The sequence below is a fragment of the Ooceraea biroi genome, chromosome 2 (genome assembly GCF_003672135.1).
Source record: "Ooceraea biroi isolate clonal line C1 chromosome 2, Obir_v5.4, whole genome shotgun sequence".
NCBI lineage: Eukaryota > Metazoa > Arthropoda > Insecta > Hymenoptera > Formicidae > Ooceraea > Ooceraea biroi.
In genome coordinates this window covers 4,501,712-4,636,853 of record NC_039507.1, presented here as the reverse complement: position 1 = coordinate 4,636,853, position 135,142 = coordinate 4,501,712, and the positions used below count along the sequence as shown (strand labels likewise).

At 43.4% G+C, this 135,142-nt stretch overlaps 1 protein-coding gene and 1 non-coding gene across 7 annotated transcripts; both read left to right on the top strand.

Annotated features, from left to right (window-relative positions):
• The first annotated feature begins 43,100 nt into the window (after positions 1-43,100).
• On the top strand, positions 43,101-119,708 carry LOC105281713 (transcription factor collier). 6 transcript variants are annotated; one of them, XR_002193456.2, is made up of 14 exons: positions 43,101-44,258; positions 49,765-49,918; positions 54,275-54,338; positions 58,483-58,538; positions 65,566-65,639; positions 66,109-66,177; positions 109,504-109,585; positions 111,521-111,653; positions 114,986-115,140; positions 115,253-115,379; positions 115,474-115,776; positions 116,110-116,391; positions 116,973-117,200; positions 117,865-117,999. XR_002193456.2 is itself a non-coding variant. In XM_011343139.3 (13 exons), exons 1-13 carry the CDS (start codon positions 44,188-44,190, stop codon positions 117,975-117,977), a joined length of 1,683 nt encoding a protein of 560 aa, XP_011341441.1. In that variant the 5' UTR covers positions 43,101-44,187; the 3' UTR covers positions 117,978-119,708. The 6 variants fall into 6 exon arrangements, 3 of the variants coding, with proteins under 3 accessions (XP_011341441.1, XP_011341442.1, XP_026831250.1); XR_002193457.2 differs by having other exon boundaries at positions 111,521-111,641; positions 117,851-117,955; XR_002193455.2 differs by having other exon boundaries at positions 117,851-117,955.
• Positions 119,709-122,704: 2,996 nt separating this feature from the next.
• On the top strand, positions 122,705-122,788 carry Trnal-uaa. The gene has a single exon. It is a non-coding gene; the product is annotated as a tRNA-Leu (tRNA).
• Positions 122,789-135,142: the final 12,354 nt, after the last annotated feature.

Sequence of the window (135,142 nt, the reverse complement as noted above, 5' to 3'; positions counted from 1 at the left end):
TAAAGTGTTCGATATTCCACAATTGTCTATAAATCTTGTTCGTAGAAGTGGAAGTGTACGTTGCCTATACGGATAAAGAAATAATCGTAATATTAAAGTTGACGATTTAATATGCGTACCTTGCATACCACCTCGTGTACTACTACGTTTTGTTTGGCGCCCGTGCATCTTCCGCCAACTGTTCAGTACATGAAACGAGCGTAACTCGATACGGAATATCGAAGTCAACGTACCCTCTCGAGAGGTTTCAAAAGCCACAGTATGTACCTCGCGACTCCGGAAGGAAGGCACCGGAGGATGCCGGGAGGACCGTGGCGAAGCAGAGGGAGAACGTGCTGCGAAGGTGGAGGATGCACTCCAATGGGCCCCGCGACAAAGAGCAAGATCAGTGTGACTCTCAGCTCTCCCCTGGGTTGTGAACAAGGTTCTCACATGCGGTTCTCACCTCGCTTTGGCAAACATCACGGTCGCAACTTCAAAACGAGGTTAGTCATTGAGAAAGATCCGGATGGACGTGCAGACCTTCTTCATCGCGCTCATACAGTTAGCGGAGCTATGTACCAGAGAATCTTCGACAGCTGTCAAAATGATACCGGAAACGTCTGACACCTTTGCTACGTACATATATTGCGCATAAAAGCCAAGTTTTGTTTTCTGAAACCATCGCGCTGCATTGGACGAACATGTACCTGCACTTAGAAATGTAAGGCATCTAAATATTGCATCAGAAAATCAAAACTAACCGAAAAATATTTATTTATCGTCTGAAGTGATATATTTGTAGCGTGTTAATGTACTTAATATGCAATAAGAAATTTTTATATCTTTAATTTCATTATATTGATTTTATCAAACATATTTTTGCGCTTTTGTACGACATACTTGTACCATCTCTAATCTACAGATTGTTTCAAAAAAAGGATTAATTTGTCTGAACGCTTTCATTCTATGAAGATATCAGATTTGCTCATTAATGTACGTCGCGAATCAATCGAATCTTGACGGACGAAGCGTGCAATGAGATTTATTCATCCGCTTCATATCCGGCCAGAGACAGTATATGACCCGGTATTGACAGTCACTGGGGGTTCGAATAAGTGGTGCTCTCCGTGGCTGACTTCGGCCGACGGGGGTGCGACTGAGGAGAGTTTACGTCGACAGCGCACGGTAAACCCCCGGAATTGTGGCTCCCCTTGCGCCTCCAGAGACTCCGGGCCGGGGTATTGAAAATTACATCTTACTCTGCCGTAAGCCACCCACCGCCGCCCACCCCTCGCGAATCAGCCCTTCCCGCGCCTCTACCTGCGAGCACCGCCGCGATGCGTTTATAATCGGCCGCAAACGTTCCTCGATGCATCGGGGCACGATGCGGTACGCCCATTTTCTCGATATCGACGTAACCGCTCGCGGCCGTTTCCGGAGCGCTCTCAGCGATGCGCACACCATCGGAAGTGCATTATATACCAGTTTAAAATTCCGCCAGATTGGTGGAGATTACTATTTACTCTTACTCTGTTTTTATTACCGCCGAGTTCACATTCTCGTTCTGTGATAACGTGCTTCACAAGACACAAGATAACTCGACACTGCAGAGTTGCAAGATCAAGATTCTTTTGCGAAAAAGAACTTCTATTAATTATCCTATTGTTACACATGGATAAAATCGGTGCATTCGATGTCTTCGATGCGTCTTGAGGTTGCGAGGTTGCTCCGCAAAAACGCAACGGCTCGTTGCATAATTTAAGTGGGAATGCGAGAATGCTTTCGAGATGTTCAAGGGCGCCGTTACCATCACAGGGGATTCCAATGAAAAAGGGAACATCGCATCTCAACCCCCTCTCCGCGACAACGAATCCCAGCATACATGCATAATAGTCGCGATGTTTTCGTGACGCGCAGCTCAAGGAGCCGCGCGCAAAGAAGTACGTCAAAGATGGGCGCGCGCTGCAGAGATACCGGAAGTATCAGGGGACGAAGATCGCGGGTCCGAGCTATGGACGTATAAGAAATGTACAAGGCCTAAGTGCGAAGAAGCGCAAGTAGTCCGAGCAAGGGTGTCGGTGCGCACGAGAAAATATTGAAAGGTGGATGGGCGAGGATGTCGTTTCGAGCACACGTCAGGAAGATAGCGAAACGGGAAGGTTCGGGCCAGGGCAGGATCTCGTGGAAATATCGCGTGAAGCGAGAGAAAAGTATAAACATTTAGACAAGTTTAAACTCGGAACTTTCTTCCCTTGGCCGCGACGAAGGGAGGCCGCGGGCGAGCTGACGTCTCTCTCCGAGACTTCAATATTTGTTAAACTCACCCGCGCACCCTTACCCATCCCCGACGCTCTTCCACCTTTCGATGCCACTTTCTTCCTCCCCCAACCCCTCGCGTAGTTGTCCTCCATCCGCGAGGCAACCCCTCTTTTATAACGCATAAACTTCAGGATATAGGAACGTATATGTGTGACATATAGATTTTATATACGATTACCTCCAAATGCACCGCCGCTTCTCATCCGCTCCAATAAACCTAAGTGATTTTGCGATCGTATTTTCGTGGTTTCATTCTGATTGTGCCACGGTGTTTCAGCGTATCCTCATCCGGAGTCTTATACGTTGAAAGAGAAACGTTTACTCGCTTATTTAATCCGGTTTTCTCTTCTTTACTGTGATTTTTTCTCCATCATAAATCTTCATGTACATAAAATGCAATACAGGTACACGTTTGTTCCTTGCACGTCATTGAAAGTAAGCATTTCCATTGCATATGATTAAGGAAGAAATATATTTTATTTCTACATTATTATATATATTACCTATATTGTATTTTATCATGCAAAAATATTATTATTATATTATTTAAATTATTTATATTATTTTAAATTATGTAGTGATAATATACTTCGCAACTTTAAGATTCACTTGAAATGAATTAAAATATATACCTATCAAATACGCCACGTTACATCAAAGTTCCAAAAGCATGCGAATGTTCCTTTGTGTAAGAGTTTTAATACTTGGAAGAGCCATTTGCGTAAGATGGACGATCTATTACCATTAACGCACCCATCCTGTTCGTGAAATGGTCACACACAAAGTGCATTTGGTATATGGTGGTACGAGGAAACATAAATCCTTTAATATTCGCCAGAGATTACGCTTACTTGGCGCGCGTCTAGCCAACGGCCTTTTCCATGACGGCTATGAGAACGTACATCGCGCCGATGTAACTGGAACAGCCTGGAAGTGGCTGGAATCATCCGAAGTCCAAAGCGAGCGAAGAGCGAGAGGGTCGTAGAGTTGGTAATTGGCAATATGAGTGGCTGGATCCTGCAGGATGTCGGGTCAGTCGCGCGCCCCTGGGAGCACCCCCTTTTCTGGGGTGGCGGACCAGCGCCAACCTCCCCTCGGTCCCTCTCGTCCCACCCACCTCCGGTTCCGACGACGGGGGTCGAGGGGAGGCAGGAATCAAATTGAGTTTCATACTCACAGGGACTCTCACCCTGTGTACTGTCCGTAAGCTCGTGCGTCCGGGATACATGCTCCCGTATCGCTCCGCACTTCTGATTTTAGGATCGGCTGACCCCGGCCATCTGATCTCGTCCCTTCCACATTGGTGTTTTAACATCGGTAATCGCATCGATTTTGCGAATTCGCAATAATGAAACGAAAGTCCAATGATTCAGAAAATGTGCATAATCTTGCTCTCTTAATTTGTAACACAGGGAGAGGGAGGGACAGAGAGAAAGAGAGAAAGAGAGCGAATAAGATGTTATATAACAATTAGTTTAATGAAATATCAATGTACAGTATATTCTTTCACACTTTTTTTATAGTTTGCTCATTTATAGTTTCAAAAATCATTCTGAAAAATTAGCTTTCAAGAAGTATTATATTTACTATAATTATGTAGCTAAACGTAATCGTTGCGAGTATTTTAATGAGCAATACTTACTCGTACGAGTAAGATTATAGTGAATTGAGGACATTGATAATCAACGCGCTTCAGTTGCAGGGAGAAATCAAGCCGAAGGGGTTGACGGGGGTCGAAAAAGGAGGAGAAGACCGCTCGGTTGTGCGGCGGCGTCTGGACCGCGGATAATAGGAAACTGCCGGGGTATCTCTGCTAATCACGTTAAGTCCGGCAGACCGCTTTGTGCCCCGCGAACGAGCCACCGGCCGAAATTCCCAAGTCCGAAACTCACGACCAACATGAACGCAATCCTGCCGGTTTCTCCTCGTTCTCACCCCTTCGCGCTTCCCCCGACCACGCTCTCGGTGCGACCGACCATCCGGCCAAGCGAAACTGAAATTCAACCTCTTCCACTTCGTTCTCATCACGCGGCCGTAGTATGTAACCGCGCGTTGAAAACTTACAAAACGGTCGGCCTGCGTACACCCCAATTTTTCACCAAAAAATTTCGCTTGGCGACTTTGATAATTTACTCGTATTTCTAATCAAGGCTCACAACTGTTCTTTCTCTCTCTTTCTCTCCTCTATCTGGCGATCTTTTGCAGTCCCCGGGGAACATACAATATTAGAAGTATCTGTCGTTCATCTCGTGCATCGGATCACGCATTGGATTTCTTGTTCCGCTGTGTTGCTTGCGACGTAGATAGAGTGACGTGAACTTCCTCCGCGACAAAGTCCAGCACTATGAGCATGTCATAACTTCAGACGGGCTTTCCGACTTGTGAATCTCATTAAAATCATTGGTGCGTGCTTTTCGGTTTCCAGGGCTTCGCGCCGAGCGACCGACAAGTCTATTAAGATGACCACGTCCCCGTGATATTGCTCAGATATCATGCTACACCATGGCTTCGTAGCTCGGTCCGCCGGCTGTAAATATCTGCTTTACATACGGATTCTTCGTTGTTTATAACACACGGCAAAATATTTATATGGCGCAGTAATAAGCATCTATACAAGATACATTAATTTAAAAATTTTATATAAACATAAATTATAAGAGTGAGTGAAAGAAGGAAATACATTTATGTTATGACTAGATTGCAACATATTATATGTTATTTTATAAAAGGCTTAACAATGAAAGAAAACTATATTATAAAATAGATATAGTAATACACGATGTATAATACTAATACTTAATTTATTTTAGCTTGTAAAGTTTATATAATTACATTGCCAGTTATTAAAATAAAACTACGATTAGTATAAAAATATTATTTCTTTGCCTGCGGCTTATATATATATAGCTTCGATACGTATCATAATTCGATTACATACACACATATCACAAATTTGAATAATATTCTTATCGGTTGACATACGTTATCTGCACACTAGTCGCAAAAGTCTGTGTACGTGTTTATCGTAAATATTCCAAGTGGTTCAATCCCCATGGGGGTCCGTATCGTCGTCGAAAAACCAACATTATAAGGAGCACGCTCCGGGAAAGTTTTTAATGTGTTTTAAGGGGGATACATTCAAATACATCTAACAGCCATCCGGAAAATGTAAATTTCTCAAACTCGTACGAGATATTTCTGTACCCGCGTTGACACGCGATGTATCGTTCGACTGACTGGTTTAATTGGCAGGATGAAATTCGTGCAAACACTATTCGCAAATTGCATGTATTCTTTCGATGTACTTTTTCCAGCAACGGAGCACGCGAAAGGAAACCTTCCTCCTTCAAGCGAAGAACGCTTAGGTGCCCATCTTTTTTCCGCGGGGTCGATTAAACTCTTTCGCGGTCGGTGCAATAGGAGGTCGAGCGTAATTTGTAGAAGAAGGACCGACCAAAAAGGGTTGCTTCCACGAAAAGGGGTTGGAGTGGGGATAATGCGACCCTTGAGATGCCAGACCGCAGAGTGATCTACGATGGCCTATCACATCCTCCGTGTACTTATACCGTATCGGGACTCTGCCTGGTCAGCCCGACGCCCATTCGCGGCAGCAGAGGTAAAAAAGAAGAGTTGGGGGAGGGTTACGATTTTGCGGGCCGTAGAAATTAAACCACCGCGAAAAGTATGCAAATTCGGGCAAAAACCGAACCGGCACACTCCACCCGCCCTCATCCCGCCTGCTGGAGTACATCCTCCCCCTTCCGTCCGTCCAAACCTCGTTACGTGCCTGGCCCGGACCGCCAGACCGAAAACTCATTAACGAATGCAAACGAGGTAACGTTGTGGACAAATTTAATAAAATCGTGCACGCGCAATTAGTTTCGCCGGGAGTAAACACGTTCTGGTGAGCTGTCCCCTTCCCGACATGCAGGATTCCGCAACTTCTCGCCCTACCTGGAAATGGTCAAAAGCCTGTAAAATTTTACAACGCGATTACTATGCATTTTTTATAAAATTGTTGACGTTTTAATCCAATTGTTTTTTTGATAACTTTTTTTATGTTAATCGTTCCTACAGTTTGCGGAAAATCGTTGAGACATTACAATTCAACAGACAGAAAATAATAGTCGAGAAAAATAAATAGATGAATATTGTGTTCTTAATACATTGAACGTGAATGACAATTCTTTTAGTTTGATACGTCATAGAATCGTGCTATATATTTAAAAATTTTCCATCAATACTTAAAAAGTGTCTAGATAACTTTGCATTATATAAAATAAAAAATTTCTTATTATAGTTATAGTATCATAAATGAACTCGATCTTACATAGTTTGCAAAACTAACTATCGTGACCAAATGTATTTTATCTTGAGACTTAGTAAATATATAATGGTATTTACATAGACTCTACTCATAGATCGTACATTTTGTATGCCTCTCAGCCCTTGCCAGACCCTAATACAGTTTCTTTCAATATCCTAGAATCAGCATCCAAAGAAAACGTACCGACGTTGATTTGTACGTGTCAAAAATCAAGTTTGCGGTTTGCGGTCGACATTTGAATATTGTGTTTGAATATTTTACATCCGACCGTCAGTTTCGCTTAAAATATATTATGACATGGATTCGCGGTGAGCTTTGGACAGAACAAAAGCAGTTTAAACTTTTGCATATAATAGTAACGGCATATAGTAGTATTCTATACTATAATATATTAATATAAGCGCTTTATAATCTCAAAAAGTATTTTTCGAATAAATACAACCGACTTTTTTCTGTTTTTGAGTCATCCAATGCGTTGGTACCGCAAATTGAATCTTCCCGTACGACAAGATACTTCATTATTTAGCAGCGGCTTCCGTCGACTATTTGCAAAATTATTGTTACGGAATTGGGACGAGGGTGGCGTTCGAGCCACTGAAAGAAACGAGTTCACGTTCTTTTCCCAAGCTCCATTTAGCTTCCCTCGTAAAGAACAGGAATATATACTCCCAGCAATACACGTTTCTTTCACAGAACTAGGTATTGGTTGCTTGAGAAAGACGTGGTAAAGCATTTCATTTATAATAAATTCAAATTTTATATTTGACACGTACATAATCATTATGATTAGGAATATAACGACTTAATCACGTCTCCAAAGTTTATCTCTTCCATGTTCTACAAAACTTGTTCAAATACAAGCAAAAGTGCATCAAAGTATCAAAATATTGGAAACGTTAAACCTTTTTAACCGACAAACCTTTTTAAACAAGAGATTTTGTTACTCGTGCAACTGATTCATTTTATTGCCGCTATGGCATTCACGACTATCTTCGCGAATCCTTTACAACGACCATTTGATTCAATCAAACAGGATTTCCGGCACGTAATGGCACCAATACGTCTTGCCATCGGACGAAGCTGGCCTCTCAGAGAGGACACGGCTCCTCGTGCACACAAGTCAGTAGGATCTTCCAGTGTCGACCCTGTCGACCGAAGAAGAATAAAACATTGCGGCGCACCCCCCGCGAGACATCGGCGGATGATTTGTGAGTGGAAACAATAAGCGCCCCCTGCAATATTCATCACGAGAGGATCCCCCGCACACTCCACCGTGATGCCGGTTGCTGGCACGTTCCGGCAAAAGAAGAAGAACTGCCGGGGCCAGAGTGGGGGATGTCCAGCTAAAAGTTTGATGGGTTACCGTGTGCCCTGGGGAAAATGGCCGCAAGGCGCATTGCTAGGCACCTCGCGTGGCCGCGTCGCAGAACCTGAAGGATTTTGGGATTCTATCAAACTGGACAATGCAATAATGCGTTGTCCCACCCCCGCCCCTTCCTGCTTTTCCGCCGCCCCATGGTTATCACGTGAAAAATAGGCGTGCTGGGTGCTCCATCCCGCGGGATCGTGTTCGGCAGAAACGCGTGATACGTTTAGTTTCACGATACTGGATTGGCAAACGTAAAAGGCAGCGGCGAAAACATATTTTTTCATCCTGGTCGTTTCAGTATTCTGTATATGTCGATTTCTCCCTCTCTCTCTCTCTCTTTTTCTGCTGGTTATTAAAAATTATGGCTTACGTTTAAGGTACCTTTTAATTTTCTTTACTAGCAAAACACGTCAATATCATAAATCTTATCGCAAGTATGATACGTAAATTATCGATTTAAATATGCTTCCATGTTTCATCTTAGAAAAGAGTTATAACTTGCATCTCGTACGTACGCGGTTTCAAAAGCCCAAGGCACACCTGTCCGAGGCCCATGGGGTTCTTTGCGGTCGTAACTACGTTCTTCCTCCATTCTCGGTACTCAGAGACGAGATGTCGTTCAAACACATCTCGACCACGGGCAAACACGAATCTTAGATACTCTGGGACATTTTAAATTGGCCATTATACTATTTAACTTGAGGGACCGCCACGCACTGAGCCGAGAAAGGTCACAGAGTAGGTAGCTCTCACTCTCGCGGTGCACAGCTTCCACACATGTAACTACCATTCAAACCAGAGCAAACAGTGTTAACCGTATTTGCCTACGTTCTTGGCGATCTAATGTCTTCGTCCTTCCCTTGGAAGATATTAAAATTTCACGTCGGCAACTAGACACGGACGTTCGCCCGCTCAACTTTTGCTCCAACAGACGATGTGATCGAAACGATTGACTAATTCAACATGATATCGCAGCATTTCGATCACTTTTACAACTGTTGCCCGACTGCATCGCGGACAAAACTTTCTGTTCTCGGCTCGATCGTTCAACGTGACTCATGCTTAACTTCGAACCGTCTTTCATTGACTCTGATAACCCATAGGGATTTCGGTGTAATCTTGAAAGAGAATTCATAATTATCTTCGCGGAGGATCTTCGATGGTCGAGTGCTTTCAGCTTTAGTACTAAGGTAATTTCGTAATCAAGTGATCGGAGTCTCGTTTAATATTACCGCCACTATGCAAGTACTACCACAAGTTGCCACAAAGTCTATCTTATGTCGCGAATAATTCACTGAAAATTCTAATATACGCGAGAGTAAATAATACTTTATATGTGCTTAAACGACTTAAAGATGCGAGAAAATTGCTCAGTGCCGAATGTGCACCACGAGTAAACAGAAGACAATGAACGAAGGTTTTTAATCGACAGTCTTCTGTGCCCTGCAGCGGAATTAACTCAAATTATACTGTGCGGTGCCGCTCTCAATGTCGATCTAGAATTCATGCAGTCCTTTCAAAATCTCCATTGTGCACGGTGTAAGGATACTACAACGAAAACCGTACAATACAATTGTCGGTGTTTAAAAGATTTTCTTCGTCGTACTTGTTTCATTCAATACTTTTTGCGTACACACGTGTATATGTGACTCTAAGATGGAGTATTGACCAGAAATTACGAAACTAATCTATAAATTTTCACACCTGATTGCAAAGAAGAAGTTAATCACGCGTGAGAGATTTTTAAAATTACAGTTTTAGCTAAAAAAAGAGGTTTTTCTTGGGGATATATGTAAATTTTCTTAAACATCAAGATATATTTTCCGTTCAGTATGAAATTGCTGCCACAGCTTTGCATATTTTGTGGTAAGTATGAATAACGTATACGCGTACAAGTGAAATGTTAATGTAGAATATAAGTAAACTGATCGGTACGATAATACGTCGATTTTTCCGATCATAAATGTCAATGGCAAAATACCACGCAATACGAAATGCAGAATACTAGTTTACGACGCGAACGTATACGAAACTCATAAAATCGCGACGGGCGGAAAACGGAAGAGGTCCTCCATGTCGGTTTCCATGGGACTGAGAAATAAAAATGAGTCTGTCGCTTCCCATATTAAGTGTAGGCAGCTACCGTCCAGGACACCCATGGGGCGCGAGCTGGATCGCAGCGACGTATTTAAATAAAACATTGTATCGTCCTGCAATTCGCCCTCCTACCCTCTGAATATCTCCTACCACGCCCTCTCGCAAATAAACAAATTAAGCTGCACCGGATGTGCCGCACTGCGGGGGCGACTTCAATGCTTAACAAACTGCCCCGCAAATGCTCTTCGTAAATAGTATTTTCACTCTTCGAGCCAGTACTATTTTTGCTTCTTCGATTGCGACGTTGATGGCCGCTCGGGTACTCAAATGACGTTGCATCCGGTGTAATATGTTAAAACTTTATATTCACGAACACTCTACAGAGTTATATGAGCGAATTTTTGCCACTTTTGTTGATCCGATATTACAAATGAGAGGATAAAGAATGAAAACAGTAAGTTTATATATACAATACATAACAATACAAAGTATGGTTTTGATACGTGCCCTTTCAAAAACTTCAAAAGCGCCCAGCACGAGAGAAGAGGCGCGTTATGAGAAACACCAAGATGTTCGTCGCCAAGATGGGCGATGGTCTGCTTCTTATAACGGTAAACGAAAAATAGTCGGTACGAAACGCCATTCACAACGACAAAGAAGCCGCTCGATGCGTCTACTGGGTCTCCGGGGAAAGAACAGAACGATTAATCAGCTGTTGGCGAGGCGGAGGAGAGCATGTCCCTGAGGATACAACGAAACTCGCACAATGTTTCTTTCCTTCGAACTGCGTGGCCGCTGGTGAATCGCGTGAAAACCGCCGATTTTCACGTAGAAAGCCACGTGCGTGAGGCCTCCGATGACTCGGCAATCCGTCCAAATATTTGACTTTCCATGATCCCAGAAGGACGTCGGGTTGGATTTCGGTCAGGTACACGCTCGTTGAAATTCCCCAAGGAACGTAGATCATTGCGATCTGTGGTGTAAACTGTATTTTGTCTACATGTTGTGTTATTTTGATATATCGTTCTTTTCTCGAATTCTTTTCAATAGATTAGACCAGCGTCTTGTGTCCGGATATGTGTCGCGATCAACGCAACGTTTTGCCCGACGACGAGTGAGCGTTTGTCTCAGGATGGTGTGGTGCTTCATTTCGGAAGTGCGTTTTATTGCCTCATTATTTCCAGGATACCTCTCTTCGTGTTCCTAGACACGCGTCACTCCTCATCAGTACGACTGTCACGAAACAGATAGTGGCGAAACTCGCGAGCGAACGAAGTGCAAAGTACGTGAGCTATGCCGCGCGTCAGTTCGCCGCGCGAAAACCCCGAGATTTACGCGAGTTTTACATTCCTCGACACGACCGGGACGATCCATCATTTACCCGTGTCCGACTCACGAAAGTATCATCCCCTATCGGCGGTAATCTCGTGGCTTCGCCCCGTATCCCGGGGCAGCGCCGAAACTTTCGCGAAGAACTCCAGTTTTTTTCCTCTTTGCGCAGTCCTACTTGAGATTCCCCGCCCTCCCGCAGCCGCCGCTGGGCATTGCTGCTCCGTCTCGTCCCGAGGAAGAAGAAGCCGCCGGAATGTTCGTGCATGTATCACATTGTCCCGCGCGCGCGAGCAACATCATCTCGCCGGAGAATACGAAAATCCCGCAAAGCAGCACGGTGGCCCCTGGTGGCTTCCTAAGGCGCGCGCAGAAACCGCGAGAGCCACGGAATTTCATGAGGACCGCCGAACCGCCACGATGAATATTTCTCCGGGTCCGCGGATTATCATACGGAATGAGATTGCGCTTGAATCATTGATAAACCGCCGCGCGGCCGATGTTGCGGCTCTCGGGATACGCGCGAGCTTACGAGCACCGAAGGCGACGACTGCGATTTTTCGCGCCGCGAATCATCGCGCGTCCGAACACGCGGCGGATATTGGTTGCTCCGCCGTTACGAGTATTCTTTTACAGTTCTTCTGCAGCTGTTATTCAGATTGCGATGTCTATGAATCTACTTGATGCAGAAACAATTACTATGAATTTCGTATTCAGAATAAAACTGTTCGCTGGGCAATAAAATCGCAGTCCATTCTTCCGAAAAATTAACAGATCGTGTTAATGTATAATTTATTCGACGTTTTCTATATAAATAAGTTCAACAGTAAGTAATATCGAAAATAAAAGATTTCTTATTAGCGTTGTATGTATTTCTACGATACACTTGACGTGTATATTATTTTACATGATATTTGGAAGAGCCATAAAAATACAATAACGATACACGATTCAGTCGATAATAAATCGAGATAATTTGTATTCTTTCCACGTGTGCAACATAACAAATTGGCATGTCTTACAATTACACGCGGCCGTTTGCTTTCCCGTGACGCGACAGCCGAGCTGCGATTTTGTACACCGAGTGAATCCAGAACAGACGGGGATATACGATCGACGGAATGAGACGAATGCACAAACAGACGCACGTCATTTGTTCGACGTCCCTCGTCGTTGTTTGCATCCTGCATCCGGCGCCCCAAATAATCGCGGCCGGTCCTTTTCTCCCGCCGTGCTACCGAGCCTACCGACAAATTGCACCCGGGCCCTCCTGGGAATCCTACGAAGTTATGACCGAGGCTGACGACTTTCCGACTCCCGTAATTACCGTTCTACGCTCGTGCCCTCCCGAATTCGTCCCAAAAGTATTGGGAAACCTCGCGCGCGTGCACGTAGACATCATTTCCAAAATATAGTAGAGATTGGCAGCTTAATCTACTGCCGACCAATATCGCTGACAATTTCGCTGTGTAACTCAATCTTTCAAGCTTCATGCTCAAGACACAAAATCCTAACGAGTCATCCGATCTCTTATCTACTATCTCTATCTAATAATATCCTATCATCGGCGATGTACATGCGCTCTTTTTAAACTCGTAAATGTTAAAGATTTAATAGTTTATCATTGATAATCAGTGGAATGACAAATTATTAATTGAGAACTCTTCGTTTAAAATTCACCGGATGAATCGACGTAAATTAATGGAATTCCGGATTGACTGCAACGCGGAAGATGTAATCACGAAACGAGAGATCTAGGATGTAAATCAGACGAAGCCGTGTATCGTGGAATATCTGGGAATCATACGGTCGTACACTCTCGCCTAGAAACGCATACATTACGCTATGCTGAGGAACGGCGTACCTACTTCACCCCGACCGCACCTCCGATTTGAGAGCATCGGGGGTACGAGGATTAATGGCGGCCGTACTTTCGGTACAATAATAAAAAGATATCGAAGGGGATGCGCGGTGCACGCAGTGCACCGTGAGTTCGCGCCCTCTGCGCCGATCCTGTGCATAGCCTGGCCGTCTTGCCGAGTGCGAAGGGGGTGGAGTGAGTAGGAATAGAGAGTTAGCCGGGGTGTACTAGGGTTTTCAGGCGTATATAGGTGGAATATCGCAAGGAAAGGCGCACAGTGGTTGCGCGTACGGCCACCAGGGGCGTGTCCGGTACCGCCTTCGCAGCTGGCAACCCCCGTGAAATCCGCCAGCCGCCCTGGGCCCCCACTCCGACGGGGCCACCTATGCACCTTAACTCTTAATTTGCAGGGACCTCACTCTCTTAATTGCGGAGCACTGCTCCAACCTCCTGCACCTGCGCGTTGAGAACGCGTGGCTGCGGCCATCTGTAAGGCCATCGACTTTCTAACGTCGCGCTAAGCAAATCCCCAATCGTTTTCGGATGAATTTTGCAAGCCGAAAGCCTTTGCACGACTCGCTTTGGAAAATGGAAAACAATCATCGCATCAGAAAGAGCATGATACCAGCGAGACGAGATTTCATTATCGATGTAACATTTCGAAGATTAATTGTTATACGTGTACCACTGGAATCTGGTTATTTTTGTAATAGCATATTATAATAAAGTTTCACTATTTTATCTAATACAATTTGAGTGATGCAAACAATTTACGGGATTTTTCAATTTAAGAAAAAGACCGAGTGTGATTCCAAACTTATCATGTAACGCAGTACTTGATCGTAATTCAACAACGCATCCTCATGATTCATTATTTAATACCTGGTTCTTCAAGTTCTCAGCCAAGACGATATTTATCTTCATACAGTTTTAATATCGCCCGCAAAAACCGCCGCCCACTGTTCATCGCTTTTTCTCATAAACGCGAGAATCTTCGCATCCTCCGTTTCAATCTTACAACATAATACTTCTATGGGATGAAGTTTCTTCTTAAAATTGTCATTCGCACCGGAACTTTACTCGATTGTGCGTATAACATAAAAAATATATCTTAAACTGAAACTTATATAACAGTTTTATCTGTGTTATTATTTAATATGAATCACGGATATTATTTTTATAACTGGAAAGGTAACACACGATATTCAATTTCTTCTTTCTATTTAAGAATCATTCTCTTGCTGTTACATTACATCATTTATTATATAATCGAATAATATCGTTTGTGAATCTGTAGAAAACGTTTTTTCACAAAATATTGCATAATTCCACAAGTTTAAGAAGCATCTTTTCATCTCTCGAGAATTTGTTTTTCGTGATAATTTAAATTTATAAGGAGTTTTTTGTTGGTGTCTTCTGGAACTCGAAAATAAATTGGGACGCTGACAATCGTGCATTTTCAACGGTGCCAACGACATCGTACGTGCGATAGAAAAATATGCTCGTGTATTATTTAGGGTCGCGACGCACGATGTCTCCGGAGACTACACAGCAAGGCGGCAACCGACGTCACAGGTTTCCATCTATCCATCTGCATATGCTTTGAAACGCGGAATGCACGAAGAAGGTAGTACTCTACACGGATCTGATCTATACGCTTTCCTACCTCAAAATCAGGTAAACGTGAAAATCGGTACGCGATGAAAAATATCCCGAATAGCGACGGATATTCTACAAATAACGCATACGAGAATACCACAGTTCTCTTATACAAAGCAGTGACATTTGAACTATTGGAAGAATGTGAAAAGTACAAATTTAAAACTACTGAAATATATTTATCACAAAATTTTATAAATTTTTCAAATGAATTTATTGCGTAACGTGTGGTCATCCTATTTCAAATAGATAGTTTTTAAAATATTTATATAATTCTTAAGTTTGTATTATTCTTTTTGCATTAAAAGTATTAACGAATACTATAATTTTCAGTTGAGTAATATCGTTTTACGAAATGAATAAGTGAAAAATATTTGGATTATCTTATAAAAATATGTCTGTAATAAAAATATATGCTGTCGTTATATCAAATGTTCTCCAAAAGACGACAAGTTTCCAATTGTGGTACGAAAGCAAAATGTCATAAGGATTTGGTATCTAGAGCTAATAGGATTGGGAGACCAATCAAAGTCTTGCCGGAAGTGAGAATGCCAAGCGGTTAACCCCGCGTAATAGAGGTCAGTTCCTTCGGGGCCAAACTTGGACTTTGGAAACTGGTCTACCCTCTCGGAAGAGTTTGCGTCAGCTTCGAATCGTTCTGCTAGGGATTGTCACTCTGATTTGCTAAAACATAACTAAATTATTTGAAAAAAAAAATACGTTACATATATCGTGTATTCGCAGAGAATATTACATTACAATTCATGATAGTGAAGAACATTCCAGGACAGTTCATATTTAATGTAATAAGCATATTTACAAAACTTCAATTTGATTTTTAGAATAAATAATACTCGATATACCGCTTGTTCAATTTTATGAGAAAAGCTCGCACGGTCGCACATAAATTTCTGCATAAACGTGCGCGATGGCTCGATCAGGGAAACGCAATGACACGGTCTCCTCAGCGCAGCTGAACGTGCTAAAAGGCTTTAATGATTTACGGAAAGTGTGATCGAACGAACGCGATCTCTCCAGCGCGGAACCACCGAGTGCGGGCCGTCCCGCGGGACGCTGAATTTCGGAGGAAAACCGAAAGGCGCGGTAGGTCGAGTTAGCGCTATAGCTGGTGGCACACGGCTGTAGCATGGTCCAACCGACCTTTTCACTTCCTTCCTCTCTCGCCCTTTCCCTCGCCCGAGCGCAGTCACTGCTGCCAACTCTATTTATCAAATGTACGTTTAATTTTTTCGTGGGCACAATCATACATCATCCTCGAGGCGTGATCCGGTTAGGATCGGAGGGTCGGGCTCGCTTCCACAGACGTGGCGGGATTACCAACCGAGAAATTCACCGGAAAATGGCGTCCCGTCCTCCCCCCCTCGCGCGAATAACCGTGTTCCCGGTTGCAGCTCGGAATTGCCGCTGATAGATCGACCAAGCCGGTCGCCCGGCGTAACCGTGTTGCCGAGGTCGGTACATATAACATCGTGAAGTTTTAAATCGAGCGAGAGGATAGCCGGGAATACTTCTGAAATATAAGTGAAGCTCGACGTCGGGGATCGACGCGAGAGATGCCGCTGAAAGAAACTTTTCAGAAGGTCGTTTCTATCTAGTCTGACGCCTTGTGTCATATCAATATCGTCCAATCGAGTCTGACTGTTCCGAATTCCGATAATATCCGACACGGATAGGCAAACTTATCCATCAGCGCAAGGCAAGAAGGAGAACTTGGTGATTTATGCATAAAGCTTGATCTGATACAAATTATCTTCTATCTATAGTTTTTTCCTGAAATTTTTAGTGGAACAGTTTTCTGTAGAGAGTTCCTAAAATCATTTTTATGTAGAATACATATCCAACAATTTTTACAGTGTCTCTTTTCGATATTAAAAAACTTCTGATTAATAAATTCTGATAGCATACGTGTTCTCTGTGAAATAATGATATGATATACTTGGAACAATAGCATTTTACAAGAAATTTGTATCGCAAGCTCGGCGGTAAATCTACGAGCACCTCGAATGCACGAGATAACGAAGAATCTGTTGGTTCCGTAGAATTTGAATTCTTGAGTTCTTGAGTTCTTCGACATAGCCGTATGCCACCTCTTCTGTATATAAGATCATGTCAGAAACGAAAAGGAAGGTTGCGGCTGGCAGAAGCCACGGTAGCTGCGGCTCAGCCCCGAGAAATTATGGCTCTTGTCACGGCTGTTCATTTGTAGATGGAGTTTTTGCTCCCCGAGGAGGCTGCCCCAATCACGAGCCACGGAAATTGCACCCCCTCCCCCGTCCCCTTCCCTTACTACTTCGCCTACCCACCCTCTCACGAAGCCCCGAGAACCACCCCTTCCCTTCTCTTCGTCTTCCACTCTCCACCTTCGCCACCAACTTCGCCCCCATCTCTTGCCCACCCTCCCTACATTCTCGCCGACGCCTTACACCCCCGGTATCGTCGCGGATCTATTGATGCCTTGCACGGTCGTCTCGAGATGATTTATCGAAAATTGGAAAGCTGACGATTGTCGATCGTCATCCCTTCTTCCACACATAACAACGTAGCAATGTAAGACTCGTGTCCCTATTCTCCTTCGTGCGGCAAACTTCTATCCCCATTATAACCAGTTTTGTTCACCATGAATATGGCAAGAATAAAAAACAATTAAACGAAAGGACAATCAGCAATCTGATTAGGTTTTCACGATTTGCAGAAGAAAAATAACTGTATTTGAAAAGAGAATTATATAAATCATATAAAAGCCACTGAAAAACGAAGGATAGAAGTCGACAGGAGAGTAAATTGTGGTGTGAAGCCAGTATAAGTGATGCACAACGCTATGAAATATATGTTAATCGTATTTATATATTAAAAGTATTGCGACAACGTAGAAATGTTTGTAGAAATGTGCGAGGCAGTATCTGCTCTTATCAAAAAGTCGAATAGCAGCTCGTAATTAAAGTATAGAAATGTACGAGAGTAGGAGTGAGAACACAGAAACACGTCGCAAGAAGGAGACGGTGAGCAGGATCCATCACGATGCAGTAACGAAGGCATCAGCTGATGACACATTTTAATATCTTAAAACAGGAAGACTCTCTCTCACCCTCCCGCCCCGCTTGTTTCTCCTCGTCATATCTCGCCTCTCTGTCATCGGTGAAGCAACAAAAGACCACGTCATGCATTATCCTTCTGGTTTTCCAGCTTTCGTTGAGACGCGTGGTAGAGAAAGAAAAGGTAGCGCGGCCTCATACCAGAGGGTGAAGAACGTGGCGGGGTGGCAGGCGACAAGCGAAGTCCCCAGGTGGCGGCAGAGTGCGATGATTAAGCTCGCATTTTAATCAAAGACCCGGAGTGAAAAGTCCTGTAGTATGGAGATGATAGGATTCCCCGTTTGACAAATCAAATCGGTATTTCGTGCCGTTGTAATATACATTTTTTTTGTCCGCGATCGAGCGCCCACCCTGCTCGCCGCGCCATCCGCGTTCTTTCGGCTGATTTCATCTCTAAATTCTTCATCGGCAATGTCTCTCGTGTGATTGTGTACGGCAGCCGTCTGATCTCTCTTCTACCGCCGTCTACTTAAAAGATTTTTTCATCGCGCCGGGATTTCATCTCAAGGCAGAGTTGAACTCTCTTTCTCTCTCTTCACCGAAGACAAGCTCTTATGCAAAACAGAATATTGTCAGTTTTACGCTGCGAGCTCTCTTTATAATAATTTTATATATTATTTTTCAGCATACATTTTGGTTTAAAATTTGCTTTATCTCTTGAGCAAATGTTACGTCTTTTCGCGTTGCGTGCAATTAAATGATCTTCACATTCCTGGCGACAACAACGTGACAACAACGCGAACTGCATTGGCGAGATACAACGACGAATTTCATGAACTAAATTATTATAACGGGCGAGGTGCGAGCAGTCGCGAGCTTTACGAGTCCCAGCATTCTCGTATAGTTCCCTTAGCTAGTCGGCTACTTGGTCTGAGCTTTCCACCCCCTCTCTCCCCCATGTGCGAGCCGCGCCGGTACAAGACACGTCGCCATCATCCATACATTATGCACGGACTAATGCTGTTTTTATTCAACGATCTCCGCGCCGTATACACGTCAGTTGGCCCCATCTACGAGACACTAAACCCCCGGGCATCGTTCTTTACGGCGATATAATTTAATTTTTCAGATTTAAGGACCGCCTTTTCTTTTGCGTCCTTGTCTTCGTGCGATCCCCCAGGCGAAGAATTTCGCCAAAGAAGCCTGAGACGCGCGACTTTATGGATTCTAAATTGGTCCGAAATGGCACACGCCGAAAGAACGAACTCGCACTTTCTCGCTTCGTCATGACAAAATATGTAATTTACGCGCAACGTCAAACGAGTACGGTGCTCGTCTTAATATCCGTCCGCCGACGATGCCGCGTTGAAGGAGAGACTTCGATGGTACATAATTCTCAACCCAGCAGTCACAAGTATCTAATTGAACGTAACTCGACGCATCCTGTTGCGACTAGTTGAGACCTTTGAATGTTTGATAAGATATCGTGCAAATTTCAGCTCGCGATTCTGCATTTTCGATACGCCGCCGACGTACTCCATCAGCGACCCTTTGAAAACTAGACGGCGGATTCCTAGATGCTCTTGCACATTGTACCACCGCCATCGCCGTCGAATTTGCGAATACGGATGACAACCGTGCACTCTCTGGCAGACTCGCGTTCTTAACGCAGCAGAAGGTGAATAGGTGAGAAACCTAGAGAGAGAGGAGAGAGAGAGAGAGAGAAGGAGGAAGAGAGAAGTCTTCGAGATGCGAAGGAGCAAAAAACGGAGAGGATGGAGAAAGATGTTGCGTTCTCAAAGGGGACATACCGTGGATGATATTTTATTCTTGGCCCTCTAGCCCCTCCACCACACCTCGACATCTTCCAGGTCGCCTCAGTCCCGTTGATGCCGTTCTCGCCGCACCGCCGTAAGTAGCGCCAGCAAACGGGGCTCGAGGCCTGGTCTGATGGATTTCACGACTCCATGGGGTCCCCTCAATCCACACTCGCTCTCACCCCTGACCTCCCGCGTTCGTTCCAACCTCCACACGCGCTTTTCCACACACGTTTTCACGTTTCCACGTATTCGCTCACGTTCGTCGCGGTAAGTGCGGTGCGTCTCTCCTTCTCTCCCTCTCTTTCTCTCTTTTTCTCTCTCGCACCGGCACCGACCACCGAATTTTCGTCGCTTCTATCACGCATAGTGGACTATCCGCTAAGATGTATCGTCCTTTGACGAGCGAGCGAGCGAAGAAACGCCCCTAACTCTTAGAAAGACAAACTTGATTCCGCGGTAAACGTTTTTCGATTCACTCGAGATATTAAATCGATTTGATTGCAAAATGTACTGGATAAGGAAATACGGCCAAACGTACGTACTAACAGTACTGAAAATTAAGAAATGTGTAATTATATTTTGATCGGTGGAAACATTAAAATTAAGTGAGAACATAATTTTAACAATAGGCAACGCAATTATTCATTTGAACTAAATAGTTTTTTGCGTGCTTCCGGAATGTTCATAAAGAGTACGAGCATGGTAAAATGATGTATCGCAAAACAGATTTTCGAGACAGGCACGTGATTACCGAAACAGCATCGTGGAGCGGTCAATAAAGCCGTGATATCGCCATCTCCTCGGACGATCCTTCTCACTTTCTGCCGTTACGACGCCACGGCATGGCGAAGGGACGAAGCGACGCCCGACGCAGGACACGACAGCAGAAGGTGCTATGGGAAATTCAAGGGAGGTGTAAAACCTTCCTTGGTGACAAATCCATCGGTCGTATTCCGTGGAATTTTCAATTATCGCCTAAATAAAATATCGGCCGGAGAAGGTGGCGGAAACGAGAACGGGGGTGGTATGATATGACGTAAAACCGCCCTTACGACACCTCTAACTGAATTGTACATGTCTCGGCGGCACCCTTATACGATCGCATCTCGGCGGAAAAAAAGAAGACGGCTCGTAAAATTACCGAGTAGCAGTAAACGCAAAAAGAAAGTACGGAATGACCGCGTTAAACTGCCATAGGGCCGTCAGTGGAAAACTTTGCCTTCAAATGCTTTCTCAGGCACGAAAGACGAGGTACCCTTCCCGGAAGAAAATTTCGTGTTAAATCGATCTAACAGTGCCGGCAGTGAGAGATCCGTCACAACACGCGACAAAGAAATTGCGCATATCCAGAACGCATAAGTGCACGCATGTGACGACGGCGCTTTCGACAGATCCGGTCAAGCGCACAGACGACGTTAAAGTTTTTAATATTCCCCGTAAACAGGCGGCATCCACCTCTGGGACGAAGTTTGAATTAGCAGAGACATATTCATACGAGGAGTTTGCATCGAGGGTCGTTCCTCAGAGGGCACTCCGTCATCTCACTGCTTCTCGCTCACCTCGTCTCTCCTCCGCGCTGTCCCATGGACGCCCTTAGGGAGAGGCTGGTCATTAATTAAGTCTTTTTGCAGACTGACCCGCACAAGTGGCAACGAAAGCTTAAAAAGCCTGCGGACCTCTCTCTATCTCGCCCGACTATATTCATCTTTCCTGCCGTCTGACACTTGGCGATATTAAGGAGGGCGGGGAAGGTCACGTTTATTTGCTTTTTCTTTTAACGTGTCACATACGAGTCTGGCTTTGAACCATCTTCGTCTCGTGTGTTTCAGCTTATGGCATCGATAAACACGCGGTAATGAACGTCGCAAGGTACGAATATGGAGTCCTGCATACTGCACAGTAATCTACATTCGTTGTCCGGCGGACGTGGCGGATCTGAAACTTTGAAGAGGCGTGTAGAGATCTGTACAGCCTCGTAGAACGGTCACGAGCGGGTTTCCTCGGCATGTTAGCAGCAAATTGTTAAGGGATAGGGAATACCGTGTACGCGAACATGACATCGGTGCAGCGCTGAAACTCCAACAACGTACATAACGTATTGCGTTCGTTCACGTATGCAAATATAGTCCGGACAGGCGCGAAAGACGCGAGACGCGGAAGACACGAAGCTCACCATGGGAGCATCAGATTAAAAAAAGAAAATCCGCCTGGAGGATGATCTTGCATCCGCGCGATGCGACGATATCGATGGAGTTGTTTTTCCAACTTGCAAATTTGCTGCGAGAGATTACACGCGGTAGAAGTGTGAATCGTCGGCGCGAGAAGTATGTTTTTATCGGTACCGAACTTGCAACTTGTTCGGAGGACACGAGCAGGGGGACGTTTTCGGCCGCGAGATAGCCTTCACCCTCCTCTCTCACTATCGCCGCGGTCCAAACGAAACAAACAATATGTTAGCAACCCCCGACGATATTTCGAATTTGAATTTAAATAACTTGGCAGGATCGGCTCTGGGACTTTGGGACCACGCACGAGCGTTCCTTCTCTCGTTCCCCGTCCTCTCTTTCTCTCTGTCGTATTCTGTCGTTCTTCCGTGTCACCCTCTTTTTCTCGCGACGGCCCTCTCGCTCGATCGTACGTGCCCCACGATGGTTAGCACTTGCACACGCGAACACGCGAGCTCGTGTGTGACTTATAAAGTCGTTACTTCTCGCCGTACGGCGATGGGACGGCGACCGTCGGTTAATTCTTAATTGATCCAATATTTATAATATCGTCCAGTCTCAGAGACCGTGCCAGATTTCCCCTGGTGGCCGCGGACCAACGCGGCCACCGCGGCTATATTGAAAAATATTGAGCCAAGCGAAATGTTTGCATTCCTTTGCTTTTTTCACTCCCGTGCACTCTTTTCCTCTCGGGCATTTTTTACCCCCTCTCTCGGATCCAGGCTTGATTAAAGTTTACTCGGCGCGCGTCGACAAATACATTGCTCCGCGTAATTTTGCCGCGCGTTGATGGGATACCTCCTTCGAATATGATTGAACACCGAAGATCAAGAGAATTACGCTGTATTTTCGTACATTATGTCCATAGCGGTGGTGCGAGATCCGGGATATAACGGGAAATCCATTTTAATTCACAGATCGCGTAGACCTGTAAATTTTTGTGTTTACCAGTTTACATTACGCTGCGGCGTCATTTTATTTCAGCGTTATTGCAAACGCTCGCTTCATCCAGTTCCGTACCAGGAACGACGGCAGACCGTCAAGATTTACCCGTGGGCGAGTAACGGCACGCGGCTCGTGCATTATTTCGTCGGCGAGATGGATCCGTCTTCGGGCAAATGGCATTTGGTAAGGACCGCCGAGTAAGTTGACGCCACGGCGTGCGTCGAGTGACAACGTTAATATTAGAGAATCCGGTTATCGCGCGCTTAATATGCAAGGGTTAATATGAAGGCGCCCCCCAGGAGTCGTAAGGTGGTGGCACACGTATGCCGGCTACGTCCACGCAACCCTTTACCCGCGAGCAACCCAGGGCTAACACTCGCTGCATATTTCATATTTATATTAACCTGATTAAGACATGTTGCCCCGCGGCTTAATGCAGATATGTGGAGTTTGTTTCTGAACTGGCATTCATTTTAATGGAATTTGTAATTAAATGAGCTATGCCGCGCCTCTTTCTCGTCTCGCTCGCTCGCTCGCTCGCGCGTGTTCGCGGACCCGCGCCCCTCGCGCTTCATCCCCCGGACGGGGTGGTAATCCTTTCAATCTCCGCGCATTTTGCGCGACGCTGTACGAGACAGCACGACCGCGATCTCTTGGTCAGCATCGCGAACAACGTGAATTGGGTCAGCGTGCACTCCGAGAACCGCGATGCCCTCAAAGGGCTTACCGCGCGTGCTTTAAGCATGACAATGCTTCTTCCTGAGAATGAGGGCAGCTCGGGTAGCTTTCCTACGCATCTGTGTACGTCGCTGCGGTGCAAAAAGAAATGAGGCAAAGGCTCTTAGCTCCCGAGCGGTAAACGTGCTCCGCTACTCTCCCTTAGGAGACGTGCACCGAGATGACTTTTCGCGGATAGAAATGCAGAATCCGTAGCCGGGATTCGGTTACGGAGCGCCCGCACGCTCTTCTTCAACAGCGATATTTAACGAGTGTCGCTGATAATGAATTCCGTTTGCTTCACGACGCGTACGTCGGGGCGGCTCATGAATATTGCAAGCTAGAGCGCGCAGTATTATTCGGTTACGAGGCGTGATTAGCGTCTCCGTCAACTCGCATCAAACTTTCCCGATTAATCAACCTGGCCTGCCCCTGTGGTGCCGCGTGCGCGCTCCCTCGCTCCCGCTCTCGCTCTTGTTCTCTCCTTCCCGTCCGTGGCTAACCCCTTCGCGGTGGTGACGATGCCACGGTAATGTAAACTAATTAAACTGGAGGCCAGGCACTAATGTGTCCATTATGTCGTCCTGCCCTCAGCCCAGCTTCGCGCGCCGGACCCTCAAATCCTCCTCCCGTCCCGTTCCTTCGTTACCTCTCGCGGTTCGTTCGTTCTCGTTTCGTCTCTGCCCTGACCACAATACGACAAGAGTTAGGCACGCCGCACAATAGCTCGGGCTGTCTTTAATCCTTTCCCACGACGAGTCAGCAAATGTAGACATCTTCGGCGAAGTCGCCATTTGAAATCCACTTAAGATCAGACCGTAAATTTCTCAAAAATTTGAAAAATGACTTCTCTTCTTAATCCTTCTGGAACTTTCACTCATTCCGTTATATTGAACATCTTACTTCAATAAACTGAAAATATGATCAAGTTACTTTGATATTTGTTTATTGAAATATGATAACGTTGTTGAATATAGAGAAATGCGTAAATATGCTATGTAGGTACTACATATTTGCAATAAATCTTAATTAATATTTAAGAAATGAACATATGAGAAAATATATAGGAAAGCATGAATTTTGTCAAAATAACTAAATACATTGTGAATAAATTTTTTCTCTTACGAAAAGGCATCCGTCTTTAATAATAACGATTCAACAACCATCAGCGAGGGGCGCGATCATCAATTATTAACACCTCCATCTGTTCGCACATCTTGCTAGAGCCCTTCCGTCTCGTGAAACACTGTACAACGCGTTGCTACGCCATATTACGTGCTATGACAGACCATGTATGGCAAGTAAAAGATATATCCTATAATATTTATTTCTAAGAAAACGATGTATATAAATATATAAAGAATTATATAACCACACTAAATATAATGAAAATATAATAAATATAATATAATAAAAAGAATATATAGATCGTACGCACATATATCGATATATAACGATATATATAAATTATTCTTGAGAAAGGGATCTATTTAATTATTAAAAGATTTTTATGCAAAAGCTATTTGAGCTAATTTGTATGATTTGTGAGCGAAAGATGATTGCTCCAATGTATCTACTTCTAACATTTTTCCTTCTAATGCGTAGAGTGAATTAATCTCCGTGGAGTCATCTCTTTGCACATTGCCATTTAGAAGTGTTTTATACTGCAAAAGCTGCATGGTGTTTTAATCAAGTGCCATAGCATATTGCGCCCTAAGCTAAATGCGACTCTGTAACATCGTCTCCACGGGGGTTCCTCTTACAAATTGCTAGCTATCGCACCCCCCGTAGCTGTGTCAACGATACGTCATGTTTCTGTGAATGCCTGACTGGCGAATTTGGCATTAGGATGCATTGTACTGCCGTACCTGCTGAAGCTCACGCGTTATACTTGCTGCATGTCTGCTTGTCTGCAAGAACAATCAATGATCTACTCGAAAAATAATTTATCATAGTTCTAAGAAGCAGATTTTCATAACATGAACGGTTAAAAACTAAAGAAATCAACAGCCACTGTAGTATAAAATACAATAAATAATGTACATATATTAACAATGTGTAATCAACTTAAACTAGTAAAGTCTCAAAATAACAGAAATATTTTTGGATAATATTAAATAGTTATATCAAGATACAATTTTATCAATTGTGCGCTTTTTCCATATTATTATATATATTATATATTCGAATATTTAAGTTAATGTAAAAGATAATATATTACTCTACAAAGAGACTCTTCGATCATTTACGCTAAGTGTATTTTGTCTGTTTGTTACGTCTGTGCAAGGAAACGGTGTATCGATAGTCATTATAGTTTTATGCGCCAACTGTCGCTGCACAGCAGGTTCTATTTATAGGCGTAAAACAATTTTCAGCATAGAAAATCACGCGTTATAGTTCTGTATTATAGAATAACGGCGCGCCATTCAGTAGGGTGCATGGGACTACCGTAGCATTCGTTACGGTAGTATTCATAAACCATCATAACTTTACTGGCGTGGGTTACAGCGCGGTCCTCGTTACCTACTCCCTACCGCCATGTAAAGCGCACTAGCCTTTCGTCGCAAATAGGTGATTAGAATTAACTGAATTTTCGCAAGTGGTCACCCATGATTCATCAATAAAATATTTCTTTGTAAGATAATATTTTGCAGAGAAATATTTTTTATTAAATAAAAAGTTATTGTTCGCCTTTAAAAAATATATATATATAGAAAATAATTACGTTACATAAGATTACTGATACAAGCAGAAAAATTGGAAAATTATAAAACTTGTACAAATCGCGTTGTGAATTAGTAATCGAATAACATGTTTTATTACTTTGTCTTATTGTGCCAGGTATTTCGCATTATATTTTGTATCGATAATGTAGCTGAATGCTCCTCTTTCATGCATGTATAACAAGATCAATTTGAAACATCCGTAGAGACTACGGTATATCGAAGGTAATATGTATAACTGGATAAGCAATTAATTCCTCTTTAAACGTCCTTGATCTGCTTCACAGCTCACAAAGATATGAAATATGCAAAGATTGAAATACACAAACACGTTTTATAATACAGATACGCTAAATATAAGAATGTTTCATTTTTTTATTATATTATTCATGATTGAATATTGTGCATGATTGCAGATCTATAAGTTAAATTTTAGTCTTTTTTTTAGAAAATCTCCTGATAGTTTCAAAGCTCGAACATCACTTTTAAACAAAACGTAAAAGATAAACTTAAGTTTCCTTAGAAAAAGTCAAGTATTTAATTAGAGAATTAAAACATTAATCTTATTTTCTTATCGATCTTTATGTAGGTTTCATATTTACATAAATCTAATTTATATTTAATATTGTAAAAAAACTCTATAATTTATTCACATTAAAATACAGATTTTAAGAGAGCTAGAATTAAAACATGGTAAAATCTTTTATGGTACCATGACTAATTCTGCAAAAGTACTTCAACGAAAAATCTTTTCACCGACGACGTCGAAAATCCATTTTGTTCCGCTTACGAGATCATAAAGGGTTTTAAAGACCCTTGCGTTCTCAAAGGTCGTAATATGTTAACGTGTCGTCACGTTACTACTCTAACCGTTAATCAAGCAGAAATTTCAAATGTCCACTAAAATATCGCTTTCCTATGTTGACCACTGTAACTTTTATATATTTTACCTGAAAAATGAAGAATATGAAAAATATTGTAAATACATATCAGAATAAAGTCAAACACATCAGCGCATATTACATACATTATGCATTCTATCATTTTACTTCATTAATTATTTCTCCTCATTCTTTTTTGAAAAAATATAAATGTATATTTTGACATATTCATCTCAACATAAAATAGTTATTATATAAACAGTATGCGATTCTCTCGAACGAGAATTCGTGTCAATTCACAGCTCGAGATTACAATATTTATCTGGCACTCAGAGATTTCTTTGCGGAACTTTAATTCCCTCCCGATCTCGACGAGAGAGTGCACGCACGAAGCAGTACATAACTATGTCGACCTCTATCCCGCCTCTTGTACACGTCCCGAACGATAGTTTGCCGGAGATACGGACGAGTCCTTCAGGGCTCGCAAACCCAACGGCTGGCCACGGCGCCCACGGGAGAAACCCCGGGAACTATCCTCGAACAGAGGAGCGGCGGAACTTCCGAATCCCGCGAACTGCAACTACCGCAGTTATCCACGTCGCTGTTTTTGATAAGGATATTAATAAAGTTTAACACCCATGGCACTCGCGCGATACCGACAGCCGCACAAAGAGGGAGATAGGGCAACAGATGCGTCCGTGGCTGATGGAGAGAGAAGTTCGGACACCTTGGGGAACGTCCAACTTTCCTTGACGTTACACAGCGACACGAATTCGATTATCGCAAAGATTTTGTGTTATAACGTAGCACTTTACCCTTTCGGTATACATCACGTTGCAAGAATTGTCACAGAAATTATTTTTGGTCCCAAATGATACGTACGAAAATAATGTATACGCTCGAATCATATTGATCGCGTGCATTTTGGAAAATATTCATGTAAAAGAATGAGATTTACGAAGGACGATCACGGTGTTCTTTCTCCTGGCAGAACGTTGTCCACTTTTCCGCCCCACCGTCCCGCGCTGCCACTCCTCCGAGTGTACAGCTTTCAGCAGAGTCGGCAACAGGAGTTCCTGAAGTCGCGACGAAGGCACGAAGCCGGCTAGTGGCCCCCATAGGGGCTGTGCAGTGACTTTCGCCCCTATCTACCCTAAACCACGCTCTGGAAGCGTCCCTCCGCCTTCGTATGGATAGGTCGCATCACCGTAGCTTGGATCCGACTTCTGAAGGCGGTCTTCTCTCTTTTCACTCGTCTCACTTCTGCTTAATGCCGGTGACGATATGCCGAATGCCTCCCGGCAGTGTTTTAAGTTGGATCCGCATGCCTGCGTCATTTGAGCAAGGTCGTACAGTATATCTTTTTCAAGCAACTTTTTGTGAAAAAGCAGATACGGAATTTTTCCAGTAAATGTGCGATAAAGCTGTGTTCTTTTAATGAACTTTTTTATCAGCTACATTTATTCTCTGTATTATAATGGCAACGATGATACATACAATAATAATTCGTCATTTTGTCATAATTATTTAATAGTGATAAGTCTTACAATTACATTTATCTGCGTATATTTATATACATACATTTTCCGTAATTTGCTTTGACGACTATTCAATAATTCGAGATCGGCAATAATACAATTGTCTGAATATTACCATTAGGCATCACTCAAGGCAGATTCCTCCACCGATGTCAGATTTGCATTTAAAGCAACGAGGTAAATTCACCTCGCGTAGTACGAAACAAGGACACCACTGGGAGCACAAACGAAGTGGCAGACTGGCTTACGCCAGCTCGTAAAACGTCGTCGGGTATTTTAATTGGCGAAATATGCTAAAAAAGTCGAGATCACGATAAGATTTATTTATACGCTTCTTCCATGATCATCCAAGCCCAGCACGCTTGAAAATTTATCAGAACCCGAGAGACTATTCGCAGTACATCGCTGGTCGATCGACGCTGCCCGATCATTTCGTGAAGTTTCCATGTTTGATTGACGGTTATTCAAAAGATTGCAAATCTATTTGTTATCGCTTTGGAAAAAAGGATAAATGTGCAGAGAATAAAATAAATAAAACTTTCATTTAATCATAACAAATTTTCGGACTTATTTAATAAAGGCAGAATACAGGTCAAGGTATGAGGAAACTATAAATCATCTCGGTAGACGTCACCATGATTTTAGCATTCTGCAAATCTGCCATCAGGCAGGAAACGTTCTATGGAGTAAGAAAAGGAGTAAGGAAGAGGAAGTCCTTTTCTTTTCTTCTATGGGAAAAATCATTGTGGTAAAGTAAGAAGTCAAACAGAAGGAATGCTCAACCGCCGACGGTTATAAAAGCTCGTGCTTTTGTTGGAGCGGTTGTAGCTGTGTCACGTTTTACAAATGATTTGTTCATGTCTAACAGTATTATTATAAGTCCGGGCATTGTTCGAGTAACACGACATTATTTGGTTGTTTAAGCTGCCAACGGAATACTGTTTCGTGTCCGATTTACGTACTCCGACCTTTGGTGAAAATCCTTCGAAGGATCGTCCCTTTTTATCTACCGTACCCCCAGCAACCCCATCCCGGCCGAAACTTGCTCGCTCGTAGAAAAGCCAACGATGGGCGGGCACGGCCGTGAGCGCGGGCGGGGTCCCAGGACGTTCAACGGCAGATAATCCTCGGAATAGAGGATCATCCAATTACGGCGCAGGTGACCCAAGCGTCATTTGTATTCATTTCACCTCCGTCTTACCTCCTTGTTGCGAATAGGTGAGTCTCGCAAAATCCTCTTTGGCTGTGTCTATCTGTCGTTGCATCCTTGCTTCTTTGCATTGTATCCCCCTTTCCTTTTCATTCCATCCATCTTTCTTCTGCTGTAATCACGGAAGCAGGAGATTACACAGTATACAGAACAAGTATCCACTCTTAAAAAAGCCGTGTTAAATATTAAATCGAAATCATTGTTGCCTCTTTTCCGCGATGCTGATTGGTTCTCTTGCTTGGCTCGAACTTCGTGTGGCTTGAACTTCGTGTTGTGAATGTCAGAATGTCATAGTGGCTGTCAGTGCGGTTATATTGATAAAATATTGATAAATAAAACATTAATATTGAAAAATAAAATAGCGCGCGTAGCGCGCGCCTGTGTTGCTAGTACTGTAAAAAAGACTATCGCTTGAGACTTTTCCGAGGATTATTTAACGTTTTAAGAGATAATTGATTTAAATCCAGTCGCTATGACAGCTTTGAGTTCAACAACTTGGTGAAAAGCATGAAAATATAATAGATGTAACATTTTCTGCCTTTATGGAAGAGAGAATGAACGATAGTGCAACAACTTGGTGAAAAGCGTGAAAATATAATAGATGGAACATTTTCTGCCTTTATGGGAAAGAGAATGAACAATATTGCTGATTCGTTTGACTCGATTCCATTACATATCGTTATTAATGGCGCTCATTAAACACTTTCACATTGCTAATAGCATCCCGCGAGAGCAATAAACATTACGTTTAAATTAACAATTTTCGATCCATAGCTAATTTAGAATTTGTGACGATATATGTATTGACTCTGTCGCCCGGTAATAATCTTTCTAAAAATATGATAACTATTATATAATGATCTTAACGAACATGAGACAAACTGATGACGGAAAAGAGTATGCAGCTGCAAAATTTATTATACGTATGAAAGAGATGCAGGTACGATATTGTTATGAGATAAAAGGCTAAGGTGGCCAAGATCGATGTGCCGATCAAAAGCGGTAATAGGAAATGCACATATGACGCGGTCTCCATGGCTCGTTGCACTCGAAAGTAAAGCCGGGAGGCACGTTTATAATGGAGAGAGTATGCACTTGTCCGTTCTACTGCGGTCTAAAATCTGATGCTCCCTGCGGATACCGGTGGCACCCTCGCTGATGGCCCCGTTACCCCTCAAAGTGGATGCAGTATCTCTCTGTTGAACAAGTTTGAGAGATAGCCGCGAAAATGTGACAGAGAAGGGTGAACGTGCGGCGGAAGGAGGTATGACGAGGGGTAGTTTACTCGCGACGGGATGACCACATCTGTTTGCAATTGAAGCAAGTGGCTCACCGATTTTCGTGGGTATATGGGCTCATCGATTAACGTTTGCCCGCGCTACAACGAGGCTTCATTTGTCCCACAATCGTCAAAGGCTGGTAAAAGCAATCGTCGAGGTTTTTGCTATTTTGTACTTGCTGTTGTTATAAAATGGAAAGATTGTTTACTTATGGATTGTTCTCGGTTACTACTCTCTGTCCATATAAATGTCTTTTTATAATACTTAATAAAAATTTATCATTAAAATTGTCTCTGGATTTGTAGAAAAATTTACCGTTATACGATATACAAGTTTAAAACAATTTAATCATTCTACATATTGCTAGTTTATCGAAAATGGAATGGAGGAGGACAAAATTATCGTTTCGTAATGTTGAAACGAGAGGTACAATATGGTTAGCATGCAGGGTTATTCTCTTTATGGATAAATGTTAGTAGTTCCATACAAGTAAGCAGATATGATGTTTCAATAAGAGGCAGCAGTTAGGTGTCTCTAACGTGCATTTTGGCCTCGAGGCATTGTCATCCCCGTATCTGAATGGCCATCGTTCCTAACAGTATCGCGAATACCTTACATGAGCCTTTTACTTTTATGCATACGCGATATGAAAGTATATAGCTATTTTTTATTATATTTTGCAGAATATATCAGCTATATTCACAAGTTACAATCGAAAAAAGCAAATTATCCATCTTCCTGTGAATATGATTACATTATTAACATATAATTGTAGTAAATAAAAATTTCGTAATGCATATTCTCTGTTCCTATTTTGTGTATAGAAATTTTAAAAAAAGTTAATTTTAGTTAACTATCTTTCCTTTCTAGCCAGTCGAATATTTCAAATTTATCGACGAAAATGCGATTATCGCAAAAAATATGCAACATTTAGGTAAAAAGGACATTACACGGCACTATAGGGGACGTTTCAGCTTTTGCTTTTATAACAGGTGTCCCGCAGCGTAACGCTGTCTCGTTATCGAGAGAAAGTTTACATAAATGATGAAGACGTCCACCTCGCAGTATTGAGGTAATGCTCGAGAGTAAGAGGGGTATGACAGGCAAATAGACGAGAGAACGAGGGAAACCGCCTTTGTCCTCTATATGGGGTATAGGCGTTGAAACGCCTCGTTGGTCACCAAAGGACAATACCTCCCTCTCTCTTTCTCTCTCTCTCAATCTGTCATAGCGGTCGCGGAGCATGGCTCTTCGTACCATTCCTCTTTTCTCCCGCACCTCTCTGTTTATAGACACCAACGCAGCTACGAGTCCATAATCCAAACAGAGGGTACTGTACTCATTCACCGTAACCATTGGCCATGTGTTCGCTTGCAGATAGATACCTTCCGGGTATTTGGGCAAATGTCTGCCAACGGAAAGTGTAGATTTTCCGAGATTTATCTCTTTCCTCGAAAGACATTATAGTGTAATATTACTAATGTTCTAGTAAATAAATGAAAGACACGTCGGAGCATTAAACTCGATCTCTTTTCTTCTTTCTTTTTGCATTATATGTAATTTAATAATTTTTACTAAAACATTAGAACATAAATGTAACTTTTCTCTATGGCTGTTCCTTTCTCAATGTAGCAGCAACTGCTGAAGTGCTCGATAATACTTAATTTTTATGCTAGAATAACATATCGATAATTTCTAAATAGACTCGACTAATTCTATTTTCATAATTTAGATAAAATATTTAATATAAATAGAATTCATACATACAGATTACCAATGTAACTGTTAACTGTTGTATTAACTCGATGTTTGTTTTATCAAAATGTGATGACAAGTTTCAGCTTTTGTGATAGCTATAATAACTTCACTAATCAGCATATGTAATTAGTCAAGTGTAATTTGACAACTTGAAGCAAGTCTTTATATATACCTTTGAAGAAACCTTTTTCAAACTCAGATTATTCCTGCTTAAAACTAAGAAAGATGATTCACCCATTCAACACACTCGTCATCAACTGGTCATAACGCCAGTTTGACAGCACATAAATCTTAAGTTTGACTGCCGATACCGACGAGCGGATTACCACGAGCTGCATACCATGTGTTTCAAAGGGCGCATCTGCACCCGACTGCGCAAGAAGAATTCCGCCTCTCCACCGTGTCACCCTTTTCCGCGAACCCTTTTGGTACCATCAATCCCCTGATCGAGTTCGACCACGGCGCTAATTCACGGTCGGTGACATCTCGTTGCCTTCGTATCAAGTACCATTGTTCTGGCCAACTCGTTCGGACGCCATTGTGCCTCTCATGAACACGACATTGGACGTCCAAAGTGGCACCTGGCCAAAGAAATGTTCAGTGAACAATTTCTGCAATTGATCCGGTTGCTCAGGATGTTTGTTTGGAAACACCGACACTGTGCGTTATGCCAGCCGAGCCTCGAGTCGAATCAACATCGTCAATGATCGCTTAATAGAAGCTAAAAAAAGTGACAGATACTGCAAACAAGAGTTTAAATCGTTGCAATTTCGTGTATGTTCAGACTATTTAATATTTCGCTGCAATATATTGTATTATCGTGAGATGACGAAAGGGAGAATTCTTTTTTTTTAATTATTTTCATTTTATATATTTGGCTGAAATAATCGCTAGGAAATGATATCCAGCGTAACTAAATCTTTGAAAATGAGCAAGCAATGTTGTTAACGTAACGCGCTCTGAAACTGTAGGCGCGCAAACAAACTAGGCGTTTGACAATAAACAGACATAATTGGTTGAATACCAGCTCGATAGGTACAGACAAGTACTATCGGCGAATACCCCCGTGACGCTGTTGCTCGCGTTTCCGCGTGTTTGTACCTCGTTATGAAATGCAAGCACGCTTGTACGTGAAGCGTACCGCCGCTCGGTTCCTCTCAATCCCTCTCGTTTCAACCCTCCATGCCACCCCCGCACGCACTGTCCTCTTTCGACTCGCGTACTCGCTCGTTGTCCTGTATGCGAAGCAAATGTATCATATCACACGGGCCCCTAGGGCTGCATTACAAGCCCGATCATAGTACGTTTCCGGCTGTATTAATACGCCTGTAAAAATGCAACCTCTATTTCGCGACTCCGCCGAACTAAACCGCCCGCTAATTCCATTTGCTACGGGGCGAAAATGGGGTGCGTGTGCATCCGCGATGTGAACGCGAATACGGCACCGAATTTATAAGCACGTGCCTTACAATCTCGTTTTTCCATGTGTTTCCTAAACGGACAACAGAGTGAGAGGTGCACAGAAATAGATACGTTTTTCTATCAACTTAGATTAAGGGTATCAAATGCTCACAATTATGAAATGTTATTAAATATTATAGAAAATATAAGTATTCCAAAGTAAGAGATAATTACGTTAATGACACTTTTCTCCAAGATCCAAGATTTTATGTGAAAATGTTATAGTTACATCATCGCAATTAAATCATCAGATTTTCTTCGGCGAAGCGGTGTTTGGAAAAAATAAAACCGCCAGTCAATTAACCCCCAGCACTGTGTTCGGCGGTGGCAAGTCGTTCCCACGACGGGTGATGTACACAGCACGGATGAACGAGGACTCGGGGAGCACCGAGTGATAATAAAACCTGAACAATCAAGCGGCACGTGTAAGACGCGGGGCCGGTAAAGTGAACGCGAGGATACAGGAGGAAACACGGAATGCCTTCGCGTCTAGCTAGAACCGAAAGATCTTGGTGGATGGTTGTACCAGGGCAGAAACGATAAAAAGCAACCTTTACGACATGACGGAATTACCACTATCCGTCGAACGAACCAGCCACGACCAGTCATCGTCTCCAACCTTGTCACTGGATTTCACCCTTATTCCTACGCGTATAATTATGCCGCAACAGTAAGATATTACAGATTAGACATCATGATGATAGGGATTCGCTAGCACGAGTGTAATAGTTCATCTCTTCTTCGCCAGTACGTTCTTTATAATTATAATAATTCTGCGAAAGTACGAGTAACATTATCATCAGCATCATTGTAATTGGTTCGGTCTTCTTTATACCTCGTTACGCTATACGTTATTTTCGATCGATCCGTTTGCTAATGGCAAATTGACTTAACACGCAGATATTTAGCGTTATATCAAGATTACAGGGTGCAAAGCAAACGAATGATTTTAAATGACTGTAATGTTTATGCGACGTTTCGAAAGCCGCCCGCGCCGGTGTAATAATGGATTTACAGAGGAAACAGGAAAGCGAGGCAGGCCGAATCAAGCCAGCGTGAAACAAACAGTGGATATTGCACGCAATGTGTCGCGTCTGGGTCCAGAATCAGACCTGTGCAAACACGTTAATGTGCGAAATACACACATCCTGCTGCGGCTAATATTGCGAGAACGCCATTAGACGAGACCCTGACACGTAACTTCGCCATAAGAAATGACAGTTTCATTATCCGTCAGGATTGTACTAAGATATTATTGCTGCACGTTGATAATTTATGGCGCGCAAACAAGTAATTGTCATTTAAACGATGATTTAGACGGGTACGTTACTTACCGATAACGTTCATTGCAAGCACTTTTACACCTTTTATTGTGCACGTTCGCATTACCATCCTTGATATATGAGAGATATGCATGTGTAAAAATATTTACGTAATATAATGCCAATATTAAATAATTTATACTCTCTGCGGAGAACTAAATAATATACATATTCGTTTAAGACAATTTAATTTCAGTCCAAATTAATTGTGTCCATCGCGGATCAACAGTGACTCGCTTTAGGTAAATATTTAATTATAAACAACCGTGGGAAGTGTGCAAAAAGAAAGAAAAGAAGCGCAATAATGATTTTGGACGCCACTGAGCGGACACGAAGGGGCAAACATATCCGTGGGATTTTGTTAGAGGGAGAGGCTACGCAGTGGGATACGCGGGTGCGTTTACGCAATTACTCGATATTACTGCTCTGGGCATCGGTAACTCTGCTAGCTCTTTACCAATAAACGCATAATCTCGTAATACCATTGATTTTCAATTCGTTATTTACCTGCTCTCGACGGGGTTCTCAAATGGAAGAAGTGATTCTGCGCGGTTTAATCGAGTCACTCTGATTCGGGTATCGGCTGGCCGGAAACTGAAGCCGCGGAGCCGGAACGAATATCGCCAAAAGTGTCATCGCGGGAATAAAAGTTTTCGCTCGCGTAACGAAAATCCGCCGCTATAATCATAAATTTCGCTGCGACGCCGCGCACGCGATAAATGTTTCAAAGGAGAGGCACGGCGATTTATCCGTATGATATAAAGCTTTCGAATGAGAATCGCGGCGCAGTTAGCGCGAATGACTGCTCGGTAATTACAACAAAATACGCTAATATCACCCACTCTATATGAACCCCGGGTCAAGTGACCCTACGCGGTGCATTGGTCCATGTGTCGATGCAACAGACCGTACCAAACAGGTAATGCATGCGTTATTAACATTGGCAATTTTTCGTATTAATTAACCGGGAATATGTGCGGTAGCATCCAATTAAAGCCGATAAAATGTATACATTGTACGGCGCAATGGACGGAAAGAACCTCATTTCCGCTAATACATAAAATATCATGTATACAATAAACATAATCTGGTTATTGCGATTCTTTTCTGCGGAAAAATGGAACAACTGCGGGCACTAATAGTATTTACGACGCTCAATTATTTTACAATTATTTTTCTCCGTTTGTTATATCATAATGAGCATTTCCCGATTAACAAGTAAGATAACTGATTTTAAAGAAGCAGAATTCTGCGCGTAAATATAAATAAATATAATATTATCGCGAAATGAAATTTTCAGATTTAATAAAAGGCATGCACACTAATGTAAGAAGTATCTTCGAACGCAGTACCACATAATCCTGCGTTTCATTAAATTCACTTTCTACGATGCACATAACAAATCGATAGCACGGCCACGACACGAATGCCTTTGCCCCCTGACGTCATCGTCCGTTCCTAAGTTTATGCAAAGGGGTGGCAGGACATCGGACTGGCGGCCAGCGGATACCTACGTAGGAGAACAAGATGGCGGCCTCCCATGAGGATTCCCGAACGAGGCCGCAATCCAGCAGATACACGTCCCGTCGACGACGCTGGAAACCTCCGTTTCGCTTCCACGTCTCCACGTCTCACCCCTCCTTTCCGCGTGTTCGGCTCTGTTCTCCTTGTCCACCTTCGTGCGTGGCTCAGCCACGTTTGGCGGAGTAGCCTCGTGTCTTCCGCAAAAATTCCTACCCTTACAGACCGACGCACGGTTCTGAAAAGTTCATGCGATGCACGCGTGCACGCGAGCCAACCCGACGGATCAGAGTGGTAGCTGTCCGCGGGTATTAGCTGGTAATCCATTTAAGTCATTAGCGGGAAATCGAGACGCGCGTAGCGTGCCGAAATTAATTAACGGAAACACACAGCCATTTCTACTCCAATAACGAGGACTGGACCGATATCGCCGGCAACGTCGATGGGTTTTCAAATTTAGCGACTGTCGTTTGATATTGACGTATTATTTGATCTTCGTTTGACATATCGAGGGCAATTTTGCACGATCGAATATTCTTTCAAATAATATTTAATTAATATCGCCCGAAATTTGGCTCAACGCCCGAGAAAGAAAGAAAAAGGTGCAACAGAAATTTACCGTATCATTTCGGTAGGTAGTTTTGGTAAAATAAATGACATTTTCGGAAACGGTAAGCCTTGACGAGCACGCACGGGTCGAAGTCATGTACTCGTACGGCTCTCGAGGGTATCCTATCTTCGACGACGCACCCTCCACGAATCGCGCTATCACCTCTCGCCGAAACGATTTCTCGACTTGGATGCATCGTTACGCTTTGGCTAACTGGCCGAATTTCTCGTGTCCATCCCCAAAACGATCGACTAACGACCGTGCGCACGAACATTGTCGACCCTCCCGCGAATCACCGATGAAACCGGCGATATACAGGGCTGCCGGTAATTCGTAGTACTTAGCGGTGATGTTGATCGCCCTCTCTTGGAATCTCCAGCGAGACATAAGCTTTACGGCGTGCTCACGGCTTCCCCAGGATTAACAATTATTCGCACAACAATCGCGTGAAATAATTGGAATGAATTTTAGATTGCTTTTTCCTTTAACCGAGCGTTTGCGCAAGATTCTATTTCACTCGTGATGCACAGACTTTTGCGTGATAAAACGCGCGTCAACGTGAAGAGTGCAATTTGTTGCGGAACAGGAAAGTGAAACAAATCCCCTGTATTACATATGGGGAAATCGCTATTGCTAGATTCGCTAGGTTCTATCCGCTTGATATATCATAGGGGTCGTATGGGCGGTCAGCGACGTATCGAGTGACCGTCCTTGCTTATCACCAATTCAGGAGAACGTAGATCCCTGGATATAAAAATAATTTGGTTTATGGAAACAGACGCGTCCTCGATTCGGGTAGACGGAGTTTAGTGGTGTGTGGTTACGGCCGCTATGACCAATGCGAGTCCGCGGAATAAATCATGAAGTGATCTCTCTGAGTTGCGCCCGGAATATACGAAAGTTCCGTGGGATATAAAAAATTTCTGGCAATACAGGCAATTCTTGTTTTCCGTTAATCTTGCGTCTGTGGCGCGACTGAACGCATCCCGCAATCTTCCGCGCGCGATGAAAATGTAATAAAAGACGTGCGGGTTGAAAATCGGTTTCGCGGGTGCGGTAAAGACCTCGTTTCCCGCTCGAAATCACGCCTTATAGCTTATCTCGTCGAGGAAAGGATTAACGACCGACGTACCTGGCTCTTATCGGCATAGAGGTAAATCCCAACGGGCCACGAACAAAAACGCAACGGCTAATGACGTTGACGCGGCAACCTGTTGTCCGGCCCTTTTGAATGGGAGCACACGAACAGAATGGCCGTGCTAATAAATAGCCCAGTCCGGTGGCGCATCTGCGTAGGAAAAACTTTACCCGAAAAACTTGAGCGCCCCTTAGGGGCTCCCGCGCGCGCACCCGCGCTCACCCCCTCTGCGAAACAGGAGGCGGCATTATCATTATAATCACGCATCGATGCGCTGATCAGCGGTATTGTCATACCAAATGCTGAACTCGGGAGAGCGCGGGCTGTAAGTACAATGCGGCCGCACCGTGCGGTTTTTAGCGCTGTCTTTTCGTGAGACACGTGATCCCGGGAGACGATGTCTCCGCGATTCTCCCTCAGCTCTGTCCCAAGATCGCTAATTGAAGCAAAATGGAAAGCTTTCAAGGAAAAGTCTACATGAACCTACATAAATGTACCTTTTGACTAAGGTTACTTACTTAAATAATTGTGTTGCAAATGACGAAACGCTTAAAGAATAGATACTCGGATGATGTGCTTAAAAATATCAGAGAGAAGCTACCGCGGTTGAACGGCTCTCGTCTCTTCTCGCTTGTCAACCGAGCGCGATCTCTCGATCTTGGCGAACAGTCACAATTAGAATGATTGACAGGTGGGACATCTCGATTTAATGTGGACAAAAATAATCAAAAGGCCACTTCACGAGTTGCAAGTGCAAGTGCAAACAAACTCTGTTATAGAATTCTGGACACTTCTACTTCGCGCACATGTTCCGAATTCGCAAGCCTGAGGGATGCCACCCTACATAAACGTCACATATGTCGAGGTCCCTTCGGCAAGACCCTTCTTGCCATCCCATGATGTACCAGCGCGTACTGGCGGTACCTTGATGCTGCACTAGCTATGGGGTGCACCTACGGATACTATTACGGTGGGGCAAGTGCGGTTCGCTACGGCAACACGCCCGCCTATTTTAGATTTTGCAGAATTATCGAGCCAAGTTTTGTAAACGAGACTTACGTGCTACTTTTTCATTAATAGCGTTGCAAGATAGTAGAAAATTGAGCAGCAATCTTTTTTAAAATTATCCGCAAATGTCTATATTATATTTATCTAAAATAATTTGCAAAAATAATATTTTTACACTACGCGCATAGAGGTCAATAATAAAGAAATAATTATTAGATAATTCCTTTTCTGAGCGAATAACAATTAATAGATTCCATTTATTCCATATATGTATATTTGTTTTTTAGCGTCTGTTATCAATTTCCAATTCTAATAAACTCTAATATTTTGTATCCGGAATCAGTAAATACTCTGCCAACTATCAATGCATGAATTATCGAGCTAGATAACTAAATCGAAAATTCAGTTGACAGTTTTATTCAAGAGCGTCCGCTTAAGCCGACATGTATAGGGACGAGTTCTATGGAACAAATAAGAAAGCTAGAATCGACATATTATCATAGCCGAATAATAGGCTTAGAAGGTAAGCTAGGCAATGCGAGGTATACCTACGCAAACCATGGCAATACCGAATCGTACGACCCTTCCAATTGGTAATTGGATTTGGTCTGTGCGGTGATGTTCATTTGACATTATTGGGGCATTTAAGTACGCCGACATATACCGCTTATTATTGGATTACTAGAATATTTAAAAAGTATTTGCACAAAATCTATTTGTTGTTTACGTAATTATTCCAAATTGTTAAATAACAGTCTTTGTTATAAGTAACAAATGTATTCACTGCGCGACGGAAAAAGAGAATCTAATAATACATGAAGAGATGATTCCATTCCTTCATAAGAAAAGCATGCAATGTTTCGTGGATTTAACTCGGACAGACCGTTCTTTTGAGACACTTTGTTTTTGCAAATGGAAACGATGCTTTTTTAAGAGCCGAAGCATAACGAAACAAAAAGTAGCACCTCCAGTTCTAAATGGCTTCTCATACTCCGGAGTCGCGTCATTGCCATAAGGTGGCAATGTTACAGGCCGTTGGGCAGCTGAGAGGAATCTCATGAATCACGGCACTGAAAGAGAGACGAGCTTCAGAAAAAAGTAGATTGAAACCGGTTTGGCACGCGCGCACGTCGAGTGTTTCGTAATGACGGCTGCAGACCCTCATTAAGCTTCATTATCTCGCCATGCGATAAACATTAATCGGCGACCCTTGACACTTCATATACGATGGGTGTAAGTAGCGCCAGCGATTATCTCATCGCTAAACTTGCTTACTCATAATTAGTGCGTTACTAGCGAATAGATAAACAATTTCATTCCATTTGCATGCTAATATTCTTTCTGATAAGATATAGATATAATACATATGTATTCCATGCTTTTGCGCGTGAGTGATAACACGAAGTATATTAATATTATCTTTGAATTCCGCTTAATTATGTCCAGTCAGTAACACGCAGCTACAACAGGAATTCGAGATTGTTTGCAGATGCAAAACAGTCAAAGAAGTAGATCCAAGACGGTTGAAGTGGAAAGAAGGCAGGAGAGCCAAATTACCCGGCACAGAACACATTATCTCCACTTGATAGGCCCCATACCCTCGGAGCAGTGGCTCTCCGAAGTAAATTGTTCGGACAAGATCACGGGAAGAATAGATTTTCTTCGGGTTGTACGCTAGTGAGAGGACTGCGAAACACTGCGGACCTCTTCTTTCTTCTTTCCCTCCCAAGTTCACGATTGCCTCCACGCCCTCCATCACATAAATTTATTCAAACAAATTCTATAATTACTTTTTCGACCCAACTGCCACTCGACTCAAGATTTATACACTCGATTATGTAGTACGCTCAAGGTTTTCCGCCTTCACGTAGGATGTGTGTCTTGTAATTGTAGGTTTAATTCTTGCAAAATAAAATTAAAAGTATAAAGAATGAGAAAATTTTTGTCATAAGAAACGAAAATCGAAGAGTAATGCATGGTTTTGTTTATTGAAATTAAATAATGTCCTCTATTTTCCTGTAGAACCGGAAGCTTAAACAATAAAATGCGTTGATTACAATTATGATAGAAGAGAAAATAAAGTATGATAGACTCAAAAAATGATTTTATATCCCGATTACAATCTGAAAAGAGTTAATAGATTAGCAAAAATCTAAAACATAACTTGACGTATTTCTATATGATACATAGTTATTTCTGAATTGTAAATAAGTTTTTGATAAATAGTTGCAATACTAATCCATATTGGCGAAGCAAATTCCGATGTGCGGTATCAATCAATTATGCATCATCTTCATTTGTGCAATCTAATTTTGTATTGTGCTTGCATAGAATTTAAATTATTGCAGACATAAGTTATAAAAAAATTATATTTTATTAAGAAACTATCAAGGAGAGATAATGCACGATCAAATCACAAAACTGTTCACATTTACATCTCATTTAACGTTAAAAGTAATATATTGTAGATGCGCAAAAATGTTCCGTTGTAATCTGAAGAGCATCTTATAATCACCCTGCATAAGAAATTAATGAAAACGAATGTCGCGTTACAAAATTTTACAAAGTATTCATTTGGAAAATAGAAAAACGCAGTTTTCGACATTTTCCGATCATTTATTCGCCAAATTCTCAACCAAAAGGACGGAGCGTCACAGAATCGACCTCAAGCGTATTGCGGCTTCCGCCGGAATGACAGCCTCGCGACGTCGCCGTCGCGGCGCCACAGTCCTTGGTATTCGAGATGGGCGTCGGTACAGATGCGAGCAGCTTCACCCATTGGTCGCGCAGCTTGCGGTGGATTGGCGCGCGCTACTAAATGGGCAAGGCCAACCGGACGGGCTGGCTGTTGCGCCGTTTTACTCGTGGCCGCGCCCACCACGATCCTCCAGGCCCGACCCCATTGGGACCTGCTGGCATGCCGCCTAGTGCCGGCCCTGACACATTCGACAAGCGGCGCCGTAACGGGAAGCAACGCGCGACTGGGGACCTCGAAGGACCTCTCCGCTGGTCACGGAACACCCTTGCGACGTTTCGGTGGCGACGATAATACGTACCAGGATACCGCCGGCAAGCGTCCAGATTATCACACACGCTCCCATATCCCAAAACATCACCATCGGGTATAAAGATCGTAGAAGGATCTCGAAGGAGTATCGTCATCTAAGGACACCTCGGGGAGACGACGTTCAAGAGGCAAAAGAAGAGTGACTCTCGGTCACGAGGTTCACCGCACGTGCAGCGCGCGTCTTGCGAGAAAGTGAATACAACGACAGTGCGATCGAGACTCGCGGACGTTTTAATCGACGACGCGATTTTCGACAGGGAACTGGGGAGGACAGGATCACGATCGCGCAAGAACAAGTGAGAGAACTTGGTCGTTCCGGAGTGCGGAGCAGTGCGGTTGATTGGTAGGTGAGACGTCAACGCGGGCGGACCTTCAAGTGCGCGCTCGTAACGCCCGCGAACTCGTGGCCCGCGCGTCCGGACGCATGTGCACCGGCACGCGGTCGGCGCGGCCGGCTTAACGGTGCAACTTCCACAGTGAACGCCGTCAGTGGCGAGCGGACGTTCATGGATCGTCGCGGAATACCGGCCGCCGACGACGACGTTCCGACGACGACGATTCATGCGCGGTCCTAAAGGAACACGGCATCGGGCGCATCCGCTCTGACGGAGAGGCGGTGGAGTCCCTCGCGGACACGCGAAGGGGTAAGCAAGGGAGCGACGAGGATTCCTGCAGCGAGTGGCAACGCGAAGGAGGAAGTCTGTTGCCCCAGGAGAGTCCTTACGGCCTCACCACGCGGTCCGACGAGTGGAGCGGTCTCCTGCCCAGCTCCACGATCGTGGGTGCTGGGGGGTCTCCATGGCTCGGACTCGGTGCCGGGGGTGGTACCGGCGCCACCACGGGGGGAGGAAGTCCCGTAGAGCTCGAGGGCCACTGGGGACGTAAGCTGTACGGCGCGAGTGTGGCACCGCCGCCCCCGCCGCCTCATCATCATCCGCGGGCGCCGTTGGTTTTCGCGCCTCAGGACATGCGGCAGATACTGAAGGAAGAACCTCTGCCACGTGCTTGGCCGCAGCCCGCGCTCGCCGACAACGGAGCGTGAGTACCTACACAAGTTTGACATAATCTTTCATGTTTGACGGAGAGTAATCATGTCGTGAAATTATGAGAGACGTGACGTGATTAACGATAAGTAAAATTGATACACGTAGTCGAGAGGATATCTCTTTATAATCATGTTTTTCAATTTTATTATTGGCGTGACGATCTATTTTATTGGGGAGGCTGTACTGTTGCGAGGAATTGTGCATAACGTAATTCGTCCGGGAAAAAGTGTATATAGAACTTTCTCTCCTAAGTTATGTAGTGAAAAAGTAAAATGTATACGTACATAATGGCATGTAATGGCATCATATAATTTATTTTTCAAAGAAAAGTGTAGGAATTGTTTGAAATTAATGATTCAGAATAAAAGAAATAAAGATATTACACGGTATTATTTCTACTCACCGCCAACGAGATTTATTGTTGCATTATAAGATAAATCCTACTACCTTTTTGTAAAATACACAGACTATATATTTTTAAAGATTATATTTAATGTATTATATGCCATTATTTCGTCATTTGTTTCATTTCAACAGAAGTAAATAAAATGTTAAATCATGCAGCGTTAACATTATTACGCTTGCTTCAATTCAATTTTTAATTGAATCAGTTCATTAATCAAAGTGCTCGATGATGTTAAAATATAGAAATGAATTCATCTTTAATATGAATCGGAGACATATCCGTATTGCTACTATGGCGTTTGTTTGCCGTCGGATCCTACAGCGAGTTGCATCCCTGTGCGACATCTAGCCGGTCCATAAATTCTCACTGAAATCATCCAGCACTTACTGACATTTTAATATGTAATTCCAAGTAATATATAATATCATAAGAAACTTTATGCAGATGTGCGAATTATAAATATGTCCTAAAGATGAACATTTAATTTCTCAAAGATGCAAGTTTACAGTTAACGTGAAGCTCATCTTTGTTTCTTAATAAATCGCTATAAAATGCTGCTTGTTTTTCTTCATACTTTCGTTTTGCACAACACAGAACATGATAAATACATACAAGTTATTTTAAACTTTTCCTTGTTGCCATTAGAGTTAATAATAATATAATATAGAACACTGACAATTGGTCAATTGTCTACACGACTTGTTGATCGACATCAGACTGAATATCCATTCATCTTCACATCTAGTCTCGAAACTGCATTCGTCAAACAATAAATCGCGCTTTATTGCAGTTTCCCTTAAAAGGGATTTGTACGACGTGCAAACGACGAAGGTACAGATACCTACAACGACTCGAGAAGGTAAAACCAAGTATCCGGGCGAGTTCTCTCTCTCCTAATCCAATAGTGGTTCTCTTAACTAATCCCTTCCTCCAAGTGCCGTGACACGGGGACCGACCGGAATCGAGTTAATGTAAAGTAATTGAGAGCCGGTAAAGTAATTGAGAATTTTAACGCCTTTTGCTCATCGCTCCGTCCTATACTTTCTCCCTCGTTTATCTCATTGTCCCCGTTCTGTCTTTACACGAAAACCTGGCCTCTCCGCGAATGAAAGACAAACATTTCAGCACGCACTTGCGATACGAAAGAATGTTTAAAGCTATTTGTGCTTTGAAAAATACTGATACGGCGTTTGAAAATTCCAGATGAACGTGAATTACGAAGTAAATTGTACTTTAGAGAAACAAAATGCTTATCGTGGTGAAATTTACTGTAAATGACGCGATAATCGCGAGATAGCGATCGACATCGAGCAGAAAATTTCGGAGCACGGATCTTCTTTTGAATCCTCGAACTTAATTGAATCAATGTTGCGGCAGTCTAAGTAATTGCCTTACAGAAGTTTAAGAGTCGTAAAATGTTAAGCGTCAACTTTCGCCTTCACGGGAACTCGAGCTGGGAAGTTTCGTTTTCTGCTACGAGAAACGGTTGTATCGCACAACTGCGTTACACCGAGATCAACTAGGAGAGGGGTCTGCGAAACTGTTTTAAAACTCACGCGGAACAGGCATAAACTCTCGCGCTTTTTAAAAAGCCCTAAAAAAGTTCTCCACCTAATGAAGCAGTAAACCATCGCACTCGGCGGCAGGGATTGTCACGAGCGGCAAAACGATGACTTCTCGCGTGAATTAGGAAAAACAACGGGCAGAATGGGCAAAACTGCAATCTATTTTCGAAAAGGTAGCAAAACCTTTCGCGCGAATGCACATCATCATCGTGCGTGATCTTTATTATTATACGCCTGCGTTTCATAATGAAAGCCAATCCACAATGTTCCGCTAAATAAAATGATTAGTTGTCTATTATAATTTAAAACCAAACGCAGTAAATCTGAACGCTAAATGTTTAATTCTTGCTAACAATTAATACGCTTTAATATGATATGTAATCATTTTAACTTAATTAAAATCCAGCGGAATTATTTATCATCGCGCGGGTTTTCGCGTGCCAAATATTTGTGAAATACGCGCACTTGGCGGTGTTAATAACTAATAGATTTTTATGCGGTATGCGAGGCTACGATGAAACACGCCCGCTAAATTGAACAACGTTCGCAGTAACGCGCGCTGGTAGCAAATTACATTCGGATATATTACAAATTGCTCATTATCTCCGTTGCGCATTATGAATCGCGTTGGCCGAGAGCGTAAGCAGAGCGCGCCCCGGCTAACTCGCAATAACTAACGCCCGACGGTGCGTATTACCCGCGGATTTATTGTGATTCTCTACGATTGCTTTATCCGCGGATTCGTAACCGTATCGGTGGCTCTATATTATCCGCATATTTCGTCCATAATGCATGGCGCACAAATAGCGTAGGTCTCATCTCGTGTATAAAGTACAAGCCCAGCATTGATCGGTTATTCGACAATCCGCTCCTCCGCGAATGCGCCGGAAATTGCACGCTTCGTCATCGCTTAAATGTCGATTACGTCGTTACGACGCCGGATTTCACGGGCGAGTGAAAAAGTTCGGCATTGATGGACTTTCCTCGATACACGATATAAAACGCGATTCGCGTAATTTCATGCTTGACACGGTTCGTAAACCGCGTGCCGCTTTTATTCGCCGGTCATATTTACAATCGCGCGCATCAACCGTGCGCTAATCGTGACGGAGTCCTCGCAACTCCTCTCGCAATTCCTCTTGCGATTCGGGAACGCGCCGCCAAGGATCGCGCGAGCGAATTATCGCGTGCCGTATCTTCATTTGCGTATTTGGATGCGCGTCGCGCTCCGGGATATCGCCCGACCGGAATCGGCAAATCGAATTGCACGGACGCTTTGGCCGACGCGAAAGAATAATCACGCGGTCGGGTAGCAAGAGGGAGGAGAGGGGTGGCTCGAATGATTCGCAGGTGCCGGAACGGGCAAGCGTTATCTGCGAGCCGAGAGCGCACGCGTGGCAAATTGCACGCGCGAATATACAGTAAACGCGAATGGAGCCCGTAATTATCACCTCGGCGTCGTTCGGTGGAGGATGTACAACACGCGCGCGCCGGCATAAGCGCATAAATCCGCATATATTTGCGCGATCTGAACAAACGTTTCAACGCTAAAGGCAAAAAGCAAACGAAACGAATATTCGTGGAGATATGCTTGGACTACTTTTCTTACACGATTAGAACTGTTTATGGTAATGTTATAATAATGAATTGGAATAATGACCAAAGGGTAGAATTGAAATAATCTGCTAAAAAAAGCAGAAATACTGATTTCCTGTAAATTCGATAAATTCGATAGATAAATTCGATTTAAGTACATTCGATTGAGAATTAATAATTGAGAGTTTTATGTCCTAAGTTTATGCCTTTTTGGTTGCCAAGTTAAACTCACAGCGAAATATTGATCTCGTCTGATATGGTATACTTGAACTAGTTGGCATGAATTATATTATACCACGTTTTATTTCGCTATCCGATCGATATTCAAAAGCAATAGCAAGTCTAGAAACTAATTCGATCCCCTAAAATAATCTGCACGCTGCTTCACGCGCACCGATAACCGCATACGCATTATTGTCATATTAGCGATACGAACTGTACGCGTACGCGCGGTTTTCCGCAATCCACGATAGTCTGCCGAAAAGGCGTGGTGGTGCAGCAGTGCGGGTGATAATATAACGGTGTGGCGGGACGTGCCTACACGTTATATAGGAATTGGTGCATGGCAAACGGGGCAAAATAATCGGACGTCGAGAGTTATGGGGCGCGAACCGGCGGCCGGTTAATCAGCCACCGATAATTATCGACACGAGCAGTACATCACTCCCCTGCCTCTCCCAACGCATCCACCCCTTGTTCCGCCACCGCGGTCCGCCGTTCCCGAAAGCCGTGCTGTGCAACCCCCTTGCAACGGCCCCGCGCGCGTTTGCCATCCCCGCGCTTTCACCCTCTACCTGCCGGCGGTCTCGGCATCCCACCACCTGGCGTGACAAACGCACCGCCGATACCATCATTTATTTCGCAAATGCGCTGCAAAACTGCCGCTATTCATTTTCGGTCCAGTCGATTCAGTTTTCCGCTCCGAGGGTCCGCCCTGATGGCCGTGCGCGCGCGGCTCTGTGCAGTCGTGCGACGGTTTTATCGTTTTGCGACGGCACAATCACACACAGGCCAGGCGCCGATAATGCGATTTCTCGCCGGTGATTTTTAACTGCCGAGTACGACGCGCGTGTTGTACGGAAAAGTTCAACATCCTTCAATACGCTGCAATTATATTTACCATTTAGATCGACAGGGGTTTGTCGCTGGGGAGAAATTTCATGAGGTCTCATGCAAATACATCACCGCGAACGGGGAAACGTTATTAATAAAACAGACAAATTAACGCGATGATCTAAACGTAATAAAATTGAGAAAATCATTGTTTGATTGCACATTCAATATTAATGCTCGGTGACGGACGATAAAATATCGACAAAAACGTTTGAGTTTTAGAAGATCAGTCCGTGTCTAGTATCCACATGCGAAGCAACGTACTCGAAAAGGGGACTTTCCGTGCCATTACTCAAAGATGGCATCGGAGTCCGGCGGCCTAATCTCGGCACATGAGACCTTAATGGGATTTTAAGGCGTCGAGGCCACCTGCGCGCTTCCCCACGGTCGACCTCGTTTGTCTTTCGCCTCTGCCGGTTTAGGCATTCTTATTGCATTCTCAAAGGCGAATTCTTATTACACTCAAGCACGAGGTTGATACACTTATCTGGCTCTGCGATAGAGAATGATCACTTGATTTCAAAGATTACCGAAGAAATTCCATGATTATCGCGTGCTTGCGTAGTGGAAGGTAATATCGGAATCATAATTAAGTCACTAACATAATATAATGTTTGCATATACTGTGATAAAACTCAAGATTGTGTATTATTAATTTGAAAATTTTTAAAATGTTTTGAAAAAGTGTTCTTTTTAAGTTTTAACGCAATAACATATTTATACGTTGCAACATACATTTGACGTTTAATTGAACTGACGCATGAAGCACATGTATAACTGACGACTCTGAAACATCTAAAGTATCTGAATGATTGCAGAATCGGGGTGGTCCGAGCGCAATTCGAGAAGCAACCGCCGAGTAATCTGAGGAAAAGCAATTTTTTCCACTTCGTAATCGCACTCTATGATCGACACAACCAACCGATCGAGATTGAGAGGACGTCATTCATTGGCTTCGTCGAGAAAGATCAGGTAATGGTTTCCGCTATTACGTACTTTACGCCGTCCTTAAAACTTCCACCGTCGACCCGACTGATCCGCCGATCGATGCGATAAACGCGGTGCAAGTTACTGTCCTAAATCGTAATGGCACCACGAAAAAAGAAGAAAAAAATGATTCGCTTTTGGGAAACCCGCTCGCGTCGAAGCATCCCTCTTTCGCGGGGACGATAAAGGATCGCGGCGAGCGAGCGCCGGCGAGTTTGCGACTACCGGTGGAAATGAGCGACGATAGCGGATGTGATAAGTACGGAATTTCAATGCTTCTCGGCGCTAACCGCCGCTCTCCCGGGAGGCCGGATGGAAAAAAAGGAGAGGAGGCCCTTTATGACGCCGGGGAATATCGTGCGAGCGCGCGCGCTTATCTCGATAATTGCCGTTTCCATCGGGGCCGGCGTCAAATATTAAACAGCAACGCCTACGCGTACGCGTATCGATAGTCCGTGAAATCCACCCCGGCGGGGTGCGGGGCGGGTCGTCTCTTTTCCGGCAATTAGCCGGACAGGCGAAAATCCATCGGCCGCGTGAGAAATATACGAGCACGATGCAGGATCACGGAGACGGTCACGCGAAGGGAATGACCTACGAATAATAAAGTGTGCCCTTCCAGCGCCTTCCACCCACGTCTGCCGTACTCTTCGATCTCGGAGATTACGCTCCGCGGAGCGTTTGTTGGCCGAGCACTCGTGCGCGAAATATCGGCCTCTCCGAGAAATTACCGTAATTGCCGACGATACAGTCTGCAACTAATTATGTGGTAGCGCACAGTGAATTTTGTCGTATACTTATGTATTTTATTGCGCGATGTGGTAATACGTATGAAGAGAGTACTTTGCGCTCGTGTGCCTTTAAGGTCTTTCGTCATCATGGTTAAAGTGCGACAAAGCTACATTTTATGTTCAATTCCGCTCTTCTGGATATCCAGATATCAACTGTGTATGACGCCATAACGATGTCTCGTAGAAGAAATGGCGTTAGCATAAAAATCGCGTTTCAACAGTTACGTCACTATCGCAGCTACATCATAAACTGTGCGATAGAATTATAATCGCACCAAAAAAATGTGAATAAATCGTAAAAACGCATAGCGAGTGAGGCATGAAAATTATGACGACTCTACATCTGATTTCCATAGACATTAGGCGCGCTCTCGCAGATAATATCATTATGCTTTTCGAGTCGGCGGCGATTACGCGACGACTCATCGCCGATCGAAATCGTGGACAGCTGCGAATTCAAGTTCCGCTCGTAGATCCGTTATCGCGGGGAACGATCGCGACCCCGAAAGAATGCCCAGAAACGGGACGCGATTGTCAGCGCTCGGTCATCGTTAGAGCTCCGCTTTCTATTGGTCAATTAGTATAGCTGTTTAAGGACAGATCGAGATCGCCGCGGTACGTCCACTCTTGCGCAAGAGAAATCGTTACGTCGGGAGACCGCGCGCGGACAAACGACCGGACGCGGATTTGCACGGGTGTAGACATCAGCGGCATGTGTACTACGTGCACGGAGAAGAACCAGTATACACCATGTGCGCTTTATGGCGTTACATCGAGGATCGATCGATCGACGGTCGCATACGTGAGACGCACGGCCGCCGACGTACATACATGTACATAGCGCGATGCGCCAAACAACCGACGGAAATCCAGATGCACGGCACGAGGACGAGCCAAGGTCCACGCGCGTATAAATTATCGAAACGTAATCCCGGCCCGTAACCTCTGGAATTCTGGCGAGCCCGTACGTATAACGACGACGCTCTGTCGGAAGTCCCTCCGCCTCCCTCTTTCTCCCTCGCCCTCTCGCTATGTCCGTGTCTCTCTATCTGTCTCTCTCACAGCCCCGGCCCACGTCCTTCGTCTTCCTCCACGCCCTGCGGGGTAACGAGGTACACCCCCTAATAAATCTATCTGCCATAAATCGTCGGCTAATTCGACAGGGAGGCGTACAGTTAGGTCGCATTGCGGGATGTAAGATCGTGGATTTAAGAGCGTAACGAGGCGTGAGTCGCGACTCTTGCGATCCGGAAACTCGTGAGACTCGGCGTACTTGCGTCGATCGATCGATTGCTCCATTGATCTATGACGCGGACGAGAAGAAAACGGTGATTAATGTCTCTTTAATGTTACCTGTAACGTATAACGTACTTAAACACAATTTGTTATATTTCCAAGCGATTAAGTGGCATCTTTCTTTGACACCTTCTTTTTCAGTGTCTGTCTTCTCGTGAATCTACAATGTTCCACCCGCTCTCGCGCATTCCTCTCCCCTCCTCTATTCTGACCTTATAATACGTGCATAATTCACGCTGTCGGGACAGTTGCATCGCCGTGGTCTCCCTATTAATTAGGGTCATGCACGGCGAACATTCATCAACCCTGTGCCGACTACCGTTTGTACCTCGGTCCACGCACCTTCTCCTTCTCCGGACCTGCCTTACTAGTTTTCATCAGAATTGTGCATTTTTTTCTACAGTTATAATGTAGAAATATTTATCCGATGGCTTTTCTGCTCCAATAATAAAGGCAAGTTATAATAGAGTATACTATAAACAGCATAACGAGTTTAGTTATAAAATCGCATATCAATAATTTCTTCAATTGGGCTTAAGTCATAAATCTCAATAATAAGATAATATAAGATATATCTTTTCTTTTTCCACCGAGAGATTTTTTGAAACAAAAGACATGTGAAAATTGCCGCGTAAAATTTACATGAAAGTGGCGTTAAAACGAGCGTTTATCACGGATAACGGGCAACATAAAAGCATGTGAATTGAGTCTCGCTAAGCTCGATACGACACAACGGTTACGACGCCCATACGTACCGCTCTCGGAAATGGACGCTCTAGGTAAATACCTAGTATCTCCCCGTTCCGTCCGCTTTTTGTTCGTGTTTAATTAAAAAGTAGTCAGCGGACGTGGAGAGAGTAGCTCGACCTATCCGCGTATATATCTGATTAACGTCCGTCGTGCGCCGGGCGAATTTAGAGATTAATGGTCGCGACGAACGCCGACGACAGGAAAGAGCTTAATGCGTACGCTCAGACCGCGCGTGCACGACAAAAAAAGGGAAGAAAGACGTCGCCGGTCGGGCGCCGATCGGCGAAGTAGGGCCGATTATCCGATGAAGCGAGCGTGGATATAGACGCTGAAAGGCGGAGGCAAGCTATTTCGTTAGAAAAATGATCACTTCCCGTTCGTTCGCGGAGAAATCTCGCGATGGATTTATGCGGTTTTCTTATCCGCGTCAACTATACCCGCGCTTAAGCTGATAAGCCATACTCTTAGTATCTCCGTGGAACTCGTGCTTGTTGAAATGGGGTACTGAAGACAGGCTCAAGAAATAAGAACACTCGAGACTGGAACTGTTTATGACGAATGTAAAGTGCTGCGAAGACATTCCATGTTGTATTCTTTTTATCACATATAAAGATTTTATTATATCTGAAAAATTATTAGTCTCTATAAATGTTATCTCTCATACTTGCTTTTATTATTCATGATTAATTAAATGGAATTTGCTTTCTTCGTAGTAATTGATTCGGTCGAGTGTAATCTTATATCAAGAATCTCTGTTCCGTCGTAACATCTGTCGGATGCACCCGGTTGTTAAATTGGTCGGCCGGTGTATTTTACGTTAATTAATTCGCAGAGCGAAAGACCGAGTATGAGGAACTTATGGAAAATTAACCTGATAAATTCTGTGCGATCGTGCACACAAGGAAGATGGAACGTGCCAACGGAGTTTTCCTACACCTACACGCGTAATTACGTTAATTTGACGTAGAATCGATCGGACACCCGACGTTTATCCTCGAGTCGAAAGGTCGTATGCACGACTAAAAGTCGTGGCTGTCGTACCGCGGAGGGGGCGGTCGTGGGTGTACCTACCGCCGACCATGATGTTCCGGGGGTAGGTAGTTGAAAATGCATTACCGCGGTCGCGGCATATGGCACGATGCACGCATGACTCGTCAACGGGGCAGGATGATAATTATGCATCGCACGCCATACGTAATGGCATGGCTCTTACCAGCGCATCAAGAAATTAATAATTAGCGTGAGGTGGAGCAGGCCGGGAAACACACACGGGCGTTGCGTCACGGTGCACTTAATTAAAATAGAGCGCAAGGAACGCGAGCGACCGCGTTCGAACGATAGCTACCGTAGGCCTCGCGCGAGGTTGGACGCGATACACAATTTTAGATAAAATTTCAAATGAATAATTAAAAAATATATGATCGATATTCGCGCGGACCTATACATTATCCATATTATTGTTCAGATATCAGATATATGTCAATGTTCGTGTCTCTTCTTGCAGGAGGCCGACGGTCAGAAAACGAACAATGGTATTCAGTACAGTCTGCATTTACTCTATAACAATGGTAAGTAACGGATTTCATCTTCTCTTTTCTTTTGTTTGCAATTTATATAGTTAAAACAGTTGATTGGTTACTGAAGCATCGAGTACATTAATTTCAATTATTACCAAGCTGTAATTCATTCAGTAATTTTTTTCTCGATGCACTCGATTATTTAGTAACTTACATAGCGTATATTTGCGTTGAATATTAACATCCATTCTCGCGCACGATAAAATTACAAACGCATGAAACGCGATACATGTATGAATATAGGCATCGCCACATAACACCCACGCGAGAACGCAGCACAACCAGGCAGAGTCTCGAATCGATCTGTAAATGCGTATTCGTAGCCCCCGGACGGCGGGGTACGTAATAGCCCCATTCTGTAGCGGTGATGACGGGCCATCGACATTCCACGCGAACACCCGGTCTCTTAGGGCGGCTAAAAAGCTCAGGGACTTTCGAGACCCGGCCGCAACAGAGACATATTTTACGTCACTGGCCCCAAGCGTAGCAAAAAGGTCCAGCTTCCGTCTTGAAGAAGCGTACGAATCTGCGCGCATGGACAGGCTGCCAGGGGAGCGACGGGGGATGAAAGGGGGACGCGAAAAGGCAACAGAAGCTGCTTCGAGCGAGCGTGGCTCGAAGGTGGTCCGGCCAGAAGGCCCCAAAAACGCTGCTCGCATTATGAACATATCGAAAAGTCGCGAGGCGCTATACGGGTCCCATGGACGGTTCCATGGACAGTTTTTCGCTCCATGTACGCCACGGATAACGTCAACGGACCGCGGTTGTCTCTTTATCCCTCGTTCTTACTCGTTCGCTCCTTTCCGTCGCCGCTATGAAATCACCCCTCGCCTACCGTTTTTCTGGCTCACTTCTGTCTTTTCCGTTGCTGTTTTTCCCGTGGCCCTCATACCACGGTGCCCTGCCCCGTCCCCGTTGTCGAGGCCCGATCAATCAATGCAAGATTTTTACGTTGACCGGCTTGACTGAGGGCCCGCGCTCCCATCTATGGGCATTAAAACGTGTCGCCAACATCCCGAACAAGAAGCAACTAACTGTTGCAAACTAAGGAATACCAACGCGCACCTCTCTCAGCCGAGTTCTTCGTCTCTCTCGCGCCTTCTTTCGCCATATTCTGGTCACCGGTCCGCTGCTTACGTTCGCTCTACGAGAAAACGCGCACTCTCTACCAGTATATCCGCTCGCCTCTCCTTATCTTCATGCAATTTTGTCTGTGCTTTCTCTCGTGCGCAATGCCATTCGTGTGCACTTCTCATTCGTTTTCGGCGACCGGCTTTGCGTATCAGAATCCCGATCGGGAGATGAGAAAAGAGACTTGCCAATAGAATAAACAATTGGAAAAATTTGTATATTAACATAACAAATCGTAAATTGCAAACTTGTTGATTTCAAATTTAATTAAACCGCAAAATTTATTTGTTGTTGATGCTTTTTTAAAAATGCGAGTCTGCACCGTTTTAATCATATTATTCTTCCGCTGCAAAATTATGAAATTTAATTCATACATTAGTTTGCAAACTTTGATGAGTTACTTTCTATTTTAAAATATTTAAAAAAGAAAAACTAATCGCATATTATAAATTGAGAATCGAATGCTTGGCTAGATACAAGAAAAATTTGAAAGATTTAAATAAATTGCTTGCAGCTATCAAACACGGCGGTGCAGTTTATATATTGTACTGTGAGATACATTGTCGCTCTACTACTAGACTACTAGTCATGCCCTTTGCAGTCGATCGGTACATCGACTCTGATTTATGCGCCGCAGATCGGACTGCCGTGTTGTACCGCTTCGTTTATAAAACTTTCATGCACAAAATACTTTGCTGCACGCGCGCGAGCTGTTATGCCCGGGAGACAAATTGGTGCGCGGACGTGTCCCATCTCTCCAGGTTCACCGTTACGACGGCAGATCCGCATTAACCGTTTCCGTGCACGTCACATCACTGATCGCTCTCGCGAGCAGGCAATAAATCTATAATTAAATAATAAATAAGGAGCGAAGCGTTCTCCCTACCAGCCGAGTGACGACGGGCTCTCGCCCATATCGGGTTCTACTCCTTTGTGTCATCGCTCCGCCTGCGTCTTCGTGTGCTCCGTTTCCTCTCGGTTCTCCTTCTTCTCCTTCCTCGTCTGCATCGTCTGCCCTTTTCTTGCACGCTACTCGAGCCATCATGCGCGATAAGGAAGGTACGCGATACGTATTCGGTGGAATAGAGATGGAGACAAGGTACGCGGAGTCTGTACGCTCCGACGGAATATCGCAGGTGCATAATAAAAGCGCCGCTGATCAAGCATCCCCGCGATCGAGCCGATCGAGATAGGATGGGTGGTGTCCGCTTTTTCAAGTGATCGTTTTTGCTACCCTCGGACCCGGTCGCCTAGTTATGCTAATGCCAGCCGATCTAGACTTATTTGCCTCCGCTCAGCAGGACATGGCACGCGAGTCTTCTTTCTTATTCAGCGTGTTCTTCATCGTTTGCCTTTATCGTCGTCGCGTCGGATCGCGAAGTGCCGCACCGACGGCGATAAGCTTGACGCGCGGCATTCCGCGCGAACGTAATTACATTCCGAGTACCTTAAGCGATACAGAATGAATCGGTTCGCGAAGAAGCGATTGTTTTTCCCTTCGTCACTTAGAACGTTGCCTTCATTATGATATTCGGAGAACTAATGTTGTTCGCAATCGATTATGAAAAATGTTCCCCAATTTCTTTAATTTGATGAAGTTATATATTCGTCGTTTGGTAACTGAATAACATTTTATGGCAGAATTAAAAATATAATTACATAGAATTTTACAAGTAAATCAAGGTTCATAACCCAAAATTGAAGATTTTTATAGAATTTTGTAAAATATTAATAAATAATATATCAAGTTTTTCGATTTTACTTCAATCCACAATACGCTTGCCAAAGTGAGGTACTTTCTATTTCCGTATTGGATTGTTACCGATTAGAACTCTTGCAACGGGGAAAGCCATTCCGGCGGAAGCTTGCAGCAGTTATTCGGTCAGTTTAGCGTCGACCCGTATTTGCAAATCCTGACATGGCCATGGATACGGTAAACTGGTCGACTGCGTACGTAACTTCCGGTAAAGCCGCGACGGTTTCTCGAGGTAATTTGTGAGCTAGTTTCGAGCGGAGTATCGTAATCCGCAATAACGTTATGCGGTGTGAGCCCTGGCCTGGGCGCCCGCCGGGTCTGGGAGTCTTATGTCGGGATTACTTGGCTTACCGGGCACGCGAAGCCGGAAGCCACGGGGGTGTCTGCCCGAAATACACCCCGGGATTACGCGGCGCTCCCCCAGGAAGGAAGGAACAGTTTCGAAAACTCGCAACGCCGAGGTGCGCACGCCGAGCTGTAGCTGCAATCCTGATAGCGCACTATAATAGCGTAACCCGATACGTGTCAAACAGTTCTCGCAATATCTTCCTCTTCTTCATGGAAGAAGACTTTCTTTGACAGCCATAATGGCAAAACAAAAGAAATTAAATTTGCGAACTTGGATATTTTTCAAGTGCATCGTGCACGTAGCATCAGGAGCAAAGGAGTCTTTGATCTTCTCGAGTTGGAAATCGCGTTTACCTTGAAGCGTATCGTACGTACGTGGATACGACGATTACCGAATTCTTCGAGTTCGAATCTGTATCTGAAGGGAGCAGTGGTAATTAACGCACTACGTGCGCGTTTCGCTTCCTATTGCGGTTCGTTGCATCGCGGTACGCGCAGCAGGTTCGATGTTTGGTGTTTCAAAGGGAGAACCGCGATCGGGATGAAGAAGAAGGACAATTCTGCATATGTACGAAAGACAAGAACGAGCCGCTTTGTCGTCCACTTTAAATACTCCTTGATATGCAAGTTTTTCTCAAAGTCATCCTCTTGGCGGCACGCTTGGCAAAATTTGGGCATGTTTCCGTATTCGTCGAGTACTCCTCTGGCAAGCGTAGCCTGCGCGAGACTCTTCTTTATTTAATGGCACTTTTTATCGACACGCGCAAAGGAAGCAAAATTGCATACTGATGTTATCTTGTTCAGGCTGTACAAGCTAACAGAAGTTTGTAGCTTCAACATCTTTGTATCATGAAAATTCTTCATTTTCTTTAATATCACGATTTTATATTTATTTCTCAGGTGCCAGGCAGATACAAGACATCTTCGTTCGGCTTGTAGACTCCGCGTCAAGACAAGTAAGTACACACAAATACTTCTGTATTTAATCCTATTTGTATAATTTAATTCCATGGTACATTTTGCTTAAAAGTAAAACAGTTTTTATTATGATGTAAGCATTTTATTATAGTCCAAGAATCTTCAAATTTCTTTTAACATATAATACGTGAAAAAATATATCATTAAGTATCTGCTTATAACTCATCAATACCTAACAATAGCTGAATGTGTGTGGTTAGTAAAGAACACAGGACATGATATCTTTTGCAATATATTAAATAACTATTATCCAGGAGAGCTACAGGAGTACTATCGTTTCGCTTCCAAGCAATTGTTGAGCGTCGCTCTTTTGCTGTTTTTTACGCGGCGGGGCTCGTGCGAAATCGTCGTAGCGACGCGCGCACGTGAACCAGGGGGTGTTATCATCTCGGCTACAAGCACTTAATTTTCCGGGGGGTTGATTCTTACCCCTCCGGGAAAGCAGGCACACCGCCGCGCGCGGCTGTCCCATCCTGTTATCTGCGCCACGTGGCGAACCCGGCGCGCGGCTCGCGAACCACGTGTTGTGATCCCGCACCCAGGGCCGTAGATCCCGGCGCGCCGATAAGGCGCAAAGAAGGATCACAACCTTCGTGCAAACGCAAATACACCGCGCGATCACGGACGCGATAAGCTCTTTTATGTTCGTTCGAGGGTACTTTTTAGGCTGCGACACCTTCGTGAAAGGTATGTTTCGCACCTACGAAATGTCACGACATGTAGAGAAACGACCGGACCGTAAAAGTTAGGGAAAGCATACAGATAAAGTAAGTGGACGTGGATAATAAGCGCGTGAGCAGTTTTCGACGCTTAAATTGAGCCATAAGTGCAATTATATATGAGTCATTAACTGGAAGGAAAGAAAATGTCCTCGTTTTCTCTTCATACACATCGTAATTATATTGATCTCTTCTGCAGAAGTTGATTCTGAAGAAGAAATTAAACGGGCACTTAAAAGAAATTACGAAAATTACGTTTGAACGAAAACATCATTAAATTAAAAGTGAAAGAAAATTATCAATTATGTTAACATCGGCGCAAAACAAATATAAATTTCCTGAAATGATTTGTTTCGTATCGTGACCCGAGCTTCTAACAAGTTCCTATAGATACGCGTACCATTTTAGCAAATTAAATCATCTTGGGGCTGGTCGGTTACGGAAGTAAGAAGAGGGTAGCAGTAGGGAGAAGAAGGAAGCGGAGGAAAGACGAGGAGGGTTGGGGAAACAGAGCTGATGTTAGTTTTAGCTGATTAAATTACTAAGCCGCGGTGGCCTTGCACCGGCAGAGACCGGTCCTCAATTCGCGATCCATTCCTTTTATTAATCGGATCCGGGATGTCATAGGGTTGAATGGTTAGGATAGAGAGAGATCGATATGTGCATTACCTACTGGAGCAATTGGCGAAATGTAGGAATCATATGAATTAGAAAAGTATCGAACGCGGAGACGTACAGTAGATCAAATTATTAACGTGAAACGATATTTATTATATCAATTCATGAAATTACACGACATAAATATAATCAACGTATACTTTATGCAGTTTATATAACAAACATCTTCAACATATTGTCGCAATAAAGAATTCAATGTCAATAAAAGGTACAATGATAATTTCGATTGTAGCATTTATAGTGATAAAATGATGTAAGCATTTATAAATGATAAAACAGATATAAAAGTTACATTTATTGTATAAATGCAAAGTTTAAACAAAACTAGCAACACAGGCGCGCGCTACGCGCGCTATTTTATTTTTCAATATTAATGTTTTATTTATCAATATTTTATCAATATAACCGCACTGACAGCCACTATGACATTCTGACATTCGCAACACGAAGTTCAAGCCACACGAAGTTCAAGCCAAGCGAGAGAACCAATCAGCATCGCGGAAAAGAGGCAACAATGATTTTGATTTAATATTTAACACGGCTTTTTTAAGAGTGGATAGAAAAAGATATAAATAGCATACATGTATATAAACCTAGCTTGCGGAAGTTATGCTAGCGAGAAAAGAAAGCGATTGAGAATACGAAGAAGAAAAAGAGGGAAGTCGATAGTGAATTCGAGAAGAATTGTCCATGAGGGAAAGGGAAACGGAAGTGATAGATAGATGCCGAGACATTCTCCTCGGTTCTATGGAGGAATCATGCTGGTAAAGGGAGTAGAAAGTTAAGGGGAGAAGCGGGGCAAGGATCGAAAACGAGAAAGCTGCAATTTATACATCAAAGCTTCGATTGAACGCGTCTCTGCCATCCTGCCAAAGCGAGAGGAAGAGATACAGACAGAAGAATCAATGTATATTCACCGCGTCGGTGTGCACCGCCACATGCAACAACTTGCGCGAAGTGTTTAGCAAATCCAGGTCGACGTATCCCCCTGTCCATTGTACTCTAGAAAATTGACAAACGCGGCCGGGCTTATTCGTGATTAAAACGTGGAAGATAAAAGGGCCGTTCAGAGCCCGTACGTATCGACTATTGCTGCTCGCTAACTTCAAACTCGCTGATTCAAAAAATTTACCATTTTCGTATCTCGAACTAGTAGTTGCGACAGCTGGGCTAAAAAATGTAGTAATATTTGTAACGGTATTGTTTGATTTGTATTAACGATTCCGAAAGGCTAAACAAAGTCGTAAATTAATCTTCGTGGGATTTGCAAATTCGCGTACACGATTGATATTCTGATTTTGGGAATGCTTGTAATCTGATGCTCGCGCGCAAAAGATAAATCCGTACAGCAGTTAATATACTTGTTAGAAATGCACCGTCATTATTTTCACATCGAGAAGTTTGCGAGTATCCGCGCACAACTCGTTCCACTTTGCTGGTGAGTTCCTCGCGAGCGAAGCCCCGAGTTACGGCTTGCAAATTGCGATTCGGAAACGCGCCAACTTTTCTCGAGACCGAATCAGGTGCTCGGTTATAAATCCGCAATAATTGGCTACACCGAGTCGACTGCCGGGCTAGTGGTGAAACCCTCCCGATCCTTAAGCTTTTCTTCAATTTCTTCGCTCCTCGCCAAGGTAGGTATCTATATCAACGTTTGCTTCCTGGAATACCAGCCGAGGGAAGTATCTCGCACAAGCGAAAGAGAGACGGAAAAAGACGGAAAGAGAAAGAAAGAAAACGGGGAAGGAAAAAAAAAGGCGAAGGATGTTGAGAACCGTGCGTTCCTCGGTGAAATTTCCAGAAAAATACGAGCTGCTTCTCGAGAAAGAAACGAGTTTCGTGCAGCGTGGCTGAATGGCGTTAACAACGTACACTTTTAAGCGCCCGGGAACGAACTTCCGGCTGATGAGGAGGGGGAGGAGAGGACGAACGAGGGCCAGAATGCGCTTTTTCGCGGGATTAAAAATGCTAAATGGTAATTAGTTCCGGGGATAAAAAAGCATTTACAGGACGTGTGTACGGAGGAAGCAGGGTACGCGCTCGTGCACCGTTATTCTAAATGAATGAACAACAGGAAATTGCACCTAACCGTTTTAAACTCCATCCGACGTTTGGACATGGCCGGCCGTCAGTGTTTTTCTCACCGAGTAATGCCGACTCGTCAGCATTCGCGAAAACGGCGGAAAGTGCACGCTCGATCGGATTACACGGAGTGCATCGTTCCTTCTTATCGTTCGATCAAGATCTCCATTGCATTCCTCCGTTTATAATCGACGTGGCGTTCGTGAGTCCAAGCTGCTCAAGCTATCGCGATGCAAGCCTGGCATCAGAGCCTAGAGCACAAAGTGCCAGTAGCTAATACTGAAATATGAGTGTTTAACCATAGATTAAGGAAATAATAAGTTCGAGATAAGTTAATCCCGGGCAGATAAGGAGAGAAAGAGAGGCCGACGTTCCCCTCAGGCGATGGACATTCTTCCAGGGGCGAGGGTGACGTTGCATGCATGTTGCCTGGTGCATGTATGGGAGGTGGCTGCGGGGGAGAGCCGCCCGACCGATATAGAGAAGGATTCCCAGGGGACTTTCGGAATCGATTCGGGATGGAAATCATTACGGCAGATTTGAATGACTATCTTCGAATTTATCTGCTCCCTTCGCTACTTGCTTTCCTCCTCGTACCATCGCCATCTTCGAGGGAACGACGTTACGGTTTTATTACTATGCATGCTGGTTCTTTTCTTCCACTGTGCGATACCACTCTGCTGCCTGCTGATTCTCACGATATGCTGTCGTGTACTAAACGTGAAATGCAAATCGATAATATCGTTCTCGTTAGATCATACAAACTGATCAGAGTGCATGTCAATGCAGTCAGATGTTATATTTTCATATGTAAAAATAATTTTAAAGATAATAGCGAAAGAATTTTTGGCTGCCGCTAAAACCTGCTAAAGTGATATGGAAAAATTTGGCGGTACTCCAAATCCGAGAAGTTTTTATTTTGATGCATTGAATCGCTATGTTATGCAACATTATAAATTGATTGTGATCAGACATTCCGAAGGACTCCTGCTATAAGTCCTCAGTAAGTAATTCCCGTGGGAATTAAGCCACAGTAGGGGCCCAAACATTCTCCTGGTGGGACTAGTGAGCAATGAGAGAAAGGCCCCCGAGGGGATCGTACTGACTGGTCGCACCCCTAGGACCTTCCGTTTGACGGCGTTGTCACCGACCACCCTTCGCCCACTTCTGCTACTCACCCTTGAGACATAATCTCGCCATATTCAATGAACCAGCATGCGAGGAAAGATGATAATGCTTTTTGGGACCAATGCTTGCAGAAATAATCAGTGTAAATTTACAATAGTAATACTGTCATGATACGTGTCTTACACTGTCATACAATTGTCAATACAACTGTCAATGAAACTTAACACATCTATGAACCTTTAATCATTAAGAGAGAGAGGGAGGGTGAACATTGTGTGGTAAAAGTAATTGCTTACAAATTGTCCGCACATAGCAAGCATATGCAGAATAAACAAAACCATCCTGGTCCGAGTAATAGTCGCTAAGCAAATAATATTGCATGTCACGTCGCACGCGCTGTATAATCTACCTGACCGTCGTTACGTGTTTAACCGACGATTATTACACCTTTATATGTGCGTAATACCAAGAGAGGATTATATTTAACAATTCTTTAGAATTCGTCAGAAACTTTAACATCCATGGTTCGGCGGACAGAGTAGTTGTAATAACTTTCAAAGCAAGGGGGTTGTTTTGTCTTATTACTATGAAAACATTTATAACGATTCAGAGAAATGTCGATTACAGTAATTTTCTTTGCATGTTTCTCGTTTTTTATAAAGTAAGAAGGAAAGAAGTAAATATGTGCAGAAAAACAATGCAGCTTGAGAAAATTGTTTGTTTTATTATTTTATTACTTCTGTCTTTACATGTACATTACATGTACAAGAAAATAGAAAAGAGAATATTAAGAATAATTAATCATAGTACAATTACATTGTGCGTTTCCCTATGCATAATCAATTTTAATGAAAGATCCTAATTCAATAAACGCCACTTTAGACAAAACTGCCGATGTTACGAAGAAAGAGCTTAATTGCCTAGGTGTAAGTAAACTCTTGCTCTTATCTCGCGACGGAGGTTAATACGTACAAAGTACATACTTATGTTAATTATTCCTGGTACAAATAAGTTCGCATGTCTCTTCACTATTAAGACACGTAATAGTCGGCCGGCACGTAACGTTCTACGACTCCTTCCTTTACTCTTACCAAGAACATGTACTTTTCCCCTGCTCCATCGTGCCCCAAGCACTCCCCCTTACACCATGTTTATTCTTGCTCCTCTATTTTCCATCCTGACGTCTCCGCTTCGACGCCGGATCCCTCTCTGATTTACCTACCGCGATGTATACACCCACGGCGGTTCGTTTACGTTGCAATTTGGTTATTTCGTCCGCATAAATATTTGACGCCTCTCTGGAAGTCGCACCTACACGCCGGAACCGAAGTGTGTCTGATACCGTCACACACCGACATTTAACCGGGCGAACGCGCGGTGCACCCCGCGGTGGTGCCGTCAACTCGACGAATTCCCTGGGACACTGTATTTCACAATATTTACATTTTATCGCTCCTCTTCGTAAACTCGAGCGATCCAGGTCGTTATGCAAGCCACGAAATTTCGTAGAAATTGCGCGCACAATCGACGCGATTGTACACGTTCGTTCTTTGAGATTCTCCTCCATCGGACGCTTTGATCTCGCGCCACGGAGAGATCTTTGAAACGAGAAAATAACTCATCCCTCAAACCACAGCAACTATGTATCACAAAAGATTTTAATTGCATCAATAATGTAAAATCATGTTTTATTATTTAAATAACACATGCATAATTAATTTTATATACAGACAATCTCTCTTGATAACATGTTCATTGAAAAATGTTAATTTTGCGGAAAAAAGTTTGTTGCTTTTTAGAAGGATATTTATGTGAGATCAAAGCATGCCTATCTGTTCGCTCTTTGTTATTCGACGGTTAATCCGCGCGAAGGTCCCCAACAATAAGTGCACGAATACAGGATAACGACGTGTTGTCATTAAATAAAAATCAATCGCGTGGTCGTGAAGGAGGCTTAACGGATTTGCTTGCGCCGCCCATGGCTTAGTAGTCCTGCGGGGAAAGTAGCCCCTTCTCAACTCGCATCCACATCCGAGCTTGCTTAATACGTTACATATTTCCCATCGACGGTTGAATTATCTGTCGAAGTGGATTATCGATTACTCCGACATAGTTCATCTGCACATTAATTATTATGTTTTTCATTGTACAGCTGAAAAAATTACCTGTAACATGTACGGCAAATAAAATAGAGTTGGTAAGAAAACTTTAGGCACGTCAAGAATGAGGATCGTTACTGAATAACTATTATATATTGCAATTATAAACGAATAAATTGAGTATAAATCATAGCAGTCTTCACAACGTATTATTTACTTACATGCGATTCGTTATTTATACCAATCATTTATGGCGAAAGAAATATTGCTGAAGTAATATTGTACATTTTCTGTTATAGGCAATCATGTATGAGGGACAAGACAAGAATCCAGAAATGTGTCGCGTTCTGCTGACGCATGAAGTCATGTGCAGGTATTTATAAATTTCGGTCGGTTAATTATTCCCATAATTAAGAAATCCATTTTCTTCACATTTAAAAAAATGTCCCTATTTCTATTTTTATTACCAGTTCCAAGTTAATTTACATACGAAAGTTTTCCGCTAATCTCTTTTATTAGTGTCGAGTTATTTTATCATCGCGACTTGCGTTTAGAGAAACTCTCCGTGCAGACGGGCACCCTTGTGGCGTAGCATAAACGTAACGAGGCATACGGGGATGTAGTCGTTCTCCGGGGGTAGCTGACTCATTGTGACCCATGGGACTTCGGGCGCGTACTACCACTAGGTTCCGCCACCTACTTCCCAAATCCCAAGGGTCCCGGCATTTTTTAGATGGACTCGAAACTTCTGACTTCGCTTCAGAATTCCTCTTTATGAAAATAAATTTCATGCGCCGCGGGGACGGGACAATAATCAAGTGGAACGCATTCTTTGCTTGCAGTCGATGCTGCGACAAGAAGAGCTGTGGCAACAGGAACGAGACGCCCAGTGACCCTGTCATCATCGACCGGTGAGTAGAATCTACCTTTATCTCTGATTTTCGTAGGACAAATCCTCCTGTTATCGGTATCGCCGCGATCTGTTTAAGCGTGCGAATATATCTCGCAGCTGCATAAAGTAACGACCGAATTTTATGATACCGGGACACGGAGTATCACCTCGACGACGGGACAGAACATCGGCTTCGTCGAGGCACCAACGACTTCCGGTATCATCAGTCTGTCGTGTGTGCTATCGTCATTTTCAACGATCTGCGAAATAAGGGTTCAGATAACTCCTTCTGGAAGGACCCACCTATAAGATAGAACCCCGTGCGCCGTTGCGACCGGGCTTCTAGGACATTTAGGCTTGCAAAATACGTCTCCTATGAGGTGGGGCTGCCGGGTAGAAGAGTACTCGAATACTCGGGCGCACTTACACGTCCTCCGTCTCGTGCACGGTGCTGCTAGTCCATGGTAACATAGACTTCCCCTTACACACCCACTCGCCTCGCACCCTCCTCCTCTCACGTACTCGCTCGGTCTCTCTTCGGTGGCGTGGCTAACACGAGAGTAGCAGGGTGAGCCTGGTATCTGAATAGGCTATAGAGTGTCCTGAGATAGGAACGGCAGGAAGGAAGAGGTTTCCCGCGGGACCCGGGCCGAGATAGTCTTCAGGAGGACATCTTGCGCTCAGGGGTGCTCAACCCACGGGTTTCGATACGCCGGCGGCTTCGAGCTTTCATCCGTATTCGAAGGGATATGTGTTACGTGCCGGTGACAGGCAAAGCCCGGTAGGCTCGCACGTAACTATTTTTCTGCGCCTTCGAAACTCCCGGCGTCTACACCTGTTGGGTTTAACCCCGATGCCATGTGACAGTCGTGTTTTATTCGTCAATACTCGAAAGTAGCTCGACAGCAAAATGGGTCGAATTGGATGGCAGCTCTTGAAGCTTTACGGTTTTCAATAGGAAGCAGATATAAATCAATGCAATGTAAGAATCGTAATAAGATTGTTAAGCTGGTCGTACGCAATTGTTTAAATAGAAGCAGGAAACTTCTTTTCACAAACTAGATACGTTAATAATCTTAACATGTTCTCGCAATATCAGTATATGCGTGGTTTGACTGCGCATTAGGTATTCAGTAGTGTAGGGGGCGGAAAAAATAATAATAATTATCGTCCTGTAGGAGAAATTATACAATCTCGTAGGTTGGGCCGATCGGTGAAACGATAGAGGAATTAATCTCGAAAATGCCCGTTCGGCACACGCCACGCACGCACTCGAATAATGTCGTAACCACCGCGTTGTAACGTGAATGCAACCGCGATGCGGTCGCGTGTCGTGACGAACGCCGCCCTCGAGTTCGTTTCATAGACGCGATGGATTGTAACAAGAGTAAAATAAATGGTTAACTTCCGCAAAATTACAGAATTGAATCTTCACTGCATGATTATCTCTGCCATATACTCGGAATAATGCTTGCTTTACTGCACATCAACATTATTCACGTGTTTACTGATATTTAATTACACAAACGCATTCATTAATTTTTTACATAAAGGATCCAAAACAGAATTATTATTGATAGACCTATATGAATAAAAAACATATCGAATCTACTCCACATCGGTTTTTTTTTATTGCTGGTTTTCATTTTTATATTCCTACAAGCAGATATGCATATTTACATACGGTTTTCTTTCTTTTCAATATATTATAAACGATGTGTCTATGTATGCACGATGTGTCTGTGTATATTGTTCACGGGGAAAATATATATATTGGAAGGCTAATAGAGATTTTCGGTCTCGCACAAAACCACAATGGAGAACGCGAGGCTCTGATCGAGAGAGTGGGCGAAGGGTATCAATGCCACTTTGATTGAGGCGGTCCTGGTCGATTGTGACATGCTCACTCAGCTGTGCAGAAAGTACAACGTGCTCCCCATCAATTCGGTGTACCTGACTGTAGAGAAAAACAAAGCGTTTGTTCCTAAGCGTGATTATTTTGTCATCCGTTCGCGCCACTTTCGATGCAATATCCGAAAGCGTAACTTTCACTGTTAAAACCAATAACACGATATTGATACTCGAAATAGTTACAGATTATGCAGTTACATCTTTAAGCAATAAACATTTGCTCTTTGATTCACATAAGACTTCATGTTTGAGATTTATTATAAATTCCACTTCTTTACGTTTATCGCAATGATGTTTTCGCTTTTACTGCATTCACGTCAATCTCTTTTAGTCTCAATCTTTTATTCTTTACACGACATTGAGTTTGGAAAATTCATGATTTAATAAAAAATTTTACAAAATGCATCATCACTATGACACGTGTATTGTGTCAATCGGCAAAGATAAATCCAGATTCATGAAGATTGCAGAGGTTTTAGCTTCCATCCACATATGTGCAACAGTTTGACATAATCGGTCGATCGATCGAAACGTTGATGGACATCGATCGACGGTAGGCGGATTGCGAGAACAGTTCTAGAGAAGCTGGTATTACGCCGGACTCGGAAACCAATTAACATGCATAATTAAAATGGCATTGTCGTGGCCGGGCAGCGCCACGGGCTCCCCCGCCGACTGACGGATCCCCGGGGGCTAACGGCGTTTCATAATTACGAAAATCCACCCGCCTCTCTGCCGCTGCCTCTTCCTCCTCCGCCGCCGTCGCCCGTGCGTTCCGGTGTCACTCTCTTTCTCCAATTGCCGGTATCCAGAAGCTCCCCCTGATAACACAGGGGAGGGAGGTGGTGTAGCGGGCGTGTGAAAAAAATCGGGCATCGGGTCGGTGTGCGACGAATAACGCACCCCGTCGCTGCCACAGCCAATAACGTTCGAACAGGTCGGTCGCCAGCGCGATTGGCTAACTTTATTTCGCTCAGTGGGCAAGCCCTTAATTTCGGGGCATCGATCATAGCCCTCGTGTAGCGCTCTCCGCACGCTACAGCACCGGCCTTTCTCCTCCTCATCCTCTTCCTCCGCTACCGCTTCCTCATCCTGGGCCATACGTTCATACCGATCGCGATGACCCTCAGTAGCGTGACGCATCTCCCTGCCATTCCCTCCGTCAATTTGATGGATTCCATTTCGAATCCCGCGCGACGACGATCGTTTCGCTTCCCTCCCCTGTCCCGTGCCCACGCGAAAGCGGCCTCTCTCTGAAGGGACGCCACGGCGAAATGTTGCACGGGGAAAAAATGCTCCACGGCTGGTCAGCGCCACGATAAAAGTTAATCCTCCCGTGGCAAGCCCCGGCAGATTTCAGATCGCTCTAATCGCTCAAGCGTCGAAACGCTACGTTAACCGTTCAACGAGCATGAGAAATTTGGAAATGATTGAAAAATTGACGTTCTTGTTGACGGAGGGAATGGCAGGTTGACTTGACAACGTTTTCCTAAAGAACAAAAAAGCAAAATTAAAAATTATGCAAAGTCCAATAAATATACATGCGAAACACCTGTAATATGATATGTAGGACACTTAACATTGTGTTTCATACAACATATAAAAATTATATAAAAGATATAAAGATTAAAAACTCATGAAAAACTTAAAATCATCTAATGCGAAACTTTGCGTAGGTATTTAAATTAAGGAAATAATAAAATCTGGAAATAACAAGTTTCATCATAAAATATATCTCCATCTTCAAGCTAAATCTTGCTATAACGTGATAATAATTAAAGAAAAAGCACATAATGAGATAATAATTCACAAAGAATAAGTAATTATTCTTATATTCGTGCGAAAGAATTCAAAAAATTTTTTATCGTTTCGTTTATCTCGACGATACCGTAGCTTGCGAAAGTTCCCCGTTTTATGCTCCACATAAATACCGGTTCACGATATTCTCCTCTCCGAATTCAAACGCGTAACAATCAATCGTTACCTTAATTGATTGCGATTGATGGAGGACGCTCGGGCGATTTGACTGACGTCACAATGACACACGGATTGTCAATCAGTCTCGCTTGTGGCGTTAATGCATGCAAATCTGGTCGAATCGTGGCACGTTGTCTCACACCCTTGCAGCGAATCTCCATCAATATGGATTCGATATCAAGGCCGGTCAGGCCGTTTTCTATGCACTCGCTGAAAAGTCTTTCCACGCGAACGTTGAGATATTTTATTCAACTTTTTCATAACTGTCTGTTTCTTTTGTCTGTTTTTCGACAACATGCTTCACAGCTTTGCTTCCAACAAAAACTGATATTCGGTAACGAACGTTTTGCACAACACGACAGAGCATAGCAGAATCGATCGTATAACATTGAATAGCGATATTACAACGCTTATATTATAGTACATTACCTATATACACTTTATTTAATAAGTTTATTTTATTGAATTCCAATTTTCGATTAGCAATATCGAAAAAATTATTCAATCTAGCAAGTTTCAATAGCAAAAAAGCCGGATGTAAAAATCAGTACATTCGTTTCTGCTGTTCCCTGTATACAGAATCAATAGTATAATTATTACATGGTGTTTGCGCTTTCTAACAGCAACGCCGCAAAATGCCGGTTTTGTGTAACAAGCATCGCAGCAACCGGAAATGGTTTGGTGGTCTGATAGAACCTAATCAGGTGAAAGCGCAGCGTACGTGCGACACATGTCAGACCACATTAATTCTATGCTGCCTAACAAGTACGCACGCGCGTATCGGACGATTTTTCACGAAAATGATCAGAACGACCGACCAAAGATAGTGCCGATAATGACGGGTCTCGACTGCCCGCTGTAGATGACACACATCGATAAGGAAAACTTATTAAGCGAACGACATGCGCGATGCATACTGAAATGGGTCCATTCATTGGTCGAACCAAGAAATCCGGTGGGAAATCTCACCCGACTATCATTGTTAACTAGAACTGTCCTTACTTTTTCAATTTTTCCACGCACAATCGACTGGATAGCAAAAATCAATTGGTATCGTATAGCTTTTTGCGATATCTCAACGCTGTCGATTTATCGACAACTGAATGAAAAGCAGAGAAAATCATTGTGTATCGTGTATATTACTCATTATATGATATCAATAAAATAAATATTTCAATTACATAATTTATATAATATTATTATAATAATATATATAATAATATTATTGGAGAAATAAACATGTATCTATCATTGTAGTTGCATTTATCGTCGTTACGTGGGACAAACGTGTTTCTTTTCTTCCTGAAAGGCAGTAACGTCAAAAAAAATTAGACCGCACCAGCATTTTCAGCTCGACTGCTCTTGGGAAGACTATTTTCTGACGTGACTATTAGGGAAATCAAAACACACTGAGTAGTAACGCACAGGCTCTCTTTCTCCCGTATGCGGAGCATATGGGTCCCTATAGTTGGGGGATATCACACCCTCCGCTCTCGACATACCCCTAAAATAAATGGACGAGAGTGCGCATACACGCTCCTGTATTAAAATGAAAGCAACTGATCGTTCGTGCGCGAAATCGCCGATTAAATATCTCGGTATTTGCTCTGCTAATTATTTTCGGCGAATCGATTAAAAAGTTGTGGGAGAGGATATAAACAACGTTAAACAACGATGGTGTAAAACTGGAACTGAAGAGAGCTGAGAAGGTTACGAATTGTTTCAATGTGCACATTACGCTATTTGCCTCAAAATAAAAATAAGTTATATAAAAACTCTTTATAAAATTTCATATACAAAAATTCATTAATATCTGTTTTATCAATATCTTCTTTGTTGCAAATACAAAAATTATTTTAATCATAAGAGAAGAATGAATGTCCCAAAGAACTAAACACGATCCAGTTGCGACGCAAAGTCGTAAATTTGTCCAATCAGTCGATTCATCAAAAACTTGGAAGCGTCTCTCTCTCTAACTGTCGAATATGCGAAATGAGGCTGGAGGGAGAATTTTTGACAAGCTACGATGGCCAGGTTGCGTCTAAAATACTCGCCCAAGTCACAAAATACGTCTGGAATCTATATTGGATATTATCGATATCTCGATCTATTCAGTCTGCTAATGGAAAACTTATGCTAACCCTGCCGATCCATTATGTATCAGCAGAATCGTTTCTGGAATTGCTCGAACATACCGTTTGTATGTAGTACATTTTTTCATATCCTGTTCAAAAACTCCTGCTAAAAAAATCACGAGCACTCGAGCACTCCGACATTTTGTTTATTAATATTTTTTGTGAAACATAATTTGCAATCTAATTTATCCATATATAACTTTAATGAAAAAATCTTTAAATATTATATTTCTTGAAATATTCTTTTGAAAAATGTTATACTAAAATTTTCAGAAACTTATTTCCTGATGAAAATAATTATGAGTAATGTAATTATGAACATAAATTTTTAAGGTTTCGCATATAATCGAACATAATCAAAGAATTTATTCGAATCGGTGCCGTTGTGAATGGACAAGTAAAGATTTTGAAATCACTTATTCAATCAAAATCTATCCTAGCGCTATCAGCAGCGTTTTATGCTAGAAACATATAGATAGAATAGCGGGATATTGCGCACGAATACGAAGCGCGTGGTTGTGAGCGTCGCGTACAATAACGAAAGCTCAAGACTTTCCGAAAGTCGTCGAGCAAGTGGACGCTGATTGGCCTACCACCCTTGCAAAAAGTAGTAAGCGCAGCTTCGCCGTGGCTATGCGGCAGCCTAGCCAGATACCGAAATGCACCCTGGAGCCTCGTGACGCCATGGAATCTTAGTCCGTACTCCGGACTTCGGCTCGATTCCCTTACGGTTATTCCACCTGCCGAGAATTACCCCGATACGGTACCCTTATTTTCGAAGAATATCTTAACAGCTTCCCGCACAGCGTCTGCTGTTCTCTCCTTACGTAGCCGAGGAAAGGGGTAGAATGGAAGGATGGGAAAAGTGCGGAGCGGCGCTCCAGCCACGTCTCTCCACGGCGCTCTTTCGATCTGTGTAGCGCTCTTCCTCTCGCTACGGGAATCCCGTCTCTCTTGCTCCCGGAGAGAAGAAGCCAATAGGGAGAACCGATCAGCTTAATGCATATTGATGCGCGCCGAACTAAGTGAGTGAAAAATCGCCATCGATCTACCTTCCAGGAAGGTAGAAGCATTCTCTTTCTCTCACCGGCGGACTTCCATCTACTTTGTTCGTCGTCGACAAAGCCGAGCTTATTTCGTCTCCTTCCGGTTCCCATGTCAAACGAATCAAATCACGTATCTGCGCATTTTAATTCGTACATAACTCGGTATGTCACGATCCTGCCGATCCTGTGATTCCTCGCTTCTCTACTTATCAGGCGAAAATCAACGTTCACTTTTAAATCTTCCTGTCAATTTAACATTTTACATCGGTCTTCTTAATTAAATCAGCTCCGCAACTTTATCTTCAGTGTACACTAAGTAATTGTGACTTAAACTGTGACTCTTTATGGATTTAAAAAAGTATCAATGGTACTTTTAAACGTTTCACTGGCGTTTCAACAGTTCGTGAAAGCGCGATTCAAGGTGCCCCTTAGAACGTGTCATCACTTAACGCTTTCCGTGATTCTACGCACGCGGAACACTTATTTCCAGCCGATTGGAGAGTGAAACCGTTCGGAAAGCGGTCTGCGGCCCGTGGATTCGCGTGAACTCGTTTTCGACGGTGCATCTCATAGGCGTCATAGCGGTGGACCCTTTGGCATTTTGTAGCAACGCCAACACGACGTTATGTGCTTCCGCCGGCGCTGCTTCTCTACCAACTTCGTTGGGGTTCCGCGGAACAGATGCCAACCGTCACGGCTCGCCGATGGCTTGAAGGGTGCCCCTAGATTGAGACACGGTGGATGACTCTAAATGGCATTCGGTCCTCTCTGTATTCTCTCCCTCCCACGGCTCCTCTCGCTCGCACTCTCTCGTGTTTCACGAAATCGATCTCCGCCCCTACCTCCTCCTACCTCCTATTATTCTTATCCAGAGTTTGCCACACGACACTTTACGAGGGATGCGTTACTTCGGTGTTTTCAGCAAGGGACAATTAATTTCGCTTGTAATTAATTGTACTTGTCCCGCACTATGCTAATTACGATTTCAGCTCTAACTTCAATAAGTATAAAATAATAAGATTTTTATCAGAGATTTTTATCTCCCATTCGAGTAAGAACTGATGCAATATGACGGGCACATAAGTCATCATTACGTCCCCGTTAACGAGTTACGATTCAGCGGGAGAATTGCACGAGCGCAAGGAAGGACCCGTTTGTCCCGATGAAGGACGTAAGCAAACAGATCGGAGGGGCGCATCCGCGTACACGGGGTCGTAGAATGACAGCGTTGGCGGCGGCGATCAATGGCCGCGATGGGTCCTTCCGAGGGGGTTTAAAACCCGGTGGCACCCATCGGCCGTATGTCAATCCCTCGACGTATCGCGCAAATTCAAAGTGATCGTGGTAGTGGTGGTGATGGTGGCGGTGCATGTTTTTCCTGGCACGCGTGTGCGTGAGCGAGAGGAATGAGCGAGAAAGGGAGCCAGGTTCTCCACTCAAAACAGGTGGTTACCAGCGAGAAAGAGTACTAGGGATACCCCAACTGCGCGATGTGGGTAGGGGACCACTTGAAGAGTCGCGTGGCCACTCAATTACTTTCTAGGGCCTCTAAACATCGGCCACGTACCAATACCAGATTGCTGCGGGCACGCTCGCGCGCGCTGCAATAAGACGAGGAGTGCAATCTCATTTCCAATCGCCATGACAAACAATAATTGCAATTTATAGCTGGCAATATTATGATTATATGTAATTTTTCTTCTACACGCTATTTAAATACTACTTTACATCATGTTTATTATATTATATTGTAGATAAAAGGTCAGCTTCAATCTTGAAGTATGTTTTACTTTTAACACGATCACTTTTTTGTTTTTTACAAAACTAATTTAACATTGAAATGAATTTTATGGAAATTTTGATCGTATTATTTAAAAAAACCATTTGAAATAAACTTTTATTTGATCATCGTTTTCGTGGACGATGGCTCGTGACTAAATGGATTAATCGGAATTGCATTACACGCAAGTACGAGGAAGAATCTCGCGGTTTGCGATAACCTCAGCATCGATCAGTAGGTGACTTGCGTGCGACCACTGTAAGGGATTGCGGGTGGACAATTACAGAGCTACTCGGTCTTGCGACCGCATCAATTCGCGTTAGATCCTCTTGCTCAGCTTTCCACAGAAATCAAGACCACTTCACCGTCATTCGGCTGATAAATATTCTAGACGTCGGATCCCCGCAAAAAAGGAAATTCTCTTCTCTTCTCGGTCGCGAGCGGCCCGAGGAGTGTGCAGAACGAGAAGGAATCTCGGCGTCCAACATGGGAGACACACACCAGAATAGCGGATTGACATCTCGGAATTCGACTCGGTTTATCGGTAACACGCAGACGTCGCACGCACACCTACGTGCGCGCGCTCGCGCTTCGCTCGCTTTTGCACACATTACACACTGGAGCTGCATCGACGTATACGAGCGGGCAGCATGACACAAGAGCCGAATAGTTCGCATAGCTTGGCGCCTCTTGGCTATCCGTCAGGCCCGAAGAACCACAGAGAACCCTTTCTCCTTCCCGGAGCCCTATCCTGTCTTCGCCCTGTCCTCACCCATTGCTTCCCTCGTCTCCGTCGCATTTCTCCTCTTCGTCAGCTGCCGTATATCGTTCTTCGGCAACGCAGAAGGGTCCCCCCGTACCGGGAACTAAACGGTAGGTTTAGGAAAAACGGGAAGTCTTTGCGCGCCTGTCAATCAGACGTCCGCGGTTTTGCACCCATCTGGTTAATGATGATCCACTGCTCTATCTTACTGGGATCGCGAGCTGTCCCCGCTCGATCGGACGCGGCGCGATGAAAATAGTAAGCGCGATTGTCGACGGTACGTATATCGCAGAACTTTGAATCGCTGGAATCCTCCGGAGTAGTCTCGAGAACTTTTTCTCCGATTGTTGCCGTCTGCCTACTATCCATCATGCTGCGGTTTGTACCATGCACCATTGCGCGAAGGAAGATGTTAAGCACTCTGTACATTTTATAAATTACTTTTATAAATTATACCGGTATTTATCGATTCACGGATTAAACGACACAATAATTTCGGGGAAGTACTTTTCATGATAGAGCGTAGCGGTTAATACTCTAATGGATATTAACAGCTCGCTTCCATTAGCACGCGTATGATTGATAACAACGCGGGAAATTTAATGTAATGATAAAATACGTTTTACACGTGTTAAACCAATGTATCGCATATTTGTTTATGTATTTATATCTTCAATATTCGAAACACACGCATCCATACTTTATTTCGCGACAAATTCGGCAGCATATCAATCCTTTGCATTTTCAAGGAAGCATAATTGCGTGAAGGCACATTTCTCAAAAAATAGCTGTAGATTTATTAGTCTTTCCTGCATGGCATGCTTTCCGCGCGTCCAAAATGTGAAATAACAAAACTAGAATGGTGTCATTTCTCCAGCGTACGGTGGCTGGGGCGAGAAAAATTTTTGTGAACGTCCGCTCGCGCGTTACCGAAAGGGACGATCGATGCGTCGAGATTTATGCGATTGATTCGAACGGAGCGGAGTGACAGTACAAGGAAGCGCTCTTAGTCGCTGGTGTCTCCGCTCCTTCGGGAATACATCTCCCTTCGAAGCGCCGGTGTCCGAAGGATCTCTATAAATTTGCATGTAGAATACTTGCGGATATTCTCACGAACGATAGATGCGGGGAGGATAGCCTGTCGCATCTGTCGCCGCCATCGCCGCGTTTCGTGAGCATTCCCGCTTCTCCGGACGCCTGCGTTGCCTAATTTCATTTTGACGGGATCCAGAAGCCGTCGCTTTACACGAAATTCGAGAAGCTACGGAAACGCGCGAGCCACTTGCCTCTCGTCGATCACGGTGCATTCTCGTACGCGTGAGAAGTAAATTGACTGGATATGAAGTGTCAACGTATAAAGCAACGTTCTGAAAGGAACATATTGCATAGAACATGCCAAGGATTGTGATTGAAATATTATATTTATATTATGCAATATTCCGCACCTAAAATTGTTTTTAATACGCAAACTGGGTTACCATCAGAGAATCTTCTCATCATTTGCATCTGCAAATCTAATAGTTTCTCGAACAGAGAGTGATGGATAGCCACGAAAGAAGGAGGATCTACGTATGAGGGAGAGACAAGCTACGTGGACAGTTTCGTGGGCAAACCTCATGAATACGTTGCTCGTGCCGGGATTTTGCGGCTCCAATATGCAAATACTGCGTGAGAATTGGAAATTGCGTGCAGGTAAATCGCGAGGCGGACTTCCTACGTTTTTGTTCGGGGTTGGCGATACAAACGCAACATCTTCGTCGATTCGAAAGGAGAAAATATACCGGGACCTACTGCCCGCCCTTCGTGGCTTCGCTCTCGGACAACTGGCCATCAGTACCGCACCCCCGGGTACATTCGCCCATTCGTTGGGCCGACTGGCTTTCCAGACTTCGGCCGTCGGGGGTGGACAAACCAGGCTGACCGGTTGCCATGGCGACCTTATGGATTGATCCGAGCAAATATCATCTCCGAAGACGCCCGAAAGAATCGCCGGATTTCAGAGAATAGCTTCGACCAGTGCTCGTTGGGTTTCTTTTCGTTCCTCCTTCCTTCCTTCCTTCCTTCCTTCTTCTCTTCTCCCTTCCTCGGGACTCAATGTACGGTGGTCCTCGGAAAAAAATGTCTAAGAAAATCTATTGTTTTGCATCGCGCTATAATTGTCACAGGAACATTGCTTATGTGTTTTGCACCATCTACAACGTAGAAATTACATAAATATTGGATAGTTGGATTACATCTGAAATAACCCAAATTTAACAACATCTTTCAGAGATTATTTCTTAGATTTTCAGCGTTTTAAACTTGCTTACAAGAAAATCACATGTATCGATACATTATTTATCATTACGCAAACTTGTCAGCGACGATGCCTGTACACTCCATCTTCCAGGAAATTAAAGCCCCAATAAAGCATTAGTAAAAGCTTCGAACGGTACACAGTCGATGAAATGCACAAGAATGACCCAACCTGGATAGGCAACGTTGTAACAAATAATGTAACCTTGTAGAACGGCGGAATGTACCAGTACTGGCAAGTTAATAGCTCGTCTCTGGAGTAGCTTGCGTACGCTGTACGACGACGACGACGAATACGATACTATAAGTGTGATGAGTGATTCAGCCCGCGTCGCGGCTCGATCTCACTCTCCGTCGTCTTCTAGGTTGACTATCGGTGGTTCTCAACGCCGTGGCCGATCACTCGGGAGAATCCGCGATGACGCCTGGCGAGACGTCCTACGGGGGACCACCCACGGGGACAACGCTCCATATAAAGCATCCCCGCGATCACCGCAGCGCATTGTCGAATCATTGGCATCGGTGCACGCGGCAGCGCCGGCAGCATTCCTTCCGTTTTAGCTTCTTCCCGCTGGCTCTTTATTCCTCTTCTTCTCGGGGACGCGCGCGCTCCTCGGGGTTCGCCGCGTCCCTCCACCTTTCTTCGTCCCTGCGTCCGACCTTCTCCTCGCGTCCGTTTTTCGCCGTCTCCTACCTCCCGTTTCTTCTTTTGCCTTCCACTTATCCACATTTCTTTCATCATCGTACTCGTCCATCTCTCGATCGCTCTTTCTATCTTTCTCTGCGTCTTTCTCTGTACCCGCCCGCTCTGTCCTCGTTCTATGCAGGATCTTTCATGAGATTTCTTCTCGCGCCGCCGAGAATTATAAATTAAGCTATTAAATGTGTGTTAAATGTTTCTTGCGCGGACTTCCTACGGAGATTTCAGAGACGGTCGCTGACTTCGGATAAAGCCTGTTTAAGGCCCATCCAGGGGCTATCTCGTGGATCGGGATGCGCGACCGTTCACCGACTGTTCGATTCGACACCTGATTTCCCCCGAAGTGCGTTTTTGCGTCAGCAATTCACGAACGAGCATCGGCATCGTGCAGAACTTCTTCGCGCCTACCGACAGTCGCTCAGCGGATCACGATGTCGGGATAAGTGTTGGATCTCCTTCGTTGGTGGGCATGCTTGTTGGAAATTCAAGTGACGCCGTAATTAATGGCCGACCGATGAAGAAATGACTGGTTCTTGTGGCGCCACGGATCAGTCCAAGATACTCCGCTGGTGTAATTAATCAGGGCGTTGACGTCCTTTTTCGCTCGGTTGTCTAAAAGCGCTTTACGTTTTGTTTCTTCCGCTGTACGTAACAGACGGTGCTGAGAAATTTGTTATATATACCTTTGAAGTCAAGCGGCTGAAGCTCGAAAAGAAGTCACAAGAAGGTAATGCGACACTGATGACGAATAAAGACATTTATCATCACTAATGACTTGTAATTAATTATAAAGAATTCAAGAAATTCTATCTCCACGAAAATTTATGAATATATGAAGATATGTATTACTATAAAAAAAAACAAAACAGAAATTAAAGTACCTGATAAAAATACAAATTTATAACAGTATGAGAAGTAGAAGACTAAAATTTAACTATATATAATTATGACAAATTATCCTAAGAGGCTTTGCTCATGATTAACAAGAATGACGTAATTAAAAAGGGCTGCAAGAATCACTTTAACGACTTATTTTCGTCGTAACTCTTGGTCCTTCGAGAGGCTCGAAACCGACGTTCGACTTTGCTCGACTATGCAGTCAGCCGGGCGAGTAGCAGGCTGTAACTTCCGGTTAAGTCAAACACGGCGTAAAGTCGCACGAACTTCGGACTTGGCAAGTCCCAATGAGGCGTGTAATGCCATTAAAGAGAATCTTATTACGCTACGGCACCCTCACGCGCCTCCTACGGTAGGCGCCTTCGCTTCACTGCAACAAGTATCCGCCTAACCTGGTAATTAAGTCCCGATTAATTCTCCGCTTACTTTGCCTACCAAATGACGCAAGACGAGTCCTGGCTGTGAGGAAAATTAAGGTCGCTGGACGGAAAGAAAAATTGCCAGCGACAATATCATAACGCGCCGACTAAGAACCTCTTCACAGATTCATCATGAAGAGGAATCTTGACGGAATCATTCCTGACGTGGAAAGCGCGCCATGAAGTCGCTAAGCTTCAACTATAATATTAATATTCATGTTCGGATGCTTTGCTGTCTCACACTAATATTTACAACGAACTCCATTTATAAACGAAAGCATACAAAAATTATCCTGGCAATTCTTAGTCACTCGACGATGATGAAAAATCGTTTTTTGTATTCTGCCCTGGTAATTTAACATAATGCAGATTTGTCACATTATGAAATAAACGAAAATTGATGATTACTTCCTCAATGAGTGAAAATTGCTGCGTGATACAGAATTTCACGAAGCCTAAAGCAAAGCTGAAAAATGAGCTCGCGATGCATTCCTCTAGCAATACATGGAATACTGTACGTGTGTGCGATCTATAGAATGTTCATTTTTATCGCGTACTGTGTACGGATCGAGTACTCGCCAAGTTTGGTTGCACGAGCACGGCCGGCGGCTAAACCTGTAGTAAACGATAGCAACGTAGCCACGTTCGTCGACCGAACCCATGGACCGCGTGCAAAGGGTGATTCCATGATTAATGTTACAAACAACGATACAACTAACACACCATCCACCGCTAGAGCTGCTCGTACTCGGACTTGTTGGCTAGGATAAGTAACTTCTCGCGTTCTATACACCTCCAAGTTAACTCGCGACAACTTTGCGACAATCTGCGAAGTGAGAAATAAAGTATGCGAAATATAGGGCAAAGCAAATTGGTACACCGATCGATCAACGATAAACTATGTGAATTTCACCTCCATGAAAAATCCGCGATAAAATGTTTCTTTGATTAAGTTCGGTCACTGGAATTTTGACGAGTCCTTCGCATTTCCACGTACCTGTCCGACCCGCCTTTAACAACGATAAAGTGCACACGATGCTCCCGAAAGCCGCTCGTAAATCAATACGAACTCGAAAATAACTTCGCAATAATTCACCCGAGCGCAGAGAATCCGCACCAACGGTCCCGCGCGCGCTTTGCCGGTGAGAAATTAAAATAAATCAAACTTATCTGTTGCTCGGACCACTTGCCGGTGATCTGGCGCGCGTATGCCTGTATGTGTGTACGAGACGCAGTCCATGAATCCTCCGGCGTACTCGTGTGCGTTCACGTACATTCGCATACAGGCGTGAGACTAAACAGCACGCGATAGACCGCATTGGTGTACAGATATTTCCTTTAATATTTGTCTCTCTCATAACTGTCCTACCGTTAGTAAATAACGAACTACGTCTCCAAATTCTTTTATATACGTATGCGCAAACGTCTGCAGACGCAAAATGATTATGCGTCGGACATGTCTTTGTCGTTCGACGAAATTACGATTGCTCGAACGGAGAATTAGAAGCAAGTTCCAATTGGAACCAGCGTCGACTATAATATTCAGTAAGCAACAAAAACAGAGTGACATTTACATCGATGCGATCGCTAAACAGAACTTATCCTAAGATATCTTTCGAATCCCTTATCTTTTTAGTGATTACAATTTTAAAACGTGCTAGGAACGAGATCTGAGGAGATTTGAAAATTTCCTACAAATAAAATACTTTTCAAGAGACATCAAATTTTTTGCACGAAGATACAGGTAGTAGTATGTGTTCGTTAATCGACCAACATTCTTCGGACTGCTAAAAGCGTTCACTCGTGCTGCTAAGACGGTCCTCGAGCTAGGGCAACGACTTATCCACCGGTAGCTCGGTAAATTCAGCCACCCCCGTGAATAAATACGGTTAGTGGCCAGCCAAGGCCCCTTAGATCCCTTTGACCGGAGGGGGCAGCGCGCCGGGGTGGTAACTGGTAAGTGCCTGGGGCGACCATCTGTGCCCTTCTGCGCCTACGCCGCCACGTGGATTGCGCTACCGTTTATGCGGCATTTGTTGCAGCTACGTGCATACATTATCGCTAATGTGCCGGGCTAGGTCGGGCGCGCGGCGTCTCTCCAACAGGAAGACGTAAACGGGGGCGGATAGGCACCAGCTCGGACAAAAGATGTGGAATTAGGGGATCGGGAATTATGCGCTTGCGAGAGCCCGAAAGAAATCGTTTGCTCGCTTAGTAAGTTTGCGCTGCGCGCGATGCTACGTTCTCGCATGAGAGCGTGCGCTACAAATGTTCGACGCCACTTTTACGTTATATTATTACATATGCATACGTGACTCTTAGCTCACTCTGTTTTACATGTGCTTCTTATCGAACCGGCCGCGGCGTGAGTTTTCCCCGCATCAAACGTCGCTGCCGCGTGTTCACAGACGTTACATTATTCAAATGGATTCCTTGTCGCGCTCGCTCCGACCGCGAAAACTCGTCGTTCGTGGCAAGCTGATTTTTATCTCGCCGCGACGTTGTAACTTACATGGACACCAATCGTGACTAATCAACCGACGATATCGATCAACGACCCGACGAAACAATAGGAAGAATCGCGAGCGGTCGCGCCGATTAGCGCGATAAGTCGCTGCCAAGCCGGCCTGGTCATAATAATTCCGCGATGCTAGTTATGCGCGTCTTTTACATTATTATCTGTAATGGCCTGGCCATGACTAATTCGTTGCGCACGAGTGCACGCGTGCATGAGCACGCGGTGTCGAACGACCGTGGCTCGTCCGCGATAGCGACGCGTTCGTTCAACGGCGTGTGCAAGAGGGGCGTATACCCTGGGTGTCAAGTTACACCACTACGGCTTGGTGACGCTACAATCGTTCTGTCACCCCCGGCTAGTCCCTCCTCGCATCGTCAGCGCTGTCGGCTATCGTTATCGAGACCCTATTCCGTCCTATGCGGGGAACGTCCCTACGCACGAAAGCGCGGAACAATTTTTTATTATTTATAGAAGCTCCCGGGAAATTTTGATCGATACTTCTGAATGATAGTAATATCGATAGGAGTACGCAGGTGGCTAGTTATAACATTAATGCATGCGAATATTAATTCTTTTCGAGGTATTTTAAGGGAGGAAAAAAGAATTTATAAAATAATCGTAAAATTATTTTGTATTTTTAGAGAGAATAATATATAGGAATAAAATGCTTTGTGAATGGCACAACAAAAATATTACGATGACTATATGGGCTGAGAGAGGGTGAAGGAAATAATATCGACGCGCGCGAAATGAACAGGCGTCTCTGATCTTAGATCTCGTGCAGGGCTTCACCCCAAATTGCCAATTTTATCGATAATACGGATCTGGTAATTCGATAGAGATATAATGCAAATTTGGTTAATTGTTCCTCCCGAAGAAGAAGGAAGGGAGAGATCGAAAGGGTCCGACAGTGGACCGCTTTTTGCCCTTTTGTTACCCGCGGGGCGGATGCTACGGCGGGGTTTGAGTGTTGGGTATCTTGCTGCGCAAGATCGAGTTTCCTTGTACATGTGGTACCGACGAACGATGAACGCGACTGACAATGATGCGCACCGCGTACTTGTAGCAGATGGCATAGATTTATTTCGCGTTCTGTCTGTTATCAATACATGCTCAAAACAAGTATTGCCTATCTACTTAATATTCCTAACTTCTGAAATAAAAAATTCAATGATGTTTATGTTCACTAAAAACTTTATCCGTTTCATTCATATATTTATTTAGATAAATGTATATAAATACACGATGAAATATATACTCAGTAATCGCGATGCATAAAAATGAATTATTCCATCTATATAAAAATTAGATGAACAAGTAAAATAACATTATATCACGGTATACACGTAATGTGCGATATCAATTCACGTTTTATTATTGTTCCTAAGTAGGCAAGAGCGTGCCCTTCTGCGGTTGAACATTCCGATTGCACGAGCGCCTTCCTTGCAGCCACGGACTAATTAAACCAGGCAAAAACAAGCGAATCGAAAGCTTTCGCCAATTAAAATCAGCCCGCGACCACATCGGCTCGCAGTACCGAGTGGCGGGCGATCGCAGCCCCTAATTTTTTTAAGTGGCCGTTTAAAGGGTTGCCGAGCCAATTAGCATGCTAATCGGAAAGCCAGTCGAAGTTTCGACGGTGGTTCCAAGTGGCGCCGAGCGCGCGCTACGAGGCGCACTCCGCAAAAAACGGAGGCGTAAACGAGTCGGTCGAGCCGCACCGACGGTGGCTCGTGGCAGCCCGTGCACCCCTATACTCACCCCCTCCCGGAGGGAAAGATAAGAAGCTAATTGCGCGCGACCACTCATTCTCGCCACACCCGTGTAAACGAACGTGCATCTCGCGTGACGCGACCGCTTTCACGCACCTTCCCTGCCCACCTTTGATATCGGGACGACGCGCATCGTACCTCGAATTGGATTTGTCAATTGTACTCGCGGTGTCAATTATAGCGTATATTCGTGAAGAATATAATAGCACGTTGGTGGGCATTCTGATAGCATACTGCGAGCGATTCAGTTGTTATCAGCGCAAGCGTTCGTTATTTATAGTTCGGTCAGTTGGTTTTGCAACATGCGAGTACATTTGAAGGCACCTATTAAATTGTGAATTAAAGCGCTTAACGATAACGAATCAGGTAGTCGAGAATGGAGTCATTTCACGCAATCTCGAATTTATTTTTCCTTCTGTTATTAATTACGGAAAGTTATCAGGTTAAAAATTTGATCGTTGCATTAATTGACAAATTAATAAAAATAACGACATAATTAGCAAAGCTTTACGAGAGCGAACGGTTAGAAGCGGTTATTAATTTGCTACTACTGCCGGATGTACAGATTATTCAATGTTTAATGTAATTTTTCCTGAGTTCTTCCATCATTTATAAAACTCGCGCGAATCCGAAGCTTATTGAAGATAAGCCGGATTGCTCGTACTGACAATCGTTTCGAGAGAGCATGGATCATTCGATTCCGTATCGCGTTAGCGACGGCGCAAATCTAATAGAGCGCCTGCAGCATCAAATGTCACTGCTAGTTGTGGAGGGGTTGTCGTATTGGAGTTTTTGATTGGCTAATCCGCCCAAATCTAATCGAGCGCGCCCCGTCCCTTGCACAACCATGGAACGTTTCTATTCTCTCATTCGGACCCGTCAGAATTCAATTACGACGCAGAATCTTATGATCACATCGTCGCGAGTTGTATTATGCTAAAAAAATTGCGACAATACGTGAATAAATTTCTTGTATCGTCGAGTCGATTATCAATGAATCTATAATCTACAAAACTCCGTAAATGCAAGCAAGTTGCGTTAAGAACCTTACTGACAAGTCAAATCCATTCTTATTTGTGTTTACATCTGATGTGATTCTTCGATTAAAATTATCTGAGGTAATTATCGTAATTAATCCATAAAAAATTGATCTGTAATTGCACTCTGCAACTGGATAATCACAATGTAGCGTCTGAAACGAGGCACGTCGCGACCAATCAGTCAACTACAGTGACGAGACGCATCCGCAGTGCGAGGGGCGAAAAAATAATGTGCCACACGAAACCGGTTTCCAATTGCATCGGGACTTTCGATCGCTTATACTTGGTCCAGCGGCCCCAACTTGGAAAATATCGGAACCCCACGTATATACGCCGTGCGATAAATTATTCCCGATTCCGCTTTCTCGACGACCGACTAGAAGATGTACGATTGGTCATTAATTCCTCCCTGCCGAACAGTTGAAATAATTCTTTTCATATTGGAACCGCGCTACGTTCTCCATTAGCTAGCTCCCGCGGTCGCGTACACGGAGACGCGGGCGCACAATATAGTCACATCATTAAATCATGCCTCGTCGAGCAATTTAGTCCTGATTCCGCTTGCACGAGATTCCTCCCCAGAGTCTCCGCATCCGTACTGCATTTAGGATAGCTAACGTATTCCCGATGCTAAAGATGAAGATGCGTAATCAATGTTTCTTTAAAATACAAGAATTTACAAAGCTTCGTACTTGATAATAATTCTGTTAAAGTGTAATTAGTAAAAATTCAAAACACATAATGTATATCTTTGCATAAGATACATGCTGACGCTTCCAAAGAACATCTGTAGCTTTGAAAACATTCCAAAGTCATCAGTATAGCATCAATATAATAAATTATTTTATAGAAAGTGTAAATATTTTTATATTCTTTAAGACATGTACAATATTACTAAAATCCTCATAGATTAAAAGTAACATGGAGGAAGCTGTTTGAAAATTGACTCGCAGTGCTAATTTTATACATTCACGCGATTACCATAAAATCGCTGGTGCTAATACGCCGCTACCTGACCGTTTGCTTGTCAGGGAAAGCAAGAGAGAGACAGAGAGAGAGAGAGAGAGAGAGAGAGAGAGTAATGGAGAGAATAGGAGAGAGTTTATCGAACCGAGACGTTGTACTCGACGCGAATATAGACATCCGACACACCCTAAGACCGAGATATCCGAGCATGGTAGTGCATGCGAGAGGGTGCATACATTGTGCCGCGCCACCCCTCCCTGCAACGACGGCCGAGCAACACCCCCCCCCCAAAAGAGCCAATAATACCACGTACTACCGAGCTACTACAACGGCTTATTATTTTCCTACGGCTCATCGAGCCCAGTGTGCTCGCTATCAATTACGGGACATTCCGCGCGAAGCCCCCTCGACGGACTTAGACGGATCAGGCTAACCAGAATCCCATCTGGTAAACTTTCGCGTTACGTCCATTTACGCACCGCAGTAACCGCTCAATCCGTAGTCGCCATCGTCCGAAACCGGTCGTGAAACTAAATCGAGAAAGACCTCTCTCTCTCTCCCGTGTACTTCTCTCTGAAGAAAAGCGAAGACGTGGAACAAAGTGTGCCGGGCATGCGGTGCATTTAACTTCTCGAGCGGAATACGGCATATCGCGATGTTATCCCTGCATTGCCTTTGTCTTCATCTATATTTGTATCGGTATCGGGATTTAGGAACTTAAGCGTAAGATGAAGCGCACGTTTGCATCTCGAGTCCGGCAAGCCGCGCCGCCGAGACGCTGTATGGAATTCGTTGAAACATCATAGTACGATTACCTTATGGAATAAACATGAGCCGCGCGCGGGAGGAAAAATTCGTGAAGCGATGCCAAAATGTCGCGCGGTATCGCCGGCATCGCTCGCTGCCTGTATCGGGAGTCGGGGATAGTCGGACGCGTATGTATATATATATATATATATATATATATATATATATATATATATGTAAATCAAAATAACATTATCCGTTGCTCTTGCGGCGGTAGCGGGACAAAAGTGCGCAGAAAAAGAGAGAGAGAGCGATCTAACATATATATTCACCTACACACATATAACGAGGCTGCATACGTGTGTACATTGCTCGTTCGCGCAAACGTATACATGGAGTGAAAGAGAAGCTGGGAGAGCGAGGAGGAGAGAAGAAGAATGTACGTGTGTGTACGTGCTAGAGGGACCGAAATTCGGAGGGTATAAAGCGCATTTCAACCGCTACCCCTGTCGCCCAGGGCGACTGCACGTCGTAACGTAAACGCGAGCTTCTCCGCGTCCGACATATGGCCGTGTTAGCTGCTCTTACCTATATTTTTGTGTGACCATATGACTGATAGAGACGCGTGGAGTCGAGTATTCGCGTTGATAGAAGAGTATCCATCATCGATCTTGGCTTGGTGACTACTTCGTCCTTCGTGTATTTTGCGAGATATTAATCGCAATTTTTTTAAATCTGATCATAGTTGTTGAAGTATGATTCATAGGCTCTTTTTTATTCATAATGAGCGACACGATAGCAAGTGACAGGTAGGATTCATGATATATGATAAAAAACAAGCACTTCAGGTTTTAAAAAATAAAATACATCGATTTCTATGATATGGCTGGAGTACCTTGCGTTAATAACCGGGATGCGCCTAGCGATTCCGACGAAGGAAATTCTCCTCTCGAGCGATCCTTCGCGGAATTTTATCGCAGGAAAGGACGTGTCATAACGCCGGGACAGTCTGTGTGTGGCCGAGCAACTGGATGGCGAGGTGAGCTCCGGCTCGCTAAGTTGTCACTCGCAGTCAACGACTCCTTTTTGCCAAAGAGAAGGAACAGAGGAAGGAGGAAGCGAGGAAGGAAGGGAAGACGCGGAGGGCCCTACGGTACCCTCCAGAGCTGTCTCCCCTCGGTTCCCTCCCCGTTCAGGGATCCTCCGGCCCGTCAAGAGAGCCACAGATTTCCAGTTTTTCTTCGAGCTGCACGCAACCAGCTCTCGATCTAATAGCTTATCCCGTCTTCCTCCTCGTCCTCGACTTCTCTGCACCTTCTCTCCTCTGTCTTTTCTTATCTTTCCTCTTTGCCTGTCGTTTCTCTTTCTCTCAAGCTTCTCTCTCCAGTCCTCGCGAGGAGAAGTTGGAAGCGAGTGGAAGCAAACCCGGAGAACGCGGATCGAGGATCGACCTAATGAGGATAATTCCTGCATTGATTGCCGAGACACATGGAATGGTACAAGCAGTGCTTGTCGGACTAGCAACCCGGCCGGCTGGTTGGCCGATTCGCTGACTGACTGACTGACTGCCGTCCGTAAATCATTCTTAATTAAACGATAGATATTTAATTAGGAAGCCCCAGATTGAGTTAGTTATGAGGCATTTAACCAGCGTCCGTTATCGAGGTGGGCGACTCAGATGGCATCTGGTGACGAGATCTGGTCGCCCGCGGCTGCCAGACGCACATTGCAGGGCGGTGAAAAAAGGCAAAAAGATTAACGTCGGAGAAACCTAAAGTATAGTGGAACGTGGCACTGTTATCATGTGATGAAGACTATATCGAAAGCTCGCAGAGATACATGGGGCGTTTCTTGGCAGTTTGTGATAGAACTTTGCGATCACGTATTATAAGGCACGCTGGTGATTATATAAAGTACTGTTTTTATTTCTAAAATGAAAATTTGACCCTTTCGATGCGCCTTATTCATGAATAGAATCATGAATGTTTTGTGCAACACGAAACAAGTTACTATTTGGTCACAGTACTTTCCTGCAACGACAACTCGACGATACTTTCAGTTCGCAGTAACATGCACCCTGCGAGCTTCACACAAAACCAGCCACGTGACGCCGGTCCTGTGCGTGTCTCGTTCCCGGATACATAAAACACTTAACAGCTAATTTCCCAGCGGGTGACGATGTCGTCCTCGCACATAGGCGACGATCAGCTACGTTTAGTGTGAGGCGAATGCGTCGAAAGAGGAACGTTTGGTTGTCACGAGGTTTTGACGCCTCCTGACAAATGCGGCTGCCAGCGAAATGCAGTCCTCCGGCGGGTGAACGCGCCAGGAAAACGCCAGGCGCCCCGCTCGTCCACGTGATCTGGTTCTAGCGCTCAAAAGGCATTTCCTTTCGGGGTCCGTGCACGACGCTCGTTTCCTTTCGCGAGGAGAGCATCTCCACGTTCCACTCTCTATGTCTATCTTTATCTTTCCCTTTCTCCCTCTTTCCCTTGCCGTCTCTCGAATTACAAATTATATCGGCAATTAACGAGGAGACTGGAGCTTGTACGATCCTTCCACGGCGAAGTACGGCGAGTACCACGACGTATCCGTGGTCTAATGTCGGTATTCTCGTCCGAACGTTCGTATGTACAAGGAAACTTAGCCACGGGCTCCCCGACACGATTCGTTTTGACGATACATGATTTTTTTCACGACTCCACTGCCGCTATGGTAGTACGTGCCCTTTAGCGTACGCTACCTCATACCTAAGATGTAGTGGCGTGAGTCTCCGCGCGGACTACGAGCTCAGCGCGATACCGTATGCCGGTGCAGCGAAGATCTCACGGAAAATGGAAATGCACGATTGTGTCTTGAAAACTGCAGCGGATCTTCGCTCCGCAGGCGGCCTGCGAACGTGAGTCGTTATGAGTGACTGGTCCACCATCTCTGGAATTGAATAGCGAGCAAGACTATGCTTGAAATGTTTTCGCTACTTGTAAGGACATTTATGCATGAAAAGTACGATATTCTCTGAAGAAGGAAATGTTATTGTCGATTTGTCATATTGTCATTTGTGGTGTAAATTTTATCATAATAAGGTGAAAATAAAATAGTAAGAACAGAAGATACCGTGATTCTCGTATCCAGGTCTCTTCTGAGCCATTATACGTATCAGACTTGCTTCAACATTCAATTAACCGACGAGCTTTACGATGGCTATAAATATGTCTATGTTTCGTCTCGTTCATCTTCAGAGATTGCTGTGATCTTCCATCATCTAATCAAAGAAGAAAATTATATATAAGAAAATATATCTTTATTACTTTATTGACATTTAAAGAGAATTGATCTCAACTGAATCAAATTATCTAAAATTTTATTTTTATTTTATATAAAAATTATTATATGCTTTTTGTGTGATAAATGGTTAAAATTGCATTATTAACTGTTCTTATCGCACTCGCGCATTTATTCAGACTTAATCATTTCTTGATCCATATCGCTTTACTCTGAGGTTTATAGTCCATAATACCGTAAGACAAGTGTAGCATGTAGCTCATTGTCGTAAGTACGCGAGGAATAACGTAGCTGTATTCCGTACTTGCTATCTATCTTCCATCTCGAAATGAAAGTAGACTTGTATGGAGGGAAAAACGGGACAAGAGTATTTTTTAGATGAAACACAGGCACTGCGCGCGAGCGAAACCTGCAGTCTACGTTGTCCGTGCGCGTAATAAAACGTAAAAAAAAAGAAGAACGTATAGTAGCACTTGGGGTTTTTTTATACGATATAGTAAACTCCCTCACTTTCTCCTAGGAACGGAAATATTAAACTTTCCATATACGAGATACGTCGCGTCGTACGACGACTTCGACGAGTCGGGCTAAGCGGCATTTTACCGGGCGTATTACATTTATTTAATATTATTTACGGCAGGTTTTACGACGCCAATGATACGTATACGGAGTCTATCCAATATCAAATATAACGTCGTAACCCTGGGGAAAGCGCGGAAGGTGGCGGAGGCAATAAATGTACGGCGAACGGCGCTTTCCCGATAGGCACCCTTGCGTACATGCTCGTCCCACGAAAATAGGTACCAATCGAAGACTCCGTCGTACCTACATGCACGCTGAAAAAGGACTGGCAGGAAACACACCGTCGAGTCAGACCTTTTTTCATCCCGCCGAATTTGCCGAATTTGCCGCCTACGCCTTCCACAATTCCGTGAGGCAGATCGACGTGAAATCGATCAAAATTTCCGGCGACGGGCTCCGGTGGACGAGACACATTAAATATTCGTCGATCGTTAAATATTTTCTTGTGAACAACGGACGCTGCACGTATGTCGGAACCAATCCTCTGACTCATTTATGTTGCATCGAACGGTATCAATCGAAGCATCGACACGCCTTCCATCCGCTTATGCCAGATGAGTTCAACGACGGAGAATGGCGTGTGCGCGCGCGCGTTCGGTATCAACGTAAATCCAACTACCCGAATCGTATGGAATTCAATTCGAGTCGCTCGTCTGTTGGGACGACACCAAGAGAGCAACGGAAAAAGACTGTAAAAGGAACGGTAGGTGGGGCGAACTGAAATGGCTAAATAGAAAACGCAAACGACACCCGAGTTTATGGCCACTCACTCGTTTTCCACCTCCATCGCTCGCCTCTGTGTTTCCCTCACGATTCGACGGGCGATTTCACGTATAGTTCAGCACTCCTCACGAACCCTGGCCACTTCGCCCCTTTACAGATCGAAATCGTATCGACGCGAAGGAGAGTCCTCGACACGTCTGTGCAATGTTGCGTGATATCATGATCGATGGATCACGTACCGCTGATTTATCAGCAAACGAAATTTTACAGGCACTCACACTTTGTCAATACGAAAGTAACGATACCGAACATACCAGTGTCTTCCCAAGTCGAAATTTTGCGTCTACTTGAATGCTTTTAGCAGTCGTACGAACCTACTTTTAGGAAAATAGAACCTAAAAAACATTGAAACTCAAACTCCTACAAACAGATGTTAAGATGCTATTTTGACCCTGCAACATTCGGCTATAATCTTGATCGTAACCTGCTTTGACGCTCTAGCGGCAAAAAAGGAAATTTCGGACATATTTTAGTGTTAAAGTAGTAGCTAAATAGACGCTGAATAACGCCTCAAATGAAGAATTCGAGGTTCAATGTAGAACTAAAATTTCGACTCGGGTTGTTTCCTTCGTATTATCTTACTCGGCTTGCGTTGTATCTTTAATAATATCACGTCAAGTATCTTTCTCCGAGTATACTTGTTTATTCCCTCTATCGAGTTTTTCGAGAAGAAGGACGGAAGCCCGCGATGATTAAAATACACGTGCACACGCAACGAGATTCGCATGTGCGTGGGAATTCAGTTTCCGAATTGTGCCGGTCCATCGAATTTTCGATCCGGCATTTGTCTCTGTCCGGCTGGGATCGATCGGCGTATCGGCGGCTCAAGAGTGACTGCAGAGCGAAAGGAAATCGAGAGAGAAGAAAACCCAGCCTCTCACCACTTTCTGGAACGGATAACGGCTTAGGGTGTACGTAATATATACGCACGCGTAGCCATCTCGTTGGTCCCTCACCTCCCCTTTGAATATTTAATGCAGACAATTCGCCGATGCAGTTATTTCATGCCGGCCTCACGAAAAAGATTCCGCAGTCGCGGCACGTATCGCGGCAAGGCCCCGCGCACAACGGTTGTACGGCGCATCGGTTGTTGCTCACGCTTACTTGTACGTACAGAGTTATGAGGAGGAAAATCCAGGAACGCGTTATTCCCCTCAAGGAGGAAGAGCCTGCTAATGCCTTCGATATTCGGTCGAATAAAAACACCGCGTCTCCTCGTTAACCGCGTCGTAGACGTGCAATTAATAGCAATTAGCGCAGACGTCGCCTCCGCCTGGAGACCGATGAAAATATATCACTTTTTACGATCGCGCGAGATGTAGTAAGCGTCTGCGTGTTCGTTAACGTTTCCGCGTAACAGTCGTGTGTGTGGTGATAACGATAGATACTGAGAAGAGGCAGTAAAACGTTAAGTGGCTCCGAAACGCGGACTATGACTGGGAGACGTATACGTATGTCTGCATTGTAGGTGGCCATTCACAGCCTCGTACATGTGTCTTTGTAATATATTGAGCAAAATGTGACCGTGCAGCGTGTAAGATATGTCTGCAGTGTAATATTCGTGATAGCGCATGTGAGCGCTTTCTTCAGCGCTTCGCGAAATAAATTTTCAGGCATTAACAATTCAAATGGCAATCATTGTCATTACATGAATGCAATTTTTCTTGCACATTATTATAAATCTCAAATTATCTTAAATTATGATGAATCTCAAATTATTTCAAATTATCTAAAAATATTAGATTTAGTCGTTACATAATTTGATTACGTTAAATCTCTTAAAGAAGGAGAACGCCGATTGATACAATCATAACATGAAAGTTAAGTTATTAAGTAAAATTATTCTCTTTATCCAAAAAACGATTAATCTCTCTATCCCCAAAGAGCCTCGGATTTTTCTCGTTAATTTCATTTGGTTAATGTCCGCAGTTTTTCCAGCCCAATCATGGAGTGGATTAAACATCGCATCACCATCCGGCGTTTTGCGCGACCGCGTGTTCCATAAAATTTAACGCGCTTCAATAACGCGCAAAGTCCCCTATCAAAATCGTCATGGGGAATTTGTTCGTGTCGCTCGTGCTTAAGCGCATCGCCGCGTAGGTATCGTGTATAATGCCGCGCTGTATACGCGGCGTTATCGCTGTACCAGCGGCTATACCAACACAGATACACACGGGACACAGATACACAGACAGGGACAGTATCGCAACCGCGGCGGAGCCAAGTAGTATTTGCATGAATTTGTTGGTCCGATATCCCGGCGAAGATCGTGCTTTAAGCCGAAGGAGCACGAGAACGACGCTCGATGCACCCGTGAACCGAGCGTCGGGACGGGCACCTTTAAGAGCCCGGTGGGGTAAGGTGACTTTTTTCAATTTGTTAATTCAAGGTAATCCTGAGGGTGGCTAATTTCGACCCTCGCGTCCTCCTGCCGCCGCCACCACCGCCGCGACCACCATCACGCGGTGCTCTTCTCGATCTTTCTCGCTGTTCAACGCAGACTACTTTTACTGTGACTTTTAATCCGTGCTATATATTTCTTTGCCCTTTCCTGCAATCGTCGTTCGTTCGCGCGACGACGAGAGACAATGGCGGTACATGATATATGCCGTATGACGACGACGACGACGACGATCGAGCAGCAAGAGCGTTCCCGAAAAGGCGAAACGTAACTCCATTGGTGAGCTCCACCCGCATCGCGATCTCTCGCTTCCGCCTCTTTTTATTTTGAAATCCGATTGCGAGCGATGAATTCCGAGATTACCTAAATGGTCTCCGGGGCAATAATGTAAATTTTGCCGACGGGGTCTTTTTTTACGGTCTCCGCCTCGCGATTGCACTCATCCGTGACTCGAGAACATAATCTCGCAGCGCTACCGGCAGAAAGGAAAAAGCGTTTAACGCCGCTCGCGCATGAAGTGCCCGCCATCGATCAAAATAAATGCGCCCGTTTTGATTTACGATAAGAGAAGAAAAAGACCGCGAGAGAAAAGGCACATTATATACATAGGAAACGTTGAGAACCGCACGTTGAGAGTTTTGCGGTATTTGCGATCATTTGACTTGCATTTGGCGGCGTGACATCGCAATCTTTGGACGTTCTTCCCCAGCATAGCCGAACACGAACTACTGTACACACAGGGAGCTAACGGGATGACGGGCGTCGGCCATGTTGTCTTGACATTCTCCCTCGAGGGTTGTCCGGGGTGGATATATTTAGCCCGCCGCCTCCAGGGACCCTCGCCACCCCAGCAACCCACCTAGCCCTCAAACCACTCCCGACTTATGATGCCGTTGTCCGACCAACCCCCGAAACCTCACGCCGCTCCTTGCACGAGGTTTACACACAAGACTCTTGTGAATAAAGAAAGCATGTGTCCGCTGTGTAAGCCAATTGTGTTGCGCGAAGTTCCGACGATTACATTTTGTGTTAACGGACGTGCGTACGAATAAACTAAATAAAAATAAATGTGATTGTTGAGTATTATATTTCCGAATTTTCCGATATGTATTTCAGAAAATAGATTTATCAATCAAAACTTGTTAATTTCTATTATTTCTAAAAATCAAAGCACATTAGTGCAAAAGATTTTAAACATGAATAAAAAAATATGTATTTTAATATCATTTCTATTAATCGATGTACAATAGTCGTAAATCCTTGTTAAAAAAAGACAAAACAATTACACATTTAATTAAAAAATTCCCTAAGTTATAATCTTCCGATTCTTGCTGTTCTTTTTTTAGATTATCCAGGAAAAAGCATGGAAGATTCATGGTAATTATGGCCAGCGAGGATAACTCTAATTAAAAAGTATAGATTGTAGAAAATCTTCTCTCAAATCTTTCTAAATAATGACAAAAAGCGCACCGTGGTTGCACTGCGGAGCACATCTCCTCAAAGTCAACATTAACGGGCCGATCCGCAACTACTAGAGATTGTGCAAGAGCGTGTTTCCTTCAGCGTCTTCTCCCGCTTCGTTGGCGGCTTTCCCTTCTTCTCTCTGTCTCCCTTGTACGGGGAAAGAAGTCATCAATATAGCGACGGCTTTCGTTCCTGGCCATCGAAAGGGACAAAACTTTGCCCACGGATGGGCGGGGTCACGCCTAATCCCTAGAGTCAAAATGGAAGTCTCCGGAGACCCCCCGCTTCCTTCGGGGGAAACGATGGAAGTCTCGCCGTGCTAGCTCCGGGTTAGGCCGGACCGAGGGTGGTTTGCGGACGATACTTTCGCAGTCGCGTAACGTATTACCGAACGGGGAGGACACTCTACGAATTTCGGTAGCCCGGCGCTCGCGCGGAGGGTCGCGGGCACCAAGGGGACGCGCAAGGGTTCGCGAGGGACGCGCCGCTCGCCCTTCGAATCCTCCCTCGGAAACGAAGAAGAGTGAGGGAGGCCCCGCGCGCGCCTTCCCTCTTCTTTTGGACGACCGCACGCGTACGTACGTGCCAATACCTCTACGGCCCGCCACACGCGCGCGAGGATACCATACCCGCGGTGATGGCTTTCGATTTTTCGCTCGCTCGTGCGGCTCCGCTCGACGAAAGCGCACGTATCTACGAATCGCCCTCCTTGCTGCCGTGGACCAGAGAACGGGATATTAGTGGTGTGGTGTCTCATACATTCTCCGTTAAATAATATATAACGTTTGTACACACGCGTTAGAGGACCACGAGTTAGAAAGATCAATATCGTCGTAACTGCGAAACAGGTCAAAACGAAAGAACGCGGCAGCGTTTAAGCGGAGGAAAGCGTGCGGCGTGTATATGCAAAGAATTTATCGCAACGAAATAATTCTATAACAAGCATTGTTATTCTTTATCACAAAGTCGGTTAAATACGTTTTGCATTCTTATTAAACATAATTGATTGTGTTCGTCGCGTTTGACGAATGCAACTTCAGTGCATCCCAAAGGGCGAAGGGCGAGAACTATATAAGTGATTGTAGACATTTCTTTGCGGGAACCATCGGTCTATAACTTTCTCAGCGACCATAAAACGTCAGGTACTAGGCGGTCGCGCGTGAGAAACGCGAAAGCACGCCCCGCGTAACCTGCGAGGTGGTTGCTCGATTATTTAAAAAGTCGCGTCGCGCGGAAACCCGGGAACAAGATACGGCTACAATAACGGGTCGAATAACGCTTCAAGATTCACTTTCATTTTCCGCGGCAGTATGCGGAGCTCGATATCATGTGCGTGTACGACAGCGGAGCACGGAATCAGCGGGGGGTTGCAAAAATGGGGGTTGTAAGTTGTGCGGATAATTCTCGACGGAGGCGGCGGCGGCAGCCGAGAAGCAAGCGGACGGGCAACCTTTTGTGCGAGGGTGGTAGACCGGCAGTAGGATCCGCGATCACGGAAGAGCGCGGAGGGCGAAAGAGTGCCGCCTGTACAAGGCGTGGAATTTCATATAAACTTGGAGGAGCTCTCCCCTTCGTCGAGACGTTCCTCGCTCCTACCTCCGCGACTATATTTATCCGGCTCGCGTTTTGTTCGCAATTTAATCACTAGGCCGCGCGCATTTTCTTATTATCACTCAGCCGAGTTTCGCGTTACGGTGAGTAATTCCCTGTTGGGGCGAACATTAACGATCTCTACACCGCGCGCGTTTCAGTATGATTATTTAATATGTAACAAATGAGAAATCCATCGCTTGCATTTTACAATATCAACTGACCCGTTATTTAATGCTTCTAAAAGATTATCAATTTAAAATCTGAAATAATCATTCCAATAGTTTGCAATGTATTCATGATCTACGTTCCGTGTAACGGTTCAGCAATTTCTGAAACAAAATCTCATCTCGTCTCATCGTCCAAATCGTCTCTGCAACTCCCTCCACCTGTCCGGCCATTCTGCTTTCGTGACCCACGGTGGTGTACAAGCGGGACAAGGAGACGTCTGAAGAAAAGAACGAAGAAAATGGAAAATAGAGGAAAAGGAGAAGAGAGAGAGAGAAAGGGAGCGTCGAGTACGACGAGTTCGGAAAAGAGACAGCGAGTCCCACGGGACTATCGACTGCCGAGTCCCGTGGGGCAAGTCGATACTCCAGGGACACCCCGTCCCCCTCCTTCGGAGGTCCACCCTCTTGCTCCTCACCTCCTTGTCACCTCTTTCTACTAGCATTCGAGTTCTAAACACTCGGCGCAAGCGCAAGACAGCGCGACGTCCTCGGCATTGGCTCCGCTCTTTATACTTCGTCTCGACGCGAGCATCCCTATATATATATAGGGTGTCTTCAGGTTTCTCTTGCCCACACTTCATCTTGCGTATGGATCCTTTGACCAATTCAGAGTTGCCTCTCTCTTAGTAAAAATATTGAGCGCAAACAGTTCTTGAATTATAACTTGTTGAAATATATCCAGCAATATTACAAATTGAAGTATTTATGATAAATATTGGCCACAAAATTTTATATTCCGTACAATAGATTTTTCTGAAGCATTAATTTAACAATTAGCTCTAAATGTACCTAGAGTTAGATGTTAAAGAGAGGAAGCGCTCGATTAGATTTGCGGTAAGGAAAAATCCCTTTTGAAATTGGCTGAAAAATCAATAGATAAAACAAAGCACGCGAGAAAAATCTGGGGCACCCGTAATACATATACATGCGTTTTCCAGGCAGGTCAGTCTTCTGAGAGAAAACAAGGAGCTTTCGCGTAATTTCCAAGCAGCAATCCGATAGAAGACAGTTTTATCTCGGGGACTGTGCGATGGCATATTTTAAAATATACTAGAGACGGAAAATGACGTTGCGAGGAAAATTGCATTGTCCATTCAAGAAAATGTTATTTGATCGAATTAATTCTTCTTTAATAAGAAGCATTCCTCTTCGCGATATCATCTTTTTACCTCGAAGACATTCAAGCGAGTGCACGAGTTAATGTAAAACAGCACGCGTAAAGGTAAAAGTGCATCTTCTTGCAAGACGTTTTGGCGCGGGAGACGTCAAAATTATACGCAAAGCACTTTCACCGAGCGGCGTGTAGACTCACGGTTGGGCTACAGGCGGCAACGATGAGCGGTAATGGTGTGGTGGTCGGGTTGTCAGCACCGGTAAGTTATTTAGCGGTTGAGGTCGTAGCAGTTGGCAGCGCTGTCTAATTGTAACGACACCTTTGGGACCGGTATCACTCCCCGTATACCCACCAAACCACCCACTTTCCACCCTCATGATCGTTGAAGCGCTCAGGCAGCCTCTCACGCCCGTCCGTCCTCCTCTCGTCCGCCCTCACCGTCCGTCCCCCGTGTCGGGAACCCTCAGACGCCGTAAACCAAAAATACGACGACACTTTGTCGAAGCGTCCGCGTCTTTCGTCCGTCTTGGCTCCTCTAAAAAGGAAGCACGAAGTCGTTAGTCGAGCGCGCGCCCTCCGCGACTGAGGCCTTTAAGTCTCGGATATACCGATATCGTCCTCCGTGGTTTAAGGTCGTTTAATCTCGCGATACAACGCATTGCATTTCGTAGAATTGAGCAGTTAACAGTTCCACGGTATTAAATGTCATCTTTCTTCCGGTTCTGCTTTTTCGATCGCGACGTAGATTATTAAACTGGAAAGCTCATGGTCTCTGCTGCGTGACATTTACCAGGGCGTCGTATATATAGTATCGTTGCTCGATACGATGTTTCGATAACAAATGTCAAACGCATCAAAAGAGAATGAGTATCAAATGAGAGTGCTTCTGGTTCTCTGCTTTGGACATGATACACGTGTATTGTTCACATTATGTATGTTTAGTGGGAAAATAAAAGGTGAAGACTCGTGTTCTAAATTTACAGTAACATTACCGTACTATTGAGAGATTCGCGATCTCTTAGGGTGGAATATATCTCTCAGAAGTTTCTCTCTTATCAAATTACGCTTTAAAGAAGAAGATAGGAGAGGACAGCTTTTCGACACGAAGATGCTGCAAACGAAATCAAACTACTATCGTTACCGTGGCACTTGGATCAAAGTCAGAGCAGAACGCCGAAAATAGAAAATAGTTTCTGCGAACTTTTGAACATTGGATTTACGGTGTAAAAATCAGAGAAGCTATTAGTAATACTTTCTCTCTCTCTCTCTCTCTCTCGTACCGTTATAGAGCAATTTTCAAGAGACGCGGTGATGAGGAGAATATACGTGAAGCAAGAACGTACCATCGGCTGGCTTGTCGCCTCGTAATCGCGCGACTCGAAAACCGGGTCTGTCTCATAAACTTTCGTGCAAGCACGGACGTTTGCTTTATTGCCAGAGCTTCTGATATCGCGGCGGTTGGTAGCAACATCGGTAGAAAGGCAGGCAGGCAGGCAGGCAGGCAGGCAGCATTATCTTCTCGGTGAGGGTGAGAGAGGGCGAATGCCCTCCCCATGAGATCACCATAGCAACCCCTACACGGCCCGCCACGGCGTCGTGTCCTGCGTGCTTCCATGTCCTGCCAGCATGGCGACTACTAACTTCCCAAAGTCCTCAAGCAAAGAACGATAATCCACGTCTTTCTTGCCGTCAACTCGCGTCAACGGTCGGCCTGCCTACGTTGAAAGGTAACGTAACGTAAGGGTAATTTTCAGTACATGCTTTGTGAAGGAATGCTGCAATAAATTTAAACGTGTAGCATTTTACATGTGCAAGCCAATTTGTAGGATATGGGATACGTAAAACTGCAATAAAAATATAATACAATGTTTAATTACAAATTACGTAAATTTAAAGTGTACGATTAGTAAAGAATTTTTGAGAATTATATTTACGTAAGTAAATGAGGGAAATAGACACAATACTACTTTTTATTGTACTTGCAATTAAAGAAGCATTTATAAAGTTTGAGAACGGTAGACATTTCCTCTTTCCCATATTCACGAAGAAATCAGGTTTAGTAGGATGACAATTCTTCGTTGTAAAAGTAATTAGTTTCGCTTGCCAAGTCCATTCGTTCAGCGATTCTTTATACCAGCGTTCATCGGCACAGAGGAGTGTCCATAGGGAGAAATTAAAAACGTGGCCCCGGGCGAAATTAAGACATATTTTTTAATAAAGCCCGATAGAGATCACGCTCATCGAGGTGACTTTTTCTCCTGCTAAGCGTGGATTCCGCTAACGTAATTACATTAACACAATTTTCACAGGATTGTAAAGGAATACCTTCACAGAAAAATAATCAAAGTAACAATTATAAAAATTTCTGAATGTACATTACAAACATAGCATTTTGCGATGTGAGAATAAAAAGCTAACATTGCACAGATTCAGTATTCTAATGAGACAGAATTCACAAATTGCACATTTCCATGAACAAATAATAAATATAAAATTTATGAAAAACACATAAATGCAATACTGATAAAGAAAGGAATTCTTGACAATGGTTGAAACGAAACCGAAACGCTCAAAACTTGGTACAGAGGAATGAGAGATTGTGCCGAGTTTCGAAGTAAGTGTACTCCTCAAAGCAGGTTGCAGATTTTCGCGGGAGGGGACGAACGCTCCCTCAGCAAGCCTGTTAAGGAAGGATTCGCGAGTTTCCTCAAAGGAGCCGCGAATATTAAAATCACATTTTAGCTCCCCTAGTTTGACGACAAACTCTACGACCAGGCAACGAGGTTAGCCGAGATTAAGCGAGCTTCCGTTGATAAACTTACGGCGTGTTATTACCATGCACCCTGATACGCGCCGATCTAAACAGTCTGTAAGCGAGAGATTCCCAAGTTCGCGAAAATCGATCGGACGTACATATCGGTCGTCCAACTATTAATTAATATTAATTAATTTGAGTGGAAATCGTACAATTTTGTTGGACTCTAAATTACCGTCTGCAAGTTATCAATTTTTATCATCACGAATTTCTACTAGTTTGTAATTTTGTCCAAGTGCCAGATTTTCATTGCGCGTAAAATTTTGTTCAATAAAACTTTTTAATTATGTTATTTTACTGTTGCGTTATTTTAATTGTAGAGCATAATTATAGTTACTAAAATATTTAATCTTTTATATGTGGAACATTAATATCTTAAAGTAGAGGAGTAATTGCGGGAATATTGCGCTAAACTGTATTTTCCTTTCATGAACAAAGAGACAAACGTGCACGTTTTACATGTTCCTCCGACATATACGACAGGATGTTGTGATACGCGCGTATTGGCTCTCTGTCTCCCGTAGACACATGGTATACGGGAGCATGCGCGACTTACGGTCGTTTTTGTCGATATTTGACAGCGGCAACTTGAGAGACTCCTGACCGTCCCCGTCGTGCTCTCAGGGGGCCCCGTATCTAAATGCAGGCATTAATAAATCGCGCTTACACTCGTACACGGGCGCGGGAATCGTCGTCGGCGTTAAGTTAGTTTACGCGGTTGGAGGTTCTGATGCATTTATGGAAATGCCCCGTTCCTTGTCCGAGCGCTGTATGCCCAAGGCACAGAGAGATAATTCAGCAATTTTCGCAGTTCGCGCGTCACACTATTATGGTTATTCCGGGTATCCGCGCCAGACACGCTGAAAATTCAACGCGATCGCTCTAGAAATAATCTTGAAGCTGTCCGAATGTAGTAAAAATAGTTCCAAATTATGCTCAGGGAGAATAGGGGACTGTGATAATTTTCATGAATATTCTCTTATCTTCATTGATAAAAAGATGCACGAATTGACACTGGTATAATTTCGTCGAATTGAGTTTCCGATAATATAGATTTGAATTAACGGGAGAAAATTGAGTTTTCGATATTATATGGAAAAAATGTATTCCACGCAAGTTTTCATCGTTCGAAAGAGATGTAGACGTCTCTTACTATTTTGAGAAAAAGCAAATCTTACACAAATTTATTTCACGTAATAACTCTTCGTAATACATAGCGATTATAAGTATCGTGGATAGAAGAAATTGAGCTGGCGCAGAATCTGCGACGCTCCTTCTGCTTATCTCGGATACCACGCATGATTTATCCTTCCTTGGGCACGCGGTGCTGAGCATAGTCACGTTGTCGACATAAGCTAAGTCGGAGCTTACGCCAGTTAATAGCTACGACCAACTATGCGATACATGGTAAATCGTCGGTTGATGCGCCGTACGTGCAAGGCAAATCTAGTTATGGTAGCCGGCCTCTCAAGCCGTCTTGCGGCTAATGTGATAGACTGCCATTAGGGGTATCTCGCTGTCGTGGCGCGGGGTCGACGCAACGTGGGGTGAGAGCGGGGGTGAGAGCGGCTACACAACGGTGGGAGCTACGACAGAATACGTTAGTTCAGGGCCATGCTACCTAGTAAGACGTATTACTTAGGTATGAATTATGCAATACCCCGGCAGAGCGCCCGTCGAATAGCCTTAGCTCCACCCGTCTTAGAACTTGGGCAAACGGTATCCGCCCAGCGCGGCTGGAATTTGGTTAAGATACCCGTCTTTACACACGTACTCGGTCGCCTGATTTCCTTTCGTAAACACGATGGCATCCACCCGGACGCGAGACACCCCCAGAACGTAGGCCGGAGGCGAGTGCAAGATTACGTAACGTCTCGCCGTTGGCTATCGACTGTCCTATTTAGAACAGAAACTGACGAGCACGTGAATGCACGTCCGCGTACATTCACCCTAGTAATTATTATAATTGAAAATACGTCGCAATGCATCGTAAAAATTATTCGCCGCTTTTCCCGGAAAGGTAAATTGTACGTAGCCATCGGCCAACACTTCCACTGGCTTGTTCACCGCGCATTTCCGCGCGGTAAATTTATTCTACTGCCGATGCTCGGTTGGACAACTATTTACGTCGACATTCCGGTAAGAGGATGTTAAACAATGGTGTCTCCCATTCTAACGACGCTAAACGTTTCATACATCGTTATGTTTTCTCAGCTTTCCTGACCCGTTGCCTCGTGCATAAATTAAATTTACCCATGTTTAATCGGAGCTCATTGTGGGAATATTCCGTCTCATGGGACGTAATTCACGGATTTTAATTACATCCAAATTGAAATTTCATTTTTGATACACTCGGCTAACTCCGACGTCGCTTCTGAAATAAAAACAAAACTCTCGGGCTTAAAAATCGCTCGTGTTTGCGTGAAATATTATATATCCCATCATTATAACATATATTATTGCTTATATAATACATAATTGTCGTTCTCTTCCGCAATTGGGTACGAGTCGATTTTCCGTTGCGCGGGATGCCCTCGTTCCTGGAAAATGATTTCCTGTATTAACCGATAGTTACGCGCGATCCTTCTTAACCCTCTCCATAATACTTCCTGAGAAGAGAATCCGAAGGAACGAGTCGGTAGATGGTGGATGATGGCGGTGCAGAAAGGAGAGGAAGGGTGCTGAGGAGAAGCAGTGGGCGTAATGGAGGCTAGTTAAACATTAAGCATCCCCTGATACCTCGCTAACCCCTTACTAACCCCGGTTAAGATGTATGCAAGGTATACAGCTCTAGGTGGTTTCCTATACCTTACGGACCTTCGCGTACACATTCTTACTAATTGACGTCTTGCTCGTCTGCATTATGCACTCGTGATTACTCCCGAGCGTTCTCTCGCTTAAATATATCCGATCGAATGAAAGTTATCGGTATTGCTGGCGAAAGTTGTTTTCAAGCGAAAACACTCGTGTCTGTTAGACTGTGTGTGATATCTTTCTTTTCCCATTTACATAAAGGATAAATTAATCCTGCGTTCCTAACAATACCTAAAGTTCTCATTATTTATTATTTGCGAGTAAAGCGCATTATCCCTCGTCGATTATTAAACGCTTCGAATCGAAGATCGATCGTTGCTTTTACGTTGCTTACGTTATTGAATTTTTTTCGATAGCTGGTTGTTTTAATTAACAGCCGGGAGAATTTGTATTGAGACTACAAAGACAAAGGAAATGGTAATGAATTTATCCCCAGGTACTCCTTACTCCGAAATGTGGTATTAGCAAAATAGCCGATGCCGTAATCACATTAATACGCTATTGGTCACGCCTAGTCGGCAAAATTCTGTCGTGTAAGCAGGATCTTTCCCACACGAGCTTTTTCTGATTACGTAGATAAAGATATCAGTTCAGATTTCGGCTAAAAACAGCTAAGCTTGGTGATTCCCGATGCGCATGTGGCAGGATATACAAGAAATAATAGGTACAAAGAAAGCGCACCATTACGCGGATCTCCTCGCTGAATTATCGCCACGTTATATCCGCTCTTTTATGGTGGCGAAGAAGAGGGGCGTGGAGTAAGAACTGAAAACATGATTAAAGATTCTCCGATGCGGGAGAAAATGGATTTCTGATACGCGTAATGCCACCCTATTTGGAACTATTACGCGTGAGTCCCTGAGTAAGCCCCCTATATCCATTCCAGCCCCTGCTGGAAATATATTTACTAGATCAGAAGGTACTTACTTGCGACTTGGCACCCGCGCACGCCGTACCGGGTGACATGTAAACAAGAAGAAGGGAGAACCGTCCGCGTAATTCCCTCATTTTCCTTCGGATTATTCGTGCTAACGTACGTATACTACAATAGAATGGCAAAGCAAACATAAAATCATATTTTACAAGGAGCATTTATATACGTATAACGAGAATATGCGCTAAAGATATATTAACTTTGTATTTTAACACGTGAAAAAAAGAGATGTATTGCTATTTTAAGTTTCTTCGTTTTTTTATTCATATATTATTTTATCAATACGAAAATCAACGAGGTAAATAATGTATCTAATTCTAAATAAATCAGGTCCGCTACGTAGAGCGCGGAAATATTTTTTTTGTTTGGTCTATGATTTCCGCACAAAGAAAAGAACATCGGCGTTACGGTATGGCGAGAAAAATCGCTAATTGGTACATGGAAAATATAAACAGAACTGCGCCGCGCGAATACCGATGATTTACTGCAAGGTTTGATTGAATTCATTCGACTCTGTTTACCCGCTTGCTGCTCGTACAACTCTCGCCCTTCGCGGACTCCGATATTTAGCCTTTTTTTTTCATTTATGTCGTTGATTTTTTCCTCATGTTCGCTCGTTCATCCGTTCCGACGTTGCAAAGTTGTTCGCTGTAAAACTGGGAACAGCGAGCAATGCGAACGTTTTCTGCTACAAGCCACTCTCTCCCCTGTCGCGCCGTTGCAGCCCCCAACCCTCACTTCGCCGCCTACTGCTTCGTTTTATTCCATTTGATCTGAGGGACTGGAAAGGTATGCGAGCTCTGAAGGGTAGGCTAGGTATGATTTTGCAATCGAATCGCCTCTGTATATTTTCCAGTGTGTCAATTCGTTAGCAAACGCGAGCAATCAGAAAACTTCAAACGAGCTGTTGCAAAAACGATTTCAGTTTAAAATTGTAATGATGTTGGTACATTAAGATGAAATTGTGTACAAGAGAAGCAATTTCTTTCCACGCGCATAAATAATATCTCAAATGCTAATCATGCATTTAATTAGACGAAATGCGTCCAGACACTTCACGAGCGAGACTTGATAATTTTAATTATAAAATATAGCTTGTATGATATGAATTAAAGAGGATAAATATGTTTAAAACAATTATTGTAATATGTCAATAATGTAATAGAATAACTACTAAATAATTACTAAAACTTTTTTGTGTTAAATTTATGCTACTAAAAGACCTAGATGTGAAAAACAATTTTTCTGCAATTGAAATAAACTAGAACTGTTTGAACGGCGTGAAGTGTATCTACCGAGTGTCCTGAGCGGCGATTCGGAATAGATTTTTCTCTAAAGAGGTTGGCACGAGCTCGCGAAGTCCGCCAACGGAAAAGAAAAATCTAATAGACTATCGGAATCGAATTTGATCCCCTCTAAGAAACTAGCCCTTCTTGCACGCGTTCGCGTTACAACACCATCGATACTGCCGCCCCATCGAGCCCGGAATGAAATCCAGTTCGCATTTGAATCAGTCGGTAACGCAATCCATTAGCCCCTAACAGCCAATACTTCGAGGACGCGCGGAAGGAAACGACCTCGTGCGCGGGAAAAAGAAAGAGGAATAAAGTGGCACGGCAGTGGCGCGACCGGGGTGTCGTAAATGATTAGTGTTGCCGATGAACGGATCCCATAAAAAAAAGAGCGAAGATCTATAGCCCGCCTATCTTTCTTTTACCGATCCTGGCAAGCGCGTGCCCTTCCTCCCTCTTCATAGAACTCTCTCGAGTAAGTAGAGTCATTTTGTTAGCGTCAAATTGTAAGAGCGGATCGTCCGATTTCCTTACTGCAAGTGTCGGGTACAGAATTCGGGTTGGAATATTTCAATCACCTCGCACTTTCTCCCTCTATTCAGATATATGGTCGCTTTTTACTTCTAAACGCTTCAAAATACCTTCCTCACTCTTTCTTTTCCTTTAATATTTTATTAATTTCATTTCTTCGTATTTATCTGAGTATTTGACTAGTATTATTAATTCCCCCTCAGATTGATCCAAAAGTGTTCAGAAAATTTGCAAGAGATAAGATATCGGCTGATCGGAGTAAACGCAGCGGGAAAATATGGCTTCGGTGCGCGTTTTATTAAATAACGCACGATTTCAATATAGATACAAGGTGAAACGTCCGCGATTCGAGGGCGGTTACCGACTCGTTTCCGTTGTCGTCGGCGTCGTTAAAGGGGTGGCTTCGCGTCGTTCTCGCAATAGCATAGGTGCAAGTACGGTCGATGGTATTCCTATCTAGAAACGACTAGAGGCAAAGCGTCGTCGTCGTGCGACGCCTCAGGCGCGACGAAGATATCGTGTTTAGAGCAAGATCCACAGCCGCGATAAGCCAAGGTACAATGCTTTGAATACCCATCCAGCATCGTGATAGCATCTTAACGTCCTCTAAGAGTAAACGAAATTAAATTCGCTCGACGCCGCGCGAGCGCGGCACACGCGCGACGTTAGCCCGAATTTCCGCGCGCGTGAGTAACTGAGAGGTCCGCGGCTGGATGCGAAAACGCGTGTAACACGAGATCGATACGTTTCTTTCCCTTTCTCTTTTCGTATCGCCGAATTCCCACCCGTTCCATGTGCCGTCTCGCTCCTTCGCTTCACTTGCTCGGCATCCCCTTCCGCGCCTGGTTACGTGCCACAATTCTCCATTTTCCAAAATTTTTAGCATTTCTAGCGCTCAGTCTCTAGAATTCTCTAGAAATCTCTAGCATGAAATCTCTGGATTTTTATAATACTGCAATTTCTTCAATACTCCAATTTTTTTCAATATTTCACATTTCATGTAATTGTTTCTCAACCGATCACTGCTTCGATTTACTAGAAAATGTTTTAAAAACTCCTTTTACCCTCAAATAAAAATTTGCAAAGTACCGCTACCGAAACGACAGATTCTGTGTTGGATTTGAGCCTGTCAATCGTCGCGAATGACCATGAAAATATTATCTTGCTTGAATTTTTATGAATTATGTGCGATGTAATTGAGATCGTTTCGAAATTTGTTAAGAAATTGTTCAAAAAATTACGTTTCAGCCATATCAGATATTTTGCATGTAGAAATTTGACTAAATAATAATTCATTAAGATATCCATTGCATTGAGAGGTATCGATCGTGATTCTTTCGCAATTTTGGCAATCCATGGGCACGAGACAAAAAGTACAGGGCTAGACAAAAAAGCGTTATATCAAGGTATGCGTTTGATTTTTCCATGAAGTCCCGGTTCCCATGGACGCACTCTTCAGGGGGAATGACAATGGCGTCCCACGGGAGAAAAAGCCTACCAGCCACGCAGAAAACTACCCCTCCTTCTTGCCAACATCGTCGTCGGCGTCGTCTCGGTCCTTCTGATTGTTTCCTACGCGTTTCCTTCGCTTGCTCGATCCTTGTCGGTCTGGCGTTCAGCTACCTGATCTTCAAATTCTCCTCGTCTCTCAGCCACCCCTTACATTTCCGTAGGCACAAACGGGGATATCCCGCGTCTCAAAAAAATTTCCTGAAATTCAATATCCCCGACACTTTACATAATTCATGAAAATTGAGCTTACGGCTTTTTGGCAAGACCCCACACGCAAGCGTTCTTGCGTTACAAAATTCTATCTCACGTGATTCCTACGGAATAGATATTTGCATATATAAAAAAAAGGATAGTATTTTGTGTGTGTGTGTGTGTGTGTGTGTGTGTGTGTGTGTGTGTGTGTGTGTACACACACACATACATATAATATAATTATAACATACTGATATTTAATACGTGCTTGTATCAATTTTATAATATATAATATTAGATATTAAATTTCTCTGATAATTAATAGTGAAGAATATATTATGCAAAATGATTGTAATTAAAATTTGAATCGAATTAAAATTTTATTTATTAATTAATAATTATTTTTTAGTTTTTAATGATATTTCTAATATGTAGGTAATGTTTTTATGTAGCATTGTGAATATATTTATAAAGATAAAAGTTTAATGTGCAAACAATGGAAGAAATTAAAACAAATGTTACTATTAGATTTTAATTGTACATTTTTCCATCACAAAAGCACGATTTTAGAAATGTCTTTTGGCATTGTGACATACTAATGAAATAACCGCGTGTTTTCTGCAGCACACAATGCCGCACGAGCCTAAAGGTCGGAAAGCACGTGGTCGGGGTTTAATCTAGAGAAATACTGAATAATAGAAGAGAGTGGAGCGGGGCTCGCGATTGGCTTATACAATATTCAGCCTTGCTTTCCGGCCAAGTTCGCGTTCTAATTAAGTTCCCGGCGTTGAAGAGCGTTAAGCACCTTGTCAACCGTTTAACTCTGGTCCCCTCTGCTTGCAGATTCTTCCTCAAGTTCTTTCTCAAGTGTAACCAAAACTGCCTCAAGAACGCTGGCAATCCACGTGATATGAGACGCTTTCAGGTAAGTTGCTTACACTCGCCTTCAATTTACTTTATCAAATTTATACAATTTATATGTTTAATGAATTTTATCTAATTTTCATATACTTCACTTTTTTTAATCTTTAGCTTTTTGTCTCAATTCTTTTTTTTGAAAATTCTGAGAAATAAGCTTTCATCTCAATTAGCTTAAAAATAGTTTCATTGTTGATATATATCAATGTTGTTGGTCAGAGATGACATAAAATTTCAAGAGAGAGAGGGATACAGTCTATATGTTCATAACGTAACTTCTCTGATAATTCATCTAGCGCGATTTACAGCTTTGCTTAAGATATAGTTAATCGCTTCCTGCTTTCCACCCACTTGATTCAAAGACATTCCAAGTCGTGTCGCGGCGCTGAAATGCACACTACGCGAGACACTTCCGTCATTCAAGTCACGATCCGCGAAATTATAGGGGCGGACAGACGGAGACGAGAACGCCGAAATTCCGCCGCAACATCGCGTGACGCGTATCGTCGCAGTGAGCATCGTTCTTCGCGCAATTTCCGCGTATTTACGGAATTTTCCTATTGTTACCCTGATATCTTACAAAAACATGAATAACTTTAATATTAATTTTTGTCATACAAGTAATCGCTAGCGGAAACGGTAATTCTGTTTAAACAATGATTCTTCGGTAATCAACTTTATTGGGATTCTCATTAATTAATCCGAAGATAATTAATTTTCGGCACCATCTGACCCACACCCTCTCGTATTTATCCATCTATTATCTTTTACAATGAATACTTGCATCAATTTCACTGCTCGTCCTCATTTGTTGAAACAAGAAATTAAAAATGAGGATTTAAAAATGATTTACGGAAAACTGTGATGACCTAACAATTAATTTTTCTGTGTAACTTATGTCGTTTTGTAATGTTTGAGATTTTTAACTTCTTCTTTTGTCGCGTGTCGGCACGAACGACAAACTGAAATTAGAACACTTTTGGATTTGCTCCAGAATTGCTTATTGCCGAAAGTTGCGAATTAAAATTTTAGTGCAACCCTCAGGAAGGTCGTCCCGCCGCGCGGCGTAAAGTGTTATCGTCACTTTACGTTAAGTTAGTTGGTGGCGGTGTTATTCGCAGAGTAATATCACCAACGTGCGAGAAAGTTGCAAAGTCGCGAAGGACAAAACTTTCAGGCTTTTTCCAGCCGCCTGCTCGATTTTATAAACGTTCTTCTCGCTTCGCCACAGAAATCTTTTCGACGAGAACCTTTCCTTCGAGATACACGCAGACCAGCGTGAACGTTGAAGCAAGTAATCTCTTTCGACTTGCTTAAAGACTCACAAATAATTTGCGAGTTTTTGTTCTGTTCTACATGCTAATTATTTAAAAGGAAAAGCTGTATATATTAATGTGATTATGTTCCTACATTTGCGCGATTATATCTGTGCCGTCGTAAGTGTAAGTCACGAATTGCATGCTGTTGTAGTGCTCGACGCAGCAAATCGAGTTGTGCATGCTCGTTCACGAGAGATATGATGAACTTGGCTGGGCGTATGACGCGCATGAGAGAAATGCAATATGAATCGCGATAGCGTCTATCGCTCGCCGTATCTTTCTACGCTCTATTAACTAATATATACGAACGATACAGTATGTAAATCTCTCTCACGAAGGTACACCATATTTCAATTTACTAATTGCGAGAGTTTTTTAATATAATATAAATGGATACATCTAAGTCTCTTAAAAAGTGTCAAATGCCTAAAATATAGTTTTAAAATATAGTTTTAATTAATCATTTTTGCGAATACGTTTTCAAATAGAAAATTTGAAATTTTGGTATCTAAATGTAGAATAATTTCGTTATCGGTTTTTATTGTTATTCAATATATTTTTACATCAGTCCTCGCTGTCTTGCACCATCGCTCACATCGGCCAATCTCTACTTTATCTAACAGGTGGTCATTACTACGCAAGTGGATGTAAAGGGACCATTGCTAGCGATGTCGGACAACATGTTCGTTCACAACAATAGCAAGCACGGTCGCAGGACGAAACGCATGGACCCAAGTGATCCTGGTGAATATAACAGTTAGTACGGCCGATAAATACTATCAATTAATCAGTGTCGTTAAAGAGATTATATGCGTGGAACGGGACATTGATATATCTATCGCCTGTATATTTAATCGGTCAATTGCATGAGCATTTACACGATTAACTCGCTTTATCGGTAAACATTAATCGGCGAGCGCCGCGCAATTTTTCGTTATTTAATTTTGCAGTCGGCCGCTACATTCCCCGGCAGTAAATAGCAGCCAGCCTTCGACCTTCGTGCTAACAAAGCACTCGCAGAAAATACGGATAATTAATTAACGGGCGATAATTAAAAAGCCCCGTGCGCACATTAAACGCCCTCATTTATTCAACGTATCGACTTTTCACGGTTGATACAGTTCACGCGCGTTTAAGCCTTCAGCCTTTGCCGATCAAAATCGACTTCTCGAGCGATTCGCGCTCAGGGGTTATCGCAATTCGAATGCTCGCAACGTGTTGTTTCCCTCGTGCGGCGCCCTCGGGCATGGAGTGGGGTCAGTTTTCTTCGAGATCGGTATAACGACTCGAGAGCCACGGCGGGGCGGAATCGTAAGAGGGTGCAGGAGGGCGCACCAGTAGAATGGGATATATGGAGTCATAGGGCAATTCAGCAAAGTTTGGCGTCGGCCGCGCATACAAACGGCTGATATCGCGAGGCCACCCTCACTCTTTCTCTCTCTCTCTCTTACACACCCTCTCGGCCGCTCGGTCTTCCTGCGCGAGCTACTTCCTCCGTCTTTTCTTCCTTCCTACGCCAAGACAAGATGTAAATCAATGGGATGCGGGAAAACGAAGGATCCACGCTCCGTTCCGCGCTCCTTGTTCCTCGGTTCTTATTTTCCTTCGCTCTGCTCGCTCGAATTTCGCCCGAGTGCCTTGTCCCCCTCCCCCTTCACGCCGCGAGTTCCATGGTTCTCCTCTCCGACCGCTCTACGTCGCGTCAGCCTCTTCTTTTTGCCTGGTTGGCTGCCGCGGAGCGCAAAGACACGGAAAGAAAGAGAGCGGAATTGGCCCGCTTCTCTCATCTCTCGATCTGCCTCGCTCATTCAGTTTCCGCCTCTGTCGTTCTCGCGCTCTCTCCTCCGCCCCTCGGTTGCCACGGAGCGTTGGTTTGTGAATGCTAAGTTTAAGCTATCTCGTGCCACCCTCTTGGAGCCCTCCTGCGACGCCAATGAAGGTACCAACACATCCACTCTTTCCAAATCCCTCCCCCTCCCTCTTGTCCTTCGCGAGCTATCCCCCAAACGCCGAAACGAGCATACCAATGAGATGCCAGGCATGAGAGAAAGGGGAGGAACAGAGAAAGCCAGTATCTCGTGAATTTTGACGTCATTGTGAACGAATTCTCCAGATTCCTTGTACAAATCAAATCTTGATTGTCCATGAAATCTGGAACGCTTGGTTACGATTTATCTCCCCTGGTACCGATATGCCATTTCATAACGTGTTTCTTTTTCGGCAAAGCAGCGTTGCAACATTTTATCTTATGCTTTATATTTCATTTTCTTTCTCAAATTTGATTCATATACGCGAAAAAAACTTCGAAAAACAAGTTTCGTGAAACAACTTCATGAATAATAATATTTTTATGTACTTATAATGTGTAAATAAAAGATTAATAAAAATATAGAAAGATATGGAATAAATAAAAAATTTGATTGTAAATTGATGCTAAAGGAAGCTAGAAAAAGTGTTTTTTTATCGAATACCAAAAAAATTTCTTTCATAGACTTTTATAAAACAGATTAATGAAAGATTGATCTCGCGAGACAGGCTTGATTTTACAACATTATTATATAATGAGTGCTTGTTCTCACATCAGAATGTGAGAAACCGTTTTTCTGGTAAATTTCTCGAGTCTTTACCACGGCGAACGAAGTTATCGCGCGATCTCACAGTGATCAAAGAGAATCGGGCCGAACGTGTCGGAGTACAACGGCTCTTCGACTTCGGCGATAGTTCGGTGGCAAAAGCGGGGCTCGAGAGGGTTGGGAGTAGCACCTTACCATTCAGCGGCGCGGGGGATTTTATTTATTCCGGGTTGGTACGCTTGTTCCTTGGCCTCCTCTACTGAATCCCTCTTTTCAACCCTCAACCCTCCGCCTCTTTCTCCTTCTCCGTCTACCACTACCCCGCGGCAGCTCACACCGCGCCGCTCGACAATTCTCTACCAGGGTGGTTGCCAACGCGGCCGGCTCTCTTTAACGACTTTCTTGTACATTGAACGCAATAAATACCAATGTCCCATTGAGGAATCCCCATTTGCGTAGAGCCACACTCGCAACTCTTTAACGCTTTCGCTGTGATCGTTACTTGTTAACTTTATCTTCTTTATTAGAAATAAACAATCTATCCAGCGTATAAAATTGTCTACGCAAAACAATTTTATCATAGATTATTTATTGTAGAATTTTCTTTTTATTTGAAATAATTTATCAATTTTGCATATTATATCAAAGCAACGATTATTTCACTATCAGCCGAAAATGATTATAACAGCAAAACATAATTTTGATTAATGAAATATTATCTTATATGACTTATATCAATAGTATCTAAATAACTTTCTCTAAACGTGTCCAAATATAGACAATGTCGAGATCTTTTAAGCCTCCGAGATTTATTGGTGTGATGGCACGTAAGCACTCGAAGTGGGAACTGTTTGAGCATCACTGGGAGCAATATACCATGATGTCAGCCACTCTGCTGTGGCTCCGCTTCGCCCAGGGTTGGTGCCGGGGGTGGCTTGGCTTCGCCGGGGTACAAAATGATATCATTGGGTTATAAATTCCAAGCAGAGACACCGGCGGCCCGATCGCCCCCTCCTCTTCCTTCTTGTTACAACCCTTCTCCGAGCTATCCGACCCTCAGTCTCTTCCTCGTACTCTCTCTTTCTCTCGCCATCTCATCCTCTTTCTACCATTCTCCTTCATAGTTTCTCTTTCGTTTTCCGCCTCTTTCCCGCCTTCACGAGCCCCACGACCTCGAAAACTTGCCTGCCACGCCGGAAAATATATCTGCCACTCGGCCTCAACCGAATAAACAGAATATTCAGATAATTTTCTATATACCGTCCCCCCTCGTCAGTCGCAAGTTCTTTTCAAGACACACCACTTGTTTTTATTTAATATCTTTCACTTTTATGCTCTTCTTTCTTCTTTTTATTAAATTAGTAATATCTTTTTTTATCGCGAAAGAATTGATCATCCCAAACGACAAAACTTGGACACATCATGCGTTTAATTTTTTATGCAAGTATAATCCAATTTTATAATAAATATCACGATAAGTATTGCATTTGTTATACTCTTGTATCACAAACATAGGTCTATATCCGCCATTACCTCTCCAAACGCCATGCATAAAGGCGATATCACCCAACGAAGGTTGGACATCGGGTGGATCCACAGTCATAATCATCGGTGAAAACTTCTTCGATGGATTGCAAGTTGTTTTCGGATCTTCACTAGTCTGGAGTGAGGTCAGCAAATCCGAAAAATTACAAAAAGTCTTTAACGGATCAAAAATTAATAATTGATTCTGAGACATCGAAGGGAGCTTTGAAGAAAAAATGGCTATTGCTTTGATTACAGATGATTACTCCACACGCGATCAAAGTGCAAGCACCGACGCGACATATACCTGGCGTCGTTGATGTCACGTTGTCTTACAAAGGCAAGCAATTTTGTAAGGGAGCGCCCAGTAGATTCGTCTACGTTTGTAAGTATAAAGTGGCAAGTCACGCAGAAACTTTACGACACCATTATCAATTATCACTTACACAATAAGGGTAAATTTTTATTGAATTTTCCAGCGTTAGACGAGCCCACTCTCGACTACGGTTTTCAGAGGTTACAGAAACTCATCCCGCGGCATCCGGGCGATCCTGACAAGCTACCGAAGGAAATAGTGCTGAAGAGAGCGGCAGATCTAGCGGAAGCCCTTTACAGCATGCCCAAGAGCGGAAACATGGGGATCACGGGTTCTCTCAGAAGCCCGGGTTCGGTGCATGCGCCCGTACCTCCCACTTCTAGTTCGGCGACGGCTTTTAATTCCTACACGGGCCAACTTGCAGTGACGGTGCAGGAAAATGGTACCGCGGCGAAATGGACGGACGGTATGTACAACATATCTACAAGATATCTTTTGTAGATACACACACACACACACACACACACATACAGAGATATTATATATACACATATGATATCTATCAAAATTTATAAGTGTCGATCATCATTTGGACGTTTACTAAATTTTACGGCATTTTTCTGGAAAGCAAATACTTATCACAAAATTTTAGAATAAGAAAAACTCCATCCCAAAAGCTTCCTTTCATTAAAGATTCATGTTCTCACAAGATGACGTAGGTAAATTTACTAAGCAACCCCTCACGATCTGAGTGATCAAATACTGACGAGTCGTCTGACGGGCAGGTTTCTATTTCTAGACGGTAGTTCCGTGACGACAGGAGCCAGTGCTGGCGGAGGAGGTGGCGGTGGCGGCGGTGGCAGTAGCGGTGGTAGCGGCGGCGCCGGTGGTGGAAGCGTCGGTGGCAATGTCGGAGCCAACCCCGACGCCTACAGACAAAGCAGTAGTGCTAGTCCACATGGTGTCGTAACTGGCGGTGGTTATTGCGGTAGTTCGGCCAGCACGCCACACAGTCATAGTACCAACGGAAGTTACTCCGTTGCCAATCCGTACACCGGCAGTCCGACTCTTTACACCTCACGTAAGTCTTCCGTTCTTTCTCTTCTCTTACAGGCAATCCTGTGCAGTATCGCTGTAACATCCGTAAAATTCAAGTTGCGCTGAGGTGACTTTGCAAAACCATTTCTACGCGTTCGATCTAAATGACTTCAGCGCAGATAACTTTGCGTAATAATAATATAATGAAGCTATTATGAATATTCGATGTTTGATGAAGCGATTCAGACTTCTGCTCGAGTAAAATATTCATGTGTAAGATAAAGCTTATTCGTACATCGGATAATAATAATAAATAATCTTTTCTCCGCTTCATCTATTACTTTTGCTGTTGCGGTTGCTTAACTTTCTTACAATATTTAGATATCAACAGCGTTACGTAGGTATATATATAATTTAATGATGCATATATTAGCACACTCTCGAATATGAATTAGATTATGTTAAATATAAGGATCTCTTGTTAGGCTCAACGTCTTCAGCACAACTCGAAGCACAAACGTGATGCACGTCTACATATCAACCCCGCATGCGCTTCTTCTATCTAGCTACATTTCCGATGCACGCAATTATGATTTTCCCTTATGTGGAATTTTCGTTTTTTAGCGCACGAACAATATGGCATATTCTATACGTCCGGGGACGGGAGTGCGTTCGCCCCCGTAGTACGACCACCGACCACCTCAGTCCCACCGCACTGGTCCACACAGCACCACCTCGCCACAGCCGCCCAGTAACCGCTAACCGTCCACCATCATCACCACAGTTATCATCACCACCACCATCATCCTATGCACTGCGATTAGAGAATTAAGAGAGACTACATTTGAAAATGTACGTACGCACACACTTATGACGATAACGATGATCTCGTTATCGAGAAACACTATCGACTTTCGGGTTACATCAGTCTGATGTCTTTTCGTTCTTTCATGCTGCTATAAACCTCCTTAACTGATTAAAGACAGTACATATGACATTATATGATAAGAGGTTTCATTATAGCAGAGTAAATCAATAGATATGCGAAAATTAATTTTGTTGAATAAAATTGTATCGTTAATACACGTGTTAAAGTGTATTGATATAACTATAAATGTAGTAATAAATGTTCCAAACTTATTCTAGCTTACCATATCGATTTGTATAAATTATTAGCAATTTCACGAATTTTGATTCTTCATTGCAAGATGCATTTGCAGCGCGGAAGAAATTAAAAGCTTTATCCATGTAGAATTAAATATTGCATAAATGAATTCACACATGACGTTTCCGTAAGAGAGAAAAGAATAAGCAGACTTTCCAATCTTTTATTTTATCACAGAAGAAATAATTGTTTATCGCCAATCAATGAAAAATTCATTCTTTTTGACAATTTTGTCATTGTAAATACAAAATTATATGTCGCTTCTCGCTGCTTATTTTTTATTCATTGATTGTGTCCTAATTTAAACAATAGCGCACTACTAATGTATAATCGACAGTGGGCATGTTGCAGGACTAGGAGAGGTGGTTGGCTCACCCTTCAACATGAACCCATTTATGTTGCCGCCTTGCAACCAGGCATATTCAGCCGTTGCCAGTCCGCTGCTCCCGTCAAATGGCAAATAATGCTACGAGATGTAAGCTCCAATGAAAATGTCGTGGACCATGGCCTTCGCGGAGACATTGTACGAACCAACGAACTAATACATGCGGCTGTATCCGGTTAATGCATCTGGATAATTCGTATATCGTCTTCGTGAATTAGTCTCTTTTGTGGTCAAAAGCGGCAAGAAAGAAGACTACAGAATCACGTCATCGTTTTTGTCGGAGCTAAAATCTATAAGTTTTATGAGAAACCAGGCAAGTCATACATAGTGCAAAAATCTATGATAGTTATCTTGCACCGATCACCGATGATCGCACTAGTTAAGAAACGATACATATCGAACAACGAGAAGGTGTCTTTCTATAAACTTTGTAACTCGGTTAAACGATGGCTCAACGAATCATCGTTAAGAAATGTACTTAAAAATTATTGTCTTTTTTCATTTCGCAATAATTTATAATTAATATTAAATGCTTACATAACTTGTAATATCGATTATTCTGGATTGATATTAAAAAACAGCTGTTTCTTTATATTTTCAGTTTACGATTGTCTGACTCTAAAATAATTTGTTAATTGTAATTGATGTAAAACTTGCGTGAAAAGTATTAATGATGATAAAAGATATTTTTTATCGATAAATTATGATATATAAGATTATATAGATAAAATAGATTTAGTGAACCATGAATTTGAGAGCCAGTCGCACAAACCGAGTGAAAGAATGAGATGGTATCAAATGTTTTATATTGTTCGAATTGCAAAAGGTAAAGGTCGAAAGAAACCGACACCCCTCGACGGACATATCGCTTATCAGTGAATAACAAATACCATAGTTTTAGAGAGCATTTTCGACTTCGAAATTTTAACTTCCTACCCGTACGATTAATGATTAACCAGTATCGCCTAGTTAACGTATTGTGTAACTTGTAATTTGTAAAATACGTGTAAATATTGTTGCGATGTACAAAGAGAAAATTATTTCAAGGAATCCAACGAAGTGACAGTGACATCAATCTAGAGAGTGAAAATTATTATACATAGGTGTAAATAAAAACGTAGAGCGTCCGTAGCATATCCGTATTATTGTATCGGCGTCATTCAATTTTTTAACGTTACCCTTATCGGAAATGCACGGTTACGTTTCCGAGTTTACTTTGTGAACGAACAATTGACTTTGTCACAATCCGTTCCATCGCTTTGAAGCAGAAGCTGGACGAATGACGAATATCTAGGAACGAAATCTGTCTGACGTTAAAAACGTTAAAAAGTTGAATTGAACGCGATCTGTATAAAACGTATATAGTTGATTTGGATCGTTTGATAAGCCGGCCCGAAACACAAATCTCATACAACTCACGAAAGTATACGAAGCATATACCAGATTGAAATCCCCAGTTAGTCCAGAGATTTTACAGCAGTTTACGAGCGTAGATCGTATCGTTTGTCGAAACGGAAATGTCGTTAAAAGTTATTATCATTCTAAAGAGTTCCTTTTTGCATATCAACTTGGTATGTACTTTTCTTCTAGGAAGTGCATTCTGCGTCCCGGAGCCGAGAACGCTCTGTGATCTTGTGATGTTGATTATATACATATATATCGATTGTACCTTGGTTCAATCATGTCATGTCATCCTTTACGAGACGCGTTGTTCTTGTACGCACGTGAAGACACACACGCACACTCGCGCGTATGGATACACTCGTCGGTGTATATTGAAATAAATTAAACTTACTTTTTAAAAATTAAAGATCTTGGTGATAAAAAATTTTCTGAACTATACCCTGTCCTCTTTATCCATATTACAAGCGTTTTCAATGGCAACTGATATAGTAAGTATAATACTATGACTCTCTGTACACCATAATTATCGAAATATATAGAATAAAAGACTCCAAGTACATACCAAATGTGTTTAATCTTTATCCATAAAAATTCTTATTTCACACACTTTTTTTAAACACATGTACCGATAATTAGATATTTCTTGAAATAAAGATATTTAATCCAATAAAAAGAGAGATAATAGCAAGTACTCTAACGTTAAGAAATTATTTTAAAAACTAAATTTTAATAATAATTGGCACTTTGTAATTATTGCATAACAGTAATAATACCAATATATTTTCTTGATATCATATATGACGATACAGGAAGGATAAAGAATATTTTACATGTGTTGATCGTCAAACTCAGCTGGGAGCCTATTTGTCCCAAGAGAGAGCAAACCGGAATCAACAAATAGCGAAACAGTATCTGGAGGACCACTCCGGGGCGATTAGTTCACATGGTGTCCCATTACCTCCTGCCGCCAAACGACGGCGCGTATGATGCACGTTATTGTGCGGCTGTTTGTGTTATTAGATTTAGATTGGCTGGCACGTGGCGTGTGCCAGGGGTGGCACGTGCCGCATTGCAAACGTTACAACATGGTACAATACAAAATCGTTTTTCTTCAAATACTGGTTTCTTTGGCTTCTCATAGAAGGGTATCGATTTTCACTTGCGCACGGCTAACACGCTGTTACAATAAAGCGTTAATTTCACCGATATATAATTTAACATGTTACACGTGTTATGCAAAAACTGTATACGTATATATACAGTAAAAGCCCAACTTTAATTCTTGAACCAGTTTTCGAATTGTTTGCAGTACCTTACCTTCATTGTATAATTTAGTTTTGCTAATTTTATGAAAATTCAAGATTTTGCAAATTTTGTAATTTTAAAAGAGTCTAAAAAGAAAATTAAAATTAAAACTACTTCTAAGTTTTTAATAACAAGTAAATTAATGTTAATGATTACAAAATTAATATTTGACAATAACAGTTCAGATCTAGAAAATAAATTATACTTATGCATAACATATAAAAATTATACACATACTTATATGTATAACTTACATAGTAAATTATAATTTTAGTAAATTCAGTAACATTGGTTCCTATATTGTCTCAACCCTCGCTTTACACAAAGATACAAGCGCTTTTAACTCACCGCCAGTCTGTCAGCTTACTTTTTTGGCACGTGTTCTCTCATAACACCCTATGGAACATATCGCGGCTGCAATCTAATTGGAATCTATAAAAAGAACATAATGTGCGATTTTATAGAAAATCTGTAAAGAATCCTACTATATATTTTTTTGTTTTAGAGATCTCTCATAGACAGAGAAAAAGAAAGATGCAATATAATGTAAAGAATAATTACAATCTCATTTTATTTATTTCATGTCTATCTTTTCCTTTCAACGCTTTAATTACGATTTCGATATTATACCGAATCGTTAATAAATAAATACAAATATATAAGGATACTGTATTAAAAACTCTCACTTTCTTTAAAATCAAATTTTCACATTTTGTAATTCTCACATCTCTCCGTTTCTAACATTACGTGTATGTGTCGAAGAAGTTTTCCAATTGTTCCAAATATTATCTGAATTAAAATCCATAATATAAAAACGGATTTGTTCCGATTTGGAAACCTTTCCGAACAATTGCATAAGAGTTTCTTCGGTCTCTTTTACAGTTGTCCGTCTATGTATAGTTTATCGTAGCATCACCATGCGCTGTCTTTGCCATTATTATGTTATCGAGAGTGAGCTCGGATTGCGTGTCAAAGGGGATGAACATTCGGGCAAGCTGGGATAAGAGCAATCCGGTGATCCACCCCTGACAGTTCATCGCGATAAGATCTGCCCGTGCAATAAACTCCGCTCCATACTGTATTCTGTTTGCTTTCTGGATCCTACGACGTTGCGATGTCCATTGTACTCTCGGATGATGCGAAAGAATATTACCATCTGCTTATTACGGGTAATCTTCGTTCAATGGTATCGAATTTCCCTTGTCAGAATAATGAATCTCGTCAACAAGCAATATCTGTCCGAAATAATCTTTTTTTCAGATACTCTACGAAAAAGAGAATATCATTTTACAATAATAATTAATTATTTGTATTTATGTATTATATATGTAACAATAATTTTATTACTGTACATACAACTGTAGTTTTATAGTTGTTTTTTTATACATTTATGCTTATATAATAATTATTAATTTTAAGATGATTTAATTTATTAACTTCAATTTTCTATCATCACTTAATACAATTTGCTTTGCAATTGTAAAATATTATAGATAGAACTAAATGAATTTACATATAATTATTATAAAGAATAATCATAAATATATTATCTGTATTAAATTATAGTAGATAATATAAAATTACACAAATAGATTAATTTTTTTTAAATCGACAAATGTGTTATTAAAAGTGAACATATACTGGGATATAATATGTCATCATTAATATTCTTACAATTAGTATTCTTACATTAGTATTCTTACAATATTAAAAATATAGCCTCAAAAAAATAATAAAAAATAGTGCGGATATATTATGTTCTAATTAAAACATAGAAAACTGTAATTTGTAAATAAAATTATATATATAGAAAGAGAGAGAGTTTTTTTAACGAATGTTAATCACGCTTGAGTATTTCATCAAAAAGAAGATATATATATATATATATATATACACACATATATATGTACTACCTATAAATATTTATGTGTATATGTAAATGTGATTGATATCATATTAAAATAAAATAAAATTATGATTTTATTATATATAACTGCATTATTGAAAAATATTGTAATTTGTAAATTATTTCAACACTTTGTACTATATACAATGGAGGTGGCTATAATATCAATCGAAGAATGTCCCTAATATGAGGCTAGGTTGGCCGAGCGGTCTAAGGCGCCAGACTTAAGTTCTGGTTCCCGTCTGGGAGCGTGGGTTCGAACCCCACACCTGGCAAACTTTTTTTTCATACAATAGGTATAAATAAATATTGTTACTGAACTTTTGCACAAGTTTAACGTTATGTAAAATATTTATAATATTATTTTAAAATTATGTGAAATAATTAAAGCAAAATATCGATTAAGAATTTTTCATATCTAAAATGCTCCTTTATTTTAAATTTTTTTATGTTTTCTTGTTAACTAATTGTTTTAACTAATATTTTAAGTTGTACTAATATATTAAATATACTAATATATCACACATTTCTTTGAAATATAACAGTATTAATCTAAACATTTTTTTAAAATAATACTGATATTGTGCTTCGAATAGATTATATTCTTTCAATGTTTCTTTTGGCATAAATTATTTTCTAAAAAAGGAAAGTGTTATTTAAATACACTGTTATATGAAACAATAAACAAAAGCACAATAATTATTTTAAAAATTTTATAAATGACGTAAACCACCATCTATCTTAGAAGTTCTAAGTAGGAATGCGGTATCACAAATATTATATGTTGGCAATACAGATAACTGCACGAAAATTTTCTTACTATTAGTAAGTAAAGTCAAATCTTGAATGTTTGTACGTAGTTACCTTCTACAGTGTTAGATGCCAGTTGTGTCTATGTTTAGCTATGTTCAAACTAATATCTAATTAATTAATAAAAATTGAAATGAAATTAATATCAGTTATAGAAAATATCGATTACTTAAATTCTATTAACTGCTGACAAAATAATTTTTAATTAATAAATATATGAAATTTAATATATGATAAACAAAACAGTTTATAAATTATTCCTCATCTATTCAATCATTCAGAATATATAGTTTATTTTTTCGATTTTCACTTTTCTTCTTCTATAAAAACATAAAAATATGATGAGTAAGATACGCTTCAAAAATCGATCGCAGAAAGCTTTGTGATTGTAAAAACTTTTTTACATCCATAAAAGCATTTGTGTTGAGAAAGAAAACTTTCAGTTGACAACTTTGTATCTTCAGCACATTATAAATCATTTCGCTAACAAATTGATGGAACGCAATATTTTCGATTTAGAATTACAACCTGTTAATTTTAGAGTGGTCGTCCATTAAGAAGGTGGATTTACACTTGACAATTTACACTCATAGTACACTTGGTATGATCGCGATGCAAATAGTCCAAGGAGACGGAATAATATTTAAACATGCATTCGCTTACTGCAATAATAGTTAATAGATAAGTAATTATCTGGTTGGATAATTAATTTCCCAACGGACAGTAATTAATATAAGCATCTATACCATGTTATAGAGTCAAGGAGAGAGAATTTGAATATAAGAAAAGCGAGGCAGGATAAAGAAAATACCTCACTGACTTTTTTCTAGCAAACCTTGAAAATTAAAATAACATGCTGTACAAAACTATAGTCAAAGTGTAATAAAGTAAGAGGTTCCTTGTACAAGGCAATCAAATGTCTCGCTCTTTCCGAGGCAATCCCGCTGCATACTTAATCCTTAAAACATCCTGTTTCTTAATGTCAAGCTCGTGTTCTTACGAACACTTGCAGTCAAGTATTTTAAATATAACTTTTATGTAAAACTCATCAAATTAGAAAGTTCACTTCTGATAATTAGACTTTTATAAGTTATTATTTTATTATCTTAATTACACTAATTAAGATAAAATAAAATTAATTACACATTGAATGAAGTGACGGGAAATTCTTTTGTCAATTTCTTATTTCAATATTCCAGAAATAAATAAAATGTATACAGCAAAAGAAATATCTGCTGATGTTAAACGAATGCGTTTTCTTGTTGCATCTCACATTTCGCCAATGATCCAATATTCGTGCAGCGATCGGTAGCAATCGGCAACACTTCAATAACACTTCCATATTATTCCGCGCGATCAAGTTTGGAAAGATCATTAAACGAAGAACGTGACGCGATCGTAAAATCACCGGGCCAGAGTTTCCGCGTCTGTTTCGCGCGGCCTCGCGCCTCTCGAGCGAGGAGTGACGCGATGAAACGGGCCCACGGCAACGACGGCTGCAGCCGCATTCGCGAGCATCGATCGTAAAGAGGCAACGCACTCTTACATTAGAAAACGATGAAGCCTCGACGTGTAATACATATCATCGGGACAGCGAGCGGAACAACGCCATGCCGCGATCGTAAAATCGCCGTGGGTACGGCGAACGATCGCGGAGGCTGCATCGCGTCGATGGCCCCCGCGCGTTTTCGGGATCGCCCCGACGAGAAATATGACGGGGAATCACGGAATATTAACGAGAGAGGCCGGTCCACGCCGTAAACGCTCGGTGTAAACGTATCCGGCCAGCGTACGAGGCCAGCGGCAAGGGGGTAGGGGTCCCGAGATCCGCGCTAATTTGGTTTTACGTTACAGAGTGATTATACGCGCGCGGATTCCGGATCCCGCGATGGGGTAATGCAATGCGGACTCGGCTGGCACCTTAATCCGAAACAAAGCGTCCGTTTCGGCGAGAAAGCAAGAGCGAGAGAGAGAGAGAAAGACGGAGAATAAAGGAGCGATGTGGGTGCGCAATAATGTGTGTGCGGTCGAACCGCACACATTGTGAACTCTATCGTTCTACTTTACGATTGCGGTGGAACGCGTTCTGGGCTAATTGTAAGTCCCTCGAGGTCAAGGGGATACGGTATAATTACGTCGAGCCACTTACGCGACCTCTTCGGGTACCTTGAATCAAAAATCGATTACACTCTCTCGATGGTCTCTCCCTTCTTCCCTGAATTCCTGAAGTCTCCTGGAAGTCCCGTGGATGTGAGAGTGTTCGTTATATATTTCCCTGCGTGGACAGGATAAAATCAGGATAAAATGATTCTGGGGAATCGACGATTTGATGAACAGTATAAAACATACAGGAACACGGTGAAGAGTTTACTCATCAAAGTTCACTTCTTCGAATCGACTCAATCATTATGGGATTTTTTATCTTCGTCAGAAAGCCTCCTAATAAAAATTCATCACTTATTTCGTCAGTTACGATACAAATACCTCTTACTAAAAAGTTTAATTGCCAATTGTAATTTGCATTTTATAAACTATGGTCCCATCCCATTTTGTGATCTAACAGTACTTGCTTTAAATAGTTCAAATGAAAAATCATTTCGAGCATTATCTCTTCGGCGCCTTCCTACCTCTTCGGTGCAGTGCGACTGTTTTTGCTGCACTGCGCCTCTTTATAAATAACCGGTATGGGCGGTATGCCATCATGAGACATAATAAATGCCATAATATTTGCAAATCGGGATACGCGCGTTACGTAATCCGTTACCGCGAATCGTGACTGTTACGCGAGCCAGAATGAAAATAGTATACGAGTACGGTTTACCGACGGTGGCATTCCAATAATAATAATGTACAGTACGGAGAAACACCTCTCTACGCGCGCCCGCGAGTAACAGGTAACGACGGACTTAACGAGTACGGTATAGATTCCGCTTAGACGCGTATACGACGTAGCGAGGTCCAGGGTTCGAGGTTCAAGTGGCCGCGCGCACGTTTCACGTGCGCCGCCGAGGTGTGGATCGGCTCGAACGTGAATTCCGAGTACTTCACGCACGTGTCTAATAGTACGTTCAAACACAACGGTAAATTAGCGCCAGCATGACTCCATCTCGGAAGGCACGGACTCCCACATTAATCGGCGATCCTAGTGGCAGCAGGTCTCGAATGGCTCATAAGGCGCTTTACGACGTAATCTGAAATTGTGCTGTTGTAACCGATTAAAATCGCGATTGCAACCGCAATCGCACCATGCACCGCACTAAGATCCACGCTGGAATTTATGATACACCCTCGGAAGCACACGACTTCCTATTGCAGGAAGAGCCCCGGCTGAAAATCCGCTGTACTTCCTGCAACGTGATTCACGATGTATTCATTACGCATGCATTAAAATGAGAAATGCCCCCCAATGGTACTGCCGGCATTACAACGTAGAATATTGCCTTCGAATAAAGCAAAATCGTATTGAGATCTTACTGGATCTTATCAGAATCGATGTACCCCACGTGCCTCATAAATCCTAATCAATAAGTCATAAAAATGTTTAAAAATATTTCATAAAATGTTAATTAATATATCAATAAACTAAAAATTCTACAATCACAAAAATTATTTATTCTCCATATATTTATCCTTTCTTTCCATAAATAATGAATATTTTATTTGTTTTTTTTCATAAAAAAATATTATTTCTTTTGTGTCGATATGTACATACGATGTATTTAAATCGAATACAGCAGGTTACAATAATGTTTACGAAATATATAAAATATCACTTTAAACGTTCATGATTTGTTCCATCTTCCATAAGGTGGAACCTCGTTATACCGAATTTGGTAACGACCACCTTGAAGTGGTACGACGCCACTTTCGTTTGCGTTTGACACTCTGTCCGCCGAGTGTCTACCTCCGGAGTCGTTCCTCAAGGAACCGTCTAACGGAGAAACCCGTGTGGCGAGTGAAAATACATACAAACCACATACGTATCTCACCATTAGTAAAGCCTCAGTCAATTTTCTTCTGTAAATTTCTTCGTTGTTTCGTGATGTTGTTTAAGTTACATACTAAAGTATACTGGTGTGCTTAGAAAATGAAAAAAAAAACATGTAAATTAAAAAATGTTTAATACACAAGAATTCACCTTACTAATGCATAATAAGTAATGTTCCAACTGATTGTGAATAATTACAATGAAATTATTACGACGTGCAATTATAATTAAAAATGTTTTTGTGATAAGTGAAAAAATTAGTGTACAAAATTTGAAAAGAATTAGAAAAACAATACTTACTATACTAAACAGATAGCTATACTTGCGTAATATTTCTGATATTTTGTAAGCTTATTTTATTTTATCAAATAATATAAAAAGAGTCGAGAAGATTAAAATTATTATAAGATTATACATGCAAACAATTTCGGTTATTTCCTCGTCTTAAACAAGACGTGGCTCTTCTCTTGCCCACATGTATTGAATATGTATATGTACGTTGTTTGCCATTTATTATAAAATAATGCTGAAGCAAGAAAATACACGTGCGAAGTACATTCGTGAGGTGATGTACGCGCGTGGGAAGGTGGCGGCGTCGCAGGCAGAGCAATCGAATCGCTACAGATTGATACATCGAGATTTCAGGCAAGATCGTGACTTTGATATGCCCCGATGTACCGTACGCCAGTGGCTATTAATATAGCCGGTGCGTTACCGTCTCATAAATACGGTTGCGGGTACGAAAAATTACTCGTCGCCGCGGGCTTGCTTGACGCGGCGCGTTAAATCAATCCCCCCTCTTCCTCCTCCCCCTCTTGCCGCTGTAAAACTCATCGATGCAAATAGAGCGCATTTGTCACGGCCGTTGAGAAACGAATCGTTCCGTTCCGTCAATATCGAGAGATCGTACACGCCGCGCCGCTGCGACGATCACAAAGCCGCTCATTGAATGATTTTCATCAAGATACTCAACGATCGCAATTACAGATTACTGCACGCGGTTGTGTTGCGGTTATTCATTGTATTTACATTTACTCGGTCCGGCGCATTCGGTATGTGCGCACGTTGTTGCAAACATTACATAAACATTACATAATGTACTACTTGCGGTCGTAAATGAAATGTAACAGCAACCGTTGTCGCAACGGTGTCTCTTAAGAACGGAGAAATGCACGACGATTGTAGCGAGTTTTTATCATCACGATCGTCGGGCAAACATAACACCGTAGGCCGTGTTCCTCTTTGCGGGGAACGCAAGAGTCATGTGGGTTTCGAGAAAACAAGCGAAATAATTGGGCCCTATAAGACCGATTCGGCAGAACGCGCGAAGACATACGTGACATCATTGCTGTTTTTCTTCCGGGCGAGAGTGCGAAGCTTCGCGCGGCACTCCACAACGTAAGGGTTCCACCCAACGAAACTGCAATCTTAACATTCCGATTACTCTCACGAACGTTTTTCCGTATAACGTTCCTCTCTTATCGAGCCGACTAATTCGTGCGAGAGAAGCCTCTTTATCCATCGCGAATTCAATTTGAATTTAATTTCAGTCGAATATTTACGTTTGTGCTCGAAGCTTCGACAGTCCTGTATAAATATCGAGATTAAGGAAGACAAAAATGTTTACGCGTATCGCGACGCAAGACGGTGGCGCCATTGGGCAGCGATAAAGTTTTAAGACGCGGAAATAAAAAAAATACGGGCCGCCCCCTTATAAGGCGAGATCTCACGTACGCGCGTATTACAAGACGGTCTAGAGTCGCACGGGTAATTTATGACACGGGACAAATTATGCCTCACCGAACCGGTAAGGAATTTGTGCGTTGCCGAAGGTACCAGTTGTAACCCGCTTACGCGGGTGTTAATTGAAAGATATACTCCTAAACAATTATAAATATCCCCTCATTATTATAACCCGCCGCGAATTTATAACGCGTGCTCACCCGTGCAGGTAACACACTCGAATCGGAAAGGAAAGAAGAAGGAGGCAGAAAATAACGTACAAGCGAACAATGTCTCTCATGGCATTCTCTTCGAAACAGGATGCAGCGGCACGGTCATCGCTCTGAGAACTCAAGCGTCATTGATAATGCCGTTTAAGCCGTGCGGTTCGTAACTTCATTGCTGCGTTTAAGCGATTAAACCGCTAAAATACAGCTTCGCAGATACAGATATAATCCTCGCGCGGTGATTCCATGTTTGCCTACGACCGCAGCTAATTTCAGACATTCTCAGCGCGAAACTGGTGAACAGACGCGATTATTCATTTTTCCCTCCCTACCGGTAATACCTCATCCTTCTTGAATAATGTGCATATCCTGCCACCAAGGTTTATTGCAGTGAGAGCCATTACCGCTGTCATTATGTGTCCGTACCACGTGCTTGGCAAGACTGTCTTTATTAAACCCGACTCCTTCCCTCTGCTCTCCAGCATCCCTATTGACCCTATGTAGCTCTATATTAATTAAATTACTAATCTAAAATTACTTTATATTTATAAGCATTACTAAACATTCCCGTGGACATAATGGCGTTTTAACATTATTAATATTAATATTCTCGCGTATAAAATATTCTCCATTATAATATTATCCTATTACATGGTACGTGCTAAACCGTGACAGGACAATATCGCCAGAGAAGCGGGGGCGAAGTGTATCGCACGTGCGATCGTCCTCTCGAAGTCGCCCGACCGCAGAGACCGCCTCGTCGATTGCGCTTCGTCCGATGATTTGTAATTACCGCCGCTAATACGATACACGCCGGCAGTAGCTCTCATCTGAAACGGCAGGCCAATTACCGGCGGGACAAAGGGCCCGCAAATCGTCGCGCGCCCACGGGACCCCATCACGGGGCCCCGGGGGCTTTACGATCTTACGTGGCGCCACAGGTTTAATCATTCGAGTCCACCGCTCTTGCTCTTACAGTCCCCGCTTTGCCTTTCTGCAATGGGGGATCCTACCGATCGCTACTGTCGCCGGTTTCAGGCAGATGCGCGGAGAGCGATGGACTCCACGCGAGGCCTCTTTCGAGCCGCACGGTGCCGCCGTTTCAGATTCCAGAAGGCCCAGGGCGATGCATGTCTGGCATGCGGTGGACCACCTCCTACGGTTTCGATCTCGTTTTCGTAAATCACAATCGTCGGAGGGGAAATCGATTATCGGGCCGTGCACTCTGCCCGCCGCCGTGTTCACTAATCGTGCAACACGACACACATCATCGATAATTGGCTACAAGAGCCGATGTAAATAATTAAAAATCAAGATACACGCGCGCGCGTTGAGCCCCGGGAGTGGTGTGTCGCAACGCGTTTATTAACACGCCATCTTCTGCGTTTCGATCTGCGTTTGCTACGTAAATTTAAGAGCTGGAATATAGATTTTCTCAAGCATGCGTAAGAGAAACGTGTAGAAATATTATTAAGGTATTATTTAAAAAATGAAGTTTTGCGCCTGCGTCAAGTCCTCTGTGTGAAATCTTACATTTGTGCATTACTTTTCACACTTATCCCTTGAAGTGTCGAGGAACAGGAAGAAAAGGCCCTTTTCTTTCAGCTGAAACTTCAAAGCAAAATCTGCTATCTATCTGCGTTACGTAAATGGCAGACGTGTTCGGCTTAATGATACAGCGGCAAAAAGTGAGAAAGACGAATCTCTCGGTTTCACCAGGTGCCGCGGAACTCGAAGTGGTTTTCACGGGAGATCGACATCAGGTGCTAACCAGCGTTCCAACAGGATCGACACCATTCGCTTTTGGAGTGTGCCGCGTGATTCCGGAAACCGAGCCCATTCGTCCGCTGTCGGTTATACTCTGCGGCGCGTATCTATTGACCCGCGTCATCGCGATCGAGATGACAGAGCGACGTGGCAGTTCCGTTTCGCAATCGTCGGTTTCAATCTTGCGAGAGGCAGTCGTCACCGCGGACATGCCGCACGGGAAGTGGCGGGGAACGTGCGAATTGATTTGCGGTTCGTCGTATGCCGATGTACGGTCCTGGCGCCACAGACGGCATTCCAGCATTTCCGGAATGGCATACCGCCTCTCATCAGAGGTCCAGCCTCGCATTAACGCGGCTCCGTGTTAACAAGAAAGGGTATTCGAGCACGGCCGATCCGCGTACAGTCTCGCGTCCCCACGTCGAGAACACGATGCCGTATAACGTGAACGGTCATTCGAGACTTTTATATAGTGCGTTAAAATCGTGATACAAACTTAGACTTCACACCAAATGTGGACTTCACGCCAAACGTGAAGTATTATTCGTTATATTTTGTCATGTTTTAGACGTTATAAAATTGCTACGTGCAAGTCTACGAGTTAGAGCATATCTTATATAACGTATAACAAGTTTGTCAGTTCTGTTATCTTTAATTGGCAATATTTGGTGAAAAATGCCATTAAAGCTTTCCATCAACATCAACTTAAATCCTTAAATTAACTTAATATCTTTCGTAATTAATACTTTAGTTAACAATTTCCGTCCTTGAAAAGGACTAATTAAATATCCAGAGATGAAACATTTTCGACTCGAACTGGTTTTCCAATCATCAATAAGCCAAATTACAGTTATCTCGCGAAAAAAAATGTATAGCCCGATGAAGCGCAGTTAGCCGTGTTTGAACAGTCCGAGTGCTAATTTCCCTGCTCTCCTGTGTACCACTCGCACTCGTCAGGAAAACTGCACGCGGGGTGGAATTTCCGGCTCGTCGTAAAATTCCACGACGATCTAACTAACTCCTGGACGCGCGTAAAGCCGCGGGTGGCATCGCGGTGTACCGTAAAGTCCCGTTTACACCCGAAACGCGAGTGGTCTTAAGCCAGGTCGAAATCATCTGTGGGAACCGGGACCGCGCGGCACAATGGCAGGCTTATTAAAATTCCTGGCTGTATTTTATGCTCGCGAGAGACGAGAGAGGAGGCACAGCGCTGGACCTGGAACGGAGAGAGAAACGGAGAGAGAGAGAGAAAATGAGAAGGCCACGAATGGTAGGGGAATTGGCGGGGTACGGTAGGGGAGAAAGCCACGCGACTCTCTGGGGGGAGGGGGGGGGGACCGGGCTTAATCTTGCCATATCTACACCCACGCTTAACTAACCGACTTGGGTATATACCGCGTCGGACACCACGAGCGCATTTCACCGCGACGACTTCGGGTTTCATCCTTTCGCCGGCCTCGTTCGCCCGCCTTCCCGACCGACAGCAGTGTCCTTCTCGTCGCACCCGGGATACCGAAATTTCCCGCTTACGAAAGAGACGCGTGGAACGAATCGCACTTCGTCAACGTGATATCACGAGGTCCCACCGTCGCGTCGTCGACACCGTGCGAATGAGAACGCTCGAAAGTAGGTGAAAGTTTATGGCGTTGAATGATGGTTGGCTCTCCGCGTAACGTTAGCGTTTTACGAAGACGAACCGTTTGCTAAATCGTCATGGTTTTACTCGTTAGGCGAACAACCACGAACACCAGAGCTGACAACGATTGTTTCGACGATAGTCACCGGATTATTTCGCGGTGTTCGACCGGCGATGCAGGAGAGCGAGAAAAATCTGTTACGCGATAACGCCCTTCCCAGTTGCTGTGCAAATCGTGGAAATCCCCTTTCGGCTTATCGTGCCGCGGCTGGCGCGAAACCGATGCGAAAGTATCTACCGCCAAACACCCTGTAGCGCGCTGCATAGAGGCGAGTGCGTTACCCTCGCGCATTGCTCGCTCTTATCGCGCGACGACGCTCTTATCAAGCGCCAGTCTGGCCAGACTCCCTCCGCAGGTGAATGCAGATATGCAATCTACCTGTATTCGTGCCCGTCTCTGACGCGGCTTAGGAAGAGAACGCTCTTTCTGTGTCTCTCCCGTATGCCTCTTATCGCGAATTCCGGGCCGCCGTCGTGCGCCCCGCCATCACGTCCGGAGCGCTAATTGAATTCTCGGTATATACTCGCAGCGGCAACTATTCGTTCCCCGCGTGAAAGAGCAAATTTCTTTCGTCACCGGCACGTCGCGTTATCAGCGACGATTTTGCAGAACGGTACGGGCGGGTTCATTAATCGCCACGAATAAAGTTGCAAGACAAGCGTGAGATTAGCAAATATTCGCTCGCATTGTGAGAAATGTGCGTCTATGACGCAACACATTCCGTTTACATAATTTCTTTAGACGTATAAAATTAAAACATTGATGGTACTTTGCCCTGTTGCGTAATAATTCGGCAATGCGACGTCTACTCCTAGAAAAAGAACGGAGCGAATGGAACTTGAATGCTCCCAGATGCGAAATGGGGATTTCCTTGCTGAAAGGTACATCGAGATTGTTTTCTCCAGTTCGAGACTCCGCGCAAAAATACGTGCCACCTTCTTCCCGCGGGCAAGGAATCCTTTCCATTCGCGGGAGGTCAAGAGCGTCGGATTGAATTCTTCTACGAGAAAGTTAATCCGACGAAGTTCGGTATCTCGTCGAGCGTTTCCTGCCGAAGGACCTCCGGTCCGGTTGGCCGCCGGCCAGAAGCAAATTAACCTAACGAGGAAAAGAGAGGCAGTTTTCACCGGAAATCACGCGGCAACGGCGAGGACAAAAAGAGACGAAGGAAGAGATGACGGGGATTTCTCTCGACGGAGAAGCTCGTTGCCAATGTACCTCCGGTGCGCCCACACCCGACCGAGCGGACAAGCTGCTGGACCGGGCAGCTCGTACGCTCCGCCGAGGTGGAATCGGGAATTCAATGGGACACCATTGTTATTTATTTTCCTAGGCGTGTTCTGGCCCGGGTCCAGCGGCCCACGTGGCCCCCGCGATTATTTATAAAATCAGTACCAAATAGGGCGCCATGCTGGGCGTTAACGAGACCCGTGTCACGCCGTGTTGTGCAATCCGGAACGGAGAGTCCCTCCAGCACATGAACAACAAGTAAAAAGAACACGGCGCCTCGCTAATGACACCGATAGTCAACCCACTTGTGTGACCCATCGTGCATGCCTCTACGTTGGTGACGCAGAACTTGGTGCGCGCGTAAGTGGCGGTAGCGGCCGATGTTCTCTCGTTCGAAAGAGATATAGCCCCTCTCGATCTTCCCTCTTTTTCTTTTTTTTTTCTACGATAATCCTCCGTGGAGAAAGAGATGACCTCTTGCCCGTGGGCGATCGTGTTTTTATTCGTGCATTTTATCGTTAACACGAGGACGTGTTATTATCATCGCGATCGGATTGCTCAAGGTTGCTTAATTTGGTATTTAAAGTTATATAATTTACACCGGATTCGTTCCGCGATCGCGGCTCGTGTTCACCATGCTTGTCCGACGATAATCGGTTGACGGATTAAACGATATTGGTAAAAATGTCCTGCTCTCTAACCATCTGATGCAGTTGGAGATAAGTCTCTTACTACGCGATATGTTATCGGCCACGTTTAATATCGCAGAATAGATTAAGTGGTGCCGCCAATGTGCGTGCGTAACGTTAAATATATCGGGTGTACGCATTTCAACTTTATCGATACGCTATCTAATTTACCTATCGGTACACAACAAGCTCACGTTCAATCTTTATTCGTATTTGTATCTCGCCAGAAAACCCCGTTTTACTCGTAGCAATCAGCAGTCCAGGCAACTGGGTTAAAGGTACAGGTTTAGAGAAAGAGAGAGAGAGAGAGAGAGAGAGAAAGCAACTTGCGGATAAATTGATAGGTAAAAGAGAGAACGCGGCGAGTGGATTAACAGAAAATGAGAGTGAACCCCGTGCGCGCGGCGCGGACGCTTGAATTATTCATCGAAAAAATATGTGCTTAAAAGGTAGGCAGGAGATAAGCGATAAACCCCGCGAAATGCATTAAAGCCGCCAA

Coding starts and splice junctions, on each gene's coding strand:
- LOC105281713 (XM_011343139.3), top strand. CDS start 44,188: ATGCGGCAGATACTGAAGGAAGAACCTCTGCCACGTGCTTGGCCGCAG. Junction 111,654..114,985: donor TGATCCTGGTGAATATAACA/GTTAGTACGGCC, acceptor TCACAAACATAG/GTCTATATCCGCCATTACCT. Junction 116,392..117,864: donor TCCGACTCTTTACACCTCAC/GTAAGTCTTCCG, acceptor GGCATGTTGCAG/GACTAGGAGAGGTGGTTGGC.